Source organism: Glycine soja, chromosome 15 (genome assembly GCF_004193775.1).
Source record: "Glycine soja cultivar W05 chromosome 15, ASM419377v2, whole genome shotgun sequence".
NCBI classification, from domain to species: domain Eukaryota; kingdom Viridiplantae; phylum Streptophyta; class Magnoliopsida; order Fabales; family Fabaceae; genus Glycine; species Glycine soja.
Window position 1 is genome coordinate 51,222,822 of NC_041016.1, and position 115,921 is coordinate 51,338,742.

General features: G+C 33.0%; 8 protein-coding genes and 1 long non-coding RNA gene across 20 annotated transcripts in view; 3 read left to right on the forward strand and 6 right to left on the reverse strand.

Annotated features, from left to right (window-relative positions):
• Positions 1 to 4,377, reverse strand: part of LOC114386824 (pentatricopeptide repeat-containing protein At5g04780, mitochondrial-like) — a 7,741-nt gene extending 3,364 nt beyond the window's left edge. The window contains exons 1-4 of the mRNA XM_028346879.1: positions 1,217 to 4,377; positions 752 to 872; positions 459 to 512; positions 1 to 20 (exon numbers count right to left, since the gene is read on the reverse strand). The exon at positions 1 to 20 is cut by the window's left edge and continues 3,364 nt beyond it. Of these exons, the coding sequence (XP_028202680.1) occupies positions 1,495 to 4,287 (2,793 nt within the window). The 5' untranslated portion in view covers positions 4,288 to 4,377 and the 3' untranslated portion in view covers positions 1 to 20; positions 459 to 512; positions 752 to 872; positions 1,217 to 1,494. The remainder of the gene's footprint in view (positions 21 to 458; positions 513 to 751; positions 873 to 1,216) is intronic.
• A 6,052-nt stretch (positions 4,378 to 10,429) lies between these two features.
• LOC114386314 (thylakoid lumenal 19 kDa protein, chloroplastic-like) lies at positions 10,430 to 12,647 on the forward strand. 2 transcript variants are annotated; one of them, XM_028346280.1, is made up of 3 exons: positions 10,430 to 10,849; positions 11,254 to 11,660; positions 12,516 to 12,647. In XM_028346280.1, exons 1-2 carry the CDS (start codon positions 10,495 to 10,497, stop codon positions 11,628 to 11,630), a joined length of 732 nt encoding a protein of 243 aa, XP_028202081.1. In that variant the 5' UTR covers positions 10,430 to 10,494; the 3' UTR covers positions 11,631 to 11,660; positions 12,516 to 12,647. The 2 variants fall into 2 exon arrangements, with proteins under 2 accessions (XP_028202081.1, XP_028202080.1); XM_028346279.1 differs by lacking the exon at positions 12,516 to 12,647 and having other exon boundaries at positions 10,431 to 10,849; positions 11,254 to 11,831.
• An 8,192-nt stretch (positions 12,648 to 20,839) lies between these two features.
• Positions 20,840 to 23,322, reverse strand: LOC114386301 (zinc finger protein WIP2-like). Its single transcript, XM_028346266.1, has 2 exons — positions 22,636 to 23,322; positions 20,840 to 21,371 (listed from the first exon to the last, which is right to left on the reverse strand). The coding sequence occupies exons 1-2, from the start codon at positions 23,236 to 23,238 to the stop codon at positions 20,946 to 20,948; spliced, it is 1,029 nt and encodes a 342-aa protein (XP_028202067.1). The 5' UTR covers positions 23,239 to 23,322; the 3' UTR covers positions 20,840 to 20,945.
• A 19,105-nt stretch (positions 23,323 to 42,427) lies between these two features.
• Positions 42,428 to 58,097, reverse strand: LOC114388648 (Holliday junction resolvase MOC1, chloroplastic-like). 2 transcript variants are annotated; one of them, XM_028349248.1, is made up of 6 exons: positions 57,498 to 58,096; positions 49,526 to 49,637; positions 47,443 to 47,495; positions 46,239 to 46,370; positions 43,878 to 43,950; positions 42,428 to 42,780 (listed from the first exon to the last, which is right to left on the reverse strand). In XM_028349248.1, the coding sequence occupies exons 1-6, from the start codon at positions 57,897 to 57,899 to the stop codon at positions 42,680 to 42,682; spliced, it is 873 nt and encodes a 290-aa protein (XP_028205049.1). In that variant the 5' UTR covers positions 57,900 to 58,096; the 3' UTR covers positions 42,428 to 42,679. The 2 variants fall into 2 exon arrangements, with proteins under 2 accessions (XP_028205049.1, XP_028205050.1); XM_028349249.1 differs by lacking the exon at positions 46,239 to 46,370 and having other exon boundaries at positions 57,498 to 58,097.
• Positions 58,098 to 70,691: 12,594 nt separating this feature from the next.
• Positions 70,692 to 74,551, forward strand: LOC114387302 (ADP,ATP carrier protein 1, mitochondrial). Of its 2 annotated transcripts, none has more exons than XM_028347455.1 (4): positions 70,692 to 70,831; positions 72,097 to 72,607; positions 72,840 to 73,211; positions 73,983 to 74,551. In XM_028347455.1, the coding sequence occupies exons 2-4, from the start codon at positions 72,107 to 72,109 to the stop codon at positions 74,277 to 74,279; spliced, it is 1,170 nt and encodes a 389-aa protein (XP_028203256.1). In that variant the 5' UTR covers positions 70,692 to 70,831; positions 72,097 to 72,106; the 3' UTR covers positions 74,280 to 74,551. The 2 variants fall into 2 exon arrangements, with proteins under 2 accessions (XP_028203256.1, XP_028203257.1); XM_028347456.1 differs by lacking the exon at positions 70,692 to 70,831 and adding an exon at positions 70,875 to 70,937 and having other exon boundaries at positions 73,983 to 74,279.
• Positions 74,552 to 78,708: 4,157 nt separating this feature from the next.
• On the forward strand, positions 78,709 to 82,533 carry LOC114387102. 4 transcript variants are annotated; one of them, XM_028347235.1, is made up of 6 exons: positions 78,709 to 79,018; positions 79,340 to 79,395; positions 79,574 to 79,629; positions 79,721 to 80,230; positions 81,415 to 81,595; positions 82,167 to 82,533. In XM_028347235.1, exons 1-6 carry the CDS (start codon positions 78,865 to 78,867, stop codon positions 82,317 to 82,319), a joined length of 1,110 nt encoding a protein of 369 aa, XP_028203036.1. In that variant the 5' UTR covers positions 78,709 to 78,864; the 3' UTR covers positions 82,320 to 82,533. The 4 variants fall into 4 exon arrangements, with proteins under 4 accessions (XP_028203036.1, XP_028203035.1, XP_028203034.1 ...); XM_028347234.1 differs by having other exon boundaries at positions 78,713 to 79,018; positions 79,571 to 79,629; XM_028347233.1 differs by having other exon boundaries at positions 78,714 to 79,018; positions 79,715 to 80,230.
• Positions 82,534 to 82,960: 427 nt separating this feature from the next.
• Positions 82,961 to 84,153, reverse strand: LOC114387654. Its single transcript, XR_003661364.1, has 3 exons — positions 84,041 to 84,153; positions 83,777 to 83,888; positions 82,961 to 83,335 (listed from the first exon to the last, which is right to left on the reverse strand). It is a non-coding gene; the product is annotated as an uncharacterized LOC114387654 (long non-coding RNA).
• A 5,384-nt stretch (positions 84,154 to 89,537) lies between these two features.
• LOC114388319 (ATP synthase subunit O, mitochondrial-like) lies at positions 89,538 to 94,665 on the reverse strand. Its single transcript, XM_028348737.1, has 6 exons — positions 94,415 to 94,665; positions 94,203 to 94,253; positions 93,510 to 93,753; positions 90,453 to 90,565; positions 90,235 to 90,321; positions 89,538 to 90,016 (listed from the first exon to the last, which is right to left on the reverse strand). Exons 1-6 carry the CDS (start codon positions 94,526 to 94,528, stop codon positions 89,888 to 89,890), a joined length of 738 nt encoding a protein of 245 aa, XP_028204538.1. The 5' UTR covers positions 94,529 to 94,665; the 3' UTR covers positions 89,538 to 89,887.
• A 1,990-nt stretch (positions 94,666 to 96,655) lies between these two features.
• LOC114388022 (telomerase reverse transcriptase-like) lies at positions 96,656 to 110,905 on the reverse strand. Of its 6 annotated transcripts, none has more exons than XM_028348359.1 (13): positions 110,539 to 110,905; positions 109,325 to 109,381; positions 108,694 to 108,759; positions 108,430 to 108,583; positions 107,121 to 107,560; positions 106,832 to 106,964; positions 106,430 to 106,562; positions 104,313 to 104,454; positions 102,816 to 104,042; positions 99,009 to 99,553; positions 97,795 to 98,067; positions 97,328 to 97,610; positions 96,656 to 96,918 (listed from the first exon to the last, which is right to left on the reverse strand). In XM_028348359.1, exons 1-12 carry the CDS (start codon positions 110,848 to 110,850, stop codon positions 97,337 to 97,339), a joined length of 3,756 nt encoding a protein of 1,251 aa, XP_028204160.1. In that variant the 5' UTR covers positions 110,851 to 110,905; the 3' UTR covers positions 96,656 to 96,918; positions 97,328 to 97,336. The 6 variants fall into 6 exon arrangements, with proteins under 6 accessions (XP_028204160.1, XP_028204159.1, XP_028204157.1 ...); XM_028348358.1 differs by having other exon boundaries at positions 106,832 to 106,958; positions 109,314 to 109,388; XM_028348356.1 differs by having other exon boundaries at positions 109,314 to 109,388.
• Positions 110,906 to 115,921: the final 5,016 nt, after the last annotated feature.

Sequence of the window (115,921 nt, forward strand, 5' to 3'; positions counted from 1 at the left end):
ATTTGACATATGCCCCCACCCTAAAGTAAAAAAAAAAAAGATAGGAGCTATTAATTGAAAATAATGAGAATAAGCATTTCATAGGTATTCTTATATATAAATAAATGCATTCTGCCAGGTCAACATTGAAACAAAAACAAGAATAAGCATTACATATATAAAAAATAGTTTTGAGAATACTTATTGTTCCAAAACTTCAGGAGAGAAAGCATGTCAATTAAATTTTAAAAGCTACATGCATTCATATATGACAAGATCATTCACTTTTCTGATAAAAAATAAATACATAAATATTTTCCGTTAATTATATTTTAGGGCATGATTAGTTTCACAAAGGCTAATTTTGTTGTTCGACATATCAGTTTAAGAGGATACTCAAAGTTAGCTCACAAAAGAAAGAAACCACAACGAATTAATACAAAGGTATGATACAAAAACTATAATCTTGTAGATTTTACCTGCAGGTTTCTTTGATTCAGATTTAACAGATTCATGATCTGCTCATAATACATCTGCAAAGAAAAACCAGTTTTGCATCAAAAGGAGTAAACAAGGATAAACAGGTTAGGAAATGGAATATGAAATTATTCAGAGCCATTCAGCCTAAAGAAAAAAGGGGCTGGATGACATAATACTCAAGGTATTAGTCGGAATGTTTGTTTTGCTCCTGGCAGAAATACAACAGCAAACTTCAAGAGTCACTGTAATTTAACTTTGAAAATTTTAACAAGGAATAAAATTCAACACTTACTTCATTTATTAGGGAAAATAGCTGCTCAAACACATCCAGTTTAAGGCATTGTTGATCATTTGTTATATTTTCTTCCAACAAAGATTCGGCAGGACAAACACATCATACATCTTTTCATTCCCTATCCAATATGTTTGAAAATTACATAAGCATATTGTAACACAGCAGCAACACAAACATGCTGAGAAAAATGGGAAGAAACATGTCCATAAGCAAATACTGAATTATAAATTCAGCCACTATAGGCACCCAAACACGCACCAAACATCTCTAGTTTGAAAATCGGATCAGAAGGCGCATTAAACACCAAATGTCAAGTAATTTGAATGAGATAAATAATAAGTTCAGCAGAAACTGAAACCATGACTGAGTAGCCTTCATGTCAGACAAGAAATTAAATGTCAAACTCCAGCCTTTTAATCAATAAAGGAATCAACAATTTGAAGGCATAAATCTAGTGGTTACCCTGGCATGAACTGATGATCACAAATTTTAGGGTAACATCTGAGTTCACACATATTAACCAATCTCTTCTTCATTCTTCCCTTTTCCTTAAATTTCTCACACATGAATTCAGTAGAAATATAGGGAAATGATATTTTGACTACTATTTTTCTAAGTAATTATACCATCACTGCGTGTTTCAATCGACATACCCACTTCAGTCATGAAACAGTTGCAGTAGTAAAGGTAAAGAATCTACATATCTTGTCAATCTGAAAGAATGTACTATCTTGATGTTATTACCAATAATCACCACAGGAACATGATCCATCTTTAAAATGATGGAATCTATTAATATCTCTGACAATAATTTCCCTTGAAACAATTTTACATACGAATTTGAAAAAGGTGTGGCAGTCAACACAAATTCGTAGATTCTTCTTCACCCTTATAGGGCCCCCGGGTGGCGTAGCAATTAATCCAAAGGCTACAGCAAGTTTCTCACTATGGTGATATAAGAGCTTCTCCTTTTCACTTTTGTCCACATTATGTATATCGATCTCTACAATGGAACTATATCCAGCTTTACTTAGAAGGTCACCCAACTGATCCAGTTTAGCATATATTTCATCACTTCTAGAATGACTTCTGTCTCCAACAATGAAAGTGTATACCTTGTCTTTGATCTCAATCCAACTCATTCCAGGCTCCTTCTTCACCTTGCTGTCTTTCATGAACTTTCTAACCTTAGCAACATTTTCCCACATCCCTGCGGAGGCATAGATGTTTGCAAGGAGAACATGGGTACCAGATTTCTCTGGCTCAAGATCAAAAAGCATCTTGGCAGCTTTCTGACCGAGCTCTATATTTTTATGGATTCTCGCAGCTCCAAGAAGTGCCCCCCAAACAAAGCCATCAGCCTCAAATGGAATTGAGTTTACTAGCTCCACTGCTTCATTTAATTTCCCTGATCGTCCAAGGAGATCAATCATGCAAGCATAATGCTCCTGTGTGGGTTTAATCCCAAACATTACCTCCATTTTCTCAAAATATTGTTTTCCCTCATTTACCAAACCAGCATGATTGCATGCACAAAGAACACTAACTAAAGTAATATGGTTGGGTGGCACACCATCTCTAAGCATTTGATTGAACAACCGAAGAGCCTCTTTACCATGGCCATGCTGAGCATATCCTCCAATCATTGCAGACCAGGAGACTATTCCTCTGTTAGGTATCTCAGAAAAGGCACGATCAGCATCCTCTATGCTTCCACATTTCGCATACATATTAACCAGAGAATTGCTGGCAAAAATATCACACATAAATCCAAACTTGATGGCATGGACATGTAATTGTTTCCCTTGCTCATAGGCTGACAAATTTGCACAAGCATTTAAAAGGGAACTGCAGATAAATGGATCGGGCTTGATATCTGCATCTTGCATTTGTAAATATAGCTTTAAAGCCTCCTCCCCATCCCCATATTGAGAATATGCTGTTATCATGGATGTGTAAGCCACCAAATCTTCCCAAGTGCGCTCTTCAAATATTTTCGAAGCTTCATCTATATGGTTACATTTTCCATATGTGTCAAGAAGACTGTTTATTACATAGAAATCTGAATAAATTCCAGATTTGATGGAAATTGTATGAATCTGCTTACACACCTTAATTGCCTGCAAGCTGGCCACAGATTTGAGAACCGTTGACAAAGTAGTTTGGTTGAAATCTATATCTTCACTGAACATTTTAGAAAAAAGTGAGACTGCATCTAAGTGATCACCACACTGTGAGTAACCGGAGATCAAAGCATTCCATGCAATAATGTCCTTCTTTGGCATCGAATCGTAAGCTCTTCTCGCATCATCCATCATTTCACACTTAGAATACATATCTACAAGTCCAACAGCAGCAAACAAATCTGAGTGAGCATCCATCTTTATCAAACTAGAATGCAACTGTCTACCCAACTCCTTGAACCCCATAGCAGCACAGGCCTTTAAAGCACTTGACAGCGTAAACATATTCGGACGAGTTCCAGAGCCTTTCATCTCATCCAACAACATCAAAGCCAAATCATTACAATCGTGAAGAACACAACCAGCAATAATTGCATTCCAAGAAACAACATCAGGGTGTGCAATGTCCTGAAAAACAGCAACCGCACCTTCAATCTCCCCTGCTTTAGAATACATGTCAACCAACGCATTCGCAGAAAACTGATCCAAATCAAGTCCCATCTTTAGCATAAGCCCATGAATCTTCCTTCCCAGGTCGCCTTCCTGCAAGCCTGCACAGGCATTCAATATGATGGAAATGCTGAATTCATTAGGCATTATTCCACTCCTCACCATTTCCTTAAACAAACCCACAGCCTCACCACACAACTCACTTTGCACGTAACAAGAGAACAAGGCATTCCATGAAACAACATTTCGCTCCACAATTCCACCAAACAACCTCCTAGAATCATCCAGCAGGCCGCACTTGGCATACATAACAACCAATGTGTTAGCAACAAACCCATCAGACTCGAACCCTGTGACAACAGCCATCCCATGAACCTTCCTCCCCATGTTCAAATCCCTCTTCATTGAACATGCCTTAAGCACACTGGGGAAGGTAAACTCATTGCACTTAACACCCAGCAAGCACATCTCATTAAAAACCAACAGTGCCTCCTCTACAAACCCATTTTGCACATACCCAGATAGCAAAGAAGACCAAGAAACCACATCTAGTTCAGAACTTTCATCAACCAGCTTGCGGGCATACCCAAAACGACGACACTTGGAATACAGAGTTACCAAGTGGTTCCTGAGACTTGGGTCGCGGGAAAACCCAAACTTGATCAAGTGTGCATGGAGTTCCATACCTGAAGTTAGGGACTTTGAAGCAACACATTGTGATAAGAGCTTGGAATAGGATATGGGGGGTTTTGTGAACGTGGTTTGTGAATCTTTTACTGTGGCTAGAGAAGCAGTTTGTAGAGTGGCGCGTTTGAATGGGAAGTAGAGACGTTGGAGAATACTATGTGGGAGGAAATTGATGTACCAAAACCTTGGAGATGTTTTGTTCATTGACAACATGCTATTGCTATTGCACTAATGCACTTGTTCCTCGCCCTCACGTGAGTACATAGGTGTGTCTCAGGTCTAAACCCAAATACCAAAACTCTAATTCCAACCAACTGTTTAGGATTAGAGAAGTTTCCAAACATAAGTTTAAATAAAAAGATATGATGTATATTTAGGTTTACCTATACTCTAATACGATTTAAGTTTGAATATTTTTTATTCAAAAGTATATTAATAAAATAAAATTTGTTTGGATAATGCCAATCAAAAATATTTTTACTTTGTATTTTTATTATAATTTGTAAATGTGCAATTCAAAACTACTTTTACTTTAAAAATAACAAAATTTTATTGCTAACATAAGTTGTTGAATTAACTAATAGAGAATTCAAATATATATCAAACTAAGTTTAGGATTCCAAAAATATGTTTAAGGTATTCAATCCAAGTATATCCTAAAATAATTTGACACTTTTGTTTAACCTTAATTTTGTATAGATTAAATTACACTCTTCACCTAGAGATGTTAATATCACATTGCTTCATCTCTTAAATAAAAATATTATACTTGTGACAATGTGTTTCAAGGTATGTTCATCATTAACTTCTTGGTTAAAGTACGATTATGTATAAATAATAAATTTGCATTTACCATAATTAGTTAATCTCTAGTTAATTATCATGGATCGTTGTGTTAATTTCATAGATCATAGAGTAATCCTAATTAATCATGCTCAAATTAAATCTACACATTGTAAATTTACAGTTTAATCTTGCACATTATAATTTTACATAGTGTTGAAATCATGTTCTAAGAAATCCAAATTTCTATTAAAATTATCACATAAAATAGCATGCATATAACTCAAGTTTTCATTAATTACTTAAATTAAATCTTCATTATAATTACTTTTAATATCAATTATATTTTCACATATCACATAGACACAAACTATTCTTCTATAAGTTGAGGTATAATTTTCAAGGTGTTACAGGATATACAATGTTTTGTGACATATGTAGAAAATAGAAGAGAAATATAGAAAGAAAAAAGGAAAAAAGGAAAAAAAGAAAGAAATAATAAATAATAAAAAAGAGAAAAATATGAAGCATAAACAAAAAGAAAAAAGTGAGTAGGTAAATATAATTTGGGTATTTAAATATTTTTTAACACTTATTATTATTATTTTATTTTTATGTGTTTTATTACATCATATATTTTTTTTTATCTAGAGGAGTTAAATATAAATAATAAAATATTTATAACAACTCACATATCCTGCTTAGTTAACTGAGTCAGATCCCTTAATTTTATCATATTATATTATTTACTATACTTATATTTCTTTTAACCCTTTCTTTGTTTATCTACAAAGTACCTTCAAACTTTGAATCATATTGGAATTACCATAACAACCAGGGTATTGATAACTACGAAATTTGAGTTAATTTGATAGTCAATTTTAATTAAGAATTATTATAATTTTTTTATTTTACTGTTGTTTTTAAGGAAACAATAAAGAAATTAATATCTTTGCAATTTCTTATGAGTAGAAATCAAAAGAAGAAGAATTAAGTGCTTTAAAGGGAAATTTTAAGTATTTTAAAGGGAAATTGATGCAAAAATGAAAAGAATTAGATAGCTCACTTAGTGCGCAATAGCTCGCACCCTCGCTAAGTGGAAAAACTCATGCTTAGTTCAAAGAAGGTTCATAAAAAAGTACAAAGGCACACTTAGCGCTAAAGTCTGCACTCAGCATGAAGTCGCGTGAAAAATAAACTACCTTAGACCTATAGAAGGAGTATGAAGCAAAGGAGAAATACATATCGGGATACCAATTCCTACACCACCCCGGAGACTCAGAGCTCTCTAATTAATGCATCCTAACTCTCAGTATCTCGAATAGGGAAAATCCTATTTTTATGTCTATTATCCCCTTTTCTTCCTTTATTCATTTCTCTTCTTTTATCCACATTAGCCCCTAAAGTATAGAGCCTCTTATAGCAATGAGAGGCCAAACCCCCTTAGTTTGGGTCTGACAAGCCTAAAAAAGTCAAAAGATATATTCTATGTTTTATATTTATCGATGCAAATAAGTGTTTTCTTTCTTATTTTAATTTCATGTATCATTCATCCTTGGATTATCTTTAGGGATTAGGCGCTCAATAGAGGATAATCCTTAGTAGAAATACAAGGAAGGTCTTATATGCATCAGTTTTAGGGATTAGTCGCTGAAGGAGGGTAATTTCTAATAAAACTCAAAGGACGGGGTATCTTAATAAAATCATTGTTTGACATAGAGTGATTGCATTATACACATGCATCAAAACAAACATCTAGGATTAGAACTTCATGGATATGAATTTTATCTATTGAGTCTTTACAAAAACAGTTGGGAGATAGATAAATAATATATGTTTGTCATAGTGAGACATTAAGGACAAGTATTCCAATATATGTGAATAGGAAAAATTCACCTAATCGATAGAAAAAAATCTAAAATAATACATCTTAGGCTAAGGCATGTTAGGTCCCAGCATTATCACATTTTGAAATCATTTTTTTCATTATCTTTATCTTTTACTTTTCTTATCTTATCTATTTTATCTTATACATGTCTTATCTTGTACTTTAATATCTTATCTCTTTCATTTTTATCTTATCTCCTAATCTTCTATTTTAAATCTCCCATCCTTCCTCTCTCTTCTCCCAAGAATAAAACCAGAAGATTCAAGTTTTATAATTGTATGGTTGATATGATAGGTTATGAGGAAGTGGTTCAGAATAGTTGGAATAGGCCTATAAAAGGTACTCCTATGCATGTTCTGTGGCAGAAACTCCAAAGACTTAAACCTGAATTGGTTCAACTTGGTAAAAGCATGACCAATGCCAGACAGGAATTGGTTAAAGCCATAAGAGATTTAGACTTAGCCCAAAATGCTATCACTCATAATAGGATGGATGGCAACTTGATTGATACTGTGAAAAAGTGTATTGAGAGGGTGATTAATTGGAATGAAATGGAGGGTAATATGTTAAGACAAAGAGCTAAGGTGGATTGGCTTAGAATGGGAGATGAAAATAATGCTTTTTTTCATTCTATCATCAAGGCCAAGCATCACAATATAAGCATGAGTATTCTACAGAAAGGTGATGGGACTATTCTTACTGAGCAAAGTGACATCCATAATGAAGTGATGGAGTTTTATAGAAAGTTAATGGGAAGTACTGCTAGTAATTTGAGGCATATTGATATCCAAGCTATGAGGGATGGTAAGCAAATTACTTTTGACCAAGGAGCTTTTCTTACTGCATCAGTTACAGAAGTTGAGATTGTTAAAGCTCTGCAGGGAATTGGTGATTTGAAAGCACCTGGCATAGATGGTTATAGGGCAAAATTCTTCAAAAATAGCTGGCATATAGTAAAGAAAGATTTTATTGCTGCAATGAATGAATTTTTCGAGAAAGGAACTTTATTAAAGGTTTTTAATAGTACTCTTGTGACACTCATTCCTAAATCTATTACTGCTAAGACTGTCAAGGATTACAGGCCTATTGTAGGTTGCTCTACTTTTTATAAAGTGATCTAAAAATTTTTGACTAGGAGGCTAGGGAGTGTGATTCAGGATATTGTTCATACTAGCCAAGCAGCTTTTGTGCCCGGTCAAGTCATTCACAATCATATTCTCCTTGCAACTGAGTTGATGAAGGGGTATACTAGAAAGGGTGGGACCCCTAGGTGTATTATGCAAATAGACCTCCAAAAAGCTTATGATATGGTTGACTGGGGTGCATTGGAGGGGGTTCTTACGGAATTTGGATTGCCAAAGAAGTTTATTGGGTGGGTCATGAAAGTCATTACTACTGTGAATTACAGGTTCAACATTAATGGAGAGTTGTCTAATGTGCTAGAGGCTAAAAGAGGCATTAGGCAAGGGGACCCTATTTCCCCTTTGTTGTTTGTCCTAATGATGGAGTATTTGAATAGGATTATGGTCAAAATGCAAAGAGATCCTAACTTTAATCATCACAGCCAATGTGAGCGATTGGGGATTATTCATCTGTCCTTTGCAAATGATGTTCTTCTTCTTTGTAGAGGTGATGAGAAGTCTATAGAGATAATTCTAAAGGCCTTCAATTTCTTTTCTAAGTCTACAGGACTACAGAATAATCCAGCAAAGTGTAAGGTGTTTTGTGGTGGCTTGAATTATGACAACATACAAGTTGTGAAGAATATCACAGGGTTTGAAGAGGGAACTCAGCCTGTCAGATATTTGGGGGTTCCTTTGTCTTGGAAAAAACTCAATGCCCATCATTACCTGCCTCTTGTGGAGAAGATAGTGGGGAGAATCAGACATTGGTCTTCTAAGCTGTTAAGCATAGCAGGTCGAATTCAGCTTGTGAGAAGTATTATCACTGCTATAGCTCAGTATTGGATGAGTGTTTTTCCTATGCCAAAAAAGGTTATTCAGAAAATTGATAGTATTTGTCGATCGTTTATTTGGTCTAGCAGTGCAGAGGTGAAGAGGAAAAGCCCTGTGGCTTGGAAGCAGGTTTGTAAACCTGCTAGATGTGATGGTCTAAATTTGATTAATCTTGAGTTGTGGAATTTAACTGCTATGCTTAAATGTTTATGGAATATCTGTTCTAAGGATGACAATCTTTGGGTAAAGTGGATCCATGCTTATTTCTTAAAGGGAAACAATGTCATGAGTGCAACTGTTAAAAGTAATAGCACATGGATACTGAAGAGTATTATGAAACAGAGGCCTCAAGTTAATAATCTGCAGCAGATTTGGATTGAAATGTTGCGTAAAAGGAAATTCTCGATGAAGCAAGTTTATATGGAATTGGTGGAGGATCATAACAGGGCTGACTGGTTTAGGTTGTTGAGATATAACAAAGCTAGACCAAGAGCCAATGTCACTTTGTGGCTTGCTTGTCAGAACCGGTTGGCCACGAAGACTAGATTGAAAAACATGAATCTGATTCAATGTAGTTTGTGCAGTCTTTGTAAAGAACAAGATGAGGACTTGGATCACTTGATGTTTAGCTGTAGAGTCACAAAAGCTATTTGGTTGGAGGTCCTCAAATGGATGGATATTGATCACACACCTCAAATGTGGAGGGATGAAGTTAGATGGGTTATGCAATATACGAAAGGAAAAGGATGGAAAAAGGAAATTCTGAAATTAGCTTTTTCAAAGGTTGTTTATGGCACATGGATCTATAGAAATAGAGTTGTTTTTGAAAATGTTAGTGTAAATATGAGTATAGCTAAAAGTATCATTGATACAATAGTGCATAAAGGGTGGCATTATGCCAAGTATAAGGCTCATATAGCAACAATGTTAATATAAGTTTCGTTTGCGATCGCTTTGTACTTCATTGAATTTTTTTTTAGATATATATATATATATATATATATATATATATATATATATATATATATATATAATGGGTTTGCATCAATATAACTACAAACAAAATCTTTGTGAATTCGACACTTGAACTTCAGAATATTTTACTACTTGTGATAATTTAATACACTTACCAACGAGTTAACATATATATGGCTCCTTTTAGGTACTCTTCCTTTTCCACATGCATATGTTTTAATCAGGTGTCATGAATGTCTTAACGTATTATTTTTTATATAGTTACTATTAGTAGCGGATCCAAAAAATTTATTTAATGGAGACAAACAATAATTTAAAATATTTTCATAAAAAAGCATTATAATTTTTTTTATAAAATACATATTATGACAAAATTTCTAAAATATCCAAGTTTTTATAAATTACAAGTGTCCTTTACATCTATCTATGTATTTTCTCTTTCATCTCTTATAACTTTTTACTTTCATTTTAAAAAAAATAATTATCTTATTAAAACAACACCTAATTTTTAATGGGATTAAAATTTTTATTAAAGATGTCTAAATAAAAAAATTACTTGTGGGGACAATTGGCATAAAGTTGTATGTACACAGGCCACCTATTACTATTCAAAATAATACTCTATCATTTACATGTCTCGCTTGTCAAACTCCTATTGGTAGCCCCCAAAAAGATTACAATAAGTCAGCCTCCACATAAGCCCAATCCTCAACTTCCTCAATCTTCTGGTGGATAAGAAAAAGATCTAAACACTTCCAATGTTTCAATGGACAATAATAACACACAAAATCAATTCCACACCTACATATCCACCACACCATGGCCACCACCACCATGTTCTCATCACCATCAGCCATTTTATCCTCAACCACTACAACCACCACACCAAAACCATCATCTTCAGCACCACCCTCCCCATCATGCAAACCTCTTCTACCCTTCAAACAACCCTTAACAACCTTAACTGCCGCCGCCGCCATCGCCACCATTTTAACCACCGCACCAGCACCCTCCTTAGCACAAGAGTCTCCCTACCAAGTCTACTACGGCACCGCCGCCAGCGCCGCAAACTACGGCGGGTATGGTGGCAACTCCAGCAAGAAGGACTCTGCTGAGTATGTCTACGACGTGCCTGCTGGCTGGAAGGAACGGTTGGTGTCTAAAGTCGAGAAGGGTACCAATCTATTGATCATGCACTGATACTTCACTAATACGTATCTTCGAAGTATCCAAGCTTATGAAAATAATTATGGAAAATTCAATATGACTACATGAGATATATAGACATGTATAATGTAGAAAAATGAAAGCATTGTTCATTGATGAACCAAAATTGATTTTTATTTATTTTTTATATTTTATGGATGACTTCAAGAAGGAATGAAGTTGGTAGTATTATTCTTATTTGTAAATTTAATAGGAATTAATTTATGATGACGAAGATATGTCTGATATGAAAACTAACTATGTTTATAATTTATATTTGTTGCATTGCAAATATATATTGATTATGTTTTATGAATCTTTATACATATCTAGATATGTATCTGATACATGTATTGTATCTGTGCATGATAGGTACCAATGGAACAGACAGTGAGTTCTACAACCCAAAGAAGAAGGCAGAGAAAGAGTACCTCACTTTTCTCGCAGGATTTCGCCAACTTGCACCAAAGGATGTGATTTTGAACAACTTGGCACTATCTGATGTGGACCTGCAGGACCTGATTGCTAATGCTGACAGCGTGACCTCTGATGAGGTGAAGGATGATAAGGGGCAGCTGTACTATGTGTATGAGATTGATGGAGTTGGTACTCATAGCTTGATCTCAGTTACTTGTGCTAAGAACAAGCTCTATGCACATTTTGTCAATGCCCCCACTCCTGAGTGGAATAGAGACAAGGACATGTTGAGGCATGTTCATGAGTCTTTTAAGACTGTGGGGTCTTTTTAGTTGGCTTCTGGTGTTTTATATTTTGTAGAGGTAATGGTTGATTATCTATTATGAGGATGAGGATGGTTTCTTTTGTTATATTTTAAATTTTTACTACTTGTCTGCTTGATTTAAGTTTTGGTATAGTTGGCTTCAATTTGGAACTGTCAGGTTTCTGATGTGGTTTAAATAGAGTGTAGCTGTTGCAACTTGCATGTCTAAGTAGTGGTTGAATTTGTGAGTGTTCTTGTGGTTGTTTGTAGCTTGAAAAACTGAATGATGTTGGAGTTTCCATAGGAAATTCAAATTTTGGGGTTTTCAAAATATTTTGGCATGGAAAATTTAATTTCTGATTCTAAATTAGAAGTCCAAGTAATGAAATTCCGTTTAGGAGATGAAAAGGCTGAAATTAGAAATATTCCTCTGGAGTTAGGTAATGATTATCTGTTCTATGCAGAGGATGGTGCCCTTAGGATGGCTTCTTTTGATAAATTTGGGATTTTTACTGCTTGAATTTTTGGTATAGCTGGCTTCCATTTGAAACTTTCAATTTCAGATGTGGTTAATTGAGAAAATAGAGTTTAGCATTTACAAGTCTAAGTTTTATGTGGTTCATGGTTGAATCTGTGAGCATTATTCTGGTTGTTTGTTGCTTAGAAATTCAATTTCTGATGTTTTTGGGCTTTTTTCATGGAAAATTAAATTTCTGATTTCTAAATTGGAATTATGACTAGTGAAATTTCGGGGAGGCTGAGGAAAAGGCTTAAATTAGAAATATTCCTCTGGAATTAGGTAATGATTATATGTTCTATGCCGAGCATGGTGTCCTGCAATGGGTTAGAAAGTTTTCTACATGTCAGCATAATTGTGTTCCTAGTTCAATTGGCTTCTCTTTGAAATTTTCAGGAATCCCTCGTGTGAAATTTATGCTGTAGAAATCAGAGACTAGCGGTTGCAGTTCTAAATTCTGTTGGTTTGTGGTTGAATCTAAATATCTAATACTTGTTGAGCTTGAAATTTGAAAACTCTTGGGATGAATTGTGGCAGTTTCAAGTTTTTTTTTTGGAGATACTTTCATGGAAAATTCAATTTCTGATTTCTACATTGGGATTGTGATCAATGAAATTTGGGGTAGGATGATGAAATATCAGGGACTAGAAAAATTCCTCTGGGTCAGTGACCTCTTGAGGGATTCATTTCCATGGTCCCTGGTCCTTTTGATCACTAATGTTTATAATCCGAATTCAAATCTCAAAGCAATATGGCTGGCTACTCAGTAGGTAAGATTTTTTGGTTATTAACAAAATCCACTTGAAGTTGGATGCATTTATTTGAGATAAAGCTTGATTTCTGGTAAATGACCTTGATGTTGTTAGATTCATATTGGATGTGGCTTTACCAACCAACCAGTTTAAACTTGAACACTAATACTTTGTCATCAAATATAGTATTACTGTGGACTGCAAAATCGGAAGGAGCTAAAGCAGAAGAAAGATGAAATCAAAAGAAAATCTCCTTAAGAATAAAGTTAAACTCCATTATTGCTTATGATACAAAATATACAAAGGAAGTTCACGTAACTTGGGAAGATATTCACCTTAATACTTGATTAAGTATTTATTTATTTTAAAGTTGGGTAAAATTGGTTTTGAATTGTTAAATGTAAGAGTCTTGACCAATGTCCTAATATACAAGTTAAGAGATCAACAATAGAAAGCTTTTATTGAAAATCATTTAGAGAATGTATTAGGAATCAATGAGATTTTTTTAATTAAAACTTTTTCACTTTGAATCCTCATTTTGAACGTGTACCCAAATTAATCTTCATTACAAATTTCTCATTATAATATGTGCCTGGTGTTGGAATTAATTTATAGTGTAAAACAAATAGGCCCTAAGCCACCATTGGTAGCACCTTGCCCATACCTGCAGCCAAAGAATAGATGTTCCACACAAGATTTACAATAGAACACAATTTAAATCCGTGGCATTCGGAATTATATTTGTCTTCTTCAAATTATCCATGGTTTGAAGCCGATTATGCACCAATCTCCACACCAAGTCTTTGATCTTTGAGGGCACCGGTAACTTCCACAAGAGGTCAATGAATTTTGCATCTTCCACGCTTCCTCTATTAAGCAACTCCAGCTTGTAGACTTCTCTAACAACATATACTTTATGAAGCATGGACTTGGACATGGAACATGACACACATATATGGTAACCAAATTTAAAAAATCTTTAACTTAGCGAAAGTTGTGTAAAAGAGTACTTTTGAGAAATCGATTGCTAGCCAATGACATAAGAGTTGCTGATATTGAATGTCGATTGGGGATAACTAGTGGGCTTTTATTGATGGAAGCTCAATTGATTAAGAAAAGACTGTTAGCCGCTGAAGATAGGTATTGATGGAGGCAAAGCTGAGTGGACAAGAAAAATATCTTTAACAAAAAATCAAATCAATTTATCTTATTTTTAGTTATTATCTTTTTGTGATTTACTGGCCTTTCTGTTACTTCTAGTTCTTTAAGAATCTCTTTAGTGATTTTTGTATTCTTATTGTTTTCAATTTCATTTCTAAGTTAACTGCCTCACCTACACCAAATGCTTCTTTGAAGTGACCTGGAAATCCATTGTTAGAAATCATATTTCCCTTTCTAATGTCAATTACTTTAACATTATTTTGGAATGGTGTTGAAGATTTAAGCCAATATCATCAGTTTGATTCCACGTGACAACAAAATTGGCACGCCTTGAGAGAACATAGTAGGTGAATTGATAGGGCAACTTGAATCTATAGATGAGTTGCACCAATTTATGCATTTACGCTTTGGGTTCTAATGTTGTTTTATCCTTCATGTTTTCATCTTTGGGTGTAACAACTTTTAAACTAAGTTTAGAAGCTTGTCTTTGCAAAAAAAAAAAAATTTGAAAAAGTTTTCTAATCCACAAACACACTATTCAACTCACCTTCTAATTTGTTCCATTTATTTCAATTATTATTGGAGTTCAGCTATTTGGGATTGAGTACTTAACAACACAAATGAACAAAGTATGGAAAACGAAGTGCAAGTTGTGAACATGCCAATTCTCTTCAAAGGTATCTAGTATAGCTACTTGAAAAAAGGATGATTACTTTCTTTGAATCATGTCACATTGACGTATGGATGTAGTAGAGAATGGTAACAAAAAATCATATAATGTAGAATAGAATAAGATGCCTCATAGCAAATGTAATAACGAGCACAAGCACAAACACTTGCTAAACTCAAAAGCTCGCATTGCCATAATGTGTGCCTTGTTTGAAGAATTCACAAATGGACACTATTTCATAATGTGTGCCTTATTTGATATTGTTGCAATTAAGTACACAACCCATTTTCTCGATTTCCTTCGTATACATAACGAATGAATTAAAAAGCAATGTATCTTCTATTTTGAGAATATATGCCAAAAATAAAGGAGAATATAATTAGTTGGTGTTATTTGAGCAATGCTAGAAGGAATTGGAATTTTTCTATTTGGTATTGTTGTTTGGCTTGAATTCAATTATTTGTTCACCATGGTTGAGCTTGAGTTTCAAAGGATAAATTGTTGCAATGCATTAATTGATGACGAACATCAGATATGGACAGGTTTAAGGATTGATTAGGGTGATGATGAAATGATGGTGAATAATTTTTTCTAGAAAAATGATAGTGTGAATGAGACATTTCAATCAATATTATAATGTTTAATAAGGGCAAAGAGATTTGATTTTCATATCTAATTAGTTGTGGGTGAGATCATCAGGGTAAGATGACAGATCAGAAATTAAAATTCATGTCTAACCTTTCAGATGAAGAATATAAATTACAAGATTCAAACTTTTAAGAGTAGTCAGATTATCAAGGAAACATGTAAATATTTTGAAAAGTAATAAAATAATAACACTCTGAAACAAATCGGAGGAAACAATTTGTGATACAAAGATGAATTATTTACCTCATAAAGTTTTTGATTTGTTTTGTAATTTGATAACCTTAGTGAGTTGATTTCTTTTATTCTTTCAAACCTATATTTTTTGTGAAGGCTAGGAGTGACTTTGTGGTTCAAGAATACTTGGGTGTATCAATCTGAGAGGGAGATTGGTATTGTGCTAAAAATAACCTTTAGAATACTTGTTGTAGCTAGAAGTGTGATGGAACCCTAATTTGCGGATCCAATTTTTAACATCAACAAACTGAGGAACTTATTTATGACTCTTTGAAATTGGGGAAAATAAAGAGGAAAAAGCGGAACTAGAAAAGGAGATGAAAAGAACAATGCTGCAAACTTGAAAGATTAATAAGTTGAGGATAATTTGTCACAAAGAATAGAATTCTTTGATAAGAACCTAAAGTTTCACACAAGAACCAAGAGACATTCTCTTAACTATGTTTAATATGAAATTTCATCAAAAACTACCTACAAAATTTTTAAGGAGTCTATTTATAACTCTTACTACTAACCCTGAATTAGACCCAAGGTCCAATAACTATTCTAATAATTAAAAGACTTAAAAATAACAATAAAAGGTTGCGGCCCATTACAAGTCCAAAATAGGCCTAAAATACAATTAAAAACAAAAATAAATCATATTCTAAAAGTTGACTAAAATTTATAAACTTCGTTTCTTCTTCTCTTTCCTTCGTGAGAGAATTTAGTCTCTCGTCAAGCTCTTCTTGAAATCTCTTACTCCTTGCTCAAGTGATTGATTCACTCATGTTGAACTCACCCAAGCCAAATTCTTTCCCCTTAAATAGTCCTTTATCAAAGTGAAGAACTATGACAACTCATAGTGAGATCGCACTAGCATACTCGTAAACTACTATTATTCCCCCCTAGGAACAGTTGTACTTAACATACAACAAACACCGTATCAGCGATCTATGTAGAGAATCAACTACATATGGTTCAATAACCAACAATTATTCTCTCATAGAAATTATTTCATAACACACAACATAGAAGACTAAAGACTTATTTTTCAATAAGTTTGTCATACAACGTCGTCTCCCACCTTTAGTTGCCCAAACTTGATTTTGAGGTGATCAGTCTCACAATCTCGTTGTATCCACTTATAATGGACTAAACAACAAAATCAAAGGATTTTCTAACTCAAGTTAGAGATCCAACACATAATTGGGAACCCAAAATATCATAGTCGACTATTGGAAAGGCACCCACAACAAAACAAACAACCAAAGTTACACAATAGAAGACACAATAGACCTATTTCCCATAGTTTTGTTCCCAAAAGACACAACCAACTTTGATACCATGAATGTAACAACCCATTGATATTACATGGAACTAAGAACTGATTTAAGCAAAAGACTTTATTTTAATCCACTTAAAAATATTCAATTAATGTATTGATGAAAATATTTGTAAACTTTTTATGTCTCAAAGGTCAAAGGCTAAAATGCACAACACCAAAATAAAACATCACATGATATATATACACTATCATAGTAACTCAAATCTCCTTAGAACATTCATATTTACATAAACCACACTATAAGGATAAACTAAACTCCAAGCTAGTGAACAACATACATAACTTTAAAAAGGAAGCAAAAACAAATAACACATCTTCATATCTAGATACACATATCCATGAAGTCTCCAAAGACATTAGACCACCTCCTATCCATCTGCTCCACACGTACGACATATGCAAGATCATCACAAGCACTAATCACACATGCAACAATGCGAGGGTAGGCTTACTAAAAACAAGCATACTAAATAGTATAGGACTTAATAGTTAAATCATGATTCACTATCATCCCAAATATAGCATAACATGTAGAAATCATACATAAAACATAAGTCTTAGAATTCTAATAATAAGGCATCTCATAATAATCATCAATTCTTCAACCATTACTTAAAGGTTCAATCATCATACACCATCATCATCATCAATCCAACAATCATCAAAAATCAAAGAATTTTCATGACTCTTTAAGTAAAACATCATTCTCAAGTCACAATTTAAGGATTTGTCCACTCATCCATTCTATAGGCCTTTTCATTGTTAGCCCACACTGACAACCTCTAACACTAGGTTGAAAGCCTTCTTAGCACCCCCAATTTAGGTGTCTACTCATATGAAATGTCATTCATCAATGCATGCATGCTATGATCATTCAAATCAATATCATGCATCATTAAAAATTCATTCATCAATCTTAATATCATAAGAGTTTATAATATAATAGATTCACCATTCATATGTTCATCACGCTCATGAACCCGCCTATTTCAATAAACATAGTCAGACATTCCAACACCTTGATTCTTGCAAACAACTCTCCAAAAATTGATATGAACGTGAATCTCATGATCTCAAAATGAAGTCAACTCTAATAATAAAATAATATCATTTCGACTACATTTCATATCATTATCAAGAAATAAACAAATACAACTAAAGACATTCATAACATAATTATCTCATCATCAATATAATATTCTCAACAATAAAATCACAACCAAACCACACATCATAAATATGCATCACTCTACCATGGTAACAACTCTATACCTCATGTTTAAGGTTATGAAAACATCTCATAAGTTTTGAGTTACTATCTCCTTCATTTTCTACTATGCACCTATATCTTCGTAACTTATAGACATGATAAATAAAGCTATACTAACTCAATTAAGTTGATTCTTGTCTTATTTGAAATCTAAGAAGATTATATCCAACTTTTATGTTTACCTAAAGACCTAATTTGGAAGCATTCTTTGTATTAAATTACAATCTATATGAAACTTTTACTTATTACTAACAACTTGACCTTTGTTCACTAATTTGATCTTTCTAGAGTTATACCCAAAATTGTAAGTGAAACCAAAGCTATTATTTAGCTAACATCTAGGGATACAACTTTCATGCAGACCACATCTCCAAATTCATACTCTATAGCTGAGTTTCGACCATTTTGTAATTGATTACAATAGAGCTCGAGTCAACAAAAAAGTCATTGGCTTGATTTAATCAATTACAAATATATGTAATTGATTAAAAAAATTAGAACTACAGAATCAGTCTTTGTAGCTTAATTTTAATAAATTTCCACATAGTGTAATTGATTAAAATGATTCTAAACTACAAAAACACATGAATTTTACACCAAAATCTCATCCTTCATCCAAAACCAAAATCATTCCTTTCAACCCAAAAAGCTTCAATTTCAAATTCAAAATACCTTTGAGATATTTCTAAGCAATAAATCGCATCTATAACAAATCAAATCATCAAACCAATATAATCACATCAAAGGTTCAAGGGTTTGATCCACAAATCACCAACATTCAAATTATGACAACAAATTCATTAGTACACTCAATTAGTATTCATTCTCATAGCATAAACACATTAGAAGTTAAGAAAAGAATAAACTTCCCTTACCTCTATAGACCAGAAAGCCATCTTTGAGAGGAAAAATGAGAAAAAGAGAGGTCTTTGAGTCCAACATGAGAGTTTTTCCACTACCACTCAGTCACAACACACATAAAATCCATTAATAAACAAAAACATTAGAACCCAAAAAATGTGCACTTTCATGAACTACCATGGGTGCTCTGTGAAGGAAAACAAAAATGGAACATCAAATGGGAGGGAAAGATGATTCTTACCATTGTACACAACCACAAACAACAAAAGAAGTAAGAAATGTGTTGTCTTAAACAAGATAAAATAAGGATTCAAGCTTCCAAAGAGAGAGCTCTCTTGAAGAAGAAGGAAGCAAGAAGGTGTGTTTAGGAGGTTGGTTTAAATTATGCAAGGGTTTTGGAAAGGTTTATGACTCTTTTCATTCCCTTTCTTTGCACCTCACAACTTCCTAAATTCACTCATCACATTCCCATAACGCAAGGCCCACTCACACCTAGGTCCAAACACTCTAAAAACCTACTAATCAAACATATAACATGGTTTAAGCATAACAATAAACATAAACATAGATATAACCACAAAAAATTATCATCTCATAATTAATAAATTAATTACAAGTACTTAAATTAAATTTAATTACTCTTGTAATTTAATTAAAACCACTTAATCAGACATTATGAAATACACAGTGTTACAAAAATAAAAAGGAGTTATTGGAACTAAAACCTTAATTCAGTGAAAGGTATTTTGGAGATAGTAACATTAAATGAAGTAAAATTAGTTGGAATTTTCTTATTTTCAAGACCAAGAAAAAATAATTTTTTATATTTGTGATAAGAGAAAGAGTGTATATATAAGAAACAAAAGACTATATTTTCTTATCCTAATATAAGAAACATAGGACTTTATTGTTAAATTTCCTTTTTACCTTTAATTAATTGTGATCTCTATTAATAACATACACTCATTTCTCCATAAAAGTGAATACATTTATTAAACTATTGATAAAATAAGATACACTCATTCGTTAAAAAGTTATCTTTTGAAAAATAATCACATTTTAAACTATTTAATATTATGGATAGTTTTAGAATAAAATTAAAATTTATGATAAATTAACCAATTTTATTGGTTTTGATGAATTAGGTCATTTTTGTTGAATCACAAACTTAGCTCTTACCAATCCAGCTAATTATCTTTTATATATAGTACTAGAGAGAGTATAATATTTGAAAGATATCGAACATAGTTTATTATGTTATAGCATTAGTCATTCTCATCCATACTTAGGGACGGATTTAGAGAGAACAAGCACGGACCTAGGCCCACCTCCCTTCCATCATCAAACTTTGGAGTTAACATAAGAAAGGAAAAAAAATTAACACGCTGCAAAATTCCTAAACATGTACTAAGATAGTGATAATTACAATATTTTTATGTACAAGAAAAATTTAACATGAAAGTTTTATTCCTCCTACCTCAAACGCCAGTCTTTGTCACGTCCTTAGGTGTTTCGTGTATGGTTGAAGATAGGCCTCCAAATTTGAATAAGTAATGATGATTTAAAATCCAACTATATATGGCCACCGTCTTAGTTATTTTTAAGCGTTTCATGATCCAATAATAATATTAAATAAATGAATAACTTTAATAGATTACTTTATAAAATATTAGTTGTATTTTAAGTTTTCTAAATATTTTCTTTTACTTTCATATCTCATTTCTTAAAATATTTCTTGGATATATGACACTTGTTTAAAAAAAAGAAGAAAAAGACACTAAAGAAGGTATATAAAATACACCTTATACAATCTATTACATTAATTAAGCTTGGATGTGAAATTAATTAATTACATTAAACGTCACTTAAATTTTCGTTTTCCAACTTATTATTTCGCATTGAGCTATCCTCCATCATGTTCAATTTCAGAGGCTGCTTCATCTTCTTGCATGCAATCAATGTCAACTACACCGTGGTCATGGCCAAAGGCCTTTATGTGATCTTTTAGAGATCTTTTGTGTTTAAAATCAGACCCACATAAACAGTACCATGTTATGCCACAGTTCTTCTCATGTGTCCTCCAATCACCTTTGACTGCAAATGTTTTGTCACATTTTCTGCACATGTAGGGTTTAATGCCGTGTTTTCTCTTGTAGTGTGTTTGAAGGGTTCTGAAGTCCTTGAGAGGCCTTGTTCTTGGGTGGTCAATGTTGTGCTTGCAACCTGGTGCACAACAAAAGCATGGAAGCCTTAGCATTGCTGATGGTTGTGTTCCTTTTAGAGAATCAGGGCCCTTTCTATATTGAGATCCATGTCCCCACATATGCATCTGCAAAACAATAATAAGAACATAATATATATATATATATATTATAATATAAAGAGATAACCAAATTTGAAGCTCTTTCACCTTCTGACTTTACAATAATATATGCTGCTAAGTTGTGAAATTTAACTAATTTGCATGTAAAGAGGTAGTAAAACAACTACAAATTTAAAAGATGCTACCCCTTCCTACCATAAAATTAAGAGAAAAGTTTGGAAGAAAATTAAGTAACTATGATATATGCAAGGTGAAGGGTGTATTTTAGTTTTGTCATTGAAAGAAATATACAATAAGAGAGGGGTGTAAATAAATTTATAGATCACCCAAAGAAAGATCTCATATTCGATCCTTCCTAGTAATGAAAACCAACCATTAACCTTTGTCAATAAAGAAAAACATATTGTTCAAGTCACAAATTCATAGACATTTTCTACAATTAACTTATATAACTGCCATTTGAATTATTGTGAACTTTCAAACTGCCTTAAAAATCACAAGCTACAATACTAGTATATCAAAAAGCATAAGCAAGGCAAATAGAAAACTCAAATAATAGTATTTGTTTCCACAGTAAGATGGCTAATAGCGCCGTGATTACAATTTGCAGAAAATAGTTATTGACATAGACATAAACATAAACATAACATGTTTTTCTCAATTCTTCATAAATTACATCGTATGGGTAGTAGTGGGACTGGATTCAATCATGAGAGCCACGTCAAATGTGATTCCACGCATGAATCTTATCATAAGCATGGCTCTGAACATTTTTACTGTGTTTTATACAACTGGAGTAGTGAGGTCAGCAGTTGATAAATAACATTAAAATCAAGAAAGAAGCACTGGTATTAATAATTTCATAATTTGTTTTTAGTTTTCATTCATTTTCAGTCCTATAGTACTATTATAAATTCATTTCGAAAATACTTTATTTTTTGAGAAAACAAATTTAATTGAGCCTGTTTGTCTAATACCAAATATATAGCTAATTAATTATGTTCATTTATATATGTGTGTAGATAAGATCGAGAACACCATGCAGAAGGGATGGATAGCAAACAAAATCACAGAAGGATTCACCTATAGTATTGTGAAGAAGAAGAAAGAAGAAGAAGAAGAAGATAGAAGTTTAATGACTTTACATCAAAGAGAACACAAAGGAAACAAAAATATTGTACATGTATGTAAAGTAGCCATGATTTTATTTTATTATTTCAATTTTTATATATAATAAAGAGTAGAAGGAAAACAATAACAAATTGCATACCTGAAGATTATTATATCTGTTGAAACTCTTAGAGCACACATGACACAAAAACTGAGTAGGACCAATGAGAATCTGAGAAGGGGTGGGAATCCAATACTGAATGTTGTTCAATCTATCCAACGGGTGTCCAGAAATAACCCTCACATCCTCCTTTACATCCATTTTTGCACAAGCTTCAAAGATCTTTCTTGATCCATTAAGATCAGAAGTAGCCACGCTAGGAAGGCCTATTTGCAGTGCTACTGTCACAGTTTCATCATCATCACCCTCTTCAGTAATACTAGTCAAAAGGGTCTCATCTATGTCCCTTTTCTTTTGTCCTTCCTCTTCAACTTCTTCACCACCGTTTGAGGGTTCATTTTTCTTCTGTTTTATGTTGTTTATGAGAGGAAGGGCTTCTCTGAGAGGAGAAGAAGGAGGAGGGGCTGCACAAGAGGAAGAAGAGGTATCCGATTGATTGGAAAAAGTGTTGGTGTTGGTGTTTGAATATGAAAGAGGGTAAGAAGAGAGTAGGCTTGATTGAGAAGTAAAAGAAGAGTGATGAGAATAGAGGGGCATGAAGTTGAATGTTTCAGTGTATACATTGGACTTAGGATCTGTCATATTGAAGACTTAATTGGAAGGTTTTGGATCGATCTTTGGCCAGTAGTTATAGAGTGGTGTATAAATATAATGTGAGCATGTGAAGAGAGAAAGAGAAAGGGGGAGGAATATTGAAATCACCTTGTTCTAGTATTTTGTCCTGGTCGTCTCTTTGTTCTCTTGATTAAAAAGTAGTAACATTTTCTTTATTGATTATCACTTTGCTAGATTTTTTTAGCTAACATAATATTTTAATTGTGAGACAGGAAAAAATAGAAAAGAAAAGCAGATTGCTGCATTAAATAATTTCAGTCCTCTAACTATCATAAACTAATTTTCTTAAGAGAAATTTTATAGTATTTTTAGAAATTTAAGAATTATACCACTCAGCATGAATTAATTGGTGTATGACTATTTCAATTCAATCAGTGATCTTAAACTCTTTTTCTTTTTTCACTTTTTATAGTATGCACTTAAATTAGTACACATAAACAATCAAATCAAGTCTGTATCTGTCAGATCAAGTAAAAGTGTTTTGAACCATATGGGTAAATTTAAGGTAAAAAAACTAAAAACGGAAGCAAATGTGTGTGTGGAAGCACATACTCAAGAAATTACCCCCCTGCAAGCCAATAAGAGAAGTTAAAAGCTTCAGGGAAAGCCAAAGATAGAATCATTGATTAGACAATTGCTGGTTGTTTCCCCAAGAGATAGATAGAGATGTTGCACCACTACCACGTACACATACATACACATCTACACAAAAGAAAGGAGAGAGAGAGAGAACATTCTGTTATTTTTTAACTTTTTGCTTTTTCTCTTGCCTCAATAAACGGATAGATAGATCTTGTTTTATATACTTACCTAGCTACGTCCAGCATTTGCTTGGTTGGGCGTGTTTAGTGTTTCTTACATTTGCACGCATACTCATATCCACTGTTCATTCTACCATTCTCAGTTTCTGGCGTTTTGTCTGATCAGTCAACAAAATATAAATCACTAATTCCATTTTGTTTATTCCAAGTCTTACCATGGTTCATTTTCATTTGCTGCTCCTGTTCCTGCTCAAGTACTATTTTTTTCTTGCAATGTATTTCATTAATATTTTGGAATTTCTGTTATTTTAATATTTATCTATATATGTGGGTACATCTCCTACATGGGCAGTTGCTTCGTGCACTTTTAATTTTGCTTCCTTCTCTCTTTTAAGCATGCATCCGAAACAGCTATTATTCCAAAATGTAAATTACAATCCAGAAAGACTTTTTTAGAATGTAAATTTTTTCATTCCGAAAAGGCATTTTCAGAATGTAATTTTAAATTTTGAATTAGGTGTAGGAAACAATTTGAGAGGTGTTGAAAGTAATTGCCTTGTACATGTTAAGAGTTAAACTAAGTACTTTTTACGTAAAAAACTACTTATTACATTGAAAATAAAAAAAAAATTAACACTTAGTTATGATCTTTATACTTCTGTTATTAATATGCTTTATAAGGAGGTAATTTTCTAAAACTTAAATATGATTTTTGTTCCTAAAAAATAAGGTGATTTTCATTTTAGTCTTTTACTTTGCTTTGTATTTTAGTTTTGGTAAAATTTAATATATATATATATATATATATATATATATATATATATATATATATATATATATATATATATATATATATATATGTTTTAGTGTATGTTGTCAAGTGACAATGTTAACTATTTAAGGAGGCTGACAAATTAATCACATGTAGTTTTTTTTAAGAAATTCTATTTTTAAATCCTTCATCAATTAATCTGACATCACCAAATGTTTTGAATTGATGAGAATTTAAAAACACCTTTACTAAAAGTTATTTGTAACTGTTCTGTCAAATCCTGTTATCCTTTAGACATAATAAGTAAGTGAACTTAATCTAATTGGAAAAAAAATAAGTAAAAGGGTTATTGTATCCATAGAGACTCTGTGCAACATAAAGGAAATCCAACAAATAATTTTTAGAAGCATTCACAGCAATGAGTTGTCAATTTGCTATGGTGAATGCTTGAGTTTTAACTTTTTGAAAATAAGAGATTTCATTCTAGCGAAAGGCTAATTCACTAAGGCAAAAATAAATTGTTTTTTGAATTTTTGGAGCCAAAACGAATTCAAACAGAGAGAAGTGTTGCTGAGGTAAAACTCATAGAATTCTTCATATGAAATTCATTTCCAATCAATCTCCTAGTTCAATGCAACCACGATCCAAACTATAATGACTAATCCTAATTACTTAGTGATTAATCTTTGAGTCTCAAGAAAAATCCATAATTTCTTAGATGATTTACCCTAAAAACTCAGAGCTTGATCAGTGAATCTCTACAAATGCAAGTATTCGATTCATTCCTAACATCAAATCCTTGCACATTCTCAATTCATATCTAGTATTAGAACTTGTTTCCACACAATCCAAATCCCTAAAAGCTAGGTTGATCACTCTTAACATGCATCTAAACTTAGAATTGAAATAGAATAGTGGTAAGTATTTTTGCCTGTCACGTGGATGACCCAAGTTTGATTCCCAACAACGACGCTCATTTCTTGTTGCGATATTTTGTGTTGTTTATTATTTACAAAATCTCAACATATAGGCAAGTGTGCCTACTCTAAGTTGTAGAATGAAATAATAAGTATAAAAGAGTATTGTCCTCATAGACTTGTATATTATTTCAATAAATGAAAAATGAATGTTATCTAAAATTAATAAAAGAGAAATAGAATAAAAAAGTTTACAAGTTTTTCAAATTTTTTGAAGTGAGTTATCAATTCGCTGTGGTGAAATAACAATATTTTTAATTTTAAAAAGAAAGTTTTCGCTGTAGCAAAACCGCAAATTGTTATGGCGAAATTAAACTATTTTTGGATTTTCAAAATAGAATGAGCACGAAAACAAGGGAAAATAATGGAGAATGATGTTGTTGCATCTAAACTCCAAAAAATTCATTGTTTATGACCGAATTTCTCAATCTTAATCTCGAATTCAAGCAACCAAGACTCATTCTCATGTAATCTAATCCTAATTCCTTAGGTAATTGACCTTAATCCCTAGATTAAATTCCTAATCACATAGGTAACCTAACCTAGAAATTAGAAAACATTTAGAGAATCTTAGCAATGCACAAACCTAGAAAAGAATTGTGAATTGAAAAGAGAAGAAGAATCCCAATCACATACTCTTAAGAATGCTTTGTTTATTCTAGCAACAAATGATTTATATGAACATTATAGTGGAATCCATGAATGAATGATGGGAGAGAGTGAGATAGAACGTGGATAAGATCTTACTATTTACAAAATGAAATAGAAAAAATGAGTTCAAGATACCTAATCAGTGTGTTACAAGGCCTTAGGCCATGCAACAAATGAGTGCATCATGATTCAATAAGAAGTTCAATACATTAACTACCAAAGGCAAGGGAACTACAACAACTTCAACAATCAAGGATACATACCACATCCCAACATAGGACAAGGTCACAATCAAGGGAGTAGTTCCAATGCCATGCCTAGGCAAAACCTTTATGAAAAGACAAGCAAGCTAGAGGAGACCCTCACTCAATTCATATATGTATCTCTTTCCAACCATGAGAGTATTGAAGTCTTCATTAAAAGCTTGGAGTTCCAAGTAGGTCAATTGGAAAAATAACTAGATGAGAAGAACAACAAGACATTCTCACTTGTAACTAAAGAAAATCTAGAGGGCATCAAAGAAGGAGATCCTTAAATCTCCTACCACACGTTAAGCTAGTAGCGTTAAAAAAGCGCTACTTGGGAGGAAACCTAAGGAATTGATTTGTTTTTTATTTTTTATTTTTATTTATTTTCTTGCATCTAACCTACCTCTAACATTTGCATAATTTGAGGTAAGAGTGTAGGAGGAAAAATCACCCTAGTGAATTGACAATTTGTTGCAACGACTTTCCCTCCTTTACCTTAATGTTTTGATATTTTTCACATTTGCTTTGGTGGAGAGGGATCTCGCCTTGGTGAATGGGTCTCTCAAAATTCAAGATAAGCCCTATAAATCAGTTCACTTTGGCGGAAAGGGATCTCACCATAGCAAAATGGACTCAGAGGCAAGGCACTTTTTGCCTCTAAGCTCACAATGGAAGAGAGGAATCTAGCCATAACGAGAGCATTGTGATGGCAAAACTTAAAAAATATACATAAATATAAAAATTTATACTTTTAAATAAGTTTTATTTGAGCTAAGTATTTCTACCTATTTTTTCCACAACAAACTAACAACTCGTTGTAGCAAAAATGATATGAAATCTATTTGGCCAATTGTGTCACATCTAGTTTAATTGGATTTGTGCACCCATTCTCGCCATAACGAATTGACAATCCGTTGTAGTGAACTGGGCATTAGTTCATTGTATTAGTGGATGTAACACAATCGTCGTGGTGAATTGACACCTCGCCATGGTGAAAATTCAAAAAGTGAGGGTAATTGAAACATTTTTCTTCTTTTTAACTTCTCATTTCTTTTCATTTCTCCCATTCACACTATTTCGCCCAGAGGACTTCTCAAGAGCAAACCCTAACCCTTCCTCTCTTCTCATTTTCTAACTAAAATCATTCAAAAACATAGTTGTTCTTCATGCTAACTTCATTTTCATTGTGTTTGACATCTCATCTCCATTTATCTTATGCAATTTTTCACATTTCCTATTCCAAGTAAGTCCCTTTATATGCTTTTGAATAGTTTACATTTCTTTTAATTGTAGATCATGAATATCTGATAGAATTTCCAAAAACAACATTATAAATAAAATGTGATTCAATTGCTTAGAATTAGGTTTTATTGTTTTTCCTCTTCTGCACATTAGGGTAGGAATTAGGGGTCTTAAACCCTAGAATTACATGCAGGCAAGTTTAGAAAGCTTTGGTAGGTGCTGCTTGTATATAATGTACTTGTAGTGTTTGCTTTGAGTTGTAATAAAGGTAGGATAAGGTTGTGAATATGAGAGAATACAATAACATATTCCTTCAACTTTCCTTCTTCCCATGCCCTACAGTACCACTTCTTAGTTAGGCATAATGTATGCATTTGTTGCAGCAAACATTAGGCTTGCTATAGCGAACCTATCAGTTCCTAAATCCGATCCTAAGTTTGGGGTCGTTATGGCGACCTATGCTTATGCCTAGGCAAAATGAACCGTGGAGACTAAGAAATCTTCAGGGGTGAATTTCGTCATGGCAAGATGAATTCCAAAGACTCTTTTTGCTTTCAGGGTCCTTTTTCGCTATAGTGAGTCTAGCCTTCACCAAAGTGAAACCAGTTCCAAGGGTTATTTTAGCTAAAAGGATCTAATTCGCAATGGCGAATGCATTTCCAAAAGCTTAAATGTGTTTTGAAGGTCAATTTCGCCATGGCAAGACTAGGTCTCACCAAGGCGAAATGACCCATCGCCTACCATTAATGCTCACTATATCAACGAAATTAAACTTAAACACTAACGACTTATACACTTGATCTTCATGCTTCTGAACCTTGTTGGCTAGAGCAAAAAGTTGAGTTGATGTGGCAAGTTTTTGTTAACTCCAAGGTGTATAGCTTTGCAAATTCGTTGTGGAGAGGTGTAGCTTCTCTGTGGCCAGTCTTCAACATGTCTAACGAGATCATGTTTGCAACTTCTCATTCATTGATGATCAAAATTTGTTTTGATAATATTCAAATTTGCACAAAACATAAAAAACTCTTTTTTAGTTTCTAAAATTGTTTTATACAATTTATTAACAAAAACAACAACTATGAACAAAAATTCTAAAGAAAAACTAAGATAATTGCTCACAAAATATATTGTGAAAAACAATTATCACTACCCTTAGGAGTGATCTTGTTTGTTTGACTTTTCCCAATCAAGCTTAATAAATTGGGGTCGGGGTTGTCTGGTCCATGCCCATTCAGCAAAAAAATTTATTGATATCAAGTTTCAATGAATGATACTTTAATTAAAAAAAATTAAATGTGATTACAAGAATTAAATAGCATTAATCAACTTTCTTAATTAACATAAAGTTACGTAATTTTGCTTATATTTAAATTTGAAGGTACTATTAAGTTAAATTAATAATTAATAGTGATTCTAATCAATCATTTAATTGATTTTAAATTTTAATTTTTCATTTTGAGGAAAAAAATTTATGGACAATGTATATTACTTTAAGCAATAAAGTAAGTATATATAATTTTATTTATCCGTTTTACATTTTACTAAAAATATTGTCCATACGCATTATACACTATACTTGCTATATATTCAGTTTTTTAGAAAAATGCTAAAGAAATTTAAATTTGTTATTTACTTATTATTGCAGATTTGATGTACATCTTCACACCCAAACTACATTTGTTATTTAGTTAATTAGGGTTGGCAATGCTCGTGACAGATATACAGTCATTAACGGATTCCCGTCTATTATAAATCTTCAAAAGACTTTAATATTTAGTTAGTTAGGATTGACAATACTCGCGACAGGTGTACAGTCATTTACACACCTAACCATGGGTGGAGCCAGAAATTTGACTCGAGGAGGGAAACAAAATTAATAAATAGAATTTAAATTTTTACATACTTAAATATTTAAAGACTTTAATATTATATGTATCTAATACTTTTATAAATAAAAAAATATAACTACATTGAGTATAAAAATAATACTGTCTTTAATTCTTTTGTAAAAAACAATAGATACATTTTTCTAGCTCTAGTTATAGAAATATAGGTTCATTTTTAAATATATTAATTACATATTTTCTTTTATACCTTTAATTTAGACTAAATAACCATTTTTCTCTTTTATTTTATTTAAGAGGTTAAAAATTATCCTTTACTATGAAATTTATAAGTGAGACACTCAACTATTTCACAAGTTGATACATTCATTAACCTATTGACATTAATTTTAAGTGACACTTACATTAGTGAAAAATTATTTTTTGAACTATGAATAATATTATTAAATATAACTACTGCTTTAACTATTTAATTCTATGACATTATTAATTAAAATTAACTAACTTAATTATGTTTTATGGTTTTGATAAATTAGTTATTTATTTCTTATGTATATGAATAAAAGTAATATGTGAGAAAGGAAATAAATTAGATAAATATGGGCCCTGGCCTTGTTAGTCCCCCATCCATACACCCTTGGGCTTAAATATATCCGTACTTCCTTAATTGTGAGACATGTTTTTTAATTTTAGTCCTTCAACTAAAATTTATTCTTTTTAGTCTCTCATGTATGTATGAAATGTTGTTTTATAGTTCCCAGCCTAAAGTGAATTTGAGAGACTAATAAGAGTAAATTTTTAGTCTCTTTTTAATTTCCTTAAAGTGAAATTGATTTTCTGCAAAATTAAGGGATTAAAAAGAACATATTTTTAATAATTGAGTGACCAAAATATATAAAAAGAAGTCTCAAAAAAGACGAAAAATATATTTAAATCAATAATAAAATATGATTTTCAAACAAACCATTTTGATGTTGTGTTTCATGACATGTGAAATGCCTTAAAAATTCATAGATGTATATAGTGAGGATGATATAAAAAAACTTCTATATATATTAAATATTGCAACAATACATATTATTTTTCTCTATTTCTCTTCTTCTGTGATATACATATTATTTATAATATTTATATTTCTCTTTTCTCTATATCTTTTTAGGTGTTTATTAGAGTTTGGTACCCTCCAATCTTTTTCCATGAATGTATCCAAAAATTAAAACTTTGTTCAGCTGTATCCACATGGAATATTCGGCCACTTCTATATATATTCTTTCTGTGAATCCAAACTCATAGAGCTTTTCTTTTCTAGATGACAGATGAGGCTACAACATAGTTTTATTTGTAAGACTATTTTATTTTATTTTCTACATAAGACTGGTTATTTCTTAAACAATATAAAAATAGATGTTTTATATTGAATTACAACACATACTAACATTCAATAAGTATGTTACTTAGACACGCATGTATGGATAAATGGATTTGCATGCCCAGCACAAGTGAATTAGCAATCCCAGAAACTACTCCTGAAGTTTTTAAGGATACCATCATTATGAATAGACGCAATATCGTTTTGAGCCGAAAATGTTGGCTGTGTACAAGATGCTATATTCCTGCTGCTATACCCTCAAGTTTCTCTCAGTTCCTCAGGAATTGCTGGTGTACTTCAGTTAAATTCAAAAATATATATCTAGGGACTTCAATTCAAAAGAAAAAGTTGCTGAATTTTGTATCAAAAAAGGAGTACGTATAAGTAAGGGGGTTGGTGATGCGGTTTGGATAGAGTTCTAGTTAAAAAAACATCAGAATCAAATATAAAAATTATATATGATTTGGTTTGGTTTGAATATAATATCGAATTCAAATCAAACCAAACCATTTTTTTATGGTTTGTTTTGAATAAATTTTTGCGTGTTTTTAATATTTTTAATTTTATTTTTATATGATTTTAAAAATATTTAATTTAACTAAAAAAAAATTTGACACTAATACGGTTAAACATTCAAAATCTTATTTCGACATTATAGTCCAACATTACCTTAGGTTCATATACATTTAAGAATTTGATGTGTTTTACTTCTTGTATGTAAATTATATGAAGTGGAAACTAAAACCTAATGCTCTAATTAACACACACAAGTATAATTAAACTCAAATTACACTTGGAATGAATTATAGTTCAATCTTTTATTTATATATATATATATATATATATATATATATATATATATATATATATATATATATATAAACAAAATAACAAAATGAATTATACTTAAGAATCAATTATAATTCAATTCTATATATGCAAATAATAAATACAAATAAATATTTGTTTGGTTCATTTGATTGGGTTCCGCAAATGTCAACTGTAATTTGAATCGAACCAATGGTTTCTTCAAAGGAGATAATTCTATTTAATGTGGCTCGAACAAAAACTTAATATTCTTTAAAAAAAAAAAACAACGTCGCATTTATTTACCAAAAAATACAAAAAAAGAAAATAACAAGAGAACCAAAAAGAAAAAAATACATTGTCTCTAGCTTTAGTTTGCTCCGTCCCCCTTAATATGCAGGGAAAGCGATGGAACATTTGGAGGGGCAGTGAAGACTGCAGAAAACTCGTTGTATCAAAAACTGGCCATAAGTGTATGTGGGTTCATGTGACGTTGACGTATGAAGAACATTGCATGGGGATATCAACGGAACCATGATTGGAGATTAGTATTCATAAAACGTCATGATTCTCTTGACAGTGTTCAAATATGTATTATATTGTTCTATTGTTTTTTTTTGTGCGGCTATGCTCTTTAAGTTAAAGTAATGGCGTGAGGAAATGAACGATGGATGAGCTTCTCTATCAATAATGGCTTGTCTTTACCCTATTTCAAGTCTCAACATCATCAGAAGCTTCAAGGAAATTAAATTTCGTGCTAGCTTGCTTGAAAGCTACTATATACGTGGATGGAGAAACAGAAAAAATTGTCCTCATTATTATTAATTTATTACCTAAGGTAATGTAAATCTGTCCTGTTGAAATAGTCCACCAATGTTAATTGGTTTCTAATTGTTCAAGACTTCTGTTCAATTATAGTGCGTACAAATGATTATTTACTTGGTCAAAGACAGTGATTATTTGGGTGTTGTTTGTTTATTGTTTATAAAAATACTTTTCTATTTTTTCAAGAGAAAACATCATCACCAATCGTTTATATTTTGAGTTTTAGAACACTTTTTTTTTTTGTTTCAAAACTTAATAGATTTTATATCAAAAATTGATAATTAAGTAGTATGGAATTGTTTTAACAGCACAGTTTTTGAAACAAAATATAAGAAGAAAATCGAATAGGGTCTTATTTTTCGGGTCTGTGCAATCCCTAATTTTACACAGGAGTAAACACCTAATTACACATCAATTCTTAAGAATATAAAAATATTGATAGATACAAATATTTAAAGATTAATATAAGGTCATTTATGATTTTTGATAGCTAATGTATTTTACTAAATCATTACATGCTAAGATGTCCTATGATACATATCCCAGTATCCCACAATTAAAGGTGTGTTTCAAAGTTTCACTCCACGAGTAATCACAATGTTATTTGTATAAATATTCACGGACAATAATTAATATTTGCAAAAGAATATGGATTTGGATTTTTTCATCACTATTTTTTTTTTTATTCACATTCTTAAATTTGAGATCTTATTTAAGAAATTTAGGTTCAATTTCTCTTGTACCATATATTAGGAAGAATGATTGTTTGATAAACTTAAAACTAAATATTACATGACATAACTTTGATAATTACTATTTTTAACATACTAATTACCCTTATTATTGCTTTATTAATGATTTTATGGCTTTTATAATTAAGTGACCCTAATACCAATTTTAATTATTGGCTCTAACTGAGTTTTAAAAACATTTTTTCAGCATTAGGTACATAATGAAAATTCTTTTGAGTTTTAACTTTAATTGTATATATCTTTAATCTATATGTTTTTTATATGTCAAAAAAGATGACAATTAATATATCTACAATTAATTAATTTGTTATATGTCAAATGGGATTAGAACATTGAAGTGGCCAAATCCATCCTTATTGTTGGATTAGAAGCATTGTCATGCATATTAAACATCAAAAATGACAACTACATGAAAAGTTTATTTTATGAGCTAGGGTAAATTAGAAATTATGAAAGAAATGACATTATAAGAAGGAGAATTTGTTATGTAAAAGAAAACTAAACTCATTTATATAACCTTTTAATATCTCTGGATTTAAGAGAATCTCTCTTCTCTCCTTTGTATAACATGAGTCCTTTAATAACAATTATAAATTAGAATTTCTTAACCCCTAAAAAGATAGTCGTTGAAACAAAAGCAGTCGATTGGATATGGCAAGGATATGAAAGCCAATTGGGATGACTAAGGTGGCTAAGTTAGGATAAATTAGTAAAATTATTGGAAAAAACTGCTTTAGATAATATGTAAGCCGCCTCAAAAGACATGGAAGTCAGAGTGAGGAGCAAGGAAGCATTTAGTGGGGAGTTAAACATGATCTTCTAGATTATAGGGATTTGGCAGTAGTGCTTTAGCTAATACAACCGTAAGTTAATCATTATAAATAGGATTTTATCACATTGTAGTATATGCACAAATACAAATATACAAAACCCAATTATTTTTCTGTCAATTACTTGCCTCATTTTTCTTAATTCATTTAAGTCATTTATTGCTTTTAGTCATTTATTACTTCCCTTTACTGCAAATTTCATAAGAGTAGTTCAACTTAGAAACTTCAATTCATTGACTGCTGGGAAGCTCTTTAGAGTGGACTGGGAACCCAACCTTAGGTCAATCGCCTAAAAAGGGAATCATCATTTGGTACTTAGTCATCATCACGACTAAAGGAATATTACACCAACATAAAATAGGCACGCTTGGTGGGACCCCAGCAACACGACTGAGGTTTCCAACTCTTCCAGTAGACCATCCTTGGTGTATGCAACTACAATTTGAGAAACAAAAAATGGAACAACCTGCTAAGAAATCCTCCAGCCATTGCACTGCTATTCAAGCAGGCATTGGGGCTACATCGACGACTCCCACATCCGTAGTCACTAATACCCCTACGGTATTCATGATAACACCTACCAGTCATCCAGATTATATACTAGAGGACTACATAGATAGTGAAGGAGATGTCCTAGTACTATAGCGCCAGTGCTAGAGATGGTACCACCTGTTCCATCTGTCGTGCATCAGCAAATGAAAATGAGGATCCATGATATCATGCAACATCTCTCTAAGAAGTTGGGTGATATTGTAAAACCTATGATCTTGAATGAAATCCAAAAGGTTCGAGAGGAGGAATATTGCCATAGTCAATCAAAGGCAACGACTAATTTGCTCCCAGAATTCAGCCTTGTCAGCCTTGGTCACTGGACCTATGAGGACTACATAGATAGTGAAGGAGATGTCCTAGTACTATAGCGCCAGTGCTAGAGATGGTACCACTTGTTCCATCTTTCGTGCATCAACAAATGAAAATGAGGATCCATGATATCATGCAACATCTCTCTAAGAAGTTGGGTGATATTGTAAAACCTATGATCTTGAATGAAATCCAAAAGGCTCGAGAGGAGGAATGTTGCCATAGTCAATCAAAGGCAACGACTAATTTGCACCCAGAATTTAACCTTGTCAGCCTTGGTCACTGGACCTATGAGGACTACATAGATAGTGAAGGAGATGTCTTAGTACTATAGCGCCAGTGCTAGAGATGGTACCACTTGTTCCATCTTCCGTGCATCAACAAATGAAAATGAGGATCCATGATATCATGCAACATCTCTCTAAGAAGTTGGGTGATATTGTAAAACCTATGATCTTGCATGAAATCCAAAAGGCTCGAGAGGAGGAATGTTGCCATAGTCAATCAAAGGCAACGACTAATTTGCACCCAGAATTCAACCTTGTTAGCCTTGGTCACTGGACCTATGATAGGTGTTTAAACACTCAAAATTCCTCCAATGCAATTTGGTACAATACAAATGGCTAGGCGTCCAACTAATGTCTTGGGTGTCATTGGATTGTCGCCATTACCTTCAAAGGCTCCCATACCAACGTATCAACTGTCATAAGGGTATATGAGCGGAGATCAAACATGTGGGGATCCAAATCATCAATATATAGGGTATCACTAGCCAATGACTGGGGGGCAAACTACTCAGATGCCATTCTATAGGCCACCCCAGACCATAACGGCATCGTAAATGGCTGGTAGACAACATTTTACTATGATAGAGAATCTCATACCTACTTGGATTAAGATGAGAACAACTATCCCTCAAACCATAGATCCTAATATGATAGCAAATGCAATTCATAAACATTTTAGGGTGCAATTGAAACCAGTCGACAGGCCAGTGCACACGAGCCCTATCTAGAGTGGATTGACAAGATAACCCCTTTGCTGAGAGGATACAAAATCCCAAATTTTGTGACCTTCTTGGACAAAGATGGGAACTCCGCCATGGAGCACGTTAGCTGTTTCACGACTCAATGTAGGGAAACTAGTCATAATGATTATTATTGGCTACAGTTGTTTCCCTTGTCACTTAGCATGAAATTTACTTGATATTCAAGTTTGTAGGCAAATTCGATCAATAGTTGGGCTAACATGGAACGGTGTTTTCATGACAGGTTTTACAATCCTTAACTAGATATTTCAATAGTCAATTTGATAAATACCAAATAATCGGATAATGAGTTAATCGCTAATTTCTTGGAATGATTCGAGCGAATCAGGAGTAAATGCAATATGCAATTTCTGGAATTAGAATATGCAACCATCACAATTAGGAATATGATTGCACAACTGCAAGAATGACTGCTTACACAAGACTGTGTGGATTTGGCATAGTTAGTTATTAAGGCTGCTAGAGTTGAGTAGTTCATAAATAGGAAGGATAAGAGAAAATCTTAGAGGTAGGAGAAATCCTCAGACCAAATACATGGTATTGGAAAAGGATGAGGAAGACTTTGGTGATGACTTGTCTACTGATCAAATGGCGACTGAGTTGATCAAAGAGAAACCTTATTCTTGTCCTGCCTTACAACCCTTTAAAGGGAAAGAAGTTGAAGGAAAGAAGCCTTACCTTTTCAATATTTTCAAGGTGGAACAAATCTTTGACTACTTAGTTAAAGATCAACAAATTCGACTACACAAGGGTCAGAAAATTCCTCCTTCAAATCAAATCTTTTGATATCTCTGATAGGTGTAATGCTTACAGTCATTCAACGGCTAATTGTTTGGTGTTAACGAAGAGGGATCTGAAGGAATGACGACTAAGGTTAGTCGAAAAGAGGAATGAGATGTAGGTGGATGTCCACCCTTTTTCCATTGGTTGATATTAGCATGTTATCTACAGGTAGGTTGCCTTCCAAGTTCAAACCAAATGTTGGGGGGCAACCCTACTAATAGTGGAGACCAAACAAAGAACTAGAAGGTAAAATGAAAGAGGAACACCAATCGTCCAAGAGATATGTGTTCCAACGCTTAGGCCACTATCACCAAAGAAACAAGAAGTCATTTGGATGTCATACATTACCTGAAAGGGGACATGACATAGAGCAAGGGAGGTCACTTGGTGAGAGGCAGGTAGCCAAAGTCAACATCAAAGAAGGCATTACTACCTTAAAGATAACAGTGGTGAATCAGGGGGATATAGAAGACGCAAGGACATGAAGGTCCAGATCGACAATGGAAAAGGAGTAGTGGTTCCTAAATAACATAGTAAAGGGTTAGCCGATAGAGGTCAAGTCTTAGACTAGAAGCCAAAAAGTGACATCAACAAAGGAAGAGACTCATGCACAAGTTGAGGGGGATGTTTCAGATGTTGGAGGAAAGTCAAAAGATAGACAAAACAAATGTAGCATCACCACCTCGAATGGACTTTTTGTTTGAGATGTTAGATGAGAAGAAAAAGTCAGAATTGTTTGATGATGTGATTAGCCCACCTTTACAGTTGGAAGACTTTGAGCTGGATGGATTGCTATCAGATGATGCCCATATTTCTATTGCAGCTATTGGCATTCTCCCTGTGGAATTTGCCAATCAGGATCAACTGATGGCCACCTTTACAGTTGGAAGACTTTGAGCTGGATGGATTGCTATCAGATGATGCCTATGTTTCTATTGCAGTTATTGACATTCTCCTTGTGGAATTTGTCAATCAGGATCAACTGATGGCCAAGTTTGGTGGAAGATCCTAATGCTAAAAAGGGAATTGCTAAGCTATAAAAGCCCCATGTAGATTGGGCATGACATTTGAAGTCATTGTACGTGAAGGCAGTGATAAATGGAAGGCCAATTAGTTGAGTCTTCATTGACAATGGTGTTTTCCTAAACGTAATGTCTTTCTCCATTGTCAAGAAGTTAGGAATGTCCCAGCAAGATTTGATTGGAACAAACATGTAGATGACCATGCTCATAGGAGACCTACAACATGGGAGTATTAATAGCCTATTTTCTCATAACTGATTTCATGTATGTCTTGCTACTATAATTACAAATTGTCTTCATATTTTAAAATACGGTAAAGAAAGTTAATTCATAACATATTGTTGCCCTCAAATTTATATATATGTCCCAACAACTTAAATTTTTTAGATGTCACATATTACCTTTACGGCTTTACTCGGTCCTTGGATCTGTCACCATTTGAACGTTCTAGTCTTCTATGATTTTTCATAATACAGTCTAATAAATAAAGTTGCTTCAGGCCTATGATAGGTTTTCCAACAAATTTATCAGATGAGATAGATGGAGAGCATTAAAGAAAAGATAACTTATTTCCTATATTGGATGTATGGCAAACCAAAATTGTTCAATTTTTTCATCTGTGCAAGTCCCAAAAAAGTGTAGGCATGGGCATGACTTCTATTATCCATCTGAAAGCAGATATCAACTTTCTTGAACGACTATCCCATGCAAAGTTTGGCAGAAAATGAACCTTGAAATAAAAGCACTAGTGCAAAGGCAATATGGACATCTTCCATTCACTACAAGGTCAATTTGATAACTTTGTTATCAAGGTGTGGAGTCAGCACATAACTGTGATCAGAGAAGGAAATTAATAACTCATAATTATATGTAAGATATGTAAAAACAAATATGAATATCTGCTTCACAGTCCATTATATATAACTCAAACTATAGAATAGGACAACAAAATAAATCATAATTATATGTAAGATATGTAGAAACTGATACAACAATGATACATGGAGACTTTAAAAATATAAAAACCTACTTGACAATTGACATCTCTGATTTTTTTTTTATCACATCATATATATATATAGGGGTCTAGTTCAATTGAATGAGAATGGCATATAAATTATTTACGGATAAAAAAATATCACTTATATAATTTATACAATTTTCTTTCTTGTATCTCTTTTTTTTCTCCTGGTGTCTATTATTAGCATGCAGGTATTCACAAAAATACTATTCAAAATATCAAACTAATAAATGGGAATGCATTTTCTGTCACGAGTTGAAGAATTTAGTTACCGACACCTAAATAACACTTCTGCCCTTAAAGATAAATAGGCATATCCCGGAAATCCAGAGATTGACCCCTTTTAAGAAGTTAAGAAGCTTAAAGAACAAGCATTACTACGATTGGGTGGTGTTGCGGCAATGGGGCCATACATTACCTCTGCACAATACTAATGGTAGGGGGTCCTTATTCTTTGATTTTGTGTGAAAGGAGAGAATATTCTTAATGTTGCTGCAATTTGATAAATTCTTATACACACAACCTGACCTAACATTGTAAATAAATTATTCCATATTCAACACAACTGAGCCAAAATTTCTTAGAAAATAAAGTGATGGAGATCAATTGAAGGTGCTAAAGTAAAAATCCTTAATTAAACAGTGGCAATTACTTTTAGACTTAATATTTTCCTGATTGAACAGGACTGTCCAATTTAAACTTGGAATAGGGTGTGCGATGTGCAACTGGAACTTGAGCAAAATGTCAAATGGGTTTCTGTGGTTGAAAATTCATGTAGCAGTGCGGTTTCCAGAAGAGGAAAATTACAGAAAGAAAACACTTTCTTATAAAAAAATTATAAAGAATAAATTGAAACTTTGTGATGATATTTATTTACATTAATTCATATAAATCCACTATACCATATCATTCTTCAATTTTGAATTAAGACACAATCCTCAAAAGTACTAAAAAAGAATTCTTTATTTTATTTCATAATAGGATTTCATGAAGTGAAATTTAGATATTGAGGGAATTAATCAATATAAAATTGGAAGGAGAAAATTGATGTATATATATTCAATCTTTCCATTTTCAATATCAAAAAATTCATTAACTAAATAAATAAAAAGTAGAATATTACATTGGTACCTGGATATAGCTAGATCAAGGGAGCAAAAAAAGGTCTTGGACTCAGTTTCTTAATTTAAATAATAATTCAGGAAAAGTAGTTCTATATAAATATTGTCACTCTTTTAAACACAAAAAAAAAAAAAAAGTATTGTCATTGTTCAAAGTTCAAACCATAGAGAAAGGTATATATATATATATATATAAGTAAAACCCTAGATAAAGGACAGCATCAACAAATTAAAGACTTTTGGGCACTTAGCCTGTCCTCAAAACTCTCAGAAACTTCAATTCATCTATCTTTTCTTTTCTTTTTTTTTCTTGAGGAGTTTATGTTACAGAATTTTTACTAATGGTCAACACAGCATAGTTGGCAAGATCCCTGAAGCTTCATGGTGATCAAGTATATATAATTGTTATGAATGAGCAGTAACGTATAGGTATAGCATCAGCAGATAAAATTCCCCATTGTGTTGATTAGGTTTTGAAACGTACACCTTCAAGTTGCAGCATATCCTTAGGAGGTTTTAGCTTTAATATATGAGCTCGGGATTCTAGATTCGAAAACAGTGATACTTGTCATAATTTCCCAGTGAAGATTACTGTACCAATGTTAACAATTCCTCCACATATTTTTAACACTTGCATGTCACTTTACAACTTTCCGGTGCTATTTATATTTTTACAATCTTGTAAATGCTACTTTATTACTTTAAGAAACTTTTCTCTACAAAATCGAGTTTAACTCAATTAGTTGAGTAAAATGCGTGATTTATGATAAATCTCTTTATACATATATTCAATTACTACTGATAAAAAAAAAAAAAAAAAAACTCATTCTTTGATATGTCTCTTACCTTGCCAGTTATCAACTTCATCAATGGACCAAAACAAAGTCCATAAGATTTAGGCAATTACTTAGCAAACCCCATTTTTTGCTTGATGCACCTCCAGATCTTCTAATATTCCAATTTTACCCTTCTTCTTACAAGCTTCCTCTCTCACACCACCTCAGCCTTGTCAACGTGCTTCCAGCAACTAGGCTCCTCGCCGTCCCAACTCACTCCTTCTCACCATCTTCCTCTTCATCGCAGTGAGGATTTCCCAGGGGCAGTGACTGTTACAGATTGAGAATCTATAATACATTTGACGAGAAAAGTTGTTAAGTTCGTTATGTTTCACATGTGAGAACATGAGATCATGTGTCTCAATATTTGATTACTTAAGTGTGAGCGTTACTCTTATCCCAATATTTTTGGGTTAAGTGTAAAGTGATTGAAGAAAAAAATGGCATGTTTAATTACTTGACAATAACTTGAAATAGTGTATTTTCAAATAATTCACTTATCATATTTTAATTTATCATCTTAAAAATTAGAATCAAAATTAGAATAATAATTTTATTTTATCTCATTTTTAAATATTTGTATTAAATAAAATAAATGGATTTATATTATAACTTTGGTGATTTTATATTATAAAATAATTATATTTGATCAGAGTGCGAGAAAGTATTAATGCAAAGAAAGAATTATAGTAAGCGAAAATAAATTTACAACATATGTGAATATGTATACTTCAATAAAAACAGGTCCATCACACAATATGAAATTAACATAGGATGCAATCTTTGTACCTCAAGCACCACGTAGGGGAAAGAGAAAATTGGTGAAATCATTGCACACATTGTTAATTTCTTTTGACGAAAACACAAACCACAAAGAACACAAGATTCAGTAGGAACAAACTTTTAGTAGAACAAACAAAATTCAACACTAAAAATGCTTATACTTTAGTCAGCTTGGGATGCACACTGAAAAACTGGTTTCTTTGTAGGGTTGGTGTTTCAAAATTGATTTGAGGAGAAAAAAACCTTCCTTACGGGTAAGGCATGAAGCAGGGAGTGAAATGAGAAATGTGTTTTCTTTTACTGCATTTCCATGCAAGGGAGGGGTGAAAAATAAAAATGGCATGAAACCACAACAGATTTTCTTTACACGGGTTTTCTCTTCATCAAATGGAAGAAAACTCCATCTCCCTATTCTCCTTTCTCATTTTTTTCCCCTTCCCTTAGCTATTCAATTAAATCAATTATAAAAGAGAAAAATAAAAATAAAAAGTTCATTCAAGCCAGTTCTTAAGTATTGAACTCTTAATTATTGGTTATCCCTTGCTAATTGTGATATTTGCTATTGTTAGACTGAATTGCAAGGAAGCTAATTCTGAGATAGAATTAATTTTTGAAGAAAAAAATATTAGCATTGAAATAAATTAACCCTTGAGCATTCTGAGTCCGGACACCCTTGCCTTGGACGATGTTACCTCCCCCACCCGAAATTTAACTCTTACCAAAAAATAACTAAAATAAAGTTTACAACACCATTTACTATTTAGAACAATTACAAATGGTAGCCAAATTACATGGAAAGAGAAGGGAGAAGAGAGAGATAGAAAGAGGGGCTGAAGCTCTTAAATATACCATTTTTCAATTTTCTAAATTTTCGAGGATAGTGTCACAACAAGAAGGTTCCAAGAATTTGTTTTGGTCTTGTCCATATGCTGCAATTAGTAAAGCTTCTGCCCTTCCTGAAACATTACAAATTCATTAAAACCAAAGCACATTCAAAAGGAGTATAGCAACAAACAGGAACCAATCACCACGAACACACTATCTTTTTCAGCAAATTTTCAGAAATAGAAATACATACAACTAGGGCTCAAAGAATGTTTGAAATTTTATAAGCCATGAGTAATCTGTATACATAACAGAACCATGTGTTGGCTTAAATTATATGAAATCAAGGGGTTACAGATTAACGGATCCTTGAATTGGGTAGTAAAGTATGCGTAGAAAAACTCTTTAAGTTCAATAATGCATAAGAGAAATGCCTAAAACACATTCTGATACACCTTTCAACACTTTACAGTATTGGGTGGCATATCATATTGGGGACTAAATAACCCAGGCTGGTTCACTGTTTAATAGTAGGGTCAACATAAAATGTTAGCTTATTATAGTGTTCAAAAGAAAATGTCAAAGTGTTTTCCTATCATTTCTCAAATGAAGAATATGACTATATATGCAGGCACAAGCACGGAAATCATTCATTCATTCCATTAAGCTTTTGGATAAGTGGGAATTTTACAACTTTGTAGTAGAAAAGAAATTAGAAGTTAATGCTAGCAAGGATCAAAGGTCATTTGTTCATGGACAGGGAGTGACTACTAACATTAATAGTTTCTACAACAAACTATAGCTTTTCTGGGTTCCTGATTAACACAATCTACCTATAAAAATAAATTTGTGGATGCCCTCCCCACAAAAAAAAAAAAAGGAATCCAATCAAGAGCTGCAATATGATCCACTCAAGAATGATTGTGATTACAAATATCTATGATCCATATTCGCTATAAAGGACCAGAAATTCCTTACAATAACATGACACTGGAAAGACCTTTCTAGTGATGTAACACATCATATAGAACTGGATGACAAGGTCCTTTGATAAATTGTATTATTTTTAAAATTTTAACAGTGAAATCTTAAAATGTGTAAAAGCACCTTATGATTTCTAGCATTTTGGTTAGTTTGGTTAGCATTGCCATTCTAATAAATTTTAAAGATAATTTATGATCAAGCAACATGGTAGTCAATTAAATATAGGACAAAATAAGACAAGTACCATGATCTTTTTTCCTACTTAACATGGAAGTCATTGAAGGAAATAATGTGGACGCAAGTCTCCTGCTATCATCCTGCAGTATAAAATATCCAAAAGCCATTAAAAACAAGGAAGAGTCAACAATATTAAGGAAATATCCATGAAGAACAAGCATTCCAGAATATACAGTGAATGGATAAATGTCAACATGGTGTTGCTCAAAGTTCCTTTAAGGATGTTGAGAGATACTACTCCGTTCCTATATATAAGAAACAAATACCTAATTCATCAAGACCAAAAAAAGTAGTTAATTTGGTTAACTTTAATTAATAATATCATAAATTTGAATTTTATTTCAAAAATACCCATTGAATTAAATGATTTAAGTGGTGGTTGCATTTAATGACATTACTCATTCTTTAAAGAATAACATTCTCCACCAATGAGCATGACTTATCTCATTAATAGTTTTTACAATAAATAAGGGTATAGAAGGAAATTAGCGATTAATGTATTTGAAAGTGGTCATATGTTTTTTATATTTAGGAACAAAAAAATGTTCATTTGTTTCTTATATTTAGGAACGGAGGTAGGAGTATATGTTGAAATTTTTAGGTTTTAGGTAGAGGGGGAGGAAGGGATATTAAAAGATAATCAAACATGAGAAATGTGAATCTAACACTCTTTTTTAACAGTCTCTACTATTGCTAAAATTTATTGAAAATTATAAACCTTTGTGAGACCCACCCACTTCTTATTCAATGAGTCTCTCATGATTGTGTAGTTTTCAGTAATTTTTAATCAATAATAAAGTGTGTTAGAGAATGTGTTGCTAGCATTCAGGAAAAAAGAAAAAAGAGAATGTGTTGCTAGTATTCAGCTAAAAAAAAAGATAACGTGTTGCTAGCACTCCTCATGAAACATTGAATTTATATAACTGAGATGTATGATGATGTGTTGATCTATTCTTTGATATGTTCATAAAACCCAGAGCACCAACCCTTATTTATATTATTAATAATAAAATAATCCTAGCTAACTTGAGAAACAAATCATAATAAGGAAATAGGGAAACTAATCTTAGAGAATAATCTATGATATTCCAAGATATTTTCATAAGATTTAACACTCCCCCTCAAATTAAAGCTTACTAAGTTTTAAGCTTATTTATTACAAAGAAACCCCTTTTCTTTTCTTTTTTTCCAATGATATGGACCCCATCAAAAAGACAAGGAAGCTTTGAGACAAAGCCGTCAGAGAGATTTGGGTCAAACTAAAGTTGGGGCAAGATCACATCTAAGATAAAAACTTGAACAAATGCCGAGGTCAGATCGATTGAGACACTGACCAATGGGGCCAAGACAATTTTCAGGGACTTCAGGTCTGAATCTCTAGAATGCAGGGCCAATGATGATTCACAGGGACTGCCATGGGCCAAAAGTGCTTTGAGATAGACTAGGATCAAATGGTGTATGGGACAAAAAACAAGGCTAGCACCTTCCTCCTTTCTCCCCCTCAATATTAGATTCACCTATCTTAAAAAGGACAAAGAAGTGAGTTAGGAAATTGTGACAATGACTACAAAGGACCTCTGACATGCTGCCAAAAAAACAAGGCTCCCATAAGAACCAAACAGCAGCATTTGCCCACAACCGAACAACAAAACCAGCAGCACAAAAGAGGTGACATCAAGGCAACATTAGTGAGAACAGTAATAAAAACTATCCAAGAGATGAATCAAACAAGGAACTCAAAAATTAAAAGTTTTCATCCAAAACAGACCAGGGGAGGCTGGCATACTCAACAGGACCGGAGGCAGAGACAACCCAACAGATATTGAGAAGGCAGTGCGTGAAGCACATGCACTGGCAAGAGCAACCACTGGCAAATAGTGTGTGTAGGCTTGTGAAGACTCCGATGACCATGAAAGGTGAAACTTGGAGGGATGGGCCATGGACTACATAGTAAGTCAGATCGGATCATGACTCGGTGGATAAGATGTGAGCGAATGGTGGATGGAAAAGCTGCAAACAGCAGGGCTAGTGACTAAAATTAAAGGAATGCCAAAAAGATTGTTGAGATCCCATATCGATTAGGGATTTGGCCAATGTAGTCCTTTTAAGGCTTGAGCAGTTCTCACCTTACATGCCAATTTTTGGGCTTGAGTTATGCCCTAAGTCCAAATTCTAAGAAAAATAGTATGCAAAATGTTAAGTACTAGCTTAAATGTTATCAGTTTCAGCTAACTGTCTTTTCTTTTTCATGAAAAACTAACATCACATTTTTGAGAAATAAATAAAGAAACTTTGAAACTGAAAGAAAAACTGTGCATGATAATTGGTTAACATCCGCTCTAATCTGTACAGTTAGGACCAAACCAACCTTTGTAGTCCCGTTTCCAGAGAGTTTGAATTTTGCTTTCCAAGTAAAAGATGGCACTGGAATAACAGAAAACCCTGAAGCAACTAAGATGCCAATCCACAGCCCATACCCAAATCCTCCACTCCACCAGCCCTTGAATGCAAAAGATGGAGGGGCAAAATATTAATTTTAGATAAATAAAATTAAAACACACTTTTCAAAATATTAATACAAAAAAAACTAAAACTATTATCAAAAGATCAAAACTCAAAAATGAAAAATAGACAATAGAACAAAGCAAACTACATGCATTTCGTTGAAGAAAAATCAGCTAAACTAGAAAGTTTTAACATTAAAAACTATTGCCAATTTCCGGATCGCACTTTCAGTCATTATTATTAGCAAGCATATGAACTTCACTTAAACTTGATTAGCACCAATCGTGCTAAACTTCAGAAGTCCCCACAAATATGTTAACTAGGAAAAGGCTGTTCTTCCTTCCCTGTTAAAAATGGGTTTCTATAAGAAAAACAATAGACTATTAGAAATTAGACTACTCATCTTAATAAGTAGGTAGTGCCAGCAACTAATACTTGACAACGGCCAATATCCCACCACTCCCAACATACACTGAATGTACACATCACCCTAATGACACAAGCATCTCATTCTAAATTGATTACAGTGAAAAATTGAGCAATTAATTCTGTTGCTACTCAAGGAAAATGATTTGGTCAAGCTCGGAAGGAAAAGCAATTTATACTTGCAGACTCTTTAGGCAGAGTTTTCTTCCTAACAGTGAGGACTGAGAAGTTGATATAGAATCATGTTAATTATGTCGGTCAGAAAATCACAAAAACCATATCAGAAATAATTAGAAATACTGTTTGGAAAAAAAAAACTGTTCTGCTCTGCCCCCCTGGGGCCATCCTCATTAAATAGCTAATCAGGATCTTTACAGCATAGAAATTTCAGGAGATGTTACAGATATTTACAGCAGATTAACAGGAAAGGAAATAAACTCCTAAGATTTTCTCTATAAAATTGCAACATCCAATTAAATAGTAATGACAGCCTAAAAGACAGAGTAGTCTCTAATAATATGCAATAGTAGTATATAATTAAATAACAATTATGACAGCCAAAAGGACATAAGGGGTTTTAACACATATTGAAGTCTTTAGAAAACTACAAATTACGTTCTACTTTAAGCAAGCATACCGACCTGCTTCCCATCTTGTGGATAAGGGAGTGACTGCTCTATATACGCAGTGGTTCCTGATGAAATCAAGAATCAATTTGCTAATAGTCAGCCATAAACAGTGTCAACCTTCAAAAGAAATATGAAAAGGGCAAAACAAGAATTCAAAATTACTGTAGCAAACTGAAGAATTGGTACTGAGTCTATAAGGATAGAAAAGAGTAAGTAAGCATCATTATCTCAGAAATGCTAACTAACAAACCAGAAGATTCACAAATGTGATAGGGGACAGGGAGAATGAAATACCATCAATTGATACTTCATCCAAGAGTATTTTCAGATGATACACATGAGAAATCGCAATATCAATTTAACTTTTCAAATGTAAAAGATAAACTTATGACTTTTTACATTAGATCTACTTGAAATTAGAGAAAAACAGAGAGGTAAATTGAATATTCTGTGATTGTTATTGACTTGATGCAAAACAATGACACATGTATAAATAAGGAACAGGAGAAAGAGGAAAGGATTATCCTAAATCTAGTAGAAATCAATCAGATTTCCTATGATACAGTAATCCTTCCTAAAATATAAATCTTTATAGCCATAATAACAAACAAATATAATCAGAACATAATCTACAACAATCTTTCACAATCTCAATCTCAACATCAACAACTCTTCTCAAAACTAATGACAGTCAAGTGGAGAGTAGTAAATACAACATTAACGCTTTAGAACACTAAGATTAGAAATTCTAAATACTATTGATTTACCTAATTTTTTTTATTTATTAACTATTTTGTCCATCCACAGTTTCCTTTAAATCCACATTTTGCATTATAGAAATTGATCAATAAAATATTAATCACACACACAAGTAGATAAAGATTCTTACAGTAAATCAAGGATGTAGCGGACTAGCTGTTAAGATTGAACAATGGAATAGGAAACTGAATAGTGTATTGATATATATTTTCGAAATGAAGTATAGAAACCAGAGTGAAATCTGAAAAGAACCGTGATGGAATGGAGTTAAGCTCCTTGAAAAGAGAAATGACTGAAAATAGGAAAACCCCAAATAACCTTGAGACTGAGAGAGACTTATCCCTCAGCTCACCCAAACACCCACCACCCTTCAATTCCTCCCCTGCATTCTGTTAATTTCCAACTTATATTCCTTCCATGATTTCCGCACCTACATCCCTGATCCCCCTCTCCTTGCTTGCCATCTGTACATTCTGTTACAACTCTATCTTTCCGGTTTTCAAACTCCACCTCAGCTGCCATAATCAAACCCACATTGCCTCTGGGCCCATTTTCCTCTCCCACTCTCCCTTCAGTATTTTTCTTTCCATTTCTCCTATATACTTGTGAAATGGGCCTAACAGTAGCCTGGACTCAGCATATCATAGTCACAATCTCAACAGAGCATAATAAGATTCGTACGAGATCATAATATAAGTCTCAACAGTCAACATATCATAATAATCTTAAATAATAAGAAAATAGAAAAGATAAGAAATCAATAACTTTACCATCAAGACTAACAACTACTACCCCTGTCCCTAAATATAAGACTCTCTTTAAATTTGTTTGTCCCCTTTTATAAGATTATTTTCAACTTGTTGCATTATTTTTTTTTACTAAAATAACTTTAGTTACTTTACAATAAACACTATAAATTAATAAGATAATTTCATTCTCTCTCTTATAAGAATTGGAGAAGAAGACTAGCACACATTAATTAATTAGGTAGAAAGTAATTAAGTGGAAAAGGAGTGAGATGATGAGTCTCAATACTTTTAAGGATAATTTTGAAAAAATAACACAAATTGCTAACATATTTAATGTTACTAACTAAATTAACTAACTTTCTTAATGAGTGTGAAATGAATTAGTTAAGAGAGTCTTATATTTAGGGACGGGGTAGTATTACAAAATGACAAAACAGATAATTGAATCAAATTCTACAATGATTAATTTTCCACCATTTGTATAAATAGAAGCAAATAGTTAGTTGAAGCACATAGTCCAAAAGAGGAAGTTTAGAAAAAAGATCTGCACATTTATGTAGAGATAAAAATAGAGAAATATAGTATACCAATTGGAGCACGAAAACCACAAACCAACTCAACAACAGACTTGGCATCTAAGCGTCTTCGGGTTGTCTTGTTCTTGCCAACAAGTATTTTGACATGAGGAGAGTCAAATACCTGCATATGTTGGAGTAATGATATAATAACATCATTTTGAAATATTGAGACAATATTATGAACATAATCTAGTAGCAGATTTTAAAATAAGAATCAAGGGGCCTAGAGGATCTAATGCAGAATCATTTCACAAAAGTGGAAAGGAATACAATTTACTGTTGAGATCAATCCTCATCCAGATTCTGTTGCCTCTTCATTATGAAGAAACCTAAGAGTAGAGTAATACTGTATACGCCATCAGTCATCAGTCAACATTGTAATTTATCAATTACTCCCCATAATTCATATTCATAAGATGCTTTTATAAGGAATGGGTAGACTACAATTTCCTGCCTGATTCTTTTTCATTATGATGATTACAAAAGATCACTCGTTTTGGCTCCTACTATGGTAGTGAAAATATGATTTACATCCACAAAAAAGGATACAAGTTTTCACGCACTATTGCACTTACCACCTTAATGCAGAGCAACCTCTCATAATTTTAATACCAAACAACAGTTCAACTACTATCAGCATTGTCCCTTCTTCATATACCCATATATCACTTCCATTTCTTCTTGCTATCTAGATTACCAGATATGCATAGGTGCTTGTGCATTGCTTAAAACTGTGCAAGCCTCAAATACTTGAGCACAAAGCCTTAATCCCATCCATGCTTTATACCTACACCACTTGTGTGCAGGATTTCTTCATGCAAAGTTTGCAGTCAGTAGGATTATATATGCATAGAGAAGGAGAGAGAATGAGAGGAGAGAGAAACAGAGGGTGGGAGAGAGTGAGAGAGAGAGGTAAGGCTTTCGAGAGAGACAGAGTGAGGCTGAGAGAGAGGCACCAATATACGCAAAACAGACTCAAGGATAGGAATCAGCGACACTGCAATCAAACAAACTGGCGAGATCGGACCGAGATAACGTCATTCTACTTCACGCGATTCTCCGACGAATGCACTGAGAAGGAGTTATGGCAACATTTCAAAAAATGGGGAGACGTCCGGGAGATATTTATCTCAAAACAACGTAACAAGAACGGGAGAAGGTATGGTTTTGTTAGATTCAAGGGAGTTGAGGACGAACGAAAACTGGAGAGTCAATTGGACAATATGGTTATAGGAGGACTGAAACTATATGTTAATCTTCCACGATACGGGAGACAGAGGGGAGAAAAGAAGACTACGGAGGTGTTACAGCCTCAACCACACAATCCCCCCATTTGGAACAAGCATGAGGTAGCCCATCATACACAGAGGAATAGAAGAACATACCACTTGTCCTATGCGGAGGCAGTAGCAGGCAGGAGGAATGGAACTCACACCCATGAAGATGGTTTGTCGTCAGTACATCTCGAGCCATCTACAGAAATGGAAAAATGGCTGAAAGAGGGGTGGGTGGGGAGGATGACGAACCCAGGGAGATTTCACAATGTCGAAGATGAACTTAGGTGGGATTACGGAATGGATGTCACAGTAAAATATTTAGGGGATGATATGGTTCTGGTACTTGGCTTGAATGCTGACAGAGCTGACGAGTTGGTTCACGGGGAGGACAACACTCCCATGTTCTACTCGTTGCAGAAGTGGACGCCGGCCCTACGCTCGGGACACAGGTTGATGTGGGTACAATGTTGGGGAATCCCGATCATTGCATGGGACCAATCATCTATTAAGAAGATAGTGGGGGTGATGGGGGAGCTGGTGGAGTTTGATGAGGATGTTGAGAATCGACGGCGGATGGACAGAGCGCGGGTACTCATCAAGACACCATGGAAACCCGCCATTCAGCATACTGTACATGCCTACCTGGGAACAGAGATGTTTGAGGTCCGTATATTGGAGGAAAGGGGTATCGATGACGCGAGGTGCTTGGGCAAAAGCTGCAGCGAGGCCACGTCGTCGGAAGAAATAGATTCTGACGGCAGCTTTATGGCATCACCGACATCAAAGACCTCAAGGTCGTCGGCGTCACCAACCACCAAGGGCTCAGGACTGCCGGCGATCGAGAACGGAGAACGGAACCCAGTGGGGGAGCTGCGATTGCACGGCAACTACTCAGCAGGTGGAGACGCAGCAGGAGACGCTGCAGTCCGGTCACCGGCGTTACCCGATAGTCACTCCTATGCGCAAGGACCGTCGGATAATAGAAAAATCTGGCAGTTAAAGGAGTCAAATCTGAAAGGTAGCGCAGAGGAAGGTGACGCGGTGATGCATGCAGAACGGGCAGCGGGATTCTCGAATGAAACAGCTTGTGACATTCCTTTTGCGGAATGGAGACAAGTCGGCAGCAAGGAGAGAGGGGAACCAGAAAGAAGGTTAAGCACGGAAAAGGAAAAGGAGAGAGAAAATGCCATGGGTACAGAGTCTGGACAGACAGCATGCAAAGACTTAATCTTGAAGGAAACATCACGTGAGGATATTGTGGAAAGCCAAATTTCAAACACAGTGGGCTTTACTAGCCACACCCCTCCCACAACACCTAAACACACCACTTTAAGCCCACATATTACCCTTCCTCGTCCACCTACTCCTTGGAAGGTGTTCTCACGTACGAGAAGGGGCAGAAAGCTCCATACAGAATGCTGCCAACATTCCAAAGCCCAAAATTCAGGCCCACAACTGCAACAGCCAAACACCCAACAGCAACAGCAGATCTCAAGCCCACGGGAACAGAGGCAATTGGATCAAGAGGAGGAAGGAGACCAAGGTCAGCTTAACAATGACCACAGAGGAGATTCACTGGAACAACATACAGTGGAGGAGACAGGGTCAGCAGAAAACAAGCAACAGGAAGCAAAAGAATTATGGGAGTTAGCAAAACAGCTGGGGGTATCTGGAATGAAAAATCAGGAGGAAATGGTGGAGAAATTCATGAACATGGAGGTTAGAGACAGCAAGGTAGCAGAGAAAGGGGGGAATCAAAGCTATATATCATGAATATTATCACATACAACGTCAGAGGACTAGGGAGGGGGGTCAAGTGGGCAGCAATAAGGCGACTAATTAAAAAAGAAAATGCAGATATGATATGTTTACAGGAAATCAAGAGGAACACAATAGAAAATTCGTGGTGTCAGACAATGTGGGGAGATCCTGATGTATCATGGGCGATGCAGCCGGCAAATAACTTAGCGGGGGGTATCTTATGTATGTGGAGCGAAAAATCGTTCAAGCTTGAGAGGAAAGTCATTGGTGAAGGATTCATTTGGCTGACAGGGCAGTGGTTAAAGGAAGCAGTGCAGGTGCATATTGTAGCTGTATACTCTCCATGTGATGTGCAAAACAAAAGAATCTTGTGGAATACCATTAAACAGCTGAAATCATCAATCCAAGGCGGGCTATGGTGCATTTTGGGGGATTTCAATAACATTAGACATCCTTCGGAGAGAGTCGGAGTCAGCCAGAGAGGATTGGCTGAAGGAAGTATACAAGAATTCAATGAGTGGATAGGTGAATTAGAAGTGGAAGAAGCTCCATGGATAGGTAAAAAATTTACCTGGTTCAGGCCCAATGGAACTGCAAAAAGTAAGCTGGATAGATCCCTAATATCCCCAGAATGGCTCGCAAAATGGCCAGGAAGCTTGCAACAGCCACTAGATAGAAATTTTTCAGATCATTGCCCGGTTGTACTAAGGTCAAAGATTGTTGATTGGGGTCCTAAACCGTTCCGCATCCTCGATTGTTGGCTCTTGGACAAGTCATTTGCATCTGTAGTGCAGGAATGCTGGCAGTCACATAACCAAGGGGGTTGGGGAGGTTTTATGCTTAAAGAAAAGCTTAAAAGACTCAAACAGCGGTTGAAGGAATGGAACAAAGAGCAATTCGGTGACACTTTCAAGAAATTCAAGAAGGTGGAGGGAGAGTTAAACCAATTTGAAGAAAGCACAATCAACAAACAGCTCTCTCCTCAAGAGGTTCTCAAAAGGAACCAGCTCCAAGAAGAGGTGTGGTTAGCTGCTCAACATCACGAATCCCTTCTAAGGCAGAAAGCTAGAGTGAGATGGTTAAAAGAAGGCGATTGCAATTCTCGATACTTTCACCTATTGATCAATGCAAGTCGCAAAAATAACACAGTGAGTGGTGTTTGGATTGATGGAGCATGGATTGAGGAACCAAAGAAGGTGAAGGAGGCTGCTAGATCATACTTCTATAACAGATTCTGAGAAGAGAACCAGCAAAGACCCCGTCTTGATGGCATTCCTTTTCGGTCTATCAATCAGCATCACAATGCCATGCTAACGGGCAGATTTGAGGAGGATGAAATAAAGGAGGCAGTCTGGGGCTGCGGGAGTGAGAAAAGTCCGGGACCGGATGGTATTAACTTTAAATTTATCAAAAGTTTTTGGTCCATTTTAAAACCGGATATTTTGAGATTTTTGGATGAGTTCTATGTTAACGGTATTTTCCCGAGGGGCAGCAATGCTTCGTTCATAGTCCTTATCCCAAAGGTGAAAAATCCACAACATTTGGAGGAGTATAGACCAATTTCACTCATTGGATGCATGTACAAGATCGTGGCTAAATTATTGGCTAATAGGATGAAGAAAATCATGTCAGTCGTTATAGACGAGAGACAAGCAGCTTTCATAGAAGGTAGACATCTGCTTCAATCTGCACTTATAGCAAATGAAGTGGTGGAAGAGGCTAGAAGAGGTCAGAAGCCATGTATTGTCTTTAAGGTCGATTATGAGAAGGCCTACGATTCGGTCTCCTGGGACTTCCTGATATATATGCTCAACAGATTGGGTTTTTCCTCCAAATGGATTCAGTGGATAGAGGGTTGCCTGAAATCTGCATCCATCTCCGTGTTGATCAATGGTAGTCCTTCGCTTGAGTTCTCACCACAGCGAGGCCTCAGGCAAGGTGACCCATTAGCACCTTTTCTTTTTAACATTGTGGCGGAAGCATTGAATGGTTTGGTGAGAGAGGCTGTCAACAAATCCTTGTACAGGGGTTTCACTGTTGGCTCAAATAATGTGGATATTAGTATTCTCCAATATGTGGATGATACTATATTATTTGGAGAGGCATCCATGGAGAACATAAGAGCAATCAAAGCCATTTTGAGGATTTTTGAGCTGGCATCAGGCTTAAAAATTAATTTTGCTAAGAGCTGTTTTGGCGCAATTGGCATGTCGGAGAGGTGGACTTCCGAGGCAGCTAGATGTTTGAATTGTAGTCAGCTATCCTTCCCTTTTGTCTATTTAGGAATTCCTATTGGTGCCAACCCGAGGAGAGACCACATGTGGGAACCTATTATCAACAAGTGTGAGAGAGCTTTAGCTAAGTGGAAGCAAAGACATCTTTCATTCGGGGGGAGAGTGACCCTAATCCAATCAGTTTTAACCTCTATTCCTATCTATTATTTGTCTTTTTTCAGGATTCCAAAGAAGGTGATGGATAAATTAGTACGTGTGCAAAGAAGATTCTTGTGGGGAGGAGGATCGGACAACAATAAAATTGCTTGGATCAAATGGGAGACCGTTTGCCTTCCAAAAGAAAAAGGTGGTCTGGGTATTAAGGATATAAACATGTTCAACCTTGCACTCCTAGGCAAATGGAGATGGAACATGTTTCACAATGAAGGCCAGCTGTGGGTAAGAATACTGGAGTCTAAATATGGAGGATGGAGGGGATTGGATGTAGCAACTAATGATAAAAAACAGTCTTTGTGGTGGAGGGATCTAAAATCAGTTTTTCACACATCACAGCAAGGGGAGGAATTAAAAAGGGGTATAAAGTGGAGAATTGGATGTGGGGATAGGATAAAATTCTGGGAGGATGAATGGATTGAAGGAGAGGCAGCATTGGGAGCAAAATACCCACGACTGTCACTAATTTCATGCCAACAAAATCAGTTAATCCAGCACATGGGAGACTACAAGGAAGCGGGATGGGAGTGGAAGCTTGCTTGGAGAAGGCCGCTGTTCGATAACGAGGTACTCATGGCTGCCAATTTTCTAAATGATATTGAAAGACAGCCTATTCAGATGCACAGAAGAGATGGGTGGTTGTGGAGGGGAGATCCAAGTGGCCATTACACCGCGCAATCAGCATACAAGTTGTTGAGAGAAGCGTCAGCCGAAGGGATACACGATACTGCATATCATGAATTGTGGAAACTGAAGGTACCACTCAAGTATGCAATATTTGGTTGGAGGCTAATTAGGGACAGGTTACCTACCAAAATTAACTTACACAGAAGACAAGTAGCAATCTCGGATACTAGCTGCCCTCTATGTAGGAATGAGGTGGAAGATGCAGGCCATTTGTTTTTTCACTGCAGAAAAGTTACCCCCTTATGGTGGGAATCACTGTCATGGGTGAGTCAATCTCATGTTTTCCCGAAAGACCCAAAGATGCATTTCCTACAACATGCTCTAACTACGACCAGTGGTTCGCGGGCCAGAAGATGGAAGTGGTGGTGGATAGCTGTCACATGGACCATTTGGAAGCAGAGAAATAAGATAATATTCTCCAATGAGGACTTTGACAGCAACAAAGTCATGGATGACGCAGTTTTTTTGCTTTGGACATGGATGAGGAATCTAGAGAAGGATTTTCCTATGCATTTTAACCAATGGTCTAGTAACATTTCTGCAGGGTTCATGTAACAGTTTGTATCTAATCTAGTTTGTTCTAGTTGGGGTAGCCAACTGCGGTTCCTCTCCTAACTCCATTTTAGTCAGTTTTGGAACCAATTCTGTGTTGGGCATCCCAATATTTGTAATTAAGTACCTCTGGTACTAAATTAATATATATTATATATTTTTGCAGAGCAAAAAAAAAAAAAAAACATCTAGGATCCTTCTGCAAACATTTTAGCTAAAATGTGCTAATAAAAATCTAGTGTACTACCCCCATTGGAACTCACTTATTCCTTTTAGATGAATATCTCCTTCCTCAATGGAACATACAATTAAACAAGTAAATAGCATAACAAGACACATGTTACAAACACCAAAAACATGAAGGCACAATCATCTACAAGAAGACTAATTCCATTTAAATCCAATCCTCTACTAGTCAATATGCTACAGTATCTACCAGCACAACAAGAAAAACACTGCATATAGGTTATAGATGACATTATTGATATCCATTAACACTCCTTTTACTCCACAACATCCCATTCACTGACATAAACATAATACCCATAGTTAACCAAATTTGACCAGGCCACAATCCTTCTATACCAAAATAGACACATTCAGAGCCTAACCTCATCCGTGAAATACAGCCCATCCATGCTCACTAAAATCCATGCATTCAAAACCATGCAAAACCCATCTCAGCACATCCTAAACCACATCCAACCCCAACAAATTCTTTAGGCAAAAACCATTGTGCAGCACACATGTATCACTTCAAATTTCATTTTTTTTCCCACCTAAAGTTTCTCACTACTGATAAAGTAACACCAGGGTTTCAAAATAAGGTCCATGACTAACATCAAGGTTTTTGTTGTCACTGAGGCACAATTGCAGCCGCATTGACCGCATTTGTTGTCAATTTTCCACAATATCAAGGATTGCAGCAAAACCATGATCACAATCACATGTAGCACTTCAAAAATTTCATTTTTTTTTTCACCTAAAGTTTCTCACTACTGATAAAGTAGTCAAGGTTTTAAAAATGGTCTGCGACCACAATTCCAGCCTCAACATCAAAGTTTTGGGGTCACCACAACCACAATTGCAGCCACATTGGCCATATTTGTCTATAATTTCCCATAATATCAAGGATCACAACAAGAATGTGACCGCAACAGCAATTTAAAACCTCAACTAACGCTAGCTATCAAACCATGTAACAAATGACAAATATGAAAAAACTTAATCCAACAGAGACAAAAAGAAGCATGGTACCTGAGCCGAACAAACAGAACCGTGTGTTTTCAACAGTGCAACAGCGCCAGAGACATCTGGGTCAATTCCAAGGACCCATTTGGAGCCGTCATTTTGGTGGGTCGGTTCATGCTCTCCATTCAAAAGATGTGTTTTTTCTGGAAAAGGGTTAGAGAGTGAAGCCAACCAATTCTCTTTGAATTGAGTATCAGAAGCCTTGACCCTACGCTTTTTGCCAGGGACTATGATTTGAGGGTCACTCAGATTCTGGGTTTGGGTGAGGGTAGTAGTAGTAGAAGAAGAAGAAGCACAAAAGGCCCTGAAGTGAATGGAGGAAATTGTGAATTTGAGTTTGGGAAATCGTTTGTTCATGAAATGGAATTGGAGTTGACGGAACTGTGGTGTGAAATGTAGAGATTCCATGAAAAAAAAAACTCACATACAGAATGAATGAATGGGTTAAGAGATAGAAGGGAGGGAAGAAACGGACCTAAACAAAATCAAATTAATATATTTTCCCTTTTTATTGCATTTGTCGATCAAGACGTTATGCCTTTAAATGTTTGTTATGGTTGAAAGAAAATGATAAGGGAGGATTGGGTTTATTCCCACGTAATAATCTTTGGATTCATGAGGAAGAGGAATGAAAAACTTCAAATATCACTTACTAACATTTGCATTAAAGATTAATCTAATAATTAGTCTAAAGAATCAAAATTTGTTGGAATATTTTAAAGTTTTGTATAAATATTTATTTTGGTTTACGGATGTGTTAAGTATTAACATTTTAATTTTAAAAGATAAAAAATTTAAATTTAATTATCGAAAGTGAAACAAACACAGTAAATTGGTCGTATTATTAACTCTTCTGGGCTAATGTTAATGTTTCTTCCTATATAACATGTGGTCTCATCTCCCTACATAACATGTGATCTCATTTCCCAACATGTGGTCTCCTCCTTACTTGGCAATTCCTATGTGTAGATAAATTACTCTATATCTCATAGTATGTTTTATAATGGGTTAAGTCATTAATATTGAATTTTTTTTATCCTCCCTTCTTTTAAAAATGCAATGACAAATTAACTCCTAACATTTCAACAGACAATCTAGGGTATGTGATATATTAAGTGTTATTCGGACTCAGCCTATTATAATTATTGAAAATTATGATTAAATAACTCAAAATTTTGATTTAAGTGATATATATCAGAATTTTTAGATATCCTCTTTATTTTCCAGAATAAATTATGGAAATAAAAGGTTATAAAAAGTAGGATATTACAATTTGGGTCTAAATATATTATTTAAACTTATGGTTTTAATATCATGATTTAATATCGCAATTTTAATATCTCCAAAATAAACATATTTTGCTTTTAATTTATGATTAAATATCATGATTTTGATTTCCTAAAATAAAAAATATTTTAAAAAATGATAAATAAGAATTTGAAATATAAAATATAATCTAAGATGTGTGATTTCTTCATCAATAGCAATTATGTAAAATACTTTGAATGTGAGAATAATTTTATCATTATTGAAATATACAAAACATAATTTATGATAAAAATTAAAATATATAAATATGTAATTTAAAACTTACCCTAAATAAACGTATTTACTAGAAAAAAAATTAACATATATAAACTTATATATGTTAATTTTTTTGAGTATGATGTCAATGTGCTTAGTCCTCTCATGATGAACTTGATCCTTGGCTAAACAAATTACACTTAGACTCTCCCAAAAAATGATAGCATTTTATTGTGGAAACCCAAGATTGCTAATCAGACCCTTCAACTAGATTCCTTCCTTTGTTGCTTCTGCCCCATGTACTCTGCCTCTGTAATGGATAAGGATTATGCGCTAAAGTGTTGCCTTCCAACTGACAAGAGAGTTCTTCTCCATAGCTTGCTTCTATGGACTTCTCTTTGTGGGAGTAGTCCTTGGGTGTTTGCTGGAGAGAATGGACAGAGGTGCATATTCATGCTTTTTCTTTGTCCTCTACTTCTTTCTAAGAATTTTTTCCTCCTCCTTGGTTTTTTATGCTTGTCTTTTTGTTTTCTTTTTGTTAGCTTGTTTAGACATGAGTTTATTTATCTTGTTCGCAATGGCAAATTGAGATAAAGCATCATCCTTAGTGATAAACATCAAATTTATCAGATTTTCATATGCATTTTGTGACCTTTATTTGGCATTTTAGTTAACTTTAGGTCTTATTTTGAATCAAATTAGCTTTAAATTCAGTTTTTACTTTGTCTTAGGTAGAATTTTATGTGTTAATTATTTTTAATGAATTTTTGATAGTTTTTTTTAGCAAAAACAAGTCATTTTGGCCAGATCTCTAGAGGCCCTAAATCAGCAGAAAGTTCTGGAAGGAGAAATTGGGAAAATTGAAGATAAAAGCTAAGAAAATCAAGAGCAAAATATTTTTCAAGGATAAATCAGATGAAAAAGAAGATAATTACTTAAATTAATTAAAGATATTATTTGTTTGTCATTTCTTGTGATTATCTCCTTAATTAAAATTTTATACATAGGAGGTTAAGCATTCATTGTAATGTGTAAAAGTCACGAGCAATTCTTAGAATTATATTTTAGACTTCTACCTGTTAGACGCCTCCATTATTCCATTAGACACTCTAGGTTTCATTGTATTATTTTTATGAGGGCAATTCCTTCCACCTTGGAGAGGAAAGGATGAACCTTGTTTCGCTTTAATTCTATCAATTCAATACTTCATCTTGAGTTCTTTATTTGTTTTCGTACTTAATGCTTTTATTTGATTGACCATCTTATAAATAAGTTCAGGAATTGACTTGCACTTTGGTGAGCCTTGTTGAAACCTGACAATGAATCAAGTACTTAATTGTGATTATCTCTAGGGATAAAATAATCTTGGTTAAGTATCGTTAATTCTCGACCATTAATGTCGATTGCTTGTGTCGGTATGTCCAAGGGATTATGTATTAGGCAAGTAGTTTAGAATCTGCAACCACATGGGAGCTGGGATAGAATACATTAGGGAATTGGGGATGAGCAAAAAAGATGAATAGAGAATTATGAAGTTATAATGGATCAAGCGAACTCCAAGTTCAAACCTAGACATTCATTCATCAAGATCGACATCACCATCCAAGTCTAGTATTTCTATCTTTACTTAATTTTTATTACAATTTATTTTTATGTTATTTATTTTGTGACAATCACAAAACAAAAATATAAAAACCTAGTTCTTAGTTAAATAATTACATGAAATCTCTCCTTTATTCCTTTGGAGACGACCTAGACGACAATTCAGTTACTACATCTTGATACATTCCTTCCTTCTCTTGTTTATCTCTTCCTCGTCTAACTAAGGAAACTCTCTTTGAGATATTTTTATACCCAACCTCATAGATTTGATGTTTAAGGGCCCAAAATTTTATTGCTTGGCAATCATGGACCTCTTAATCATAATCTTATTCTTGCTTCCATCATCTAGTGCATTGAAGACTTAGTAAACTCCTTGCTCCCACATGATTTTGTTAAGCATAGAAACATAATAAATGTCTTCAAGGCCACCCATGGTCCTTGTGATTCACAAAATGTTGAGGTAGATGGTGTGATGTAAGTTGAATGGTATGGTTCCATCAGATGAAAAAGCACGAACTTGTGCAGGTCTGATACAAAATCCTTAGACCCTATTTTATGTAGTATGCTCTTATTGCAAACATTTTTCCAAATCTTTGCTTGATCACATAGTAGATTATACACCACTTTTTTCTTGGAACATGTTCTTCATAGTTCTTTTCCCAGTTGTTGTTATATATGTTGCCTTCCCTCATGCAGCCAATGACTTGTGTGATGGACTCCATGGATAAAGTCATTGTCTTGCTAAGAATAGTGGAGACTTTGGCATAGGCAGTTTTGAAGTAAGCTTTGCACAAAAACATTCTTATAAGTTTTGGGTGAATGGTCTGGTAGTCATTGTAGAATCCTCTAATACCACAATAAAGCATGGTCTCGTTGAGACTTAAACCTATACCCTCTAAAGCAGGAACATCAAAAAAGTGTTCAATGTGGATGGTGGCTTCGTTCTTAGTGAGAACCAAAGTTGTGTCGATCTTGGGAATGGGTTCTCCATACATTGACGCTTCACTTCCACTTGTCATTGTTGAGAAAGATTGAATCTTTTCTCGACTAGGGTTGTTGTTAACATTTTAATTACGTTAGGATTTACGTCGACCAAGTGTAACTGAATCCTAATTGTAGTACTGAACCGAAGCTTAGGTTGTATCCCAAGGGAATAGTGCAAGGATAAATATTCAAATTAAAACCTTTTGGATAAAGATATTTTTGTATTTTTATATTTTAAACTACCTAAAATTAAAACTAATCAAAATAGAAAATAAAAGATATATTTTTCTAGAGACTAATGTGTTGAAAATTTAATAATAAAAATTAAAAGAAAAGGTAAGAATTTACTTGTTGACGCAATAATAATTGTAGACGGAAACAATAACATTGAGATGCTAAGATTGTATTCAGAATCCCCCTTTTTGCTGCAATTCCTCACACTTCTACATCGTTATATCGTTCATCCCCTATTCACTAATGTATTCTATCCTTAATTCCTTAGGTGATAGACCCTAAATCACTTCCATTGATTCTTAATCCCTTGTCAAACCAACACAAGCAATCAACATTATTGTTTGAGAATTAGCGAGACTTAACCAAGACTATTCTATCCCTAAAGATAACCCCAATTAAGTATCCGATTTAGTTTGAGTTTCAACATGACTTGCCAAAGTGCACGTCAATTCCAAGAATCATCTATGAGGTGCACATACTCACAAAACATTAATTATAGAAGGTGAATAATGACCTCAAACAATATATTAATGCGAGAAAATTACATCAAATAGGATTCAATCATTTCCTCTCTCAGCTAAGAAAAAAACTAGTCACTCATGAAATATAATAAGAGGGTAGAGAATAGGGTTTTTTAGTGAAATGTGGTGTGTAAAGGTGTTTTTTGCTACTGTCTATATTTCTCTATTTATAGAATCATAGATGTGTTTAATAAAGACAAATAATCTCCTTAATTTACAAAATAATATAATCCATAGAAGGAAATTATCTCTTCAGCTGATATAATATATTTTAATTGTTGCAATTATCTTCCAAGTGATTTTCTTTATTTATCTTCAAGCTATATTTCCATAATTATCTCTGTTTTGAATTAATTTAGTTTCTGGCTTGAGCGGCCTATATCTCGCTTGAGCAAGGCTACCTTGTAAAATTGTCATATTTCTTTGTAAAAACTCACAAAATCATATTGAAAAACTTCTAAAATTGTAATTCCTATCTAAATATATATTAAAAACTGAAAATATAATGAATTTGGTTTAAAACATGGCCTAAAGTATCAAATAAACATCTCAAATTGCATATGAAAATACGATAAATTTGACGTTTATCAATTGAGTTTAGGGTTCAGTGAACAAGAACAGAGAGTAAGAAAGTAATTGTAGCAATTCGTCACTGAAGGGTTTGATGAGAGAGAATAATGACAGCTATTTGTTCTTTTGGAGGTGAAGGGTTTTGGGGGACTTTTGAGGCTCGCCAATCAAGAAGTGACTCAACAACAACACAACAATGTTCTTCTTACTAAACATTGTGCTTTAACTTAAATAACACAGTGCTTATGATATCAGTACACACACATACATTGGACACACATTATTAACTAGAGTCATTGGACGATAATTCCTCTAGATGCTAAGTTGGATTTGATGACATATAAATATTAATTCATTCCTTCATCAAGTCTATTCCAGGTTGATTCATTAGCAAAATTAACCTTTCCTCAGTAAAGGGTTTTGTAAATATGTCAGCAAACTGATCATCAGTGGGCACAAATTGTAAGTTCATTGTCCCTTTCTGAACATGGTTTCTTATAAAGTGATATTTAATTTCTATATGTTTTGCCCCTAAATGAAATGTAGGGTTTTTTGAGATACTGATAGTAACTTTGTTATAACAAAAGATAAGAATGTTACTCTTATAAATGATGTAATCTTCTAGCTAACAAAGAAGTTAAGTGCAACAATTTGCAGCTAATATGCCTTATGATTCAAAAGTGGACAGTGCAATAGACCCTTGTTTCTTACATATCCAAGTTAATAAGTTGCCACCAATGAAGTGGTAATTTCAACCGGTGCTCTTTCTTTCAAGTTTTTCTCTAGCGTAGTCAGCATCACAGTAACTTGATAATCTGAAATCTTTCCCTTTTTTAAAGCAAAGACCAAGGTTAGGAGTACCAATAAGATATCTAAATATTCTCTTAACAGCAGTTAAGTGGACTTCCCTTGGTTCTTTTTGAAATCTTGCACACAAGCACAAATTGAACATGATATCAGGTTTAGACACTGTAAGATATAATAGAGACCCAATCATTCCTCTATATTGGATTCCATCCACTTTCTTATATTCCTTGCCAAGTCCTAGGTATGTGGTTAGATGCATTGGTGTCTTCATTTCCTTTCCATCATCCATATTGAATTTCTTCAATAACTCCTTCACATACTTGGTCTGGTTAATATATATTTCTTTGTCTGTTTGCTTGATTTGTAGACCAAGGAAAATTTTCATTTCTCCCATCATGCTCATTTCAACCTTCGTCTGCATCAGCTTAGAAAAATCCTCATAGAGAGTTTCATTAATAGCCCAAAAAAATAATGTCATCAACATAAACTTAAACTAATATAAACTGTGAGTCATAGTTTTTGCGAAAATAGTTGTGTCCACTTTTCCTCTTTCAAAACCATTTCCAATAAGAAAGGAACTAAGCTTTTCATACCAAGCTCGAGGAGCTTGTTTTAATCCATATAAAGCTTTGTTAAGTTTGAAAACACAATGAGGAAAAGTATATCATTCTCAAGCTCAAGGGGTTGCTCCACCTAAACTTCCTATTGGATAAGTCCATTCAGAAATGCACTTTTACGTCCATTTGATATATCTTTATATTGTTATAAGCAACAAACGATAGTAAAATGCATATTGCTTCCAGACAAGCAATAAGAGCATAGGTTTCAGTGTAATCAATACCTTCTTGTTGTGAGTATCCTTTAGCAACTAATCTTGCTTTGTTTCTCGCAACCTTAGTGTCCTCTTCTAGCTTGTTTCTAAACACCCACTTAGCTCCAATAGCTTTTTTGTCCTTGGGTAGCTCCACTAGTTTTCATACATCATTCTTCTGAAACTAGTCGAACTCCTTTTGCATGGCTTGCACCTAGTTCTCATCTTGCACTGCCTTATCTATGTGTTTGGGTTCAATTTGTGAGATCAATATTGTATGGCCCTGAAGTTTGAGGGATACTCTAGTTTGGAATTTTTCTATTGGATCACCAATGATTTGGCTTTATGGGTGGTTCTTTCTCATATTGTGTCCAATTGGTTCTCTTATCTCTTCTTGAGGACCGCCCAATGGTGGATTGGATGTTTTAACTACTGTGTTGTGAATAGGTGACACAAAGTTTTTGATTCCATTGTCTAGTCTTAGATCTACAAAGGACTCACCCAACTCTAATGATTCCTTATCAAGCTTGGTGTCATCAAACCTCACATGAATAAATTCCTCAACTACTAAGGTTCTAGACTTATATACTTTATATGCCTTTGATATTTCAAAGTATCTAAGCATTATTCCATTATCACACTTAGAGTTGAACTTTCCCAAGTTTTCCTTAGTGTTTAAAATGAAACATTGACATCCAAAGGGATGAAAGCATGATATGTTGGGTTTTTGTCCCTTCCGCAATTCATATAGTCTTTTTCAGAATGGGTCTTATGTAAATTTTGTTTTGTAAATAGCATACAATATTTACTATTTCAACCCATAAATGCTTAGGAGTAGAATTGTTTGTTCTTTCTTTCTACCACACCATTATGTTGAGGTCCACTATGATTAGTCCATATCTTTTTCCTGTTATAGAGGTTGTTCTAGTTGAGCCAAACAAATCAATATGTAAAAGTTCTAAAGATCTTGAGATGGAAACAATGTTTTTGCTAAAAAGTGAATGTTTAACTTGTTTCCTCTTTTGACAAGCATCACAAAGTAAGTCATCTTTGTATGACATACTTGGTAGACCTTGTTATGCTTTGGTAGCTTTGAGATTAACCTTAAGCTAGCATGACCAAGTTTTTATGTCATACCCAATGATCTTCTTGACATAAAGCATGCAAGATACATTTTGATCTAATAGCTCACCTAGTCTAATCTTATAAGATTACCTTTCCTCTTGGCATAAAAGAGTAATAACCCATCATTATTCTGAATGATACACTCATCCTTGTTAAAAGAAACATCATATCCAATGTCACACAATTGACTTATGCTCAGTAGATTATGTTTTAACCCTTCCACAAACAAAACATTATCAATAGGTGGATATGGAGGTATACCTATCTTACCTACTCATCTTATTCTAATTCTAATTCTTCAGAAGTTGTATCATCCATCAAACATAGGTTGGCTTCCTCTTCTTTATCTTCGTTAGAGGTGGTGTCATCCAAATCCTCCCCAATGCTCATTAAATTCTTCTTTTCCTTGGACTTGTAATGTTTGTACTTGTCCTTGGATTTCTCCAATTTTGGGCACTCTAACTTGAAGTGTCTAGGCTTCTTGCATTCATAGCCTATAATGGAGCTTTTTTCTTTGTCCTTCTTCTCCTTAAACACCTTCATGGAAGAGTTCTTCCATCTGGACCCACTATTGTTCTTCCACATCTTCCTGATCTTTCTGGAGACGAAAGTTAACTCATTATCCTTTTCAGATTCTTGTTTAGATTCATCATTAGAAGAGTTATCCACACTCAATGCCATGGACACACTTTTGGACGATGACCTAGATAAGGATTTCTTGGATGATGGTGTTTTCCTTGCTTTCTGAGTGTTGGGAGCAAGAGATTTTCCCTTATTGACTCCTTCATCTTGTTGAAGTTCTTTTTCATGGACCTTTAAGATACCAATAAGTTTTTTAAGGGACATAGAATCAAGATTCTTTAGTGCTCTTAAGGCTGTAACTTGTAATCTCCATTTCTTAGACAAACTTCTCAAAATTTTTTCAATGTGATCATAATTATCATAAGTTCTGCCTAAAGATCTTAATTCATTTAATATGATTTGTATGTGTTCAAACATACATTGCATGTCTTCTCTTTCTACCATAGTAAATAATTCAATACTCATGTTTGAAGAGACTTAGCTTGCTTTTCTTTACTTGTTTCATCCCTTCATATGTTATGGTCAGTGTGTCCTACATGATATGAACCTATCAAGGCCCAATTATGTCAAACATCCTTTGCAATGGAATGAAGATTCATTCACTAAAAAAAGGTATGTGACATTTATTGTGTTTGAAGATATTCAAAGATATAAAAAGATATTGAAGATATCATTAGATTTAGAATTTATTGTTAAGTTTTAGACCAACTATTATTAGGATATGTTTTTATCTTATCTTTGAATTTATTTCCCTTATTAGGGTGATGATAATATCTTATTGAGATTTGTTTCCTCTATTAGGATTTTATCTTATCTTTGAATTTATTTCCTTTATTGGGATGATGATCGTATCTTACTAAGATGTGTTTCCCCCATTAGGATTTTATCTTACTTTGGTGTATTCTTCCTTAGAGAGAGCACACAGTAGAGCGCTACAAGCTTTGGAGTCAAGCACAAGTCTTTGTTTTTGCTGTTCGGTCCATTGACTTCTAGGGATCTCATTCAGTTCATCATCATATGGAATGTGATTTCCATTCTCTACAACATCCTATAGATCGATATGTATGGATTCGAAGTGTGTAATTATCCTTTCCTTCCAATAGTCATATTTGACTCCTCTAAACATGGTGGCTTGTTGGTAGCATATCCTTTTTCCATTTCTTTCATTGACTGGATATTTTCTTCTATATTGTTAAATACTCAACACGAGAGGGTGAGCTCTGATGCCAACTAAAATAAAAAATATCACACTAGATGAGGGGTTGAATAATGTGTTAGACTTAAATTTTTTTCGCAAGATGTTGTTTTTCACAAACGAATATGCAAAAACCAAGTTACTGAAAGTGTTGTCCAATGAACAAGACCAATTTTAATAAAAGTAAAAATACTATCGTCCAATGATTGATATAACAATATTGTCACAAAGGTTTTCCAAGAAAACACTTGCGTGATAAAGTATGTAAATATAAGCTAAAGAAAATACTAATCAAATAGATCGATATGGAGTAAAAATAATTTTTACTAAAAAATTATTTAAATTTATTTTTGATATAGTATATTAAAAATTATACTATGATTAGTTATATAATGACATATAAATAAAATATTTGATATTTTAAAGTTTTTTAATATATCTATTATACATCTTATCATTTATTTAATATATTTATTATAAATAAAATTGTTTAAATTTATTTTTGATATAGTATATTAAAAATTATACTATTATTTGTTATATAATATATAAATAAAATGTTTGATATTTAAAATTATTTTTTATTATATATCTTATCATTTATTTGATATCGTCTCGAAAAAACAAAAGTAAGATTAAAATAAAAAAAACCGATCAAAACTTCATAGATTGGATTAAAGTTTGGATTAAAAAATCAAAATATTTTTTTCTTCCATATCGATCTAATTCAATACGTGAGCACTGCTTGTTAGATTGAGATATTTTAAAAATTAAGAGACTTAGATTGAATTTTTTAAAAATTGAGGGATAATATTTCTAAATAATTAAGGGACTAAATTAATAATTAAGAAAAAAATTAATTTGCTGCCTTATATTAATTATTTTGTTTAAGTAAAGTAGAATGATTTTCATTTGAAAAAAGTAGGATTATTTTGATCTAAATATTTAATGTATGTGGCTCATAGTTTAGCAAGAGCGTCAATTTTATATGCTAGCTCTCATATCTTTCATCATATTTAATATTGTATTTACAAATTTATTATGAATGAAATGACATAAATATCTTTTCATAAAAAAATCTAAAATTTGCATTTATTCATGTTAATAAACTCATATATATTTTAGAAAACATTTTTCATTAAAAAAACAAGGCATGTTCATAACTGTGTAAATGGCGTGCGCGTTGTTGTTGTTGTTTTAAAGTATAAATTAAGGTCAAGTATAATAAGCGGTTGAAGTTTGAAAATCACATTTTTACGGAAGAGTCGTTGGCCTCCGTTTGAATATCACCAACCAAGTATACCTACTAATAATTTTCAGAGTCCAAATCTTTATTTATAGAACACTCTTTTTTTAAAAAATAAAGTAAAATTCCCATTTAAAACTTCAATTAACTATGTACAGTACAAAATCTTTCAATGTATAAACTTCTTATTTTTTTTTTAATTTCAAATCAGTGACAAAAAGGCTTGTTTGTAAAAAAAAAACTAATAAACAGATTATTAATAAAACAACATTATGGGAATAAAATAAAATCTAATTTTTGAAACTTATGTAAGGTAATATTTTGGAATATTGTTAATGATTTTGTAAAAATGATCTAAAGTAAACTTGAAAAGGGAAATTTATGTATATATTTTTATAAAGTTAATGTAATATACATATAGCAAAACTATTATTTCTTAAATATTTTGTAATTGATATGTTTATGTTAGATATACATTTTATAATGTTAGGTGATACGCATTTTTTTATCAGAAAAATAAAATAAAATCTTAGGTGATATTTTAGAATCTTATTGATAATTATGTAAAAATTATTTAAAATGAACTTGAAAAGGGAAAAAAAAATCTAAGGACATGTATGTTTGACGGAATGTTATTGGATTTTTGGGAATGTGAAAATGAGAATATATATTCTCATGTTAATTGGAAGGTATCAAAAAGATTGTCGGGTATATTTTATTTTTGAGAAAAATGAGAATTCCATGTTTATATTCATTTTATTCCCATAAAAGGAGGCTCAAAATTTGATTTGTAGTGTGGGGAAAATCATATATATTGTGTCAAAATACTATTATACCCTCACTACCATATTTTCTTTCCACCTAATTCTACCCTTGCTTTTCACAAGTTACATTTTATAATTTATATGAGTAATTTTTTAATATTATTTGAATAATTTATATATTATTAATTATTTAATTTAAATTTTAATAAATATATGTTAAAAGATATATCAATAAATAATTTATATGATTCTTAGATACTATAATTGATTTAAAATTCTTTTTGTAAATAAAATAAATATAAAATCTGTATTAATTAAATTATTTAAAGAAAATAAATATAGGAATGACACGTAACATTAGCCCATAAAATAAAATCTTATTATATATATATACATAGATATAGTAAATTCCCACTACTTAACATTTATAATTAAATTGAATTTTTCTTTGATATAAGCATGCAGGTTATTTTAAAAGACCGTAAGTAGTTGGTGTCTAAGTTTTAGCTGAAATGAGCTTTATATGTTTTATTTCTTGTATTTATCTAACAACACATATGAAATTAACTTTTGTCTATCAAAACTATATATTGCTACCAAATAATCGTGTGCTATGATGAATTTGTTTTATATTGAAATTTGGGAATTGCAACGTATGAACTCAGCATAAAAAATTTCATTGTTGATATAGAATATAATAATTTTTTAATATAAAAAGAATATTTTAATAATATAATGTATCCTAGAATAGAGAGTGTGAACCAAACATATAAATATTTTTTTCAGGAATATCAAAAAATTTTCCAATCAATTTTAAAAATTATCTAAACATATTTTCGTCTCCTAAAAAAATTAAGCATATTTTTCTTAAAATATGTCGATAAGTTCTTCCAGCTAATATTTTGAGGAATAACATTTTTAAAAATTCAATAAAATTGGGTAAAACAAACACCTCCAAAGATATTTTTTTTTATAAAAAAATACAAACTTAAGACTTTATTTAAAAGATTTAGACCCATTTCTACTTAAATCAACAGCATAACAATTAAACTCCAACATAAGTAAAAAAACATGTATTTGGTCATAAAAATATAAAGGTAGACTTTTATTTATTTTTAATTCAATTGTCACTTTTAGACTTTGGAAGCTTCCAAGCGCCAAGGACTATATGGACGGTGATTAGGGTCAGAATCATGGCCAATTTGGTTCGAGCCAATCAAACCACGACACGTGTCCCACGTACTGGGCTCCATGTAGACCTAGGTTGCATATAAGAAAGGCTCACTATTCTCCATTTCACTCCGTTCAAAGCACGCCGTGTTTCGCTATCTCTCCCATCCTTTCGCATTCTCAATACCCTTTTGATTTGTGAAAGGTAAAACCCTCTCTCTCTCTCTCTCTCTCTCTCTCTCTCTCTCTCTCTCTCAAGATCTGAACAATTTCGTTACCCTTTTCTCGATTCGATCTTCAGATCTGTCGCCGTATGATGCTGTCTTTGTTTTCTGTTTTGATGTTTTATATGCTGTTTTTGGTTCCATGTTTTGGTGTGAATTCTAGTTTACTGTTGGATCCGATTCGTTTTGGTCTTGTTTTTGTTTGGGGCATTGGTGTTTCGCTGTTGAATCCGATGAAGTGATGGATCTGTGTCAGTTTGTTCTTGTGTATTCTGATCCCGATTGGCTTGATCTGTAAGCTGAATCTGTTATTGAGTGGGTTTTAGAATGAAGCTCTTCTATTTTTTTGATTTAGAATTATGGGTCTTTTTTATTTTAATTTTTTCTTTCAATGGTCCTCAAAAATCTAGTCTTTTTTAGATTTTAGAGATTGCCATTGTTTTATGGTTGGATATGAATCTGAGTTTGTTTTGTAGATCTGTATTGGTTTCTGATTTTTTTTTTCTGTTTTTCTTTTGTTTTGTCTGTCTAAGTGTTCCTTGTTCTTTTGGAAGTTTCACATCGGTGTATAATCGTGGTTGCCAGCTTTTTAACGTTTGAGATCTGATCCTTTTTTACTCCTTCAAGGGAGATTTATGATTTTTGTTGTTGTTTCTTTATTTATTTGAGAGAAAGGTTGAATAATCTTTTGCTTTGTACGTGTGTTTATGTGATTATGAATGGTATTGATGCTTCATTTTTTCCTCTTGCATTATGACTGGTATTGATTATACTAGTTCTAAACTATACTGTAGCTGAATATTTGTATTCCAAATAAATAGGAGTGTTTCTTTTATGGATGATTACTGCATGAGGACTTGTATCTGACAAATTTTTCTCATACTAATCTTAATGAACTCGATATTCTGGTTACCACCATGGGTTGCTTGTATCCTGGTGTCCATTGGCTTATACTATCGATATATTGAAGTTCCTTTCTTTATTATACTTTTGGATGTCCAAATGATTTCTGTTCCTAAATTTCTGTATGCCTTACCTTTGCCTTGTCTATCAAAGAAAACTGTGTGCTAGACCTTACCTTTGCCTTGTATCAAACAGAAAACTGTGTTAGTATTGAAATGGTTTTGAGAAGTTGTGCCTCTTTCATAGCCAATGCTCATGGTTTAGTGAATGCCCTTGCTGAATGCTGTTATGATCAGATTTGCAAAATTTATTTACTTTATTTGACCTTGGATATTTTCTTCAGGAAAGCAAACATGGTTGATCAGGTCCAACACCCTACAATCATGGACAAGGTTGCTGGTCAGCTCCATCTCCGTTCTGGTCTTTCATCTGGTATTAGAAGTTATGATGGAGCCTACCGCCACCCAGCTATGTACCAAAGACCCTCTTTTGGGAATTACTCGAATGCTGCATTGCAGTTTCCTGTGATGCCCACATGCAAAGCTACCATGGATTTGTCTGCTACTGCAACATCTGCCTCACCCGTCTTTGTTGCTGCTCCAGCAGAGAAAGGCCATTTTCTTTTAGACTTTCTCATGGGAGGTGTTTCAGCAGCTGTCTCCAAAACTGCTGCTGCTCCCATTGAACGTGTTAAGCTTTTGATCCAGAACCAGGATGAGATGATCAAAACTGGTAGGCTTTCTGAGCCCTACAAAGGTATTGGTGATTGTTTCAAGAGAACAATGGCAGATGAGGGTGCTATTTCTCTATGGAGAGGAAACACTGCTAATGTTATCCGTTATTTCCCCACCCAGGTTAGTTATTTTGTAATCTTCATTTGAACAAAACTTAGATGTAATTGTAATTAGTGTTGTTTTCCAATTAGTATTACAGTTTTACTCAAGTAATCTATGTTGACCCTTGATACATAATTTTATCAGAGGTGAAACTTCAATTCTAATTGAACAACTCCATAAGCATCTCCATCCCAAATGGAATAGTATAATATTATATGTGATGCTGAATTTTCTGTTTGAATCCTACCAGGCTTTGAACTTTGCATTTAAGGATTACTTCAAGAGGCTTTTCAACTTTAAGAAGGATAGAGATGGCTACTGGAAATGGTTTGCTGGCAACTTGGCCTCTGGTGGTGCTGCTGGTGCATCATCCCTTTTGTTTGTTTACTCTCTTGACTATGCCCGTACCCGTCTTGCCAATGATGCAAAGGCTGCAAAAAAGGGTGGAGAGAGACAATTCAATGGTCTCGTTGATGTCTACAGGAAGACATTGGCATCTGATGGTGTTGCCGGGCTCTACCGTGGTTTCAACATCTCATGTGTTGGAATCATCGTGTATCGTGGTCTGTACTTTGGATTGTATGATTCTGTTAAACCAGTTGTCCTCACAGGGTCATTGCAGGTTGGTTTTGGCCCCTTTATAATTGATATGTGATATTCTGTTCAATCAAATTCTTATACTTGTTTAGTGTTGCTAGTGTATTTTTAATGATGTTTAATTATGTCTTTAGTTCTTTTTTTTATATATGATTTTAGACTTTTAAAATTGTTTGTTTTGGAAGTATTTCACATATCTTAAACATTTTGAAATGGTTTTTTTATCACTGGGTAGTAGTTACTTAGTGGTGATATTGATGTCACATTTAATCATGTTCTGTTGTGTCATTAACCATATTGAGGTGCATGTGACGTGACATAACTGGATGTATGTTATGTCATTGTTAAGTGGTGGCATGGATTACTTTAAGAAATGAGTAAATACACAATTTTGTTTTTAAAATTCCTGAAGAAAATAAAGTTACCAAATAATCCTTGTAAAAGTGAGATATTTTTGTCCTTCTATTCGTTGAATGTATTGACTTGACTAAAATGTCCCATATTTATAATCTTGAGGGATTAAATTGCTACTTTATTGTATTAGGGATCAATCTATCTCATTTTTTTTATGGATCAATTTGAGTATTCACCCTTGAATAATTTTAAAATATACAAAAAACAACCATTCAAAATTAAATTTGAGGGACCTACATCAAATAAAACCATTTTGTGATGGCTAAATGTATGTATATTTTACTTAATTATGTTAATGCAACCAAAAGGTTCTTCAGGTTTTTATGTAGTGTTGTCTTATTTACTGAAATATAACGCAATGAATTTCCCTTGATGATTGCAGGATAGCTTTTTTGCCAGCTTTGCCCTTGGATGGCTCATCACCAATGGTGCAGGTCTTGCATCATACCCAATAGACACTGTTAGAAGAAGAATGATGATGACCTCTGGTGAAGCTGTCAAGTACAAGAGCTCCTTGGATGCATTCACACAGATCCTCAAGAATGAGGGTGCCAAGTCCTTGTTCAAGGGTGCCGGTGCCAACATCCTCCGTGCCGTTGCCGGTGCTGGTGTGCTTGCTGGTTATGACAAGTTGCAGGTTCTTGTGTTCGGCAAGAAGTACGGCTCTGGTGGGGCTTAAGTTCTAATGCTGAGTCAGTACTATTATTTGTTTTTAGATGGCGATGAAAAAAACCATTGAGTTCCAAGAGTCTTAGACTAATTGCTGCCGCAAATTTTGTTTAATAAATTTACTAGATGGGATATTGTCCCAAAAACCGTTTTTAAATTTCATCATGATGGAAATTTTACATTTGAGAATATGATTTATTTGAGTGGCAGGGGAAAGCTGTCACTTGGAATTCCAATTTTATGATTTTAAAATTTTATACAACATTGTTCAAGATTGTCTTATTTTTAGAATGAAGTGCTGATGAATGTTTTGCTTTCATATGATTATCGTTATTGGTCAAAAGTATTTTGCCCATATAACCTATAACCGAATTGATCTTTTATTCTTTTTAGGTATACAGGTGTTATATGGATTCTGAAATTTTGTTTTCGCTTGTCTATATAAAGTTTTGCTTGATTGTGCTTTCTTTAATGTATAACTAACTATAAATATAAATACTCCTAAACTGAAATTATCTAAAACTAAAATGCTGTTTAGTGCGAAACGAATGATGCCCCGGATTTATGATCATACGTGTCTAATATGAAGTACAATATTGCATGATCTTTGTTTAGGCGAATAAAGTATACACTAGTTTTTAAGCAAAATCTAAGTTTAAAATCATGAAGTATTCAGTGTCACAAATTAAAATTAAACTCAACTTAAGAAGTTAAGAATAGAAATACTCTTAAAGATAAAACTTAGAAGTCTAAAGACAGCAAAAATAATAAAGGAATCCTTGAAAGGAATGTCTAATGTATTTTTTTATATGAAACTAACACAAGAATCAAGAGAGATCCTCTTTAATTATATTTAATATGAAATTTCATATAAAAAAAGGTCTCAATGAAGTGTTTAAAAAGTCTATTTATATCTTCTGCTAATAATTCTAAATTAAGCCTAAAGTCCAATAATTAATCTAATAATTTAAAAACTTGAAAATAACAATAAAAGGTGGTGGTAGTCCATCACAAGTCCAAAAAATAGATTCAAAATATAATTAAAAACGAAAATAAATCATATTATAAAAGTTGACTAAAATTTATAAGTTTTGTTTCTTCTTCCCTTTCCTTTATGAGATCATTTAGTTTCTCGTCAAGCTCTTTTTGAAATCTCTTACTCCTTACCGTAGTGTTGGTCTATTCATGTTGAGTCCACCCAAGCCAAATTCTTTCTTTTTGAGTAGTTCTCCATCTATCATTTGAGATGCATAGTGATATTGGATAGGCCAATCTCTTAATCATATTAGAGTGAGGAGTGGTATTGTAGAAAAGTTAGATTTATTCCAAGAAAGTTAAATCATATGTAAACACTTTAGAGGAACATGTTGACAATATATGTTAACCAAAGTGGTTGATTACGGGAACTTAAATTGCAAAAATATGTAAAAGAAACATTATCATTAATATGAATGGTAGGAAAGTTTCTTGAGTTAGACTAAGATTGTGAATTTTTTTAAAATAAGATCAAATTTATGAAAAATAGAATTGAAATTATAATTTAGCCTTATGAGAAAAACCTTGAGTTTAATTTAGGGATCACAAGAATTTCGTACATGTGTATTTATGTGAAGTCTTTTGACTTTGATGAAAAATACTTGTTTAGATATATATATATATATATATATATAATAAGTTAAGTTTATGTTATGATTATTGTTATTTTGTTGTTTATTCAATTTAGGCTTAAATATGTTTTTATAATCCATTTTGTTTGTAAAAAAAATTATAACCTATTTTAATTTTACTACCTAAATAAACTTTATTTTTATATTTTACTATTTGAAAAAAAATTATATTTGATTTTAGTATGTGTGGTTAGTCAAAGTTCTTTAATTATAATATTACTTATATTTTGATAGTAAAGACTAAAAGAGAATTAAAACATAAAATATAGTATAGAGACTAAAAAGATCACTTTTAAACTATAGGAACTAAAAGAAAATTAAAATACAAAATATAAGGACTAAAAAACCACTTTCAAACTACAAGGACTAAAAAAAATTAAAATGTAAATTATAGGGATTAAAAAAACCACTTTAAAACTATAAGAACTAAAAGATACAAATGATAAAATTATAGGAACCAAATGAGTAATTAAATCTTAATTTTACTACCTAAATAAACTTCATTTTTGGACCTGTTTGAGTGTAAGCTTCTCTAGAAGCACTTTTAGAAAAAAAAAATAAGAAGAAAAAAATGAAATGAGATTCTCCATTACCTAAAATGAAATTTTTTTATATTTGATTTTAATATGTGTGGTTAGTCAAAGTTCTTTAAGTGATGATGTGGTGGGCTAACTGAGTGATACATCATCACTTAAGAAACCTCAACTGATGGTAAATACTAAAATATTATAAGTAATATTATATAAAAAAAATAAAGTTTAGATAATAAAAATAAATAGTTTAATGTCATTCAATTACAAATCATCATTTAAATTATTTTAAGAGTTAATAAATTTATCATAATGAATTATGATTTAATTGTGTAAAATTTTTTATAATATAAATGCATACAAAATAAACTATATTATATGCATGAAAAACATAATTAAACCTTCACTTTACTGACATTTAAATTTAAAGTTAAAAAAAAGTATACAAATATAAAGTATACACTGAGGCATCCTTAGACTTTTGTTAATCATTGGAGTGGGCGAGTGGAATTGTAGGCTGATAGTGTTGTAAATCTATCTTCTTCTCAAGATGTTGAGACTGAAGCTGACAAAGATGAAGTAATTTAATCATCAACCGAACTGAAGATTCCTCACCTTATATTTTTTTCTTTTTCTAACTTAGAATTATTTCTTCCAGAAACCTGCTGCTACCTCTGAAATGCCTATCGAACCATGCCCGAGGCGACATTGGAACCAATGCATGAAACAACAAATAGGACCAATTCCTTAAGATAGTTCGATTCCAGAAATGGAAGTAGAAATTGATCAATATAGTTGGGATGAACTAATTAGATTCTTAAAATTCAAACAAAGCCTGTTGATGCTCCAACTAGAAGTGAGGCCGAGAATCCAAGAGATTGAGAAACACATAACTTGAAAAATAAAAACACACACCTAAATGCTTCTTGTGAGCAAGTTAACCAAATAAATAGAAGATGTCAACAAAACCATATAATAAGAAGATAGACGAAAAGAGGAAAGAAGAAATACACTAATCTATTTGTGATTGACCTTAATGATAATCGTTTAAACTGTTAAATGTTTTCAAAGTGCAACTTAGATATGTCGAAAATGGCGTGACATCTGATGAGCAAAGGTGGGAGGATTTGAGGGATTTTCTGAAGTGAAAGGAAAAAGGAAAGAACAAAATCATACCTCCTTCCCGTCTTATTCTTTTAATATTTTTTAGAACATTTAATCCTTTGTTTTTTTTTAATTGTTGTAACAAATCCCTTTCATTTTTCTACCAAAACCTCTCAAATTCTGATTTTCTACTCAAAATTATATCATCATAATTTTATTTTTTTTACTAAAAAGTCACCAACTAAAATATCAAATTTGGGTCAATGGAATTATTCGAGACAATTTGGGTCAATGGCTTCAAGGTTTTTTGGGATGTTGTGTTTTTGCAACTCGCCAAAACGCATAATTGCATAAGTTATTTCATGGTATTTCTCTTGCATTGAATTTCAGTTACACAACAATAGAATGTGAATCTGATTCTTTGCTAGCCTTGTAGTTGATTTTGGGTGGTGCTACAACACATCATTCGCATGTTCCTATTATAAACAAGATTTGTGTCTTCAAGCAAAAATCGTGTCATAGGTAACATTTGATCATATGTATATGTACAGGCCAATCAATATGTAGATTGACTTTTTAAGAAGGGTTGACAACCGATCTTACCATCATCTTTGTCATTTTATCTTGTTTCTTTAAAGAGACTTTGTTATTAGTTGATGATCCCTGAAATTCTTCCTTGAGGCTATAGCTTTCTTGTTTGCTGTTTTTCTCCCAATGATAAAAAAAAAAAATCAAATCTTATCTAAAATCTAAATTATACATTTTCTTTTTCTTCAAATCAACATTACATCGTACTATATCCTTTGTCAAACGCTTATGAATTCTAAACTTACCTTAGCAATTGTCATTAGGCATAAAATGATTATGTATCCATAATTATTTAAAAAAATAAAATTTTGAAGAAAAATACGAAAGAATTAAACTTATTTAATTTTAAAATAAGAAAAATCTGAATTTACTCGAAAATTATTTGAGAAATTAAAATTTCAGAGTCTAAATTAGATGGATGAAAAGTGAAATTATAGGTAGTATTAGTAACATCTTATCATCAAAGCTACTTTAATTATAATACAACTATTGATGAATGAATCAACGAAGATCTCCAACGGTCAAAAGCATATGCTTAGAGCGATCCAATGTCGGTTCCTAACGTTCCATTTCTCATTTCTCATTTCTCTCTGATCCATAACGGTCACATTTGCATTCTTCACTATCACGTGCACACACATCATCACTCTCACTTAGCGCTTTCTTGGTTTGCACTCACTCACTCATCTCTTTCTCTCTCTCATCAATGGAACCCGCGAAAATTGATTGGAAGAGACTAGAGTGGAGCTTCGTGGAAGACGAGCTCTACGAGCACATCAACGCGCCCAAGTGGGTTGACTTCTTGTCCCTTGACCACTCCCTCGATGATCATGCTGATGAAGCTTGGTTCTGCAAACCTGGTATCGTTCTTCACATTTTTTCTTTCTTTCAAGATTATTTGCATCTGGGTGTGCCAAAGTTTGCTTCTTTTTCTCAATGGGTATAGCCAAAGTTTGAAATTGGGTTGTGATTTTGCATCTGGGTTTGCCAAAATTTTGCTTCTTTTTCTAAATGGGTATGACCAAAGTTTTAAATTGTGGTCATGGTTCTGTCGCAATTCTTGATATTGCTGGAAATTGTGGACAAATGTAGCAGCAATTGCAGTCGCAGTTTTGCGGCTGAAATTGTGGTTGTGGATTGATTTTTTAAAACTTGGCTTACTAAATTTTGTTTCATTGCAGATTGCAAACATCCCAAGACAGCAGAGGATTTTCTGAGATCAGCAACTCCTTCCAAGGTTTTTTCTTTTTTTCTCTTATACCCTCTTTTTTGTTAAGTGTGAGATTCTCAATCATGGGTGTCACCCTATTTGATAAAAATTGAACCTTGAGCTGATTTTCTCATGCCGAGGTTCTAATTACGGTCTTAAATGATCTTGTGCTGAGGTTCTTTAAATCTTTTGTTTTTTGTAGAAGGGTTTTAGCCCGGGTTATGTTTCAGAGAATCTTCCAAGTGGTGACAAAATTAGAAGGTACTTACTTGAAACAACACTCTTTATTTTAACTTGCAATTGAAGACTGTGTTAAAAGATTGAAATTCACCAATTTTGCCTCTAGGTACAGAGATGTGAAAATCAAGAGAAGGGTGCCAGCAATGTCATCAGCTTCACCCCAAGCTGATAAGTTCAGATTCAACCAAGAAAGTGAAAACCAAAACCCAAATTTGTTTACTCCTCCTCCTACTAAGGAGGTTAACCCCGTGAAGGAAGCAATCAAGTCTAGTGAAGAGAAGAAGAAACTGGTTGATAATGATGACACATTAGAGGATCATAAGGTGCCTTCATTGAGATCAACTCTATCCGCCAAGAATTTGTTTGCGGGGAGGCCTATTCTGAATCAAATCACGGAATTCTGCAATGAATTGAAGAAATTAGCAATAAGAGCTAAGGAGAGAGAGAATGCTGAAAATTTGAGCCCAAAAGAGAGTGAAGAGGTTGTGGAGAAGACCCCTTGTTCTGTTCAAGCTTTGGCTGAGTCCGATCAAAAAGAGAAAGAAAGGAAGCCACTGCTTGAAGTGAGTAAGACTGAGAGATTGGAGGGGATGAGTGTTAAAGGGAAGCAACAGAGAAAAAAGTAAGCATATTCTTCTCCCTCTGAGCCTAAGTAATCTATGGTCCCTATTAGAAATTCTAGGAATTAGATGGAGAATACAAAAAGCTTAGGATATTTAGGGCTGACAATTTTATTTTTTTTCATTTTCATTTACAAAAATTTCACATTATTTTTCTATTTTTAATTATCTGTATAGAAAACACTTAAAAACAACTTTTATTATTGAATTAAAAGTGAAAATAAAAAATAAAAATATTTTTCAAAATAAAAGATCCTTTGGGGACTAAAAATTTCAATTGTACTTAAACTATAACTGCAAAAAGACACTTTTGTACATTGTGCTTTGGTTGTACTTACAAGCAACTGCATAGAAAAGTATGAAACATGTGATTTAATTGTGGTTGCAGTTGAAGTGCAGTCACCAAAATTGTGGAAATGTGTGTTTTGATTGGTGTACGTGTGTCCTTCCAGAGCACTGCAAAGTTGCTACTATTACTTCTCAATAATTTGATGGAAAAACATCAATTTACAAGCGTAGAAACACCACACCAAACACATTAGAAAATTGCAAGTAAATGTGGCCCACAGAAAATTATAAGTTGCAATTGTTGCCGTGATGCGGTTGACTGTATTTGGGTTGCAATTGCCTTTGGGGACTTAAATTTAAATTTATGCTTCTGAACAGTCTCCAATTCTAGTGTTGAAACAAAAACAGAGTTTTTTGCTCAATCGTATAACTAGCATAGTGTTTGTCAGTTTGATGTTTTTATTTATAATGACTAGCATGCTTAGAACAGTGATAAATAATGCCAAGTGATTCGCAATGTTGATAAAAAGTCAAAAGTGACACAAAGTGGTAATCAATGTTTTCGACTCTGATAAACAATGTTGAAGTTATATTAATCACCCTCAATCTTGAAAAACAAAACTACTTTTTATTCTTGCTTAATCTGCATTGCCAATAAATGTGATGCATAAGTTATTATAGGTAGCTGCATAATACATATAGCCTAAGTTTGGTGGAGGGTCAATTTTCTCACTTGTGCTTATTGAAATATAGGCTGGCCATTGATTTTTACCTAGGACTACACAGCATTATCTATATATATAGTTCAGTGACTGTAAACTTGATTGTCAAAAACATATTTACCACCCCATTCTAGCATTTCCCGAGTTAATCAGTTGTGTATTACTGTATTCTGCAGAAGACCTGATGAGGCAGAGAACAACAACATGTCAATAACTCTTGACCTGGAGAATCTAAAGCACAAGAGGGAGGGGACCTTACAACAAATTAGAACGAATCCTCCCTCTCCTCAGTGCTTCTCTGCGGCACGTGGATTAAACAAACCTATCCCTTCAAAGGCTTCCAAATCCCGGCTAATGGTATGTTTGTAGCTGCATTTATACGGTTGAACTTTTCCAGATTGATAGAAGACTGACATGACAAGACAATGCTAACATTTGATTAGACAAAATCAAGCTATACGTTAATAACAAATTTTGAATGGATTAGGATGAAAGGGTTATGTAGTTCTTTTTGATAATTATCTTTTAAGGGTAGGTTTAGCCTGTATCAAGAGAGCATAATATAGCCTGTATCATTTAATGATAATTTAAAGGATCATGAAAATGTACCAATTCATGCACAGTGTTTTATTCTGCATTTGGGAGATATTACATGCTGATCTTGGTTAGTAAGCATCATTAAATATTTCTTTTGATGTTAACTGGCAAATGATGACCTATTTGCTTCCCTACACATCATTACCTGTTTTTGTGCAAACTTGTGCATTTAACAAATTTCTTTCAGTCCCTACTGTGCTAAGGCAAAAACTTTGTTAAAAAGTTACTTTTGAATGTTACAAGGGAATGAAAAGTGTTTGCACTCTTCCTATAATGACTTAACACCACTGAATTGCTGCTGATATGCCTTTTTCTTGTTCTTCTTTTGCAGGAGAGAGGAATACTTGGAGAAATTGAACAAAACAAGGAAATTGTGAAGGAGTCTCCTGCAGAGAAGAGCAGAAGCACTTCAATAGTTGATGGAAGAGAAACAAAAGCCTTGGACATGTTTTGGTTCTTGAAGCCTTGCACACTGTCAGGCTGAATGAATTTATTGAAAACTTAGGCAAAAAGATTATTTCATTCTTTCATTCTTTCATTTAGGTCGATAGTCATTCTTTATAGCTGTAATCATTCATTATTAATTTGTTGTCTTATGTTTGTACCATTGATAGAAGAATGTGAAACTGACGATTCAATCAATACACATGTACTGAAACAATGATTTTATTAGTATTTATAAAACAAAAATGACCAAATATGTTGATAAAGTCACATATGTTGACAAAGAAACTTAATATATAATTTTTAAAAAAAATTATTTTAGACCTCACACATTATTTGTGGGTGACTTACTTAAGAAATTAATACTTTATGAGCCTCAATGACGAGGTATGTTTTTCCCTCCTTAAAAGTTTTTATCTCAAGATGTATGGATACATTGAAATTTGTTGACTATCCATATTGTATCCCACAATAACTGATGTTTATAAGGTAAGGTATAAAATTTTCAATTTTTTTAATAGAGACTACTAGGTCATGCAGTTCAATTACCACATTACGAATGTAATGACAACTCTAACATCGATTACTACAAAAACAACATCGACGATCATCAACAAAAGGACAAACTAGAAAATCAACAACGAAGTTGTCCAAAAACAAAACCCAATGGTGACGGTGATGAATTCAAAATTAAGTTCATAAACTTTAATTCAAATTACAAATAACCACCAAAAATCCATTACAATTAGAAATTACAAATAACCACCAATTGAAAGAAATATTTTTTCTTTTAAAAAAAGGAAGAAAAATTGAGAATCCTCGTCTCTTGATGACACATTGTCTCTAACACTCCTCCATCTTCGAACACCACACATGTCCCCGACTTAACTCCGTATCCTTCTAGCACATGAATTGGTCATCTTTTTGCAAACTAAAAATATATTTTCCACAAAAAGGTCCAAAAATTGTTCTCTGTTTTGATTTGTACTTATCATCAGGTTGGTATACTCTGGCATGTGAGGTACAAACATGTGGCGCTACCTTAGCCACCCAAATCTAATAATAATATTAAAAAAAAAACACGTATCAAATTCAAGTCACAAATTATAAAGGAACCCAGATTATTGATTCTTCAAAATAACACATTTCTTCATCAATCTAATACGCCCCAGAAAATTCTTGGTTATTTAATTTGCTCGGTTACATGACCATCAAAGAGAAATCACAAAATTCTTACTCAAAAAAAGGCAAAAAAGAAAAAAAAGAATAGGAATCACAAAATGGAATCCATATATAGCTTAATTTATTAGTTTGTTATAATAATTTTACTCAACATGGTCCCGCAATAAGAGCAAGCACTGCCCCAAAAGTCCAAAACAACTCCATGATGGGAATCCAAAACAAATAAATTAAAGAGCAAAAAGATTGGAAAAAAAGAAGAGAAAATAAAATATTTACATTAAGATCCGGCTCAAGAGCATTCTTCAATGAATCTACCTTGTTCTGTTACACAGTATACAATTCATGACCCTTGACCAAGCCACACGCAGACGAGGATAAATCCTGTTGGTGTGGATTCTTGACTCTCTTGCCATGTCTTCAATGGTCTCTACAAAGAGGTTTAAGCTTCTGAGTGGTGGAATATAGAGGATCAAAGGAACAGCAGAGAAAGCCACTGAGAAGAACAAAGGCAGCATTGCTTTTGGTCTCCAAATAGCCAAAGTTGAAGACTTTGATTCCAAATAGAAAAGGTTCACTAACCTTGAACACAAAATCGAGGAAGAGATAAAGGAATGAGAGATGAATGTCAACAAACAGAAAGAGAAAAGGGAAAGCAAGCTCTTGAAAGTTTAAGAAAGTGTCAATCTGACAATCTGCTCAATCACCTAAATACAAAGTGAAGAGAATATATATATATATATGGGGATATAAAATAATTTTATATTATTACTTAATTATTAATTATAAATTATTATATATAAAATGTTTATTAAGAAAGTTTGATTGTAATGAATTTACTAATTTTAAAAGTCATAATAAATTTTTTTGACTGAGTGAAAATATAATTTTTTTTAATACTAAGATCATATTCAACCCGGTTATTTAGAAGGGTTGTTCAATTTAAATAATGTTGCTTGATAAAATTTATTATCAGAGCAGATATTACACATTGAAAAAAAATTCTTAAATATATCTAAAATTTATCTTGTTCCAAATTGATTCAAAATGGATCATTTTTTTAAACACAAGCACAATCGATTTGATCAAAACCAAGAAAAATATATAGGATAAGATTATGTCAACTTGATTTGAATTTCATGTATAATCTTAACATTATATATAGTTAAATCATAAAATAAAAAAATAAAATTTAAATTATTAATATATTTTAAAATATATAATATAATAGCATGTTTTATAAAATATTGTTTATTAAATTTGAAGGTTTTATTATTAATATACAATTGTTATAAGAACTTATAAGCTAGTTGGATTGGTGGAATGTTACAGGTCATATAGACCCTCTATAGATACCAAATGATAAAATCTTGAATATTTTTCAAGATCTTAGTTCTAGATACCAATTATTAAAATAATTGGAGATCTAAAAGGAGAATTGAATAGATTCTTTTAATTTTTACTAATTATTTCTTAAATTCAATTAAAATCAATACTCATTTACAACTTAAGGTTTTCTCAAAAGACTTGTTGAAGAAAGATCAACAACATATAAATCCAATATATTAAAAAATCTTAGAAAATAGAATTTTATGTGTGTTTCACATCAATTCCATTATAAAGATTGATTCACAAAACTAAGATTTAGAGAAAGAGAATTTATACTGATTCAATTCTCAAGAGGACCTACATCGAGTTGTTTTACGATCCCTTATAACTTTCACTATTATAGAATCAAATACAAATACTATGCACATGCAATTCCCCAAAATTCTACTTTTCCCTTAAACCCTACAAGAGAAAAATCAAAACCTTGTTCAACCCTACAACAAGAAATTCCAAGAGTTGAAACCCTATGAACTCAGATAACCCTTGGTAACCCCAACCAAGAATAAGAAAGTAGAAAGTAATCAGAATTGGATTGAATACACCTTGATGTGCCAATCACAATAATTGCAAGTTCTTCCTTTGATTATCAACCCATGATGAAGAATGAATGAATCTTGATCAACTTGAATCACTTGAAGAAATGCAAAGTAATTCCCTTAGACGACTCTTAGAATCTATTTTCTAAAAGGTAAGATTGTATCAAGAGTCATTAATAAGAAAGAACAAGTGAGAGTATTTACAATTTTAACAACTAAAACTGGTTTACTCCATCATCAAATATGGTAATCGATTAATTCGTTCAAATCTCTTCTTTTTTTTGAATTTCCATAAACATGATAATCGATTATATAATGTGATAATTGCTTATCTTGTTTCACATAAAGCTTCTCAAGCTTTTGTGGTTCTGGAATAATCAATTATCAAATGTGGTAATCGATTATCTCGACACACAAAGCTCCTAAAGTTTCCGAACACAATCTAATTGATTACTAAATGTGGTAATCAATCATCTCGAGCCATAAAGTCTTTCTTCAATGATCCTTGCCATATTTCAAGTAGAAGTGAGTTTTGTTGTTTGTTCTAACACTTTGTAAGTGATTATTAAGTATAAGTGATGTCCAACCATGTACTGAATTCACGTTGACAAAAATGAGAAATACTCGTATCAAAAGTTTTGTTATTCTAATTCCACTAAACCTTTTTCACTAGCATGCCCTAGTCTCAAATGTCATAACTTGATCTTATCATGCAGTGTTTGGCTAGCCATTGATGCATGAGAAATAATGGTAGAAACATAAAGAATGTATAAACCATTCCTCTTAGTTCCCTTAGCAACTATTAATCAACCATTAGAAATCTTAAGTATACCATGTTCTATTTTAGTTGAATAACCTAAAACATCAAACATGCTTATAGACAAAAGATTTCTCTTAAGTTCAAGGACATACCTCACATCTTGCAATATAATTTAATAGTTATCATACATTTTCAATCATATGATACCCATACCTTGCACCTTGCAATATTTGTTATTGCCTAGAAGCACCACTCTACCTTCTTTGAGCTCATCGATTAATTAGGAATGTATAAAACAAATTATTCCTTGAGTTATTTTCTCCATTATTAGCACATGATTAACTCCTAAAATATGAATTGTGGGCTAACTTAACAGAATTATTAGTGATCCAAATTCATTCTCAAGGAAAATCAACCCCCCCCCCCCCCCCCCCCCCCCGAGTTTGCTTTCGATTTACATATTCTTTATGTGAATTTTAATTAGGTAGAGGTAAACATAACTATACCGTGTTTAACTTGTATTGCACATAACAGTTGATTAGATTCAGAGCAGATTTCTGTTAACTAATTTTATGATCTAATTATCTCGCTGTCCCTTAATTGGGTCATGTGGCAAGACGTCATGCACGCCTTAAAACTCTTCCGTGTAATTGAACTTCATATCTAACTGTCGTTATCATTACCTCACATTTTCACAATCTCAAAATACACGTGTGTCCGTATTTTTATTGCATTATTATATTTTATTATATTAAAATTTATAATTTCAAAGTAAGATATACGATGAAAAGAAAGATAAAAAAGTAATAAATATATAAACTAAATATAGAAAATATGTGTAGAAAGTAAAAATTATCTAAATATTTTTCTAACCGTAATTGCAAAACAAAAAAAATTATTCAAATCATGTTCGCTTTTGACAATATTTTTTAGCTTATTATCATTTTTTAAACACATATCCAAAATTAAAAAATTATAGAAATATATAATGGTGTTTGTTTTTTTTTTTGCTAGCTTTTGATAAATAAGAAATTTCTAAGACAATGAAAAATAATTAATAAATATTTTTTATTTACTTTTTTAGAAGAAAAAAAAGGATAGTATTATGTTGAAGTATTATAGGAACATATTAACTTAAAAATATTAAAAATTATTTTTTTTGTAACAAGAACGTTCATGTTTTAGTGACTTACATAAATTCATTTAATAAATTCTCCTTAAGAGGAAAAGTCATCTTAAACACTTTACAAAAATTCAATAAAACTATTTCCTAACATCATCGATTAAGTCATTTTATCACAATTTGATGTTCATGATCAAAATATAAAATTTAGCAAATTTTTTTTATCCAAATACAAATCCAAAAATTAATTTTAATATAAATTTGTATGACTAAATATTATAAACATGACATGATCAAAGACAAAAAAGAAAGAGATATATCATCGTGTTCACAATTATGTTCCTTTCTTCTTTTTCCTTTTCTATAGGCTCATAACATGCAAACTTCAAATACCTCGACTACACATAGAAATGAAAGAAAGAAAAAACAGAGCAATAAAAAACAAAAGAAAATTAATAAAAGGCAAAATTAATTGGAAATGTAGATAAAAATAACACATAAGAAGATAAATAAAAAGTCTATAAAATGTAAGTGGTTTTCTTAGTTTGTCTATCTCATTTCTTCTCTATTCTCTCTTCATATCAAAGACTTTGCCAACACAACATCATACATGTTTTCACCGTTATTGAATATTAGAAAATTATATATTCTCATGACTTTTGTTCCCTAAAGGCACAAAGATAATGATAAAAAATAATTAAAAAACTTATAGTATGAATGAGATAAGGGAAAAATTATTAGATTTTTTCTTCTTTACCTATAAAAACACTTAAGAAGAAACAATAAAGTTAAGTAAATAAGAATAAAGCAAAAGAAGAAGACAATTAAAAAGTTTATAAAATATAAGAGGTTTTTTACTGTCTATCCCATTTCTTCTCAATTTTTTCTCTTAAGATCAAAGAGTCTTTGCCAAAACAGTACCATACATCTTATTACCTCCTGGAATATTAGAAAATTATATACCCCCATCACTTTTCTTCCCTAAAGGTATAAAGATAATACAAAAGTAATTGAAAAAAAAAACTTATAGCATGTGAAAGGAAAAAATCATTAGATTTTTTCTTCTTTTACTTGTAAAAACACTTAAGAAGAAACAACAAAGTAAGTAAATAAAAATAAAGAAGGAGAAGAAGACACTTAAAAAGTCTATAAAATATAAGATATTTTACATATCTTCTAATTTATCTCTTTAGATCAAAGAGTTTTTTGCCAACACACCACCATACATCTTTTCACTATCATGGAATATTAGAAAGTTATATATTCCCATGATTTCTTTTCCCTAAAGGTACAAAGATAAAAAAAATTAAAAAAACTTATAGCATGTGAATATGATAAAGAAAAAATCATTTGATATAAAATGATTGACATTATTACTTGCATATATAGAAAATTATTGATCAATCTACTAGGAGAATTTGACTACAAATGTGACACTGAAAAACTTGAAAACAATTAATCAATAACGGTTTTTTTTTCTAAAAAAGAAAAAAGAAGAAGATCAAGAAGACTTTGAATGTGTTCGATGCAAGACAATAACCTAACCATGAGGGAATTATAGCCATATCTTTCCTATGTTGTGTGTCATGTTCAATTTCATCCTTCCAAATGTAATAAAAAAAATATAAACATCATGTAAACCAAATTTATACCCAAAAGAACTATACATGAAAGGAAGTTAAAGAAAAAATAGATGAAAAGAAAAATGCTATAGATAGAAACTTGAAGTAATAAAATAAATTATAAAATAGAAAGATATTCAATTTGAGTATTGTTATTAATTTGAAAAAAGTATATATTCAAAAATAAAAAATATGCGGTTACACAAAATTATATCCCTTTTATATACTAGTATAAATTAAAATAAAAGAACGAAATCAGTTTAAGTTTAATAGTGTAATTGATTTTGTTGCAACGGTTATGGGCCACGATACGTTTTTTGTTGGAAATAATGTGACTATTGTTGCCCACTGTTATACGCCATTACTTGAGTTAATTGGTTGGGAAAAGGAACGGTTATAAAAACTCTCATTTCCTTGTAGTTACTATAATGGTATTAAGGATAAAAAGGTATAAAAAAATGTGAAGATCAGAAACAGTTATATCCCCTTTATATGTTGGTATAGATTCTCAGGCAATCCTCTGAATACATGGACCCTCATTGAGAGAAGGAATGCGGAAACAACACTTCAAACATATCACATGCTATCAGCTATATGCTCCATGCTTTGGAATATCTATGAATTTAACTCCTCTAAAATAATGTATAAATTAAGAGTAAAGATATATTCATCATTAATTAAATTATAGTACCCATCCAACGGCTACATACAACTTCATCTTCCTTTACTTTGTAGTACGAAGCATCATTATTAGGTATCCAGATTACGACAGATGCACCCACTAATTAAAATCTCAAAATGCCAAATCAAAACACATTCAGATACACTGAAATGGCAATGAAGCATAACAAGAAGTTGGAAAGAGGTAGCTTTTATTTGCAAAATGATGGCATTCCATCCCATAAAAATCTACATCCACACAATTTATAATGAACAAGAATGTAATACTTCTTTCTTTAAACCATGATAACACAGATTGTCAGGAGAGATTATAGTCTTCTAGATGTTGGCAATGGACACGGGCTCTCGGAGGATCCTCTCCATCTGTTGTGCCCTGGTCTTAATTGACATGTCAAAGACCTTCTGGCTAAATTCAAGCACAAGCCCACCAAGTATGCTTGGATCAATCTGAAAAACCAAACGAAAAAAATAATCCCAAATTAACAACTTGAACTCAGAAGACAGACGGGGCAAAAATAGATGACTTGGTGGTAGGAATGGGGTTCAAGGGAGGAGGGGGGAAGAGGTTAGTGGGTTCGAATCCCCACCATTAACATTCTAACAAAAAATCTAACAAACATTGGCTGATAAAAAAAATCAGAGGGGGAAATATATCACACTAGTACCTTCTGTTCAAGATGAACCTTCGCTCCAGAACCTATTATTTCCTGAAGAGTCTCCTTCAATGCCTTTTCCTCTTCAGGGGGAAGAGGCTGTTAAAAAATTATAGTTAGGTAATGGAGTAACTAAATCACATCACACTGTTGTTCAATGAGATAAACTTCATATCACATCCCACTAATCATTTAGCAAGCTACAACTTGAATTTGTTAACACTACTTACAACAACAGTGGTCACAGTCGCTTGCACTTCTCCCTTATATGCCATTGACAACTGTGCAAACCTCTTTGCAATGGTGTCTATGTTTTTAAGCCTTCCATTCTCAGCAACAATAACTTCACAAGGACAAAAACAAAAAAAATTAATCGATGAACCATAGTATTAGAAAAATAATGTAGCTAGCATCTAATTAGTTTTAGATAAATGAAATCATTTGAAGCGCTACAAAAGTGGCAGCAAACTAACTTGCAGTCTTCCAAGACAACAAGAGTTTTAAACATCTAAATACCATGACATGTTACCTTAAAGACTAACACTATTATTATATTAAATGATGTCATCATCAAGGTTGTCAAAATTTTGAACACAAGCACAAGAAACCTAATAAGAGTATAAGACAACAACCTAGCAACAGGGCACACAGCAATTACCTAATAACATAGAACACAGCAACACAACCAGAGAAGAAAGAGACGCAGGCACACAGCCACAGCAAACAGAAGGAAGAATGTGCCGTCGGTTAGGTAAGTGAGGGAGAGCAAAGGTTAGGAAGGGCTGGGCACAAGGGAAAAGAGGGGCAACCAGCACCCAGAAGCAGACAGATGATTATGACTTAGAAAAGGGTTGGCAGCAATTTAGGCAAACATATGCAGAAATTGGGCAATTTTTGCAAACCAGGTTGCAAAACCCACCCAATTCATACTTGTGGCACATGTTTTGCACACCACTCCAATGATCTAGAACATTGGAGAAATGATCCAGACCACTCCACCTATGTCTGTTATCCAGCTTGACACTCACGGGAAGAAAAATATGGATCGTCAAACAAGTTGACGTGAGTTTGACAATACTGACTGTCATACTTAATGAGGGAAAAAAAAATTCCATACTTCAGACCTTTTCTTTTTAATGTACTATGTAGCACTCTCAGGCATTTTTTAATGGTATTATTCTAGATGGCCAAACAATTTATAATTCACACAAACAGCTAAGTAGAATAAGAGCATTGAATTCAGGTGACACTAATAGGTCCCAATTTGTAGATTAGGGAAGTGATCTAATGTTGTCTACACTAGGAGAAATTCAAGAGTGAATTAAGAAAGGAGCACGTGACTTAATCTGTTAAAGTGCAAAGTGCAAATGTAAGGAACTCAACATGCACCTGCACACGAGCTGTTTGACAGAAGAAAGAATGGATTATGTTTCGTTGTCAACGGTTTGGCCAACAGTATCACCCACTGCATCGAAATGCCCCTCAATAAGCAACTTAGACTCTCTTTGATAGCTGAGGATTAATTAATTTGATGAAAAAGTTGATATTGTATCACTACAGGCTGACAATGGGGAGACACCAGGATATACAGACCACACTCTATGGAATTGCTTTATTTTACTAAAGAAGCAATTTCTAGCACTAAGGTTATTAAGCTGGAAGAGAAGATACACAGGTTGTATATAAAGGTTGTTCAGGCTTTAAATTTTCCTGTACAAGATACAACAGAGATCAGCATTAGATTGGGAGATGGTCACCACAAGTTGGCAAGTGGGAAATGTGACTTATGTGCATAGTAGTGAATCATTAACGGCGTGGAGCAGCCACCCCCAAAAATGCTAGTGGTATATCGGTTAGCAGGATGGCTGCTATTCTAATATTACAATGTATAATAAACACTCTACTATTAATTTATTACATATTAAAATTTATAATAAATATTGTTATTTTTACTAGGTGAAAGAGGCACTATATTTTTTATAAAATGAAAATAAAATGAAAGAGGGAGAGAATAGAGGTTAAATAGAAATTAGCAGGGAGTGTAAAAAAGTACTGGTTAGTTTTGAGAATAGTTGGAGACCAAAGAGAGGTATTCCCTTCATATATTATTATAGATATTACAGATTATGGTATTATAGATTATAGATATTAATTAAATATTAGTATATGAAAAACTATAACAGATTTTTCGATGCTTTATAATTCACACACAAACAAAGCAAAGTAGGAGACCAAAAAAATAAAATTCACTGAAAGATGAGAGTGCTAAACAATAAGCTGAGGTAGGTGCCACAGTAACACGAGAATAATTACAAATGTAATAATAGTACAAAGAGCAGAATTGCCTCCAATAATTAGCTCACATTCGCATAACATGTTAAAATACAGATATATAGAAGAGAGAAAATTCAAGTAGAATAGCTAAAAAGGATTGAAGGGAAATTATATGCATGTGAAGATGTTATTAGGGAAAAAAAGTTTTGCTGCTTTCAGGATTAATGTTCTAAAGTCAGAAGGAAATTCACATGTGCCATGCCAACTAGTGGATAAAAGATCAGATTACACAGTTGTTTTATTATATTAAGGATTATGTAATATCTGTATCTAGGGATTAACCCCAAAATAGGTCAAACATTGAAGTGATATACCTATGTTACACTAGTATTGATCATAGGAGCCATTAAATGCTAAACAACTAGGAATTCTTAAAAGAAATATAATTGAAAAGTTCTATGAAATTTTCAAGGGGTCATCAGTGCAAACAAATTTTCCTTTCTCTTGTTTGAAGGAAATTCTTTTTCCAGAGCAACAATGGAAGAAAGTCCACTAAGACTAAGAGAGGAAACAAAAATGCAACTACGAAGGGGGATCTTTCAAAATAACTAAATAAATTAATAGAAAACAAAGTGCCAGAGAGGTTCTAAATGCAAGAAAGCTATCCAATCTCAGCATGACAAAAAAACTATTTCTCAATCCATTATAATAGGGTCAGCGATACATTTTTGAAAATTTGGGCACTCCAACCAATACACTAGAGAACAAAAATATTTGGTCAAGGTAAAATTAACCTAATGTCGAATTGTGGATATAGGTTTACAATTTATAATAAATCTCCACATCCAAAAGGTGGAAGTAGATGCCAACATCATTGACAGCATATGTACAAATAATTTATCTCACTCACACCATTAAAACCACAAAAAGATATAAGTCCCTCAATTTATTTTAGCAATGTAAATGTGAGTATAACTTGTAACAATCATACTAAAATACGAAGCTTATCATACCAAGGAAGTTCTTTGTAACATCCGAAAACTTGGCTTCCCCACAAATATCCTGGATAACTTTAACTCTAACATCCTTAGCCACAGACAAGTCCCTTATAAACTGTGAAAATATGGGACTATTCTTTACTGCCTCAACAAATTGCAGAAGCTCAGTCTCAACCTTTTCCACTGCATTGGCTTTCACAGATGCAATATACAAAGCAGAGGCATAGTTTCCTGAACCTCCAAACAAAGCCAGAGGGACCTAAAAAGCAACGAAAAAGACAAAGAAAAACCAGATCAAACCATCTATAACAACAATCAAAAATGGGGAGAAAAACTTTTTACAAACATTCAATTAGCCATAACTGAAATACACTATATAATGAAAAAATAATATTCTTTTGGTTCCCCACAGGCCACAGGTATCCTCCTTCCGAGGTAATATTATTCAAAGCACTGTCAAACATTAAATATGAACACCTCTCCTAGCAAGGATTTGAATCTTAGTTCGTTGTGGTGTGGGGCGACTAACCCCTTCCGCTAAACATAACCACTCCACTTAACAAACTATTTAACTAAAAACATACCGAATTTAGACCTTGCAGTTTTATAATTTTATTGAATTGAATGCACTGTTTTCCATACATTTAATTTTCTTCTATGAATCACATGCAAGAAATCCCAATTCAAGACCAATGTATTGTATATTACCTTAACTTTGGTTTCCTTTTGCCCCGGCACGTTGGCGTAATTTCTGGAGGCCTGCACAAGATGAATTGGGAACGAGTTATTCCAAAAATTAAAATGGAGAACAGTTAAAAAAATCATAGATTTCAAAATTTAACACGGATTGAGGACACGGAAGCGAAATCAGAGGGAAAAGATAAAGAGATTCAGATTGGGTTGGGATTTTTGGTTCTTACGAGGGAAATGAAAGGGGCAACGAGGGATCGTTGGAGAGTGGATCGCTGGGAAGTGAGGAACGTGGATTTGGTGAAGAGAGAGATTCCCGATCTGACGCGGTTGCACAGTGCCATCAATGCAAAACCCTAGTTTTGGCGAGTTTGGTTCTGTTGTTTTGTTTGGAGAGAGAAGCAAAGAGGAACTGAATCTGAATAGGGCTATTGAAGCCCCAGGTGACGCAGCAGTAAATTTGAACACGTGGCTCGTTCTATTTCTTTTTACCCTAGTTCTTTTCTTTTCTTTTTATGTAGTAGCTAAACTAGCTCAATTCATTAATTTAATAATGCAGACCTGTTATTTGATATATACAAATCTTTAATTTAAAGTTTAGTTACAATTAAAATTTCTCATTCCTCTAATAATATGTTTTATGAAAAAAAATATTTATTTTATAATTATTTTAATTATTCATATATAATTATTCAATCATGTCATCAATATTTTACACATAAAAGATTTAAATTATTATTTTCTATTTAGAGATTTATGATAAATTAAAAATATAAAAAAGATCAAACGTGTGGATGAATATATCTGGGTAGAGATGACAATGAATAGAGAAAATAACACTTGTACTGATTTATTAATTTCTCATATCCATTTAAATGTCTAACTGATAAATGATGACCTATTTACTTTCCTACACATCATTACTTGTTTCACAATATTGCATTTTATCCTTGTTATTCCTGTTTTTTTTATGCAAACTTGTGCATTTGATGTTAACCCTAGTAAGCATCATTAAATATTTAACTGGCAAATGATAAGGCAAAAACTTTGTTAAAAAGTTACTTTTGAATGTTACAAGGGAATGAAAAGTGTTTTTCTTGTTCTTCTTTTGCATGAGAGAGGAATACTTAGAGAAATTGAAAAAACAAGGAAATTGTGAAGGAAATTGTCCTATTGCAAATAATATCAAAGAACTTCTCAGCACAAGTCCTCTTATGCACATTAGTCTCCACCTTTTGAAGTTGAGAGTATTTCATGTTTATGTTTGTCTTACAGCTAAGAAGGTAGAGAAAATGTATTGTGCACATTACAACTATATATATATATATATATCTTTTTTGAGAAAAAAAGGTAACAACACAAATTCAAAGATATACTTTTTTTGAAAAAATTAAAGGGTATATCTAATATCTAATGATATACAAATAGTTGCATTTTATACATGAAAAAACATTGTTGATGCAACATTGCCTTAATAATTAATAAAATTTAAATATGTTTTAGGTCCTCAAATATAATTTTTGTCTGTGTAAAATTTTTAGCACGAATAAAAAAAATTAGTATATTTTTTGGGCAACTCAATATTGAAAAAACATCACTTATATCGGTTTTATATATAATTAATGCAAAAAATCATAATCGTAAATTTGGATAAAATCAATTTTGTTTTACGTAAAAAATGACACATTTTAATTTTACGAAAATGAAAAATAAATAAAAATTTTATAGGGACTAAAACAAAAAAACACAAACTTATATGGACTAAACAATTAAACCAATAATTTATTAGATAAAATTCACAAGCCTAAAAAAATAATATTTTTTATATAAAAATAGTAATTGTAAGAGTAACTATAAAATAAGTATACTTAAATACCCTTCTTTTATCGACTCAATTTTGGATTGGATGTACACAAAAGATATAACAAGTTTATAACATATACTAGGTTTATTTCAAGAGATTTTGCTTTCAACATATAAATTTTGACATTTATTGGTGGCAAAAAAACCAATTAAAAGTTGTCATTATTTTACAATGTTATAATTTTACCACAAATGCTTGAGTTCATCTTTACCTTTAAATAAGAAAACAAAGGTTCTAAAATATATTTTTCATTTTCATAAATATAGAAATGTTCAAAATTTATCTTCACAAAATTTTCAACATGTTTCTCTTTCTCAAAAAATGTGTCCTTTTTTTATTGAGTAGTGTTCAGACATCCAACTTACGTATATTACTTTTTTTACATTAATTATATATTTAACCGATGTGAAAAAATAACTCATATACATTGATTATATACATAAGCGATATAAAAAATCATCATTGTAGATTCAAATTTACCTAAACCTATGTTATAGCAAAAAAATGACATTTCAATTTCTTATTCTGCTTGACTTAGTAATGCTTTAAATGAAGGTTGGTTTTTAAACCTCATTTTATCTCCAACACAGACAAGAGATCCTTTAGGTACTTGAACACCTAGGAGGTTGCTTGCATGCAAAAATCGATATATTGTCTAAAACCAGCTAAGCAGAATCACATTGTGTTTTGTTAGTTGACATAACATGGGCAATTCTCCCTGATTCAAAGTCAGGGGACAAAAAGAAACAAAACATCTTGTGCCAAGTATAATAACAATTTTTTCCACTCAGCATCACATAACTGTTGAATCAAAAAAAAAAATGGGCATTGCAATGCAACTCATCATGTCATCGGTAGGATGTCTCTCACCTACATGGAAGGACACGAAAAAAAATAAGTCACATGGAATGAAAATATTACAAGCTTTTTCAGCCAATGCTACTTGATTTTGCAATAATTTTTTTTTACAAAATTACTGATTAAGTTTATATTAAATATTGGCGTCAAGTGTAGAACAATGCATTCCAAAAAATTAGAAAGAAAGAAAAAATAGTTCAAGTCAGGTTGAGTTCAACTGCTTCGACTGTATGACCTAATAATGGTTGATTACACTTGTAGACCTGATTTAACCTGAACATCCAAACTAACCCAGATTATTTTGGTTTGGATAAATTCAGGATCATTGGGTTCACCAATCCATCCAGGTTTTTGACCACCCCATAGGTAGAAGAACATCCAATGAAATAACACAACGAACTACTAAGTCATCGACACTGACCTTTAAGAGCTAATACTTGATGTTCCATAGCAAAGAAGAATTCTTGGTATTAATTGCATATTTCAGTTCGGGTGAGACACTCTCAGATATTCTATGTGATGACAACCTTGACCTCAAAATTGACAGCAACTCCTTATGTTGTGATTGCTTTCTCTTCAGTACTTGTACGAAAGCATGAAATCCAAGCCATTCTACTTCTTCCTTCTCCAATACAAGAATCGGCTGAATATCTGAATTAAGACTTATGGAGTGCATTTGTTTCTTTATCATCTGGTACATGTACCTGGTAGTTGATCATGAAAGAAAACTTAATTGACTAACGGTTATAATTCCTAGATTTAAAGTATTCAGAAAGATATACATAATCATTTGATTGAGAATTTATTAGTTTTATGAGAAAAGCCAATCAAATCAACAATGAGAAAAGGGTGTCTTAATATCAGTTCAACGATAAGATCATATCATACCTCAAGGACCTTTGTATAATATTTGAACAAAATCTTTTGTGGAGTTTGCACATGATAGATAGATCCCGAATATAACAATGGAATTTCATTGCACACAACAAACATACTTGATAAATATTTAATCTCACAACAGCTGCTGAATTTATATTTGAATCACAGAATATAGGGTGGCATTTAGGTCTTAGAAAGAGACGCAGCTTCTCCTTGAGATTAATGCCTGGTTTACCTTGCCAGCAAACAGTAAGTGTCGAGCTTAAATGGCTACCCAAGTACCTGTTGGGCATATGGAACTACTTATTCCAAGAAAAGAACCAAGAAAAGTTTCACAATATAAATAATACGCAGCACTAAATAGCTTTCAGACACACACATCAATCAGATGATTACATTAAATAATTTCAAGTTCCAAATATGATAACAGGTAAACAATCGAAAACATCCTACCCCTGAACACATTTCAGTAGAAATTTGTCTAACAAATTTATCTTAAAATAAAAAATGAACATCTCAACTACCAAACCATAGTTGCAGGATATGGGATAATCTGTAAACTTCTCATATTATACCTATCCCAAAGTAATCTAAGTAACCCCTGATCCTACTCCAGATAACAGAATATCAATTACAATTCAGTCATGCACAAGTCATTGCCTGTGAAATTCTAACTAAAATAACTCACTAAATACCCTTACATTACATCTGAAAAGCCATAATATGAAACTACATGATTAAAACCTAATATATAAGTTTAACTAGTGTAAAAATCTTTTCCTAACCAGAGCCAAACTAAGACAAACAAGCATATGATGCTTACAAAGTTATTTTACTAACTCTGTAAAAAACAACAGATGGAATGGAGAGCTGTTTTGAGTCAACCTTTATGTTTCTTTTGTTTTAAAGCATGCACTGGAGTATTACCACTATAATTTAACATTGAACTGTTCTCTGTTTTTTTTTCCTTGATTAAGCATGGTATGCTCACAACCTTTCAGCGAGACTAATCTTTCATTCACAGTACCAAGTAACTCAAACCACTAACCACCTTAACCTCTAAACTGTTCAACTAAACACCAATTACAAAAAAAAAAAAAAACATTTATAATTATTTGCTACACTCAAACATCAATGATCAATAAACACAGAAGCAAACTTGTATTTATCAAAAATGAATTATGACAATAAGATGAATCAAAAAGCTTTAAATGAAGATTAACTTGGTGTAGTCAGCCTGAATTTCCATAGTGGAACAATTGATAAGAAGACCACTCCATTGAAGAAATGAAGTAGCACCATCTTCCCCCACATAAACCCTGTTCAATGGAGAGTCTGATGTATGTTCTACATCAAAGTTTGCACCAAACTTTTTGTTATTCATGTAGCAGTTGTAACCACGAAATCCTCTTTCTAGCCTGGAGAAAAAGCTAGCTGCCTGCTTCTTTGATGTTGATATAAAAAGGAAATCATCAATAAATCGCATTAGCAAGTAACAGGAAGATGAGACTTTATCATCACAATTGGTTTGCCCAAAATTATTCTCTATGCAACTGCCACTTTCAAGAGTCTTTTCAAGAAATGGAAATATTACATGTCTCTCCAAATGTCCATAATACATGGAGCAGAGCAAAGAAGACAAAACCCCTCCCTGGGGAATACCAACACCTTGCAAGTAAAATTTTCCATCAAACTGCAACACATTGCGCTTCACATGCTGCACAAGATCTGCATACAGAGCTTTCTTTTTCACGGACTTCCATCGTTCCTGGGATAATATACAAGTTTGAATTAAGTATAGTATAGGAATCTTCTTTTGTGGAAACACTCACTTTATTTTAAGCATCCTGTGATCGCTTTAAAAAATAAATAAATAAAAAGCAACGGTTCCTATAATAAGGCAATACCAAACCATTTAGTCTTATTGGTGTTATGCATGGACCTACACTAGAAGTATTAGCATACTTAACAATGTCGAATAGCAGCATGGAACAGCTAACCCCAAAACAGCTATAATGGGATACCGAATAGTGAGATGGCCACTGTTATGAAATTTTAGATACAAGTTAATTTATATTTATATACTGAACATACATGTATGCTCAAATATATTAAAAAAATCATCCAAAAGCAAAGATATATTCATTATTAATGTTGACATTAAAGGACATAACTGACAATCTGTGTATTTCTCTTCTTATTCATTGAATCAAAGATTGTGCGTATATATAGATAAAAAAAGATAAGCTAGTAAAAAAGGAAAATATTAATCAAAATCTAATCTAAATCTTAGAGATATAATCCTACTAGATAAGATAATAGTTTCCTACTTTCCTAGAAATTAGCTATTATGTCTCTTAATCTCTACCATATCATAAACAGAATCATATCTTAATCTTAACCATATTATAGCAAAATCATATCGTATCATATCTTGACACCCCCCCACCCAAGCTGGAGAATACAAATAAAATGCTCCAAGCTTGGAACATAACTGAATCAACAGAAACTGAAAACATGTCCAAGGTATAGGACTCCAGTTTGCAGAGTACGACACCAAAAACTGATGATTATTCTTCTAACTCAGATGCTGCGGGGGATCACACTGAAACCCATGACAGCAATGCAAGGACATTAGAGACTCAGATATCGATACAATTGGACTTGAAACAAGCAGAGGAAGAGCTGACAAGTCACAGCTTCCAACACTCCCCCTCAAGCTAAAGCTTACTATGCTTTTAGCTTGTTACAATACATTATCATTCAAACTGATTAGACGGTTGCGGAAAACAGTTGGGATAAACTGATTTCCATGACAACAATGGATTGGACTAGTAATCAGTTGCTGAAAAAGACTGTTCTTGACCAGATCAAATCGCAAAAACTGTAATTGAGTTAATGATTGGGACAATGCCAGCGCATTTGGGAAAAAGACAGAAGAGGCCAGTGCAACTGGGACAAAGATGGGGCCAGTGCAACTGGGACAAGGACGAGGCCGATGCTTCTCGGACGGGCATACCAATCATTTGACCAAAGTTCCACTTTCCAAATTCAATAGGCAAAAGCTTAACCATGAAAAATCAACACTCAAGCAAGCACCATAACATGCCCATGTGACAGAGTGCAATCGATTCTTGCCACTACCACCAATTCTCTCGCTTTATCTCTAAAAAACAGAATCTGAGAAGCAATCAAACACGATGGATCTGGGATCAAAACTCCAAATCAATGAAACAAAATAAGGAGCTTTGAAAATCTGAGAGAAGGGGAGAAGCTGCTAAAAGAATAATGGAATCAAAAGCAAAGAAAAACACTCTCGTGGCAGTGGAAGAAACTGAATTAGTGGGAAAAAGAATTGGATTAAGAAGAAAATAAAAACTGGAAGAGATTGAAGAAAAACACTCTCATGGCAGCGGAAGATGATTTTGTTCATGGAGGATGTCATGGCTCTGATACCAGTTAGAGAATAAATGACCAAAAAAAACAAGATCAAAAGAAAGGGAAAAGAAAGTAGTTAGAGAAAGAGAAGGGATGAACAAAAAATGGCCAGAGGTCAGGGATGGATACAAACTACAAATAACAGAAGTGAAGTATAGGACCACAGCACCTTAGAGGTAAGGGATGGCCAGAAATCATCACTGCTGACAAATGTCACCACTGGACAGAAACTGTCACCTGAGAAGAGTGGGTTTACATGAGAGACTGTGTTCAAGGGTCGGAAAATTAGGATTTTATTCGAAACCTCTGATTCAATGAAAGGGGAGCATTGTGAAATTAACCCCCAAAAAAGCTTAAGGTGATACTATCATATAGCTAAATTAGGGAATTTAGGGGTTACCTAGTTACGATGGCACCCTGCAAGATGCTGTGATATCACCTGTTATTGCAGCTATAGCAGCAGCAGCTTTTCAAAACCACAATTTGATCTCACTAGAGCATGCTATTGATAAGAACAAGTACTACTACTAGGACTGTCCTTATTAGCAACAGAAATAGGTGTATCAGGTTATCATCTTTGTGTAAAATTGCATTATTAACGTCAGAATACCAACTTCCATTCTCTCCTTTTCCTTTTCTAAACCCTAAATTTTCAAAGGGAAGACCCCAATGTACCAAAAAGGGAAACAATATTGTAATTAACTAGAAATGGGGGTGTTGTGTGTGACAATATAGAAACAAAGAGTAGAAACAGTAACTAAGAATAAAGAATAGTGAAAGGAGAGAGAAGAGAGAAGGCTGATTGTATTCTATCCAAATTCCCCATCCCCCCCCTCCCCCCAAACACACACCTTTACAATCTAAATCTGCAGGGTATATTGACCTGAAACTATCTATTAACTGTTGTAACAACAAACCACCCACATAAACCATATACATCATGACCCAAACATAAACTCTCACATGTGAACTTACAGAAACAGGACAAGTTAGGAATTGAAGTCATTAGCGAGTTGATAGAGATGATCAGCATGGAGTCAATATTGATTGATACTGTTTTCTAGGCAAAATGGAAGACCTAACACATTGCACACAAGGTCTAGATAAAACATAATTGACCACTAAGCATCATTAACAAAATGAATTGAACATACAATTTCCTAATGTATCACTAAATAGTACAAATTGAATCATGTTAACTGAATATACAAGAATGTCTAGTTCATGTTGCCTGTTGTGTCTCAGCCACTGACTGGACCAAGGAATCTAGTATAAATATGAACATAATTATATTAAAACAAAATCTCAGTTTAAAATACGTGTAACTATAGTGCCTTTGTCAACTAAAATATGGGTGAACAAACAATATGGGAGGAAAAGACAAAATTCAATTAATATACATGTCTGATTCCCAGTGGATGGTGTAAATGAATCATTTATAGGAAGAGAAAGATCATATTGATGGTACAAGGCATTTACGCTTGAATGTGTAAACTTGTTATGACCCCAAATGAAACAACTAGAAAATGACAGAATGTGCAAGTATACTGTATACACACCCTGATGACTCTCCTATGAAAAATTATACATGCCTGGTTAACAAAGACACCATGCCAGGAATGAAAGGAAGCAAATGAAGTGGACTGTGTATGGCTATTGTTACTTGTTTCATCCTGCATTGTAAATTGCTTTTGAACCTGCAGAGACTTCTTTGTGCAAACAACTTGATCATACTGCTTAAGAAAATACACATCTTTCAGTAGAAAATCTTTCATTATGTCGAGAAGCTTGTCCTGATTAATAGAATCAAATGCTTTCAACACATCACACTTAACAATGAATAGACTAGGCATAGATGCTGATCGCTTCTTCTGGCCGACCAAAAATGGGCACAATTTTTTGTAAACATCATTGTAGTCAAACACTGAAGAACCTAACTTGTTGGGCTCCTTGAACTGAATTCCTTTTAGAATAGTATGGGCATCACAGAGAACAGAATTGACAGACAGATAATGTTTAAACTTGGGATGTTTTTTTACCTTCCCCTTTGTTTTGCAATTTCGAACTCCCATACTATGTAGCAGTGGTATTCTTGAAGAACCTTCCAGATTTGCCACCATCCTTACTCCATTTTCTTTTGGTTGAAGTCTAAGCTTTGAAAATCCAAATGGTCTACCTTTAAGAATATTATGTACAGCCACATCATCCAGGTAACTGTATCTCCAGTCTTTGAAGCAAGAAACAGTGCTAGCAGCCAACTTTTCCCAAACTGATTTTCGATAATAGTAAATATCTTGTTTCCCTTGTTCACTTTCAGTAACATAGAAGTTTGCTTCCACCAAAGGTACAACCAGAAAAGAGAAATACCAGAATATCCACTTCTCCAGAAGCTTGCGTTTGACACCATGGACTGCATCATTCCAATTCTTGAATTCTTGATGAAAGAATTTATTTTTCCCTTCTATATACTTTAGAACAGAAGCACTTTGACTATTTAAAAAAAAATTATTTGATAGGAAAGGAAAAGATGATATTTTAAGTTTGTGCATACATAGCTTTAGAGGGAATTTCTCAAATCTCCGTAAGTGTATGAACTTGGAAATATTTCTCCTCATTATTCTCCAAGTAGGAGGAGTACCTAATAATTCAGAAGGAAGTATACTCCTAGAAACAGCCCATATGAAAGATACAACTTGACTTTTTGAGCAGTATGACTTAAAAGTCTCCGATTGTGAATCTGTTGTGTCCATGGTATCTGCACAGTATTTAATACCAAACTCCTCATATTTCTTGTGCACATTTGTCGTTGATACATTGTCCTGCAGTAAAAATTTAATTGGTTAGGTACCAAATATTTATTTGAATATGGAAAAATAATAGCATTATAATTATTAGGAAAAAGCTAGAAACTAGAAAGCACTTTAGACATTGTATGTATCAACTATCAACTTGAACCAAAAATGTACCCATGCACATCAACTGAGAATTCTAGAGATAGTTTTCTATAACCTCGTCAACATTGTGGAAACTTCTTGAACCAACCAATATAGCAGAATTTTAGTATCCTAAAGAGGCAAAAATAAAAAAACCTTAAGTCGTGAACTAGATCTTCCAATGGTATTTTTATCCAAATCCAATGATGGAACACAATGCTTATTCAAGAGCTTTGTATGCTGGCAATACCGTGTCCTACGAATGAGATGCTTAAACCACTTAACAAGGGAGTGATACCTGCAAAAACATATTAAAACTAAAATAAGTACAACTTAAAAGAAATTAGAGCTTTCACAATTGACTTTGAATTCTAACTCATATAAAAGGCTCATCTTATGATTCTTCCTGATGGGAACCATTCTAGGTTTACATCGAAGTTGGTTTCCCATCTCCTTAAGAAGATCAAGTGTGTATTTCCTTTCAGAGATAAAATACCATGCTAGGACACCACAATTCCAAGGAAAAATCTGAGTTTCCCAAGGGTATTCATTTCAAACTCTAACCAATTTTTCCTGGAGTAGTTGTTTCTCAATTGGCTCATCCCCCATAATAATGATAGCATCAACATATACAAATAGAAATTTTAGTTTACCTCCTTGTAAATGTATGATGAAGATATGATCACTATTCACTTTATGCCCCAGAGATATCATCATTGTTGTAAATCTCCCAAACCCATTTTTTACCAGCTTGAGTTAGGTTGAATTGGGTTGACCCATTTGACACCCCTATTTGACATATAAATTCATTTGCAGCACACTAATCTTATTTGTCGGTCTGTCAAAAATCCCCCACATCCTATTTTTATTCAGATCTTTCATTTCCTCCTTCATGGATTAGACCCAAATGTCATCCTTTAATGCATCTTGTACTAATGTTGGGATTCTAACAAAGTTAATAGATGAAATGAAGCTTAGGTGATACAGGGGAAGATGTTTAGCGTTAGGATCCAGTTGAAAGATATGGGACCTGGAGTCCCACATTGGAAGTATGGATTCTAGTGTGGGGTTTATTAGGCCTTTGGCTCTAGAACTACAACAGCTAGCTTTTGCGGTGTGGTTCTCCCAAGTATCTCATCATTTGCTAGTTGCTACTTTCCTAGAAGTCTCGCAGAGACTTGCTAGTTGCTACTTTGCTTTATTATATAGTTGAAATGTTGAATTATTGTTTGTATTAAGATAAAACGTAGATAATCTGCTGGTGGGGTTGCCAATCCAAAACACAGTGGTTGCAATCAGTCAACGCCGGTGAACAGCAGTTAACAATATTTGCAGGCCACAGGCACTATACCTGAGTACACCTGGAGTTCAGAAATCAGCTACAATGAAGGCGGCAGTGGCTGTGATTGAAGGCAAGCTTAGGGTTTTTCAAGATGCAGGGATAAAGACTCCCAGACTGCGAGCTACGATACCAAGTTGACAAGATAACTGAAAAATTATAATTTTTTCTGATTGTTTACAGCAGTAAGCACAAGAAATATATAGGTATTAGAATTTGGGCTTAAGGCCAAACTCAACCCAACAAAAATAGCTTTTAAGGTGAGGATTGCCCAAGCTTTATATGCACAACTAAGGCTTTATCTCTAATTGATGTGGGACATGAACCTCCTAAGAACCGAAGTCCCAACGGCTGTACACTATGCTGCTTCACTCAACTTTTTTAGTCAACCCCTTCTCACAGGTAGCCCTTTCCGAGAAACTATCAACCAAGATCCGATAGCTGCAAGGCCTGTTAGAGGTGACCTTTTAAGGCAGCTTTCCAACAATAGGCAGGTGAAATATTTGGAAAAAAAATGCTAACATAGAGATTTTGAGCTGCAAATCTGTACATGACAGTAAGAGGGAAACTAGGGAAGTCTAATCCAAATTACAACTAATAAGGAAACATTTTATACATAATTACACGCTACAACACTTACATTGACCACTTCTGTAGAAACTTATCAAGCAAAAAGTCGAAACTTGAAATCAAAGCATCTTCTAAAACAATTGTAGGAATGGTTTTAAATCAGGCCTACAGCATCATGAAATTCAAGCTCCAAAGCAAAAAGATAATTGGATAGTAGAATAAAATAAACTTCAAATATATTACGAGCACACAGTACAGGACATGAACTGGGGAACTTATCAATGATTACTGATTAAATTTTAAGAGTGTGATAACATTCACATTAAAGAATGTGTTGTAACTAAAAGGGCCTGCATAAACTTACAGGCATCCAGAGTCAATGAGACATGTGCCATTGCTGTGCAAACAAGATATTGGCTGGGCATTTGAGAAGCCAAAAATATTGTCTATGAGACGCTTTGAATAAGCCAAATTTGGCTTTAAGGAATATAAAATATCTGAAGATAATTTGTGAAGGAAAAGTAAAATATCTTTAATTTAGAAGACAAAGAAACGCAATAGGCTCTTATGACATTATAACACTAGGGCAAAATAATGTCACTCAGGAACTTGAAGGACAAGTGACTATGAAAAAATTCATAAAACAATTCATGTTTCGAGCTTGTAAACATAGGGGCAATTCCATATACAGTATCAGTGAACCAAAAAATCCCATTTCAAGAAGGGACATGTACAACATACAGATTCAAAATTCAGTGGTGGATACGTTTCTTTGGAAAAACCTCATGAGAATACTCCTGGTTATAGAAAATAGATTGCCTTTTGATTTCAGTCCTCCTGGGAACAGCTGGAAGAGATTGCAGGATTAAACAGCAAGAACACTGCCACGGCATCTGCAGCTAAACAACATATAAACAGCATGTGAATAAAAGATAAACAATTATATTAAAAGATCACAAAACCAAGTTTGACACAGAGATGATTCTAATGCCTACCAAAATTTCAGGACAAAAGAAAGTGGCATTCTACAGTAGTTCATAGAAACAATTTATCACCTTTGCATGATAGCTTAAGCCAGTGGTGTTGGACTGAGAACCAGCATGCATGGAATCTGTATTAGTAGGAAGTACATTGCAATGTGTATTTAGACTATTTTCTTCAGGGCTTGATTGCTTTTGCTTTTTGTAACTACGCCGCTGCCATTTAAATGGCCTAGAACGCTTTCCAAGCCTAGGTGTAATACAATTCAAGCCTTGTTCCCCTTCTGACTCCAACTTCCTTGTAACAGTTCCAGTTCTAGTTGACTTAGGAACTTCAGAGACACTGGCATCATAATCCCTGGTCCCATGATGCCTGATCACTTGCATTGAAGACTCACTGGTGAAGTCAAGGTTAATTGAAAAGCCCCCAGGACAAGTGGTACTGTAAGAACTATAGCACTTTTGTTTCTTTACTGGTAGGTCATCAGCATCAGCTCTTTCTCTCTTTTGTTCACCTGTTGCAAATAAAACCCACTATTGCAACATCTCACCAATAGTCAAGATGCAAAAGGATATTCCCAATGTCAAGTTTCTCTAAACTCATCACACAAATAAGTTTTCAGGAAAGAAGACACAAGATAGCAATAACAATAAGTTGGTTCAATAATAGTAGACAGTTCATTAATTCATGACTTTGTCCAATCACTGATATACAGCAGATATGGCAATGGTTATCAAATTCTCAGATGTAGCAATTTACATTCAAATCTTCCAAGAATTTTAATGACTAGACAAGTAACTTTAAGATTATAGTATTAATAAACAGTCTGGAATTATAGCAAATTGAACATAGGATTAGAAGTCTAAACGAATAAAAAAAATCATTTCTTGTTTTATGAATCATGATGGGTTTTGTTAGAATCCCTTTAGTGGACTCAAGCCCAATATCCAAACCCACTATAAGGAGGGTATATTTGAGAAGTAATAAGAAGGGGACAGGATATTTCATGAGGCAACAGAGAGAGCGGATTGGTGGTGAGTGGAATTCTGTTATAAGAGGGGCTAGTAGGATCAGAGGGGTAGACAATTTAGATGGTAGTTATGGACAGAGAATGTTGATCTCTGGAGGAGCTTAGCTCAGGGCAGAAGGAATCTCAATTCCTCTGTATTTTCCTTTTATGATAATCATAATACATACTGCTATTCTCATCCATTATCATTGTTATTGCTTCTTTTTCTCATTTCCTGATTGAGGTTCCTAACAGATTTAAGCAAGATAAACACATTTTATAGCGATAAAAAAAAAATCATCTTCACAAAAATTCTGTTATATTTAATATGTTTTACTGAGAACATAGTGTGATAGACAGACATTTCTTATTACCATATTTCTGATGGTGAAACTTTGATGAGCCCATGAGCATTTCAAAGCATAAATCGCTGATTGGTGGACCTGCCACCTGGTTGTGTTTTCCACGGGGAGCTGGCAAGAATATAGATGTATTCCTTAGTAGGTAAAACATAAAATAATCTCCAACCTGCATGGATGGAAGTTTTTACTTAGTTTTAACAAGAAAAAGAATAAAGAATTAAAAGCTAGCTTCATCTAAATAAATATTATCCTAAAAATCTTAATATCATAACATACCCTACTTAACAGAAGACACCAAGATGCACAGGATAAAAGCTCCACAATAGGGCTTGAACATTTACTCTGCACATGAACAAAATAAGCAAATACAAGACATACACTCAAACATATATGCACACTAGAATTCATAAAATACATGCTTTTGTGTATAATAGTTCAGTGTCAGAGAGGTAAAGACATAGATGCCTGCCTAACCAGTAACCTTCCTCTAAAAATAATGGAAGGAATAAATCATATTTGTCTTCATAAAAATTACAACCCTAACATTATTTCATACTTGGATCACATTGAATCCTCCATTTTCCAGTTTATACTAGAACTATGCAGTCTTGAGGCATGCAATAGCACAAAAGCCGCTCAAATTGCAGTGCATAACCATAGTTGAAGATTTCAGGATCAAAAGCACCCAATTAACATAGCAAATCATTTTAGGTAGTACCTTATGATCACTATTTCATTGTATCTCCTTGAAATATCTAAACCAACATTAAGAATACCCTCATAATGGAAAAGCAGCAACAGAAACAACAAAAAAGAACAATGCTGGAGAGTAAAAATTGACACAAATAACCTAAAAGATTGTACAGCACTAAACAAGAAAGGAAGAAATTTGTCACCTGATCATAACCGGAACACAACACATTGGAATGTTGCTCTCGAAGCAGCATTTGTTCAATGGTCCTCCCTACAATCTGAAAGTCAAAATCAGCATTCATAAACCATTATCTCAAGGATTCAACCCAAAAGTCAAACAAGTAAACTTATAGAAACAGCAATCAAACAGTAATAACAATAATCCACAATATTCAGAATGAGGTGAAAAACAATGTATTAATCTCAGTAAAGGTTGGAATGTTATATCAAGTATCAGAAACCAAAAAGGAAATTAGCAGAAAACAATCAAGGAAACCTCTGTTTCACCCTCTCTATAACAGATTTCTCTCCCTCAACCATCATGGCCACCCTTTCTACCTTCTAGAATATACTTTTAACCCCTAAGTTTCACAGTTCACTTGCTGAAACTGTAATATTTCCTTATCCCTGGAATTATTGTACTCAATGGTCTCGCCATAAACCCTCACTAAACTCCCTGATATTGTATGCATCAACCATTTTAGCACTAACTTTACTACCACTTCACTTTAGTTCCTGATTTGCGGAACACCATTCATGTTGGTCTTTCTTCACTTCCTTTTCTACTAAAGTGAATAATTGTTTTTTTAAAGTGAGAACTAAAATGAAGGTTTGCGCTTATTGGAACATAAGAACTCATGACATTATTAGATTATTACTTAATGTAAAAAAAAAAAAAGCAAGAATACAAAAAAAAATTTAATTTTCATGCAATGTCATCACAAAGATACCTGTATCCTGTTAACCAATTAGAAAATCATTTTAGGTATGACTTGTAAAAGATTAAAAATGCTTTATCGAAAAAAAGAAGATTAAACGGGCATCCTAATTAAATTCTAAAAAAAAAAAAGAATCAAAAACACTGCTTAAGCTACTAAGGACTCATGTCAAAGGACCAAAAAAAAAACAAAAAGGGCTTTGCATTTCATAAAACCAAATAATCGAAAAAAAAATCTTTATCATCATATAGCATATAACCAGCGTTTATTAGTTTACTGGTATTTTAGTACGTGTAATATACCGATAAATGTAAAAGATTAAAAAAAAATCCACTTGTTTAAGAAAAAACTCCATGAGTTAAAAAACAAACAAAAAAAAAATCTACAGCAGAGATACATATAATCGAAATCCCGAAGTCGTTTTCTTCTCCATAAGCCATTTCTTTCGAAACGCGAGCGTAGGAGAAAAAAAAACAGCACTTTTTAGTACCATATGTTGGGACAAGCGGGAGGAGGGTGGGAAGAAGAACGGGAGCGGCGAAGGCGCGTTTCCCGAAACGACAACGAAGCATTTCGAGAGCAGTTTACAGTAGTCAGAGGGATCGTCGGGCCGGAGAAGAAACTTCTCCGCGTCGACGGTGCAGCCGAGGCAACCGCAGCCGCGGCAGTGGCAAACTAGCGGAGGCGGTGGCGGTGGCGGAGGGAGCAAGGAAATGATTGTGTCGGAGAGGGTTCGCGCTCGGCCGCGGAACATGCGCCACAGCACGCCGGGAACTGCAGGCTTCCTGCGTTTTCGCGTCATTTTGACGGGAAAGAGAGGGAAAAGTGAAAGAAAGAGAAGGAAAGTATTTGAAAGGGCGTATTTACGTTTGAGTGAGGATAGTATATATTTACTTTTAAGTGAGACGGAGTGGACAGTGAAATGTTAAAGTTGAAAAGATAGACAAGACATTCGACTTGTTTTGGTAAACGTAATAATAATAACTTAAAATATTTAATATACACATACTTTAAAAATATATACACACTTTACAATATTAATTAAGAAATTAAAACAAAAAATATTAATTATATAAATTATAAAAAAAATTATCTTCCATAAAAAATTTCCTTTTTTAATAAAAGTTTTATTTTAAGTTTTTTAATTAATATCTTTAAAATATTAGTTAACATTTTTTATAGTAATTTTATAAAATTGCTTATATCCACATATGATAATTAGTATAGGCTAATATTTAATAGATAGATTGGAAAGAAGGGTGAGTTGTTAAAAAAAAATCAATTTGATGATTAAGCTACTAGTTGACGATTTCATGATACCATATGAAAAATAAAATAATTAAGATTTTATTCATAGTATAATTTTGAGTGTTCAAGAAATATATATAGAATATAAAAAAATAATAAACTCTAAATTATTTTTAACTTGAATTTAAAGACAATAAATTAATTTATAAAGGTTATAAATTAATAGGTCAAAATATACTTATAGTCTTTTTTTTTCAGATTGATTTCCTAATTTTTAAATGTTTTGTTATGACTTATTAAACTATTTTTTTTATTATGTATTGGTATAGAATATCTATCAACTTTATCAATGATTAATTTACGTCGACGAATCTTATTGATAACTTTTATCCAGAAGACTTAAAACTTTACTTAAAAATATTGAATATATTGTCATTTATACTAACAATTTATCCATACTCATTAAATATGTTAAACCAAGTTATTCCTTCAATCAGTTTACTAGACTAATTTAATGAATTTGATAACACATAACAAACTCTAAGACATATCCCATAAAGATATGTACAGTTTAAAATTAATACTATTATTGCAAACAACCGACAAAAAGACTAAATAATTTAAACTAATAAACGCTTTAAAGGATGAAAGTGAAATCTTTAAACTTTAGGAACCAAAAGCTATATTTTAGCCAAATTGATTTGTAGTAAAATATTTGATTTGTTGCGCTTTCAATTTAATTGAGCAAACATGTGCAATTAATTGCGGTTCAATTTAATTGAACAAAAAATTTACATTACATGCGCAATTAATTGTGGTTCAGCATATTTCTATCCTTTTTAAAAATTTTATTTTCGCGTAACAAAAGAATTACTTTTCTAAACAAAATGTTCCTAATTAAATATGCACTAAATTAAGCATTCCTAATTAACTAACGCAGAAACCAGAAAGTCATAAAATTACTGCAAATGATGGATCCCTCAATACCCCATGCTTCTTCGTGAATTTCAACCGAGTGTTTTTTATATCAGGTAAAAGGTTTGCAATAAGGTGTATCCTATTGCAAATAATTAATATCAAAGAACTTCTCAGCAGAAGTCTTGATATGCATGTTAGTCTCCACCTTTTGAAGTTGAGAGTATGTCATGTTTATGTCTGTCTTACTACTAAAAAGTAAGAAGGTATAGAAAAATGTATTGTGCACATTACAACTTTATATGTATCTTTTTTGAGAAAAAAAGGTAACAACACAGATTCAAAGGTATACTTTGTTGAGAAAATTGAAGGGTATATCTAATATCTAATGATATACAAATAGTTGCATTTTATACATGAAAAAGCATTGTTGATGCAGCATTGCCTTAATAATTAATAAAATTTAAATATGTTTTAGGTCCTCATAAAATTGGAAATATAATTTTTTGTCCGTGTAAAATTTTTAGTATGAATAAAAAAAATAAGTATATTTTTTGCCCAACTCAAAATTGAAAAAACATCACTTACATCGGTTTTATATATAATTAATGTAAAAAATCATAATCGTAAGTTTGGATAAAATCAAATTTTAATCCATGTAAAAAATGACATATTTTAATTTTACAAAAAATGAAAAATAAACTAAAAATTTTGTAAGAAAAAAATATTTTTAATTTTACAAAGATGAAAAATATATATTTAATCAATTAATATTTATTAGAAGAATGCATTATCAAATGACACAATTATGACAACAATACCTTAAGCATCAATGCATATTCTTTCCTAAAGGAATGTGTGCTTAGAGATGTAGACAGAAAGACCACTAGCAAAGGCATCTTCTTTCCTATCCATGCATATTCAGGAAAGGATAAACATGATGGCCATAATATGACTCGATGAGCTCCAGTAGCATATAAAATATCTAAAATTATCTGAAAATGGCATAAAAAAGGTGTGGCTGATGCAAAAGTGCATAATATTGAGTGACTTTTGTCTTGATATTGTAAGTACTAATCATCTTAATTCCTAATGTTACGATAATTTTATGTTAGATTGTTAGTCCTTGAGTTTTAGAAAACGTTAGTTTTTCCTAAAAAATTGTATGTCTTTCCCAAACCCACACTAACTAATCCGAATGATGTCGTACAAATGTAGAGACTATAATTAAGTCAAATTAGATAACATACGATAAACCATCATCAAAATGTTAAGCACTAAATTTTATATGTAAACAATTGCTTTAATCATGGACACTGTCAACCTTTAATTCTAGATCATATAGGAAAAACAAAAATGAGTTATAATTAAAAACAAAAAGTGTAATTTGGTTTGACTTCTAATTAACTTGGTTCCAACTAATGAACTAAGCAACAAATTAAGTTAAAAAAATTTAAATTAAAGAAAAATAAGTTAACACTGCAAAAATATTCTTTGCGCGTACTATATCAAGGGGGTGAAATATCAAAGAGATTTATACCAATGGGTCTAACAAATCATATAAGTGAACCTGATATCACACTCTAACTCAAAACTGTAAGACTTAAGTTTATGAGTTTTTTCTTCACTTATATGTTGCTCAACGTTTTTATTTTTACCCAATGTGAAACTTCACCTCACACTTGTACTCCAACAATCTCCTTTTCAAGTGTGAGTCTGTTTCACATGGTAACCTTCCCTTTGAGCGAAAACCATTTTCAATCCACGAGTATACAATGATCATCCTTAGAGCTTAATCGTGGCTGCCTGACCCACTTGGTCATTGCTGCCAATATGCTTTAGTATCTTGCACCATTGCACTCTCCACCATTCCTCGGGATAGGCAGTCTAGCTTACATGTATAGACTCACATGCCAAAAAGACTTTCGATGTAAGGGATTCTCACTTCCATTGATCCACCGCCAATCCATCTTACTCTTCCAAGCCGGTCAGTAAGTCGAATCATCAGCTTTGATACTAATTAATTGTTGTGTAATCGAGGGGGTGAAACACCAAGGAGATTTACACCAATGGGCCATCGAGCAAACCACATAAGTGAACCTAACATCACACTTTAACTCAAAACCTTAAGGCTCAGGTTTATAAGTCTGTCTATCACTTATATGTTTATTAGCTTTCCCATTTCTACCCAATGTAGGACTTCACATCACACTTGTACTGCAACAGACTAGGAATGATGCTTTATGTTGTAGGATATTTTGTGTTCGTTCGTACAACTTGGACCCATTCTCATCTGTCTATTATTGAGGTAGAGGCCTTAGGGATGCATCAACCCAATGCCATGGCTCTTGTTGTTGGAAGTTGAGAGGGCTTTATTTAACATAGATTACAAACATGATTAATCGTGAGTTAGAGCAAGCACCATAAGGGATTGTTTGTAAATTTTAAGTAAGCCTACTACAAGAGCAATGACTAAGAGATTCAAGGAAGTATTAAATGGACTTGTTCAAGACATTTGGGCCAAACAAGCACCATAAAGGATCCTTTGCAAATTTTAAGTAAAGCCTACTATTGAAGGCTTAATCACATTTTTACACTTTTGGAGTAAAGATAGAGTTGTAGAAAGAGTTTTAGGTCAAAACCATTATGTAACACCCCTAGTTACTACACTATACATTTAAAAAACATTATTATCAAAGATCTTTTAAAATGATAAGCCATATTAAGATAGTACTCATTATACGTAAAATAAGGTGTCCATCAACATCATATATTTCAATAAGAAACAATTTAACTTATAACATACTTGATTTCCATTAAACCAATACAAAATAATAAAAGCTCATTTGTACATTCTCAATTATGTCTTGTTATGAAACTACACTATACAATTATAACACATCTTTACATTCCTGAAATTAGATATTGAATGCATCCGAGTTATACAAAAGAATGATAACATAAGATTAAAACCTAATATACCCTTTATTGTATAAGAAAAGACTAAGACTTAGAGCAATGATTCAAAGAAAACTCACATTTTATATACCCACTTCAATACTCTTGAGGCATCATTAGTGGATCATTCTTCTTCTCAAACAAGTACAACCACCTCTTTAGTTCTCATTGTAACTTTCACATCCAATCTTCGTTGTTGACATCGAGTCCTTCATCATTATCTGAAAAACAAAGGATGTATGAAGTGAGTCACCCATCTCTTCTAAAACCACAAGCAAACGACCTTACGGTCACAAATATATATACTAATCACCACAAGATGGTCCTCTTACGGTTTCACTTGCAATCCTATTCATGTTTCTAATAGATTCTTTACTTATCATATCATAGGTCCGTTGCCACTGGAGCTTCTAGAACTCAGTGGTCTTACACAATTTAAGTTGGATGACTTTGGGAGTACACCCTCACCACCATACAATGACAGGCTTTCACCAACCGGTTATATCTCACATTTGTCGGAGTTGCCAAGTTGACACTGTAGAAATGTGATCACAAACTCAACGTCAATTAAAGTTGAATTTCACTAAAACTTGTCACATGGAATAATGTACATACAATTCAAAATTTTCTAAATCACTTAAATTATTATTGTGATTAATTTTAATAGCAATTATCTTTCACAGAACACCCAAACATAAAACTTACTATAGTTCGAGTTATAAATTTTTAGGGTGTTACACATTCAAATTAAG

Excerpts from the sequence above, each read along its gene's own strand:
- LOC114386314 (XM_028346280.1), top strand. The coding sequence starts at position 10,495 with ATGGCCACCACCACCATGTTCTCATCACCATCAGCCATTTTATCCTCA. Across the intron at positions 10,850-11,253 it reads GGTGTCTAAAGTCGAGAAGG|GTACCAATGGAACAGACAGT; the intron begins GTACCAATCTAT and ends TGTGCATGATAG.
- LOC114386301 (XM_028346266.1), bottom strand. The coding sequence starts at position 23,238 with ATGACAGATCCTAAGTCCAATGTATACACTGAAACATTCAACTTCATG. Across the intron at positions 21,372-22,635 it reads ACAGATATAATAATCTTCAG|ATGCATATGTGGGGACATGG; the intron begins GTATGCAATTTG and ends ATTGTTTTGCAG.
- LOC114388648 (XM_028349248.1), bottom strand. The coding sequence starts at position 57,899 with ATGGAATCTCTACATTTCACACCACAGTTCCGTCAACTCCAATTCCAT. Across the intron at positions 49,638-57,497 it reads GTTCTGTTTGTTCGGCTCAG|GTATTTGACTCTCCTCATGT; the intron begins GTACCATGCTTC and ends CAACATATGCAG. Across the intron at positions 42,781-43,877 it reads AAGTAGGAAAAAAGATCATG|GAAGGGCAGAAGCTTTACTA; the intron begins GTACTTGTCTTA and ends GTAATGTTTCAG.
- LOC114387302 (XM_028347455.1), top strand. The coding sequence starts at position 72,107 with ATGGTTGATCAGGTCCAACACCCTACAATCATGGACAAGGTTGCTGGT. Across the intron at positions 72,608-72,839 it reads TCCGTTATTTCCCCACCCAG|GCTTTGAACTTTGCATTTAA; the intron begins GTTAGTTATTTT and ends GAATCCTACCAG. Across the intron at positions 73,212-73,982 it reads TCCTCACAGGGTCATTGCAG|GATAGCTTTTTTGCCAGCTT; the intron begins GTTGGTTTTGGC and ends TGATGATTGCAG.
- LOC114387102 (XM_028347232.1), top strand. The coding sequence starts at position 78,865 with ATGGAACCCGCGAAAATTGATTGGAAGAGACTAGAGTGGAGCTTCGTG. Across the intron at positions 79,396-79,570 it reads GATCAGCAACTCCTTCCAAG|AAGGGTTTTAGCCCGGGTTA; the intron begins GTTTTTTCTTTT and ends TGTTTTTTGTAG. Across the intron at positions 81,596-82,166 it reads CTTCCAAATCCCGGCTAATG|GAGAGAGGAATACTTGGAGA; the intron begins GTATGTTTGTAG and ends CTTCTTTTGCAG.
- LOC114388319 (XM_028348737.1), bottom strand. The coding sequence starts at position 94,528 with ATGGCACTGTGCAACCGCGTCAGATCGGGAATCTCTCTCTTCACCAAA. Across the intron at positions 90,322-90,452 it reads CGACTGTGACCACTGTTGTT|CCTCTTCCCCCTGAAGAGGA; the intron begins GTAAGTAGTGTT and ends ATTTTTTAACAG. Across the intron at positions 90,017-90,234 it reads AGGTTCATCTTGAACAGAAG|ATTGATCCAAGCATACTTGG; the intron begins GTACTAGTGTGA and ends TTGGTTTTTCAG.
- LOC114388022 (XM_028348356.1), bottom strand. The coding sequence starts at position 110,850 with ATGACGCGAAAACGCAGGAAGCCTGCAGTTCCCGGCGTGCTGTGGCGC. Across the intron at positions 109,389-110,538 it reads CCCGCTTGTCCCAACATATG|ATTGTAGGGAGGACCATTGA; the intron begins GTACTAAAAAGT and ends TTTGACTTTCAG. Across the intron at positions 98,068-99,008 it reads ATTCAGGCTGACTACACCAA|GTACTTGGGTAGCCATTTAA; the intron begins GTTAATCTTCAT and ends TATGCCCAACAG.